We start from the raw sequence: 126403 nt of genomic DNA, 5'->3' as shown, positions 1-126403 counted from the left end.
TGAAATGGAAAACCACAGAACTTTAAACATTTTTGATCATGCTTTCTCACCTGACTAAATCTTGTTCTCACAGAAACTAGGAGCTGGCGTGGGAGAGAAGAAGAAAGGAAGCAAAGGAAAGATGGTAGGTGAAAACCAGTTTGGTTTGCTCAGTCTTCACTGAATGACCATTTGCTGAGCAGTAAATTGAAAAACAGTGTACATCTCCTGTAGGGATTTAGAGTTTCTGGTGCACATAGGCACAGATGTAAATTTACTGAGGGGAAGGAGGACCATTTCCCTAAGACATGAAGCCACCAATTCTCCTGCTGCCAAGTTGACACCTCATGTAATTCTAATGCTATGCCGTGAAGCCTGTCTGATGCTTGACCCTCCACAAAGATAAATGGAGCAAAGATGGGATGTTGACAGCATGTAAGTAATGTTCCTCTTTTCTCTGCTGCAGACCAGCTAGCATAATCCAACATAAACCAGGGAACAGTCTCTAGTCATGTACCTCTCTGCCCTCTTTGCTTCAGGGTTGTACATATCCTTGAAGCCATAAATGCTTTAAAAAATTTCAGTTTATTACTGTGCTTTTAAAAATTTTATTTTATTTTTTTTTTTTTAAATGCAGATGCTTACCCAAAGGTACTTGAGTTAACTGCAGTACATTCAGCATTTATCATACATCAAGAAAGTACAAAAAGTTTTCTCACAGACTGTAATGACCATGGTCTTCTAGAAAATGTACTGCTTAAATAATGAAATGACAACATTGCTCTTAAAATGGGACAAGGAGGGATATTCAGGGCAGAAAGGAAATCAAGTCGAATCTGAGGGAAACACAGTCTCAAGCAGAAGAGGCAACTTGTCCAGAATAACTGCTGTTCCCTTCATTGACAGTAGATGAAATACCCAGCATACATTGTGGTGCTTGCTGTCTTACATTCTTGACCGTGCCATGGAAGTAGAGTGTGAACTGGGTTCCCGGAAATAATTTTTGGGCTCCAGAAGAAATTTTTCATTGCATCAAATTTGACTGATGCACAGTGTTTTGTCTTTCATTTTTGTGTGTAATTAAAAAGAATTAGTAAGAGTAATAGTAAGAAAAGAAAAAAAAAAATCTGTGATTCTGCTGCAATGTGTGGCCTCTGCAAAAAGCTCGGAGGGATTTCATGGGACCTGGCAGTGTCTGTTGGATGCAAGAGCCTAAAGGAAATAAGACAGACTTGAAGTCATATTAGCCAGAGTTTCCCTTCACTTGTGTCCTTATGCATCCTCACACAAGATGTGAGGAGCTTCACAGGGGAACTAAATCGCAGAACTTCAGCTGAAAAGCATCAGGTCTGAATTTTGGCATGTAGACATTCCTCTGGGCCTGTTCACTCTGTGGGCTGAAAATTACCTTTGGTTAAGTTGGTAAAAGGCAGCCTCCACTTTAAAATCCATCCCAAGTTTCCTGATTCACAAGGTAATTTATCGCTAGGAGTCATGCTGAAAGGTGTTTACTGGCAGAGGTGAATACAAAACAAATACAGAACAAGTGTGCTAATAAGGGAAATGTTAGAAAGACAAACTTTTAAGAGCTTCCTGTTCTTCCCTGAGATCTGGAAGAACAAGCTGTAACTCCGGCACCTGCCTTGTGCTCTGCATATCATCTCGGCAAGCTTGCCATCTGTTAAGCCCTGAAGCAGAGAAAAAGCTGTTTTCAGGCCTGCAACAATCTTTAGAGGGCTGCTAAGCAATTTCCTAAGCAATTTCCTATTTCAAACAGTAACAGGCAGATTGATGCAGAATGTACTGTTCAGATACTTATACAAGATCTGTCAAACATTTTAGTATCTTAGTATTCTTAGTATCTTAGTATCAGTAATTTTTCAGTTTAGGGTAGGTTAGACAGATCAGTAGCAATATTTAGACCAAAAAACCCCAGAAGCCGAAGTAGTCACCACCAAGTGGATTACTTGCTGCTAGGACTTCTCTGAGACTGTGCAAAGCGGGTCCCACATTGCCAGTACACCCCCGCCACTGGATGTTGCGGGAAGGATAAGGAATGGGCCTAACACTGATACTCTTTTAAAAGAAAAATTGTTTGGTTTTCAAGGTAGGAGCCACTTTTCATAACTGTCCTGTTGCTTCTATATGCCTCTGGAGTCTATCGATCCCTGTCTGGTGCTGCTTTCCCACCGAGGGGCTGTGTTTCTATGTTGTCTGGCCAGGGGAGACCTTCACGGCTTGCCAGCCCCTGTGGCACTGGGGCTAAATAAGAATGGCTCTTCAGGCCACAATGATCCCATCTTTGGGAGTGCCTCACCCTCACATGCATATCCAGTAAGTTTCAATGTCAGTGGATCCCACAGGCCACTGAGCATGGCCCTGTCCTGGCAGGGGACATGGGCAGAGGTGGCCTCAGAGGTCCATGGGGAGGCCATGACAGGGCCTTAGGAGCCACTTTGGGCCGGCACCTACCGCAGGGCTCGGCCTGAGCAACTGCTGCCGCTGAAGCGGGCCCATCCATGGGCCTGGGACCCGGGCCTGACCCACAGGTTGCCTCCCTGCTGCCAGGCCCTGCCTGATGCCTGGGGCTGGGGCTGCTCCTGGCTGCCCCCCAGCCTGCCTGCCAGGCCCTGCCTGATGCCTGGGGCTGGGGCTGCCCCCCAGCCTGCCTGCCAGGCCCTGCCTGATGCCTGGGGCTGGGGCTGCTCCTGGCTGCCCCCCAGCCTGCCTGCCAGGCCCTGCCTGATGCCTGGGGCTGGGGCTGCCCCCCAGCCTGCCTGCCAGGCCCTGCCCTGATGGATGCTGGAGGAGGCTCTGCGGTTCTCGGCTGACATGCAGAACTTGAGTTTGAAGACAGTAAGGATAACCGTTCTTCATGCGCACAAGCACAGGGTGTTATTTTTGTGAGTAAATAATTGCATGTAGTAATCCATGCCTTTTTAAAGGTCTGATCTTTGAGAACAAGTCCTCAGATAACCTACACACTCAGGTAACTTCTGTCAGGGGAAAGGAACGGGTAGGTACTGCGAGAAGTATGTCTGTGGTCACAGGAGAGCGAACTGTGGAAATCGGGGAGCAGGGAGATGGAGGTGGAAGGGGCAGGCTGTACGAAATCAGGGGCCAGCAGATGCTGGGAAGTAAAAGCAGCAGCCTGTCGCAGATCAGAGGCAAGAGCAAAGAAGCTCTGCCATAAGCTTTCACACATGCTTTAGAGACACGTTTAATTCACATAGCTGCTGAACTGCACTGGATTTTAGTGGGTAACCTGGAAGTTGTAGATGGGCAAATATGGTAACTGCAGGTATGTCATTTACCTGTCCTTACACAGCAGCAATTTTTTTGGACACCCAGCAGCCTGGTTGACAGGAACCTGGAAAATGCCTGTTGTTGTGAAAACTGCATCCCTCCCTGTGATGTTTTGGGGACTTTCAAACTTAGCATATGTTCTAAGGGATTTCCTATATTCCTATATATTTCCTATAACTTCATCAAGATTTCCTGTGATTCCCTATTGGACTATTTGTTGGTTTTGCTATTACTGTTCTGGTACCAAATGTTCATAGAAAATTCTATTCAGCTGGCATACCCAGCTAATTTGCTGTGAACACACCCATTCACAGATAAAATCACACATCATCACCCGTATTTGCTCCCCCCCCCCCCCCAGGTAACAACAAATATTGTCAAGGTAAAGAATATTTCTTTCTTTTGCAACCACACCCAGCATACTGTAACCATGACTCAGTCTTGTGTTCATCCTATGCAGCAAAGCTATTGGCCTAATTTTGCAACGGTAAGAATAAATGACCATTCTTTTTCCAGCTGACAGCGTAAAAGCCATAAGTATTTCCTTCCAAAGGAAAAGTATGTAAAAATAGTCTGCAGAATATCCTACTCTTCTTAACATATCTGATTGTGGCTGAAGATGTGGAGCCAAACTCTATTCTTATTTGCAGTTGTTTACATCTAGAACATATCCATTGACTTCAATAAAGAGAATCCAGCTTTACACTTCTTCAGGCAGAATTTGGCTTAAGTCCTTATGGTTAAAAAATTTTCACAGGGTTATAACATTTAAAATTGATGTGGTACAATAAATTGTGAAACAAAGCTTTTTTTCATACGTTAAACTCTTGTAAAACAGCCATTACACATGCCCAAAGTGCTATGAGACTATTAGGGGAATGTAGGACTTCATGCTTCTTTAATCTCCAGATCTCAAATACCTTTGAAATCAGTCTTATTTATAAACTGGAAAACTGTGACTGGTTGTCAAGTAACCATAACAGGTCACAACCATTTTTGCCTCAGGAACAAAACCAAGGGATCTTCTTAATATACAGTTACTACGCAAAGCTATTCCTCTTCTAAAGAAATCTTCTGAAGATCAGATCTTGCAAACATTTAGACATGTGTTTAAAGTTAAGTAGGTAAGCAGTTTCTATTCAATTCAATGGAACTACTCTTGTATAATGTTTATTTGTAAATTGAAATCCTTTGAGAACATACTACTTCTTGCCTCATTACACCATTATTTGCAGTCATAGTGTCTGAAGTAATACCATTTTCATATCTGTATGCTGATCTGTAACTAATCTAGCCTTTATGCATAATAGTGATGATGATGATGAAGAAAACACAGGAGCATGGTCTAAACATCTACAGAATATACAATAAGACTTAAACTAGTACGAAGTGAAAACAAGGAGATGAACTTGCAGAGAAATGTTTTGATATGTGATGTGAGGATGGAAAAGATGTGAAAGGAAGAGACAAAAGCTATGAACAGTAATAGAATTGCCTAGGTTAATTGATATAAAGTAATTCTTAGTATTTGCAGTCATTCATTGTTAGAGAAGATTGATTTTCCTGGGTACTGCTGTATGTGTCAATATTCTGCACCATGAATTGGCAGAGTTAGATGTAATATATGTGGTAATAAACTTGCCATTTAGTTTACGTACTCTCAATACATCAGAAATAATTTACTAGGCATTTGAATGATCATGGTCCTCCCAAGAAAGGTGACACAAAAACCACCGAGGAAGAGAAATGTTGATCTCTGTTTACCATTTCCTGTGAATGCAGATTATAGAATTGACACCAACTAAATACAAAACCAACCAACACACTTCATGCTTCGATCTAAATTTGTAGATATTCTGACCCATAAAGACCATAATATGCAACAATTGAACTTCTATTCTTTTTATGTTTTTAGGAGAAAAACATAGTACTTGTATGAAATAAATGAGCTATCTTCAATTCAGTCTTATCTATGGAAGAATGAAAATGCCTGAACATTGTTCTTATTCTTATAAGAAGGAGGCATGACACTTTTGTTGTGCCCCTCTTCAGACATGTGAGGTCAAAAAATGGAGATAATGTCTGAAGTCCTTTTTAGACCAGAGAAAGTGAGCAAGTGTTGCATAAGTGATCACACTTAGTCATTTGGTTCTAAGCTCCTCTCGAAAGCCCTTTAATAAGTTTTATCTGAAGATTATTTAATGTAGAACATTCATTCCTAGGGAAATGTCTCTGTCCCTAGTGCCATGAATCTTCACTTATTTCTCTTCAGTGGCACAATTTCAACAGGTGTGGAAAGCTGCCTTACTTGAAAAAAGCATAGGAAGATAGGTGATGTGGGTTTGAAACTTGTCAGACAGAAAAACATGAGGGAGCTAGACCAGAAAAGAAGAGGGAATACACTGATAGCTATGGCTTTAAATAAAGTGGAAACAGACTTTGGATTGTATTAAAACTTGGGGCTTTTGATATATGCCAATTTTCTTGTAAGCATACCTGCTGATCTTTAGAATCAACCTTTTCTGGTCCTTCTAGCTTTCATTTATCATCTATTTTCCAACAGGTACAGGGTGGAAGTCATCCTTTTAAGGGCAAGAAAAAGTAGAAAATTCAGTATTCAGGAACATTTTTAAAGTGTGATGAGCTCAATCACTTTTCCTTTTTCAGTAGCAATGTCATAAATACTTCTGATATTTCTAGTGTGATACAGCCTAGGACTCTTCCAAACTACACATGCACATAAAACATGCTGCCAAAAGCTAAAATATTTTCACATGACATATCTAAATTACAAAAAATGTAATACTAAATAAAAGATAACTGTTTAATTTTTTTCTGTTGATCATCTTGCACTGTGGTCCATGCTTCAGGCTTTCCTGAACCTGTTTTTTGGAGCCCCACTAAAGACAATGTAGAGCTTGACATTGGTTCTTCAAAGTATAGACCTTCGTTTCACTTCAGTGGTTAAAAATTTATTTATCTCTCGTGTTATGATTTATTAAATTTGTATCACTAAAGGGGAAATATAGATGCAAAAATAGTATGCCCTTATTCCTTATGAATAATATGTGGAAATGGAAATGAAATAAAAAAAATGTTGGACAATAAAATAATGGGGACATTAATTATTTTAAATAGTTAACATCTTTGCCATGTATGAGTGTTTAAATAAATATATAGCCAAACTATTCTTCTAACTTGTTTTTTATTTAGATAATAGGTATATTTATATTTTATTATATTTGTTTAATATTTGTATCTCTCATCAGACTCCTTAGAAGATTCTAAAAGCTTTGTTAATTCTTTAAAATAAATATACAAAGTCTCTTACTTTAAAATAGAACAGTTTTGTTTAGTCTAAGACAGCTGTGACAACATAAAAAAAATGAAAACACAGCATAAGTATTAGCACTCCACTTTGTCTCTTTAGCTTACTGAAAGAAAATCATATGAATTTCTATGTTAGGAAAAGAAGAATATCACAGCTTTTAAGATCTATGTTATTTCTGTATGGAATATATTTCAATGAAAAATCCAGCTAATGTCACAATTTTATCTGAGTTGGCAAAATTAAACCTATTTCAGAGAGGTGGACTCAGTTAAAATAAACTGTTGCGCTAGGCACAGGAATCACAAATATTCTTTCAGTGCTAGAAAGAAAAGTGTTCTGTTGGCATGGAAAATTTCCAGATCTCAGTAAGACCAAGGAAGCAGCTTTTTCCTGAGATGTGAAATAGTGGTTATGCCTCCTCCCTCTCCCCTTTTCGTATAAAAGAAAAACATAAAAGTAATAAAGAAAAACTATCTTCATTCTCCCTATTATGAGACCAATTACAATGCAGCTATGTGAAATTCATTTTGTATCAAATAAAAACCTGTTTTCACAAAATAAGACCAAAACCAATGCAAACTAGAATATACACAAGCAGTGCCAAACATAGCAAAGAAACCATAATAGGACCATAATGCTTATCTTATTTACACTACCGTGCTTTCATTGTCAGAAGTAATTGTGAAGGGAAAGCACAACAAATTTGTCAGAGTTTTCTGATGCTAAGTGGTAGCCATGCATAGGAACAGCTCTTAATTGTAATGCTGCTTTAGATCCTAGCCTTGGATCAGTATTGCTGTGGATTGCTTTTGATTTACATCTGCTCCCATTCCAGCTGTCATGTCTTGCTCCTTAGTCTGTCTACTATGTTTTGTAATTCAACTTCATGGGCAATAGGATGTGATCCATTGATTTCCATACTTTCTAATTGCTCTTCCTAACTATTACACCACCAGACATGCAGTGAGACCAAGATTGTAGCATTCCAGACAGAGCTCTTCTGAGTTTTCATTCTTCATTGGTTGACAATGGCGTGTACAGATAAGCCAGTCTTGCAGGCTCTGAGCCAGTTGCTGCCTCATGTATGAGACCTCTCCCAAATGGAAGTTTTCTGATGATTATACAGGGCTAATTTCAAAAGATAGTATCACAATACACTACCTCTGCCATTTCCCATTAAAAATATCTCAGACAAATAATGTCCTCATCATTAGGCCTGAGGCATACTTCTGACAACCTGCTGATTATACCTGTGTAGGTTAGAGATTGTTAACACTTAACTCATCTGAGCTCAGTCTTTATCACTGCCTCAGTCTGGTTGTGAATACCCTCCTAAGATTGTCATGCAGGTCGTTATATAGTGTGGTATAAACCATTTGGCTTCTTCTTTTGGCACAGTATCCTCTTTATACCTTTGAATATTCTACTCTCATGTAAATTTACTGAGACCTTGTGAATCATCACAGCGTGTGCCACATAGAAAAAGTCATTCTTCATGTCCTGCTTAAGAACAGATTTTCAGGAAAGCAATAAATACTTGTCAATGATGCTGTCCTCTGCCTCAAAAATGTTTATGTTGTGTATCCATGTCAAGAAACATTGGCTTTGGCATCTGACCAGTTTTTTGGGAATTATCATTATCCAGACCTCTAATAAATATATTTCATTCCCTATGACTTCAAAAATGTATCCATTCAAAATTGAGTTACAGGTATGTTGTAACTCATAGGAATCTCTTGGTTTTTAAATATGCTTTTCAACAGTGATGGAATGTATTCACTTGTTCAATAGAAAATGGATGTACCGAAATGTGGAACAGCTTTCCAAGCTTCTCTGCAAAAGCTAATCACAGGAATTGCCTATGTTGGAAAAACATACTGCTTTATATAGTTGTCAATTAGAGATTTCATTGTAACAGAACATATTTTTTATTAATTGTCCTCTACTTCTGATGTAGCAATAAATTGATTTGCTTGTTGAGTTATACCTACCTAATCAATATATCATCTGCCCAGCAGAAGATCTTGTGCTTACTATAACTATGGAAATGGTGAAGCACATAGCCATCTGCTACCTACAGTCTGTGTTGTAATAAAATAGTATTTCCCACAGGCCTGGGCAATTTGGGCTCCTCTGGTAATCTGCTCTACTGGCCTCAGTTTTCTGTAAGGTTTGCATTGCAGGATTTTTATGTGTGCGTCCTTGTACATATTCACCTAATTTGTACTCACTATGAGAGTTCATAATACAGATCAATGTTTTTAGCATCCTATACAGTAGTCCATTAGATGCAGTTCATGGTAATGTAACAGCAAAGCACCTTTCTATTACATCAGTCCCATTTTCTGCTGTTGAAGCTTTGTGTGTTACAGTTCCTACTGGCAAACATGGCAGCCAGGTTTTCCTTCTTGGTTTCTATAAAATTTTATTCTGTTTCAGTGAGAGCTCGCTTTATGTGTAGTAAAGAAGTTCCTAAGCTATCTTCATGTGTCCAACTGCATGATGACCGTGCCAGGGAGATTAGTCTAGAAAAGTATAGAGAGCATGAAAAGCAATGTGATGATTGGAAAGTCAGACAATAGGAGAGTTAAAGCTATGAATTTATGTCCATTTATCAGACAGCAAGCACTGCAGTCACACATAACAGACCACTGTATCTAGTTGCTGCAGAGCTCCATCATGTTTCTCTGTCCACTGCCGAGCTATCCTGCTGTCTCAGCAGAGCTGTCTTCCCTTGGGTGCCCTCTGTGATTAGTCTAATTATCTGCAGGATCTTTTGTAGAGCTTCTTGTACTACAAAATTTTCATTTTTGCTGCTGCTGAAGTCTTCATCTTTGCTGTCATCTGTCTAGATTCCTTTTGTATTTACCATCTTTCATCCTTCACTTGAATTAAATTAATATTTTCTACTTGGACCTTTGCCTTCCCTTTCTTCTGTTTCTGATCATGTTCCACCTTGATTGACACTGTAATTATCACGTCCCCAGCTATTATGTGGATGTCTATAAAAGCTCCATATGTTCCACTGTTGCTTTGTTGAAACAATTTCCTCATTGCCCTTATTCCAAAAGCTAGATGTTATCTATCTTGTAGCTGCCTCAGGAGTTCCATAGTCTAGATGATTCCTCATTTAAACAGACTTGCCAATAGCAGTCTTTTTTTTTTGTCTAGAAGAGTAAATATGTTTTCACCAAGTAGTCTATGCTGAATATCTGTTCATGAACAAATTGAATAATGCTTAGAATAGACCTGTTCAAATGTCTGGAATTACGATAAATTACAGGTTTTTTTAGCTGTGACTAAATTATAAACCTTTGTGGATATGTTCATTTTGGCCTTGACCTTCGTTTATGAGGTGCTTGGGTACAATTTTGAGTCTGCCTCATGCAAACAGGCTATTTTTCTGGTCAAGCTTGATAATAGTGACTGATCTATATACTCTGCTAGCATATATACAGGCCTGCAAAAGGGCTTCTTGAATCATACAATCAGATTTTTTTTGTGTGCTGGCTGCCTTAATACTCAACACTCGTATTAAGGTATTGTGGTTTCTCAGTCTAACATGAGAGACAAAAAGCTGAAGACTTGACCTTAAATGGTGTTCGAGGGACTTAGCTTGGAACTGCCATCTGTTATAAATGTAACACCAAAGTAGGTGGGACCCTGGCACCTGACTCAAAAGTTGAACTGAGAAAAACATAACTTCAGACTCAGTATCGGTCTTGATCATTAAAATGTGGAAAACACATTTGCTGCACATACTGAACTACCTTTCCTGATCAGCATCATTCTATTCCGGGTGCAGGTTTAATCAGATTCAATTCCGTCTATGCATTTTGAGTATTACCATACAGGTAAACTTAGTTCAGCTCTGCATATGGAATTGTAATTATTTAATTTTGTAATTTTGCAACATGTTACTCTGAAGGCTGAGCAAAACATAGTACTTGTACACTGTAGCACACATGCACTGTTTCTCTGTGTGAGCTATTGATGTCTCTCTTATTCTGGCTATGTCTACCTTAGATGGTAGCAAGTTGCTGAGGACAACCACACAATACGTGTTTGCAGTGGGGGCAGGTTACTTCAGGTTAGCTCTAGGCTTGCATGAACTGAATGTCTGTTACCAGCTGAAGAGTATTATGAAGAAGTGCATTAGGTGAAGTCCTGTACTGTATCTCAGCCTCATCCAAAAGAAAATCAATTCATGCACTCTGAGACTGGCTTACAATGCAAGCCAGTGTGTAGTAACTGGAGACAGCTGGGGGACTTGCTTCACAAGGGCACTTTTGGTCTGAAATAGAATGCTACTTTAGACGTAACTTCTGACTCTCAAATGTTGTGATACTCTAGGACGCTTTGAGCTGGCAAGAATTGTAAGGATGGGACAAGATTTCGATTTCTGTGCCTATGTCTTGTAAGATCTTGCTAATCACTATTAATTTTTTCCATTCCAAATCAATATCTGCGACAGTCTTTTCTAAAGTCTCCTATTCCTGTCTCCTGCTTCATCCTGACTACATAATTTTTTGGTATTTCCAAATACATAATTTCTTACCTCTTACCTCCTGCTGTATTACAAACTTGTGTTACTGCTTTTTTCCTATATGTAAAAATTGATAGACTGTAATTACTCTGAAGACTTTATCGGACTCAAAGCATATTCATATCCATTACAGATAATGATAGGCTGTTGTGAGCTTTGAGAATCTTTGCTTCTATAGGAATTAAAACAGAGCTTTTAAATCCCTTACTACTTTATTTTTTCCTGGATCCTTGAGCTGTAGGAGGAGTGCTGGTCCAATCACCTCCACTTCTCTGCAAAATTGCCAAGAAGAAATTAGGCTGGGAATGGCTTACAGTTCTTCTGGTGTATTTTTTTAATACTGCTTTTAATTTTATTTGTGTTACTTTTTAATTTTATTGTGTTGTATATCTATAGTCTCAGACTAAATAACCTCTTCTTGCTTTAACCCAACTGGTGTCACTTCTAAGACAATGTTTCCCAGCTGTTGGCTTTCTATACTACATGAATTCAGAGTGAGACCAAAGGATGTTAAAAAATTCTCTTGCCAAATACCAGATACTCTACCTTCAGTCCTCCAGACTAAGTATCTATTTCATATGAGAGCTGCTTCAAAATTCTTCCTCTAACAGAAACTTAGTTGTTAGAAATGACTCATTGTAATGCAGCATCATTGCAATATAATACACTTGTGTCAACTTAGGTTTTTTGGAGTGCATTTATACCTCTATTTTTAGTATAGAGGAGAAAGGATCAGATCGCCTGTTCATATTAGAGCACAGGACATTCTTGAAAAAGATGTAGCATATATGTCACTTCACTCATTTAAATAGCCTCATGTTGTTGAACAGGTGATTCAGGTAAGAAAATCACTTAACCATTTAAGCACATATGGGACCAGAATCTCAGTGTGTATTAAATTAATTGAGGGCAGAAACCTGAATAAATACAATCCTTTGGGAAGATTTACTATAGCTTCACTAAAGGGAAGTCCTGCACTGCAAACCTCTTGAAGATCTTCAAAGGAATCAGCAAACATGCAGCTAAAGGTGATCTGGCTGATAGTTTACCTGTATTTGTCTAAAGGCTTTTAAGGTAACCAAGCAGTCATGGAATAAGAGGGAAGGTCCCACTGATTTCTCAGAGAGGGAGGTTACTACTGTAATTCCACTGCAGCTGTGCTCATCCACATATTTATAAATGATATAGAAAACTATATTATCAGTGGGTGAGACAGTTCAAATGATACTATTAACTAGAGCATCTGAAGACAGCTAAAGGAACTTAGAAGTCTGAGTGACTATGTAATGAAAGGGATGTTGACATTCATTGTAAGTATATACAGCATGATGCACATGAAGAAAAACAATCCTAACTTCACATGTGAACTGGCAGTCTGCGACTTTGCCATTACCACTCACAAGTGAGCTGGCACTATGATAAATAGTTCCGTCAAAACATCGGCTTAACATTCAGCAGTGGACAAAAAGGCATGTTAAGAATTATTACAAAAGGAAAAAAGAGCAAATGCTAAATAAATGTTTATGCCACTTTGTAAATATATGTTTCATCTTCTCCTAGAATACTGTGATTTTTTTTCTCATATCACTACAGCAGAATATAGGCCTACAGCATAAATCATGACGATTCAAAGAACAGCAAGGGTGATCAAAGTTATAGAATAGCTTCAGCATGAGTAATGATTAAACTGAATGATTTTTGACTGAAAGAGAGAAGACTGGACAGGCATATGGTAAAGCTCTACAGAATCATAACTATCTGGAGATGGTTGTGGAGAGGCTGGAGGGACCTTTTTACTCTCTCTTACATGACAAGAACTAGGGGTTAATGAATAAAGCTGGTATGAATCTAGTTTAAAACAGAAGGAGGTGGTTGATCATGCAGTGGAGTTGTATATCTTTTGAACTTTTTGCCAAAGGATGTTTTATATTCAAAAAATTAACATGGGCTGAAGCAGACACCTGTAAAGATACTTAGAAATGTGATGCAAGTACTTGGGAGAGGTTATTACATAGATAAACTACATCAGGTTCAAGAAGTTCCATAAACTGAAAATAGTTGAGGCCAGGAAAGTATTCGAGAAAATACAATCTGTGCTTGCCCTGTACTTGCTTTTCCCTAGCTACTTCCTTTGTCTTTTAGAATCAGGATACTGGGATACTAATGTTACTCTGAACCCATTGTCTCATAGTTTTCTGTACTTCAGTTCCGGTTCATTATTTATTTATATTGTTTACTTATTACTTACTTACATTTATTCTTGTAAATAAAATTAGTTTCTGCATTAGTACATATCAGTAGTTAGTTTATTGAAACAGATTCATTTACACTGGCATTCTTAAGAACTTTGTCCAAATTTGGTTCTCTGTTACATACAGGCAGTCTGCCAACCTCTCTGATCAACATGTTTCAAAGAAGAACAGTGTCAAAGTAAGTTAATCATATGATAAATGAGGAGCATGAATAAACCCCATGTACTTATATACTGGAAATTACTAGATGAACTTTGCCATTAAACTAAGTTAATTAAAATTAGATGCAAAAAGTCCATTTAATAATTATTGCGTATGAGTTTTTCTGTGCAGTTGTTTCTTCTAGGTTTATACTGACTTTGCTTGCTCTTTTCAAGAACCATGGTAAAGGTGTGATACTGTAGGTTAAATACAGAGTTGCTTTAAACTTTTAGTCAGAATGTACCTAGAGACACTATCTATGAAAAATTTTATCTGAAAGCAACATAGAAGTTAACTTGGTTCCATGTCAGATTCTCTTGGAAGGGAAAAAGGAACTTGTTAGTATTTACTAAATAGAAATAATTTCAGACTACTAACAGAGCAGGCATCAGACTTTATACTCTTACCAACTCCATGCAACCACCACTCCAAAAAGCATAATTATATAAACTTTAGACCAGCTTTCATTATTAAGTAAGCTTTTACCTTGGGGTAATTACTACAAGCAAAATGCATGCAGTGACAAAGAACATCAGTTTTTCTACCAGGTAAATAAATATAAAACAAAATGAGAGACTTGAAGGCATACTTCTGACCTAATCTGTTTTACCTAAAGGCAAAACTGAAGAATCCTGCCTCTACTAAGCTTTTACTTCAGCATAGGTCTGTAACTCTGGACGTGAAAACAAAGCAAAGCAAAAACAACAATAAAACCCAATCCCTCTCAAATTACCATTTTCGAAAGTAATAAAGCAGGAAATTATCTTCACTGAAAAACAAACCAAACCAAAACAAACAGGATTCTAGCAACATTACATATGTATGTTTCATTTGGAAAATCAGGCAAATCACCAGAACCCTGGCTTAGATTTTTAAAAGAATGTAAACCTGCAGGTTGCTTGCCAGGAAAAAAAGTATTTTATTTGAAAAACCCTATGATTCAGTCTAATTAGCAAATTTTGCCAAAAACGGTCTTTAACAAAGGACCAATATCTATCCCTACACATAGTCCACCCGCTGCAGGGGTTATTATGAGTTATTTGCATCCTAACATTTTGAGAAACTTCCTTCTTTTGTAACACTAAGATGATAAACATCACCAGACTATTCTCAATGTAATCATTAGTAGACTTCTTTGTTTTTGGATGAGTCCTAATTTAGACCTCAGGTAAACAGATGAGCTATCTCATACATCTTGTTTTCTCAAAAAAATCTAGGTGTTCATTACTCAGCTTAGCTAGCATATGATAACTAAGATTACCAGTATGAGATAAAGTCTTAATGAAGATAAGTCAGTTATAATTTCAACATGAATTTAGAGATCAGGCTGGACCTTTGCTGCAGCACAGTCTGCTATGGCGAATTACTAATGTGTGAAAGCTGCAAATTGTGTCTTCATTAGGCATTTATTAGGCATTTGTTACCATAGGTGAAGACACACACCTAGTTTCCTAGTGAAGACACATCCTCCATGAAAATGGCTTCCATGCTTGGAAAAGGTTTTGCTAGCTGCAGGCAGGCAAGTAAGTAAGGAAGCAGACTCAAGCACACAGAGTTTAGAGTCATTTGGACTACTTGACTGCTTCAAATTAAGCAGCTGCTAAATGCTTCATGGTTTACAGCCTACATTTTGATGCCCTTCCCCTTCCCCCATCGGTTTGAGAGAGCCTACTGTCAAGACCTTTATGCAGATGGTGTTATGCAGACCTGTAAAGATTTTGCTTAGAGAGCTCTTGTGAGGTAGATTTTTGTTTAATTTAGATAGCTAATGTTTCTCTTTTTAGCAAGGTGTTGCTTATTTTTGTTTTAGTAGGTTTTTTTGTTTGTTAGTTTGCTTGAGAGTATGTTCATGTTGCGGTAGAAAGTTTGTGGAACCTAAAGAACAAATATTAATGATGCTACAGGGTAGATAAACAAGACAGCTAAGATTGTTAAGAAAACCGATAGGAATCAGTATCTAAACAAAACTAGCGTGTTTTTTTCATTTCCAAGAAAGTTAACTGAAAACGAATTTAGCAAATGGCAAGATTCCAAATGCTGTAGCTAGAACATGCCATAATTAATCTTATAATTTTTTTTTCTGATGTATGACAGATAATGATTCATTTTGCAATAACTGTTTAATATAGGGCATGATTTCTCTCTTTCTTTCTTGTTATAGAAGACTGAGAATAAACAACGTAGGGAGACATTGTCTCGCTATGCCAGTTATGACTGTGAGAAAACAGGGGATACAGGAATGGATTGAGGGTGTAGAAAGCTACTTCTCTTGCAGTTAGGGCAGATAGTCTTGACAGAAATTGTCAATCCAATTGCACCTTTTCTATGTCAATCATATAGTGGTAACTTGCCCATAGCACTACATGTTTCCAGTCTCCTAATAATACAGAGTGAAATTCTTGACTTCTTGCTAAATAATTGCTGTATTCTGCAGGCTTGTAGGAATAACAAAGATTTCAAGTAGCTAATATATGTACATGTATGTTAAGACACACACATAAACATACATGTACATAGATATATATAAACAATACAACTCAAACTAATTAGGAAATATTTAGCCATTTGTTTTCTCCCTTTGTCTTATGAGTATCAATAATTCAACAAATTAATACAAAACATAAATTGATAAAAATAATAGCTCAAGAATTACTCTATTAAATGAAATTAACAGCAACTTAATTTAATTAATATTAATTATAAATGAACATCTTACAGTATAAAGATTATACAAACTCATTTCTTTTTTTCTCCTCTTTTCTTTCAGACCGTGTGTTTTGAATCAGTGGTTCCATAGCAGCAGGTCAGTCTGTTATCAGTTATCTAATTATGCTTAACATTTCATTTTGATTATCACTATAATATTTAGCATGACACACTGTATTTCCCAAATAGATGGATCCTTCCTGGTTTTGATGTAGGTGTTCTGAAGCAGAAAATATTTTTGTCATTGGAAATTTCATTTGACAACTGCCATGTACTTTTGTTTGCATTGAAATAGCAGTTAATATCAGTGTGGAATAAATCATGCTCTTGATATGTTTTCTTCTCTAAGTGATCTACCTACTGGGCCTAGTGAAAAGCAAATGAGAAACTTGTGAGTGAACGCTCCAACAGTTATTGTTAAAGAGATACAGCTTTGCTGCGATAACTGTACACATGGTGACACAGGTCTTTTGCAGGAAAGTGATGAGTACACCCAGGATTAGAGATATGTAAATTGAATTGATACTGTATTCTGCCCAAATATTTCTACTACACACCTTGCTTTAAGCAGTATTGTTTGACTGCAGAATGTAAGATACATCTACCTAAATGTAAGGTCAAGCAAGTATCCTTTTTTTTTTTTTTTTTTTAAAAGGAGTCAGGAAACTTAAAAAAAAAAAAGCAACAAACAACAATGCTCTCTCACAAAAAGATGTCCATATGAACTGTTCAGTAGAGATGTTATTTGAAAGAAAATTAAACTGGTGTAAAACATAAAGGAGATAACTGTTTAAAATTGTTTACGTGTCCTCATTTAAAACCAGAACATTTTATTAATCTTACTTTGGATGCTGTGTTGTTATCATGCTGATACACTATAGAAAAATAAGAATACTTACCTTTTGTTTTGCATTTTCCTTTGTGTGTAAAACAAAGCTTTAAATTAATTTGACTCTGAATTTCTCTTGGATTTCCTTGAAATTACAACACTAATGTTATGAATTGAAAATGGAAGGGTCTATTTAGAATACTGAGTTTTCCTACCATTTTTGGTTACACTTTTTTTTGGTAAAAACGTCCAAACCCATTGTTTGCCATGGTCAAATTGTCCAATAAACAGGGCTTTTCTATATAGGAGGCTATGTTTATGTTCACATAGCCATTCCATGTTGTAAAATGCAGAGTCATTATCTGCTAAGGGTCATATATCACATCAGGGGTACAGCCAGTATTCTAAATTAAAGTCTTGTACACAGAGACTTCAAAAATCTAGATCATATGATACCTAGTCATTTCATTTAGTTTTTGTAATGACTAAATACTAACTGGTGAGACTGAATCACCATGAAATCTCTGGGAAGAGAGACAACTGAATTAAATATGGACTTGCATATAGGGTGAAGTCTCATCCTTGCAGTTTGCTCGGCAATTTATATAGTTGAATGTGTATGGGACCTGATGCAGTTGTGAGTCAGCTTGTTTGTTTCCTAGTTCTGTATATGCCTCAGTTTGTTTTTTAATTAGAGATATAGAGGAAATTCCTGCTTTTAATGATATATTTGGAATTTCACAAAGGAGTTACGATGCTTTTTGGCTTGTTTGTGATTATATAAATTAGCTGAAGAAAAAACATATGTGATCCTGAGATATTCATTATGTTTTAGAGCCTATATCTAAGACCTGATGTCACTTCCACAGCTTTTTCTGTTGCAATAACACTGCTGAATGAAACCCACAGCAGTGGTGGAAACTCTGTATATTTTGGAAGCTTATAAGATTAGAAACTGGAGTGTGTCCAGTAAATTCAGACAACAGTGACCTTAGTGCCACAGTAAATGGACATTTTTTTCTTGGGTTATGTTCTTACATGCTGTTTCTCAATATACAGAGATAAACCATATACGTTTGAGAGGCTAACACTGGATTAAGGAACCAACCACAAAAGAAATGATGAAGTGTTATGAGAAACAAGTGCTTTTCCTTTGCAATATTTTACTTTGTGCTGCCTTACAAAACAAGACCTGTCTTCATGGCCAGGCAATTTTTAGGAATACAAAGTTACAGTAGACAAAAAAGACATTGTGTAATATATTTGGAGGTGATAATAGGCTGTCTTTTTTTTAAATGGATAAAAGCTTGCACACAAAATCAAATTGGAATTTCAGCATATGGTACCACACTGATGTTATTTCTGTTTAGATAGTATCTCACTAGTGGTGTGCACTGTAGATATTAGCAATTATAAGCAGCAATACGAGCTTTCCATGCATTTCTTACTGGACCACATAGACAGGATCTCTGTAGAACTTATATTGTAATTACTAGCACCATCTGAACAATGTGCTATATGTCTTCGATACAGTTTTGCCCAGGCAACCTAGAATTGTTACAGGTACGCAGAAATGTGACAGTTGTGCTGAGTCTGATTTTATTATATTTTAAGGCAATTTGGTACTCTTGACTTACAGATGTTTATGAAACAAGTGTCCCGAGATACTTAAATAATGTATGTTATTGTAATTTAGGGTTTTTGCATGTATGAATGCTGAGCTACAAAATAAAACAAACCCCCATGTTGTACCATGAAAACAATCCATACCTAAGAAATTTCTGGTCTCAAAACTCCTGAATTCCAATCAAAAGCATTTTTCATGCAATGCATAGTAAAACCATGAAACTCCATTCTACAGATGCTATAGATACCAAAATCTTTATCATCTGCTTCAAAGGAAACCTGAACAAATTCACAGGATGAAACTCCATTAGCGATTTCTAAATATGCAGAAATCACCTACAGCTTGGAGATACCTGCAAACAATCGGTAATCAGGAACACTCACAGAAAGTATGTTATGTGCTTTTCCTGTTCTTACACTTTTTCTAAGCGTGTACTATTGGCTCTTGTTACAGACAGACTATTGGACTACACGGACCTTTGGTCTAAAGTAGCATGGCTCAGTTATGTTTAAATCCTTCTTCTCAGCCTTACGAAAAGTCTAGATACGTATTTGTTAATTATTATTATCTGAAGCAAAACCAAATATAATTTCAGCTTGATTCCAGAGTAATTTTTACAAACCTGTCAAGTAGAAGAGGAGTAGACTTGATTTCACATAATTTTCTATAAGTTTTTGTCACTGTGTGTCAAAGTGCAAGTTCTACCTTGCAGGTAGACTCTTCCTAGTGTCCATATTGTCATACAGATGAAATTTGTGCAGAAGATTGACTCCTCATGTAAAAAATGATAATTATGGAAAGTATCAACAATAGAGTAGTTGCACACTGCCCTGTATAGCAGTTCTCTCATGCTTATTGTTAGAAATATATTTATTATTATTCTTTTGAAAAATAATTAAAAAAACCCTCAATATGGCCAGCTCTATCCAGAATGGCAAAGTGCCACAAGGTATTGTCAAAGACTAACTTAAGCCTCTGAGGCTAACTTAGAAAAAGGTTTATTGTTTTCTTTAGAGGGAGAATACCTAGCTATCTGTGGTATGAAGTCTTCCTTCCATGAATATTTAATTTTTTTTTTGACAGTGGAATTAACATCTAGTCAATTATGACATATGTCATGCCATGGAACTGCTAAATTTATAAAAATCAGAATTTGAAGGGTATCAATAGTGAAATTATTCATTATAGTTATCATTGGGATTGTAAAACCTGAAGTAATCTTGCTTTATGCAGTCCCCAAGCAAAGATGCCTTTAGTATGAACAGAGTCTCATATATGTCAGTCTTGTAAAACAAATGAAAAACCTATTAAGCTTTCATATTCTTAAACATTTTCAACTAGACTGATTACTTTCTTTGTCTAATAGCATCAAATACTTATTCATAATAATATTGATGTGCGCAAAATGGCAAAAGCATAGCATAACAAATCTTGGAGCTAATGATGTTTTGAACCAAGAAGCATATCTCTTATTTTTGCAACTCGGCAGGCACAATTAGTTACACGTATCAGTAATTCATCAATTTCATGTGTGTTTTAACAAGAACTAAATGTGATTTGAAACACATAGTTACTATCATCATATGACAGTTCAGGGAAGGTTCTCTCCTTAATTTTTTTTTTTTTTCAGGGGAAACAAAATTATCAGCAAGCATTTTAATATCCTGTTTTCCAAGGCAATAGCTTGACATATTTCTAAGTCAACTGGAAACACTCTTGGCAAGTTCGCCGAGTACAAATTTAACACGTAACAATGAACTTATTATACTTCTGGTTTTCATACTGTCCACAAGAATATGTACACAACTTAGGGCAAAGAGAATTCTAAATTTAGGAGATTGCTTTTGGCTTGAGAAATGTTTGTTTTAACTGAGCAGAAGACCACAAGAAACAAGTCTATTTTGCAGAATCTTTTGCATACCATTTTCCTTCTCTGTCACATGAATTTTCAGACAGAAAGAGTTCTCCATCCTCTTCTCCTAGACAATGTGAAACGAGCTATTTATCACAGGTAGGAAGGCTCTTCAGTGGCACCAAAAGCTGCCTCTTATGTGGTTTTTGAGGTAACAGAATCAAGTGAGAGACAGTAGTCCATCAGCCCTCTGATACAAAGCTGACAAGTCATTTAAATGAGCAGATGAAGCTGGTGAGGTAATGATAAAACAGAAGAAAAAGGTTCAGGACAAGAGTGATCTGTCTGTCTGATTTGTACTAGAGTTACGCTTTATTTCTCTCAAGCACTGTCGTTGTCCGTGTCGTCCCCCGCCCCGAGGACATGAAGTCAAATTCTTGTACATTAACTTCCTGGACTATGTTCTCTCTTAAAAGGCACTCTTCAAGGAATATAGAAAATACCACTTTTGCAGTCAATGGGGAAGGCAGCTCATTCAGACTTTTCCAGGGTAAAAGTTAAAAACAAGCAAAACAAAAAAAGGGAAAAAATAAACAAGTGAACTCTTTCTGCATTTTCAAGGAAAAATTTTGAATTACCCCGAGAGAATAATTCACTTCAATTTTCAAAAACCTCCATTACCACAGGGCATTTCAGCCATAAGTTTGGTCTCCAATTTTTCTCCTATCTCACAGCAATCTCCTTTCTGATACTGTATATTCTGAAGAGCAATTGCTATGATTGTGAGAAAGCAAGGTTTAAAGCACTGTGGCATACTAAAAAATGGCTTTCTAAAATTGCAGAAGTAATTGCATTCAGCCCTTTTGAGAAAAGTGAATTTTATGATTTTTTCTTTTTTTTTTTTTTGTCATAAAACACTTCAAAACATCTCCTGCCAAGCAGATGTGAAAAAGGGATGGTATTCATAAGACAAATTCACATTTGAGTGTTGCAGTTTGAGGAGGTGGCAGTAAACTTAGAATACAGCTAAAGATACCAGAAGAGAAAGAAGAGCAAAGTTCACTGGCTTTGATTACACTGATATGGAAGCTGGTATCTGTAACTTGGCTTTTGGACTTTGTATTTACTGTAGTAGTAGATGAAGCTTTCTGAAGTCACATGAAGACACAAAAGCTTACCACTGACTCTGTGTGAAAGAGGAACAAAAAGAAGAAGCTATTTTGGCTGTAGGCATCATAAATTTTAAGCAGAAATTTGTTTCCAGATTTTTCTATATATTTTCTAAAATAAAAAAATAAACTTGTAGTTTAGAGTAGATCCAATGAAGGACGGGAAAGAGAATATTTATCACTTGAAATTGGATGATGGAAGGATTTCAGCCCAAATGTTATAAACTTTATAAAAGCAGATGTATATCTGGGTTTTCCATTATTTTCAGCCAGTGTTTCTTAAGAATAAGTCATGTGTTTTGACTCCAACCAGTCTGACTCATAACAAAGCACAACAATATTTCCTCAGTACACCTCCAGCACTTGTGCTTTTCATATAATTCCCTTCACAATGGGAAACCTCTCAACAAAAATAACTGTGGAATTGGAAACTAGAGAGTTTAGTGGAAATGCAAATGTATGGTACTCATAAAAATTTGATTGCAATTTGTTTGCTGAGGCACAAAACCATAGCTTAATCTGTAGACCCATGGGTCTGATGACAACTAGTCATTTTAACATTACAAAAAAAGAGAGCATTTCATTCTTTGGCAAGGAACTCTCATAAGTACAAGCAACATAACATTACTAGAAAGGAAAACTAGAGAAGAAAACCAGTGAAATTGCTTTTGAATAAAGTCATGCAGAGCTGTACATGCATAGTCTGTTGTGGTAGGATTTGTTGTATCAGTTAGATAGGAAAACACTCAAATAAATCAAGATAATCTTATCTTGTTGCATTGAAAAACAGCGTTATTCAAATACATGGTAAGCAGCTGTTGAGTCATTAGGAAGAGAAGGGAAGGTTGTTCCAACTGCCCCATCTTACAGGCTTTTTCTGTTGCGAGTGGCTGAGGGTATGCTGCTTTTGCTAACAGCACTGAGCATAAAAAAGATGGATAAAGGCAGTAAAGTAAAACATTAAATGAATTCAGTGTTTCTTATGTTATCATTGCATCACTTAAGAACTTAAGGATTAAGTAAACCAATTAGATACAATTAATAAAAGCAGAATATAAGGTAGAAAAACCTTAGCTTTTTTAGTGATGATGTCCAGATTCTATTTTGCAGTAGCAGTGATTGAACAACTCAGGTTTAACTACCTGGGTGTGCTAGATATAGTAAGCCACAAGTCTTAACCCTGACTCTCATGGGGGGCTTGAGGCAGTGGCTTGTCATCACAAAAGTAGGCTGGCTAGAATTGTCCTGGAGGAAAGACTTTAATTAATACATGCCATTAAACATTGGCCATTTAGGGCTTGATTTCTTTCAGTAGCAGCTTTGTGGAAGAAGAGAATACCCTAATCCTGGATGTGTATTATGAAGTCCTGCCAGAGACTACTTTCCCATCAGCTCTGCTAGCTGAACTGTTCATATATTCATTCCTGGGATCATTTCACTCAAAATGAACCAGTTAAAGTCCAGTCATTTAAACTAACCCATCTCATTTTGAAGAAAGCTACTTAGGGACTTGAGAAACTGAACTAACAGATCGCTAGCCTGAGAAAGGCCTCAAGTAGGGACTTTGTCAGCTGGTTCAGGAAATACCACAATTTATTTTGATCCTTTAGAAATATCCAAGAAACCCTGCAGTACTATAGAGCAAATAGTATTACTTCTTTTGGTAGTTAGCTTGGTTGCTATTTTGCATTCAGAGAGGCAATTCTTGGGATGAGTATGATATGCATTGGTTCAGACCTGTTTGTTTAACCATTAAACAAAATTTTGGAATCAGTTTCCTTGTTTGTAGTTCTGAGCCAGTAGCTACAGCCAGTTTGATTGTCTTCTGTTTTCATTGCTCGTAATGTTGTCTGAAAGAACAGTTATTGCATGGGCATCTTCCTGTAAGATATGCCTGCTATATATGTGATTATTCCAGAAGAACCATGTCTATTTTTAATATACTGTGCTATATAATACAGACAATAAAAATTGTTGTTGCTGCTAAAGAGGATGTACCATGAAAATTAAATAATAAATGGAAATAAATTAAGATTATACACATGATGCCAGTCACAATAAGGTTAATGACTCTTGTCACTAATGGGAATTAAAAGTGTTCAGCAGCCATTAAGTTATTTCTATTTTGACAGTTTGTTAGTGACGTGGGAATCTCACTTTAGCCATCCAATTAAAAATTGTTAAGTCAATAAGCAGAGATACTTTCTGTTCTCTTTTCTATTACTTAAAAGTTTGAATAAACTGAATGAACACATTGCTAATAATCATCTCAAAGCTGAGAACAACTTTTATGTGGAAAATACTGAGAGCATCTAGCATCTTTTAGAGATTTGTAATGGCTCATGTTGGTCAATGATGATTGTGGAATGAATATTTTTTTGTGTTCCTGTTCGTAGATAGCCATAACTAGATAAATGACTATTTCAGTGTAACAAAACAATGTATTATGGTTGGTTATTTGTCAAGTTGATTGGCTAATTGTCACTAATATTAAGATCCCTACCAACCTGTGATTTATAAGCCCTACTCAACATACCAAGTTCTCTCATGAGGATTTCCTGTCAGTACAAGAAAAATCTAATCCCAAGCAATTAGCAAAGGAGTTTGTGTATACTCTTTCTCCTTCCCCTCCTTATCCAGAATAGACGTTCACAAATGCCACAGGTATTTTTTGCTCTAAATGTTAATCATGGATTTTGAAATATGAAATGGGTAACTCAGTTCTTCTTTATTTACATACATATAATACACTTACAAATACATGCACATTTTTACCTATCCAGAAGAAATTGAGGTCTAAAGATGAATAGTTTCCTAAAAATATACTAAGTGTAAACGAGTGCATTTTTGGGTATAATCCTGGACAAATTACCTCTCTTTCCTGCTCCTCAGCATTTTGGCAGAATGGTTGCCAAAAAGAGTTTTGAGAAAATGGCGTTATTTCTCTTGAGAAATAGCATTTTTCATCCCTTTTGAAGATTGTGAATGCAGTTTCAGGTGATCGAACCAATTGAAGAACATTTTATACTAAAAGATGGTAGCCTTGTCTCCCATGGTCCTGACTTTGAGCAGCTAGAATTGACTGTTCCTTCCTTGTTTTTACTGGTAAAACAGAAGTAGTGAGCTTAGTGAGCTGAATTAGATTTCTGAGCTGCGGCCACAGAGCTGGTATGAGGGAGAGGGCAGGGCTGTGTATCTGGGCATCAGGGAGGAGAGTGGAATAAATGAGATCACCTCTTTCACTATTGGTGGGTTGCTGGACTGACTTAATTTTTATCACATCGTCTTGAAGACTATGCTGCACAAAGTGTAGTAAGCGAGTTAGCACTGATTTCAGTAATTCCATCAACACCGTGACTGAACTAACAATAATAAAAATAGGCCCCACTTGGCTTTCTTCTGACTAATTGTAAGTCCATGACAGAGCAGGAATCAAACATATTCTCCAAAGCCAGTGCCCTAGTGAGTCATTCCTAAATTACACACTGTTTTTCAGGGTATGCTAAGGTGGACTAGATCCTAACTAGTTCCTGGAAAAATATATTTGCTCTTGCTTTGCCATTGTGTTTATCTAAAATAAAAATATTGTATAACAACCTAAAGTCAATAAAAATACTGACTCAGGGCTATACACCCAAAGTACATATTTTGCTTTGCAGTAACAAGAGGTTATGACATTATTCCTGCATTTCACATATCTCTGTTTACTGTTCACATGTATATAGTCAGATCAAATACTACACAATGTCATGGGTAAAATGCATTAAACGATAACATGTAGTTTCTATGTACTGGAAATTTTGTCTGCATATACATGTGTGTGTGTGTGTGTATGTCTGTGCACATGTGCATATTCACACAGTAATGGAAACAATGGCCTGGAAGGAAATTACATAGTCATTGAGAGCAATCCCATTCTGCCATAGGCAATCACATTATGTTCCATAAAAGGAGTTCTCTTTTTGAAGGCTTTTACCCCTACTGCTTTCACTGGAAGTCTGTTCCAAATCTTGAATGCTCTATAGGTTAGAACTCTTTCTTCTATAAGAAGAAGCCAAAAATAGTAATGATCAATTTTATTCTCTTTTTTTTCCCCGACATTCTTTCTTAGCTTAAAGCTTGTTCTTGGTGTTTATCCCTCATCAGGATTATAAGGATATGCTCAGTTTCCAGAGATCAGTCATATATTCTTGCTGTTTCTATTACCAGATTAAAAAAATTAAGCTCTTTGAGCTTTCTCATGTGAAAGACAAATTTCATATTCTTCTTGTAATCCAAGCAGTCCTCCTCTGGATCTGTTTTAGGTTTTTGAACATATGCATTCAGAACAGTTCCAGGACTGTTGAATGCGACCTATTCCTAATAAAAGTGTATCTGCTGATGTTTCCTAGGATTCCTTTTGCCTTTTTCTCACCTGCAACACATGACAGTTTACTATCATTCTATAATCATCTTTAAGTCCTTCTTCTTGGCCATTTCCAGCTGACCAGCTTTCAGTTTATAGCAGAATTTTAAGACATTCTGTGTTATACTATTGAATGGAAATCAGTTCCTCCCTTCTTCTCCACTACACAAGATCATTGAGAAGTTTATAGAAATTGTTTTACATATCTCCAAACAGCTGTGTTTAGAAGTTGTGAAACAGAATTTTAAGCCACACACTAATGGAGAGTTACAGAAGTTGCTGTGATAGACCACATGTACTGGTAATGCATTGTGCCTTGTGCTTCTAAAGTAGTCAAAGGATTGATTAGGTAGTAGCTGTTAAATGTAACTTAATCAACTGCATCTACTTCTTAGAAAGAGTTTTTGCTACCAGGAATATGTACAGCTATGATTTGATAATGGCTCTGGCATGACAGGAGCCTAGGACCACCCAGGGAATTTCCATGTTCAGTGTAATGCATTTTATTGAGGCTTCACCCTTATATGGAAAATTCAGCCAGTTATGCCTTTTTCTCTTTTCACTGTCTCCTTTTATTTATGGCTTAAAACCCTCTAAAAATTAAAAAATAAAAATCACAGCAAACAGTTACATCTTGTAAAGTTACAATTAATTTCCAAGTAGTTATTTTGTTTCCTGTCTTCAGAGAAGTTTCCTCAGAGCAACACCCTCACCATTAATGGCTAAAGAATTTCTACCAGACTTGCTCCTGGTCACAATCAGCCTTTCTTCTCTATTACCTTGTATTTTTTTGTAGTCACTTACACCATTGCAAGCATGTAAAAGAGCAAAGTCAAAATAACAGCAACCTCTTGGATAAGGTATGAGTACTTGCAATAATGCCAGACCCCTTGGGGAAAAAAAAAAAAAGAAAAAAAGGCAGGGGAATGCTTTCTACCATGCTTTATAATGTATTCTATCTGCATTCCTCTTTCAACAGAACAAGTCTCTTTCTGCACTGCAGGTGTAGCATTACTGAAATATTATGCTGTCACATAATTCAATATACCTAGTAAACCATGGCAGTCATGAAGCATGAACCACAGTGCCAAACAAGAACCTTATTAGAAAAATAAATTCAGGTGAAGACAACAAATGACTTTTCTTGAAACCTTGAAATTCTCAATATATTATTCATTGCTAATTACTGTACTTCCTAGAGGGCACACAACCCAGTGTTCCCTCTCTCACTTAGCAATCAGAGGTGCAACTGATATGGAAGAGGGAAGCGAAAGGACAACCTACCTTCACCAATTAATAGTTAATGTCTTTTCTTTAGAAAGTGCTTAACAGAAGAAATAACCCACATCATGGTTCAGTGAACCTGAGCCAGCTAATATCAAATCACCCTCCAACTTACACCAAAGAGCTTGCTTTTGATAGATGAAATACTTCACTGCCCTCCCTCTCAATTTTGAAATTAGCATCCTCTTGTGTACTCATTTTATACAGCTAATGACTATATGAGATTAAGGAGAGTGAGAATCAGATCTATTATCTTCTTTGTGTGTTAAATGATTTGAGAGGAATCCTTAGCATTGAGTTAATAATATTTTTCAGATGTTTGAAATGACATCAAAGGAAGCATTTGGATTTGGTGACATTTCAGGATTTTGGAGGACTATCTAGGTCTGTCTTTTTCCCATGTGCTCTCTGAAATAACTGGCAATCCCATTTAATAACTCTTGACATGCTGAAAAGTTTGGCAAGTTCAGAGAAAAATATCCTTTAAAAGTAAGTACTGATTCTGACCATATTGTCCTTAGAGACAGGAAGGAGGGAAAAGGGGTGTAGGTGTGCTCTTAGAAGTGTTGTAAACCCAGCTGTAAGGATATTAAATTGTTGTGCTATATTTTACTACATTTTAGATTACTGCAATTATACAAAACCTCAAAAAATTCAACTACATCCTCTTTAAAAGCAGTGAAAAATAACTTTAAACACAGCTGTTCATAGCATTAATACAGATTTCCTGAATCCACCTTCTGAAAAGGCTTTTCTTCTCACCAGATCTAGCTGCCTTTCCATAAATGACACTGCCTTTTGCGGATAGTATCAATATAACTGTTGGGACTATGGTCAAAGAATGCTAGAAAGTTAGTATATTTTCTTCCCTTACTACCTAATGGCTGAAACTCATTTAGAGGAAATGTAAAGGGTCTGAAATAGGTAAACCCAAAATGTCTTTGGAATAAACCAGTGCCATGCAGATGACAATATGACATTTAAAAAAAGCCATGCTTGGCTTTTTCTTTCTTTCTTGCTTATTCTTCACCCTCCCCGGGTAAAGCTTCAGAGGGATAGGAACCACTTTAATCAACGATGAGGTGGGGAGATAGATGCTGGGCAATGTAGACTGCAAGACAGGTTTATATTCTGATCATCAACATCCTCAAAGGAATGAAAGCTATCCCAAAAATCCATAATACCTTTACTGACAGTTTGCAGTAGGTCATACCAGTTGAGTTAATTAGGCTTCTGCTGGAGGCTGTGTCTAGATACTCACATGAAAGTGGTCTAGAACATCTCAGTTGCTTATTGGAAATGGGTGTTTTCTGTTCTTTCCCTTATGAGATTTGATGGTGCCAATGTTACCTTTATCCAGTGATGGCAAGTTTCCTAGTGTTCTGAAAGCCTAACATTTAATTTCTTTATATAAATGTCTCTCATCATTACTAGTCACAAATAGTACCTTTATGTTATCATTTTTATAGACTGTCACTGAAGTCTTCTATTGTGGCAGTAAATTCTTTCTTCTTGTTAGGTGTTTGTAAGGTAGCTCTTAACCTGCTAAATGAATGCTGACCAGTAAGAGAGCTTGCTAACTGTGGCCTCAGAAATGCATAAAATAACCTTAAGAAGCTCCACAGTCTTAGGAGAAATCCCCAATTTAATGATAGCTTAGCTTTTACCAGGGAACTGCCTCCAATAGAAGTGATCCTAAGTTATGTATGGGTGAAAAACCTTGACTTGAGAATTGTCAGTGTAAATCAATTTGATATTAAAAGGTTTCAAAATATTTATGCTAATAGAGGAAAATCTAATGTGTAAATAACTTGTTTATTATTTGATGTTTGGAAGGCATTCTTCAGGAACTGTTTTTAATTCCTTATTAGTTGTAATGTTAATAACCAGAGATGAAAAGCTGTAAGTTTGGCTGTTGAGCCAGCAAAAAGTCAAAGGACATGTTCAGGGAAAGGTGAATATCCTTTGAGCAATACAATCTTACACTCAGTTTTTGGTATAATGGTATTGTTTCCACGAGTCTATTAGCTTGGTTTTACCTTGACCTTGAGCTGTCATTTCTGAGAAAATATGTAATTGCTTTGGCAGTAACAGAACATACAAACTCCACAGTTATTTCACAGAATTCATTATTTTCCATAATAACTTTTTCATTTCTCTGCTTACCCAGTATTTCTCATGTAATCCCCAAAAGTTATTAGTCATAAAAAATAAACCAAGATAGTTCATTTAAAACAAACCTGTAATTTCCAGTTGACATTCTTGAATAATCTAATTATTTTCAAAATTATTAATAGAGCAATTATTTTTTGTTTCATTGGACTCTGACCCTGCATTTTGGTGACCCTCTGTGACCCTCTGTGTCTCACTAAAAATCAAGTTTTTTGCATGAGTCCCTTGCTTTAAGACTAGGACCTAAATGTTACAGTGCTTTAATCAGCAATTGAAGTTCTTTTTTTTTTTTTCCCCCCTCTAAAATAGTGATATCATGCAGCTGAAATGCTTTGGGGAATTACACCTAAAATGTTCCTCCAACTTTCTTCACAAAAATTTTCCATTCAACAACAGAAAGTCCTCTTCTCTAGGCACCCATTATATGGTGAAAGTATTCTAACAGCTCTCTAACAGTGACAGAATCCTGCATCCTCCATGATAAACTAATTTGTTCCTGTGAGTGTACATATGTGAAAAGGGAAGGATGGAAAAAATCTGTTTTTCATTTTTCTGAAAGCAAGAAATAGCATCAAATGAATATTTACTCGAAATCTTCATGCTTTCTTCCTTAAAAGCACTGTTATTACAGTACATGAATAATATGTAGCTTGGCTGTGACAGGGATACTTTATTATTATTGAGCAATGGGGACGGCTCTACCAACACAGACAATCTTAAAACATTTTGAAAGGTCTTGTGAAGCTGGGGGAGGAATTTTAGAAGGGGCCTCTTGTTCCTTGGAATAAATTCAGATTACATTGTTTTCATGTCACTTCACACTAGAAGTGAGCAAAATGTTTTGCTCAAGTAAGCAAAACAAGAGGCTAACTCATACTTGTGCACAAAAAAGAATCTATGGAGTAGTATGGCTCATGTGCTGAACTTGAATCAACAGAGGCAAGCTGCTATGAAAAGGAAAACATATAAACAGAACTCTATATCCAAAACATGCAAAGTAACCCCTCCTCTCTACGCAGCGATAATAAGGCTTCAGTTAGAATATTTTGTTCAGGTCTGTGTTTTGCTCTCCAACACAGACAGGGGACTGGCTGAAAAGCGTGTAGAGGAGAGCAGCAACAGTGATTTGAAGTCTGGAAACCATAATCTGTGAGGAAAGAATAAGTGAATTGGAATTTTTTGTCTTAAAGAAGAGAAGACTCAAGGAATATAGTGTGAGGAAGGAATTTGGTAAATAAACTATTAGCAAAGAGGAAGGGAATAATGTGTTTTCCTTGTTTGTTGTAGATGGAATAAAAAATATTAGCCTTACATTGCAAAAAGGAAGAGTTATATTAGATATTTAGAAAAACTTCTAGGAGTAAGAATAGTGAAGACTTGGAATAAAGCCTTGGGGAACTGTGAATTTGAAATAATTTAAGTTCTTTAAAAACAGGTTTAACAAGTGTCTGTCCAGATATACATAGCTGATTCTATCTTAAAGCAGAAGTCCCTATTACCCCTGTGATTCTATGCTTACTTACAATGCAAATTTTAGGCACAGTGAATGAATATGTGAATTTGCATCAGATAAATGGTATTAGACCTTTTTTTTTTTAAACTGAAACATTTACTTAAGGAATATGTTAGATGTAGAGTCTAAAAATAATAAGTTGAATTTTAATTTAGATTTCAAATTACTCAATTTACTTAAAAATATATTACTCATTTTTGTTTCCAATAAAGCTGTTCATTTGATATGAAAATTAATTTGATTAAAATAAACAATGATTAGGGTGAATTTTTGTTCAAATTTTGTTTTGCAGAGTTATAGGAAAACCAATTATTCAGTCAGATCTATTTCACACAGACTATTAACTCTCCACCTGTTTGTTAGTTCACCAGGCAATTAAACCAGCTAGTGCCTCTGTGTGCGTGTGTGAAGAGCAGGATGAGCTTTATAAAGTTTTATTGTGAGACAGTGGTCAGAGGATTTGGGTCATCACAGTATTGTTTTATGCTACAGCAGTGGTCTGTGCCTTTGCCTGTGAAGTCCAGCCTGGCTCATTGTAGCCCTACTATTTATTGTTCATCCCACTGTATTCCTGCTTCCTCCAGCTGGTTCTTTTTCCAGAATGTCAGACAGTATTTTGTGCAAGGCCAATCCACTCCAGTAGCTGTGGGAAGAACCCTGCATCAGCTTGATAAGGTTATTTCCTCTTTCCAGCAAAGCATGAAGGGGACTTGGGTTTCTGGGAAGGAACATTTGACAGTGAGAGCTGAGCTGGGGTAGAAAAGCAGTACCCCATAGGATGGAAAGAAAGAAGCGGGTCTCAGCTCTGTCTTGCACTGACGGCTACTCAGATTGTAGAAGTTCTGCAAGAGATAGGTCTTAGCCTGACTGAGGAGGTCAAGGAATGGATGGTTACTGTGAGAAAGAAAGATTCCTACTTTCAGCCTTCCAAAATAGCTCTGTCCTTTTGTCCTTTGAAATAAGGTTGTAACTATCGATATTGTGATACTTTGGGAGGGTCCTTTGAAGATTGAGTCTGTACCTACCATTACTAGTATGCAGCTAACATGCAAGAGTCATGAGTCCATGGAGGGAAAGTAAACAACGGGGGCAAGATTTGAAGCCACTTAATATGTTTGTTTAGTGTGTACACTATGGATGTGGCCCTAAGTCTAACAAATAGCAATAAAGTTGTTTTTGAGATTGGAATGGGCTCAAGTTATCTTCTCTTATGCTTCTACAATTCCAGTTATTTCATGGGAGTCATCCTGGAGAAACAGGAAAGATAATTTGGTTCTTTCTCTTTTGTGGCTAACTTTTTTTTCTGTAGTACATGCTGAAGATTCATAGAACTATTGTCAGGGGTGCCATATGAAGATCATTCTATAAATAATACTAATCTTTCCCTCTTAGATTGCTCTTCTCCATAAGTGAGATGTGAATTTCATTATATGATTTCAGAATGGAGTTAATTACATGCTCTTGTTGAATAAACACTTTGGTTTGTTTTGATTCTGCTGCCTTCAAAACTATGTGGATGCAGCCACGGAGTCTGACCAGTTGGGTTAGGTTTCAAATTAACTGCTCACGAATAATTACCTTCTATGGATCTATTTGTATGGACAAAAGGACTGGAAATGCATCTACACATTGTTCTTCTACCCATTTTCCCTTCTGATTCAACTGATCTCCCAAGAGAAGCACAGTAAGAGTCTGCCTTATTTCCACATCCATCTATGGAGTGGTAAACCTGCCAAATTCCTCTTTTTTCCAGTCTAGATAATCTTAGGGATAGTATAGTAATGTAGTTAAATGGCTGGAGTTCTCATACATATCAAGTAGAAACAGACTATAGAAGAGCTGATCAAAAAGGAGGTTTCCGAGGTTTTGCACTTTTTTCCAGAGAAGTGTAACAACACCCAAGAGTGATTCTTCAGCAGGTAAAATACAGGTAAAATCTGTTTAATCACTTCTGCAAGTCTCTCCCCTCTTTTTCCATGAGCTCTGGAGAGATCTGGTCAAAGATAAGTTCCTATCGGCACAGAAACTCCAGGGAGACAGTTTATGTGTTTGGACTTAGAGCAATGCTAAAGACTGCTCTGTTCCTTGGTATGTTTGTTCGGAGGAGAGATCCAGATTCTGAAGGAGTCCACTTCCTTCCAGAAGGGATTTAATAAAGATTTCTTTTAATGAAGATTACTGTCCAGGGATCCATGAAAAGGCAAGAGCTGTTGTCCCCTGCTGGATTTAAAATGTTGATAGAGAAAATTTCAATTTGGACATTCAAGTGGGAATGGAACAAAAGTCATGAACCATTGGGAATATTTATGGAGCCTCTCTAAAACAGGATAAATAAAAAGAAACAAAGTGATCTTTTTCTAGATCTCAAATAAGTTGTCTAAAGCTAGGGGATTTAAGTGTTTCTTTCCTTGTTCTGACTTCTGTGCTAACTATTTACTGTCTGGATGTAAACGGCACAAACAAAAATATATAGTCTGTTTCCATAGGCTTTTATGCTGAGAATGTAAAAAAAAAAAGAGATTGGAGGATAACAGAAGGGTCAAAGGGTTGTACAATGAAAGGTTTTTTCTTAGTGTTTCTGGATGTTGCATGATTATTATCTTACCATCTCTGAGAATGTTTTCCATGTTTACCTTACTATTTAGAGTATTATAATGTAATTGAAGTGACACATGTATGAGTCGAATAAGTCTTAAAAAGCCTCTCCTAGCCACTGCTGAGGTTAGTAGAAATATTTCCACTTCAGACACAGCAAGATTGGATTGCAGCAGAATTAAGAAAGGCAAGATGGCAAGTATATTTTACAAATGTTCAAGTTTGGTTCAGATGTTCAAGTTCAGTTTAGATTCTGCTGCACTTTATTTTTATGAAGAGAGTATTTTTTAAATAGCTGATTAACTTGCAGGCACACAACAATTAAACATTGGAAAGGACTCATAATTTGCTTAAGTCCCTGAGCTCAGAACATTTGTTTAAGGTCTGAAGCAAACCAACATTTTTCAGAATGATTATGTCAAAGTCGGTGATTCAATTTCCTTTGGAAAAGTAATAATTAAAGTTGCAGCTGCAATGAGATATATAACCACTGCCTTTTATAAGCAGGTAGGCCAGCCTGATCCAATTTCCTTAGACATTTTTCCATTGACTTCAGACCCATAAGAGCTGTTGGGAGCTACCCAAGCAGGCTTGACAGCAAATTCTTGTTCAAACCAGATTCATAGAAACTCCAGCCACTAAAACTGTATCAAGCATATTAAGTTCAGAAAATTGCAACATCAGAATGAACTCTGTCACTCACTGATCTTAAACTATTGACTAGACAATTTGGAAAACTGATTATATCTTTTTCATGGGAGACTTGCCTAGATTAAGATGGACTAGATGCATAGTTTGTAACATTTGTAAGGTTTTAATATCCTCAATGATTTTCCCACTCAGAGGTGATGTTAGGAGGTTTTTTCCCAGGAAGGCAGCTCAGATTGATCAGGTATCTGCATTAGATACCGTGAAACTGGCAGGGTTCAAAGACATTACTGATATTCTGAGAGTAAGAACAAGACAAACAAAATGCCTATTATCTTGTTAAAGGTTTTATTCTCAAAACCTGTGACAGGCTTCACACAGTAGTTACATCACAGAATCACTAAGGTTGGAAAAGACCCCACAGTATTCTCCTAGAGAAGCTGGCGGCTCGTGGTTTAGACAGGTACGCTCTTCGCTGGGTAAAAAACTGGCTGGATGGCCGAGCCCAGAGAGTTGTAGTGAATGGGGTGAAATCCAGCTGGCGGCCGGTCACAAGCGGAGTCCCCCAGGGCTCAGTTTTGGGACCGGTCTTGTTTAATGTCTTCATTGATGATCTGGATGAGGGGATAGAGTGCTCCCTCAGCAAGTTTGCAGACGACACCAAGTTGGGAGGGAGTGTTGATCTGCTGGAGGGTAGGAAGGCTCTGCAGAGGGATCTGGACAGGCTGGATCGATGGGCTGAGGCCAACCGGATGAAGTTCAATAAGGCCAAGTGCCGGGTTCTACACTTTGGCCACTACAACCCCAGGCAACGCTACAGGCTTGGGGACGAGTGTCTGGAAAGCTCCCCCGCAGAAAAGGACCTGGGGGTGTTGATCGACAGCCGGCTGAATATGAGCCAGCAGTGTGCCCAGGTGGCCAAGAAGGCCAACGGCATCCTGGCCTGTATCAGAAATGGTGTGGCCAGCAGGAGCAGGGAGGTGATCATGCCTCTGTACTCGGCTCTGGTAAGGCCGCACCTCAAATCCTGTGTTCAGTTTTGGGCCCCTCACTACAAGAAAGACATTGAGGTGCTGGAGCGTGTCCAGAGAAGGGCAACGAAGCTGGTGAGGGGTCTGGAGCACAAGTCTTATGAGGAGCGGCTGAGGGAGCTGGGGTTGTTTAGCCTGGAGAAGAGGAGGCTGAGGGGAGACCTCATCGCTCTCTACAACTACCTGAAAGGGGGTTGCAGAGAGGTGGGTGTTGGTCTCTTCTCCCAAGTGATAGGACAAGAGGAAATGGCCTCAAGTTACGACAGGGGAGGTTCAGGCTAGACATTAGGAAAAAGTTCTTTACTGAGAGAGTAGTGAAACATTGGAATAGGCTGCCCAGGGAGGTGGTAGAGTCACCCTCCCTGGAGGTATTCAAGGAGCGTGTGGATGTGGCATTGTGGCATGTAGCTTGATGGACATGGTGCTGTGTGGTGTTGGGTGGGTTGGTTTTTGGTGTGTTGTGGCTTGTTGTTGTTGTGTGGTGGTTGGCTTTTTTTTTTTTTTTTTTCAGGTTGGACTTGATGATCTTACAGGTCTTTTCCAACCGTAGTGATTCTGTGATAAGATCATCAAGTCCAACCATCAATCCAACACCACCATGCCCACTAAACCATGTCCCACAATGCCACGTCCACGCGTTCCTTGAACACCTCCAGTGATGGTGACTCCACCACTTCCCTGGGCAGCCTGTTCCAGTGCTTCACCATGTAAGCCTTTCTTCCTCTGGTGGGTTAAATATTGGGTAAAAAGTCAATATACTTTGTTATGCTACTTTTCTGTACTTTTTAATAGCGGCTATAAGCAAGCCGAGCAGCATCCTCCCCCGACAGTGCTTATTTAAAAAGGCCTTTAATACTCTGTTTGGTGTTTTTTGAAAAGTAAAACAGCAAAACCATGGATTTTTGACATATTTTACATATACTACTGTAAATATGCTAGGTGGGTGGACAATTCTGTTGGAAATGTATCCTTCTGCATTTTAGTGCACTTACAGGCACCCAAACTACCACATGAATGCTCTGTTGGAAATGTAAACAAACCATTTTCAGCACTTCAGTAAGGCTGGTGTCTTAGAGTACACTTCCCACAGTTTGTCTTTATTCTAGCTACAAGCTCTATTTGCTCTGGAACAGCTGGGTGGGCATGTGCAAGGCACCAACAGAGAGAGGTAAGAAAGCTGCAAATAAAGTTTTGGGGGACAACTTCTCAGAATCATTTTCCAGTGGCCGAGTAGGTGTTTTACCACTTGCTTTCATGAAAATTAGATCATGCTGTGGTAAGACAGTCTTGCCTGAAAATCAGTGGCAGAATAACCTTTTATCCTCTTTTGTTTAAGCTATGCAAACATAGCTTGTGAATTTGCACACTCAACTCATTTTTGTGAACATAAATAGATCTGCTCTATCTGGGGCTGCAAAATTGTGATGCATATGTAAATTGTGACTGATGTATGTAGAGCCTGGCATGGACAACAAGCACACAGCAAGTTGGACTTGTGTGCTTACTAGGGCTTAAATTTGACCCTGAATTAAAAACCTGTTAGACGTGGAACAATTAATGGAAAACACTAACACTTTCTATTGCACTGGAAAAAATATTTTTGTTTTGGATGGTTTTGCACATGCCAAAAAAAGCATGGAGGATATGTTGCTCTGGTTGCTACAAATAGTAGCAACCATGGTTGGACTTGATCTTACAGGTCTTTTTCAACCTTAGTGATTCTGTGATTCTGTGAAGTAAAATATTCTGCTTTAATTTTAAAAAGGTTAAGTAACCTTGCAAAATTTACAGATCAGCAAACACTGGCTGTGCCTTGGAATTACCCTGAGGCCATATGGTTGGATGAGAGCTAGTACAGGTTCAGGAGAGATTATGAGCTTGGACAGGAAAAGACACTGTATAGGATTTTCTGTGTGTTTACAGAGATTGTCCAGCAGTCCCTTTGGGCATCCCAAAGGAACTGTACCTCTCATGTGAAACCAGGGAAGGAATAAATCATTTTTGTAAATTCTGTTGGGATTTAGACATAGGTTTGATACTTCAAAAACGTGTAGTGAAGAAGGTGCTTATAGAAGACTTCAGGCAACTTGGACATGCCAATACTGAAAACTAAGCTTGAACTTTTTCCAGGATTAGGTAGTAAAGGAAGGAAAGAGGTGAGGAAGGGATCTAAGTACCTGAATTTTCTTGTAACTCTCATCCCAAGTGTTTGCCTGGGCTCTCAGGGAAGGGGACAGATTTTCGTGTTGAGCCGAGTCCATACTTTCCCTTACAGGGGGAGCTGGAGTAGGATGACAAGCATGAGTATGGAAGATAAAAATGAAGTATTAGGAGTTTGATAATCTGAAAGACAATGTAACTGTTCTACAAGTCAAGCAGCTGTGTGAAATGTTGATGCTAATTAGAGGGGAGAAATAATTAGAAGGGGAGCAGGGATATGAAACCAGTTCAATAAATTTAGCTCTATATCAGGCAGTGGTGTTGGAATGTACTACCTCTCAAATGAAAGCAGCATTCTGAAGGTGTCATTAAGGAATAAAAGAATTAATGCAAGGGTGAAATCAACTCAGGTCGCTATGCAAGGAGCTCTCAGAAAGGGGCCTTCTTATACCATCAGGACTTTGCCTGAACATTGAACTCCTTCTGCCGCACCCAGTAGTCCAGGTGGGACTTGAGCCAATGCTATCTTGCACTGCAGCTATTGAGCAAAGTCCTCCAAGAATGTCCTAGTCTCCCAGATGGATCAGGTTTGCTGTGAGATACAAAGCGACTGCGAAGAAAAGAAAGAGAAAGGGAGAGAGAGGAAAGACCTATTACCTTTTCCCTGTTCCCTCACCTAGAAGCTGCTTTGGTACTGCTTCAAAACTCATCACAAAGTTACTTGGTCTGATATATTTGCAATAACAAAATTCAAGGGGTTTTTTTGTACTTAGAAACCTTAAGTAAATCTGAGGCAGCTGAAAAGGGGATAGGACACTTTTGAAACTGCTTTTAAATTTATTTTCTGAAAACTGTGTGTTGGTATAAAATTGTTTCTGTATTACCTCTGACCACTTTTGTATCAAATTGAAAGGTTTCCTGTTGAACTGAGATATGCTGCTGTTTTTTTATTTTTACTGAGCTTTTATTGGCAATGCAGTTAAATACAAAGCAGTTGGTTATTACGTCAAAGTAATTCAGCTGAGTCATCATTCAGGAGAGCCTGCAAAGCCTGCGGAAAAAAAGAGTACAACTAACACTATATGCATTGATTTTTAAGTTGTAAATACTGCTATGAACCTTAAATATATAATTCCTTAATTTTTGGCAGACAATTTATTAACTAGTATTAGATGCAAAGTTAACAGTCTTCATCGTGGTCCCATTTAACTACCATCTAAATCATGAAAGAGAAGTTATGTTGTACTTCTTTGAGAAATTAAGGACAAACAGCAAACGGATGTTAGTGGTAGACTGTAGTATCTATTTTAGTCTGCAACTATTCTGTAGTATCTATTTATAATAATATCTTTAGTATAATTCCAGATCAAAGTTCAAACTGCTGTTTCCATATTTGTTCAGTAAAGGTGTAAAGGGGTGAAGTCTGCTAGGAAAGCAAGAGGGTGGTGATACAACAAGCTATCACAGGCAGACTGAGTTACAGATGTACATTGTTTACAGTGCTAAAGTGTATGTGCTTACCTCATCTGAGATATGAGAAAATATGAAGTTACATATTCCTCAGTGAAAACTATGTAAGCTTCCTTCTTTGCATTTATTACAGTGTAACAGCATACATGTGGTTAACAAGTGGAACAGCTGTTGTGCATAGCTAATAACTGATACATTTGTACCTGTAACTGTGCAATGAAGGCATCCTTATTATGAGGAATCTGCTCCAAAGACCTTCTAACTTTAGCAGATTTGGGAGCAGAATGTAAATTATTGATTTCCTCTTTAATTTTTTAAAGACTGCTTTAAAAATTGCTCACCCATTCATTTTCTGTTGGACAAAATCATATCTGTAGCAATAAGTATTTGACAATCAACAGATACTTTAAAAAATTAATCAATGTTTTCTGTTTTAAAATGCCATATTTATTTAATAAAATATTGAGGTACACAAACCTTTACATTTTCATATGTGTATTTAGACATAAACCCTTGGTTTTTGTTCTTAGTAAATTAACATCTCAGCTATTTTTGTTTCTAAGACAGCATCACCTCAGAACGTTTGCATCACTTTCAAAATGAAATGTGATTTGTAGCACGAGCAGCGCTTTACACATTTCCTTCTTAACATTGAATGTCAGCGCCTGGAGTTTCTACATGAAGAATGCATTTTGCTAACGTTAATGCCTTTTGCATTTTGCTGCTTGAACAAAATGCCACCAGCCGTGACACCCCTCAATTCGTGTGAGAGAGCGCCATCTGGTGGTGTAATTTATACTCTCCTGAGAAATGACGATGCTATCGCTACCATGAAACGCGAAATGGATGGGGAGGGAAACCCGTTTCGCATATAATGCGATCAAGTAGAACTGAAATTTGTAAGAATTTCGAATATCCTCTTACTTTAAATAAGTTCAGCCAAATTCTAATATTGTGTGGGCTTAGTCTGATTTAATACACCTGCATGAGGTTTACTCCTACTTCATGCAATGGCAAACAAGCTGTGGTATCGTGTGCTTTTAAAAGCAACTACTTGAATGTCTTCTGTACCTACTTAACACGCCTAATGAGAATAACTAAACACATCCAAATTAACACGCTTGTTTTCAAGGCAGGTCAGGTGTGTTATTTGGCTTGTTAGGAGAGAAATTAAAATATGACATAAGAGGGTTTCAGGCTGAGCTCATTACCTCAGTAGAAGTTTTAAATGCAGATTACTTAGAGGCCAACATTACAATAAAAGATTTTTCAGTATTGTGAGGGGAAGTGCAAAGTCCTGCACATGGGCAGCAATAACCCCATGCACCAGTATATGCTGGGGGAGGACCACCTGGAAAGCAGGTGTGCAGAAAAGGACCTGAGGGTCCTGTGGGCACCAGGCTGAACATGAGCCAGCAATGTGCCCTTGCAGCAAAAAGAAGACTAATGGTATCCTTGCCTGCATGAAGACTGTTGCCAGCAGGTCAAGGGAGGTGATCCTGCCCCTCTACCCAGCACTGGTAGGGCAGCACCTGGAGTACTGTGTCCAGTTCTGGGGCGATGTCATCAATTTGTGTAAAAAGTTGGATGGAGGGTGTAAAGAAGATGGAGCCAGCCTCTTTTCAGTGGTGACCAGTGACAGGACAAGAGGCAATGGGCACAAACCAAAACACAGGAGGTTCCCTTTGAATACCAGGAAGCACTTTTTTACTCTGAGAGTGACTAAGCACTAGCACAGGTTGCCCCCTGAGCCTGTGGAGTCTCCATCCTTGGAGATATTAATCCTTGGAGATATTCAAAAGAACATGGACCTGGGCAACCTGCTGTAGGTGGCTCTGCTTGAGCAGAGGGTTTGGACAAGATGACGTCCAGAGGTCCCTTCCAACCTCAACCATTCTGTGATTTTGTGAGTTTCTAAAGTAAATGTTGGAATACACAATTCTCGTCAATGACAAAATATTATATATAAAATACGTATTTGTTTATTAAAGGTTTGGAAGTATATTATTCAAATTTTGAAAAAGTTTTGTTTATTTCCAAAAAGAAATTTTCCCTGTAATTCTAGCTTTGTGACATTGGTGGATTGTCATCCAGGTTTTTAAGTTCACATGCTTGTGTCTTATTTAGAAGAAAAAGTTCACGGGTCCTGCTAGTGTATAAAGGGTAGGATACTGGAAATAAAATCAATTGCATGGACCACATGGAATTAAATCTTTATTTCATTTTTAGTATAATTAGGTAGCTATATATGCAAACATGAAAAAGAGGATATTTGATATCTGTTTTTCCAGAATTCTGTGTTGAAAGGGCTGCACAGTTTATGCAATACAATCACATATTGATCTCTTTAATATCTGTTACTTCTTTTTTCTATGACTCTCAGGTCACATTACCTGGCTGTTACTTTCTTGTTTAATTGCTTGTTGCACACCTGGTACAGTATATTTGCAGTTTTCATGCGCCGGGAACTGTGCACCTCAGCATGAAAACATTTGCTACTGCAGTAATTTCATAGCATTGTTGCTTGTGAACAGATCTGAACAAGGCCAGAGGTACCAGTTACGCTTTGGTTTTGGAAAGGCAAGATGGTATAGACCTGCTGGAGTAACAGCTGTCATAAATAGCAGGGGTCTGTTCACACAGTTCTGTGGGCTCTAGGAGGGCACACTCAGGATTTCTGCTCAGAATCCACTGGTGCTTTTATTACATTTGGCTCTTCTTTTGAGAAATTTCCATTTCATAAAGCTCCAAGCCATACATTACTGAACTGAATTATTAGCAGCAGGTAATGGAAATACTTCATTTGTGAGTATGGCAAAGTTCTTGTATTTGTATCCCATTGACTTGAAAAGCAAGTTGAAAGGAGTGAACTGCTGTTGCTTTTAGTCATATGGGGACAGGGAGTGCAAAGCATCTGCATGGAGGCTGCTAAAGATTTCTAGCCTAAATGGCATCACATTGACCTGTGGCTGCTACTGAGGTGACCATTCTGTATGCTCTTTATAAGCATATTAACACTGCTGTAATCAGATTAGCATAACAGACTGTTCTCAAAGGACTTATTATTTGCTAACTTCAGTTTTCTTAAAATCATTTTTCTATCAAGGAGTACTTAGGAGGGTCCACAGATCTATAAAGTTTCCAAAAGGCTATTTTGCTGCAAGTGAAATTCTTTGCCTTTTTGGTAAGATCAGGAGGACTACTTTGGAGTGGCTGTGCTTATTTTAATAGGCATTTATCAAGATAACTTTCCCTGAGTTTTCAGAATGGCCTTTTTTCAGAACTGGAGCTCATCCCCTGGAAAGACTTCTTTCTGTCCACTCACTCTAAAGGAAGCCTTGGAAGATCAAACCCCTAATTCAGTGCCTGCCATTCTCCATCATGCTCCCTGAAAACACTTCTTTGTATATTTCTTTAATGCAGTTAAAGTATTTTGAAGCTTAATCTGAATAATAAAACAATTGAAGGCATTCTATTCCTTCTTTCTCAAGTTTTCAGTCCTGAAATACTTAATGCACCTTAACTGCTGCTGAGGGTTTCATCCTTTTCTCCAATGGTGTCCCTCCTGTGACTTTAAACCCATTGCCTAAAATATCATAAAAATAATTGCATGGTTTCTGAAAAAAGTTAAGTTTATTATTTTTGAACAAAATATCTACAATGACATGGGTGACACCATAAATTTCACATATTTTAACACTTCTGTCTGCAGAGAATGTCAGTTTAAGTGCAGTATGACACTGTAATACAATAAAAAGGAATTTAATCAAATCCATGCACAACACATTTATAGAGTTTTACCAAAAAGGAAGTACTTTGAGATGAAATTGCCATCAGTCAGAATTCACAGGAGAATATTTTGAAAACTCACAGACAATTTATTAATACACTATCATATTAATTTTTTTTCTTTTTTCTTGCTGTAGCCTTTAAAAAGCTGGGATCACTAACACACAAAATACTGTATATTATGTTAAACCTCTAGGTCAAAAGCTTATGGCACAATTTCTTTTTATACAGCTCACAATTACATATTCATGGAACATCAGTAGCTACTTTAGTCCATTTCATCTGTTAACTTCACTCTGTCATACATGAAAATACAAACATAAGAAATGTTTCTTGCATATTTCACAAAGATGAAAGTGAAGAAGTGCAGTAATATTCAAGAATGTCAAGAACACAGGATGAGCCAACATTTTTCTGGCATTTAACCCACTGCTTCTAGCAATCTAACCTGCTTCCACAAGCCTTCCAAACTGATAGCATTTCAGTAACTACTGTAGGTGCTCTGTGTTGCCTGAAGGCACATTTTCCATAACCACTCCAAAATAGAATACATATTTTATCATTAACAAAGAGCTTAGTTTGTGATTTATATTTTTCTTCTTAGTTGTTTCAAAAAGGAAAAAAGCTGTGATGATCTGATATTGTTCTCATCTAAATAACCATATGATTGTACAGTAAGATGTGGATAAAGATATTTTACTACATCACAGGGGTACTGTAAGAATTAATACCTCATTCAGCAATTTCACAGTTTAAGGCCAAATTCTGCTCTGTTGGATTAGATTAATTCCTGTGATAGCTCAAATGAGAGCAGAAGTTGCACATAAAGTTTATCTATGTTTTGCAACCAACCATCTCATCTTGGGCTGGGAACTGTATAAATAAATTTATTTCCATCTAATATAAAATTATTGCTAAAAATAATACTTTTTTTAAGGTTAAGGAAGACTTTTTATCTTTCCCTACTGTTAAAAATATAAGGTTTTGTACAGTTTATTATATTTTATTTTTATCTACAGTATCAACCTACAGTTCTGTAAGGGGTTGTAGTACAAAATGGAAGCAATACCTTACCCCTTAAATGTAAAGTGCACATCTAAATCACCTAAATATAAGTCTTTCTAGTGAGTAAGCAGAATTATCTCTCACACATCACAAAGGATTCTTTATAAAGCAGACTATAAAAAGGTTTTGGAACAAACTCTAATAAAAAGAATCCAAAGAAAACCAATATGTGATTGAGCTGAAAAAACAACTAAATCCCATGCTCTCCCTGAATTCCACTAATCTGCTTAAATAATAGTGCGTGCTGTCAAAAGTCCTTGAAAGTAGACTGTGCTTTATTTTGGTGTTAAAATAGCTAAATTCTAAATAGTAAACCACTGGTATCCCTTCTTCCCTTTCTCCTTCAAGCCTCCTCTTCTTTATCAGCATTATAGAGAAAAAGCCATCCCTCAACATGCAAGCCTATTTTGTTGATATTTGAATATATATTTGAATGGAATTTAAGCAGAAGTTTGGTATTGTGGTAGTTAGCTACTGCACCTCTAAGGGACCTTTCTCATCCTCTCTGAAGGTCCTGAAGTTTTTAGCCTTACGAGGGGTGACATGGGTTTGGCCACATCTATCTCTTTAGTGCAGGAAGAAAAGACAGTCATATGAGAGGTTCCAGGCACTGCTTTGGGCTTTCTCTCTCCCTATGGTCCCTGTTATGCTATGTACAGCCCATGCTTTTTCATCCTGTACCTTCCTGCTCTGCTTCTCTTTCCATTAAGAAAGTGGATGGTGTGGAAGTCAATTCTCTATCTGCACAGGTAGAAACTACTGTCCCAAGAGAATATATACGTTGCAGCAGTTGACATAAATTGTTTCCCCTGGCAGCTACTGCTTCCACCTGAACAAGTGTACCTATGGAGAGGATACTGGGGGATGGGGAAAAGTAGTAAGGATGCCTCATGCTTCCTTCTTTTCCCTTTATGGTGACTGTGTCCACTCTTTGGTAGCTGTGTTAATAGAGTATTCCTCCAGATCCTACAGTTTTTCCCTCTGTTTTCATCGTATTGCAATGATCTTCTAGTGCCAGTATTTTATTTATGAATTATAGGGCTGGTCTACAGAGACCACAAAAACATGACCTGATCAGCACAGAGTCTGCACCTATGGTGAATAATGACTTGGAGCAAAGCTGCGTTAGCCTGTCACATAGGGGTTTTGCTTACAAGAAGCCGCCTTGTGTGGCTTTGCTAAGGACCTGTACTCTGCAGAACACAGGTTCAGTGATAGTGAGGTGAGGTAGCTATTTGCTTCAGCCTAATGAATAGGGTCTTTTTTAGATGCAGGAGAAGCCCTGCTAGGTAGCATTTGCATCAAGCATTATTTTCTTGATGATTATTTTTCCGTCTCTCCACTGTCTCTTTCACAGGACTGTAGCATAAATACTGCAGTCTGATAAATACTAGAGAGTACCTTTCAATTCTTGCATCTTCTTAATGTTATTCCCTGCTACTTCATTGTACAGTTACAAAAGAATCATCTCCCACACTAATCTTAGCTGATGACAGTAGCTATTGATTCTAGCTTTGTATAGAGGGCTAGCATACCTGCTGTCATTTTTGGACTTTTCCCCTAGTCAGTGGTGAATAGCAGGCATTTGTACCTTGAAGTTTCTTATAATTTCAAATGACATTTCACTCTTTCTTTACCATGTGACTTTACACTAAGTCATTTAGGAATAATCTAAATGAAATTTAAATTAAAAGTTCTGCTTTCTTTTGAAAAACACATTGTTTAGTGGACTCAGAGGCTTCTGTTACCTTGGCAAACGTTATGGTTCCAGTAAAAATACACAAACCCATCAGTTGAGGAGAGATCTTGGTTCCATTACATCAAAATAGAAAATCTTTACTTACCTGAGGGCAGCAGAATGACATGCCAAATGTTATGAGCGTTTGAAAATATCATCATGGAACCATTTTTTGCTTTTCCCCTGTGTTTGAAATACTTTTGTTATTAATGGATTGCTAAATAAAAAAATGTTCCAGCAATACTGTAGAGTTTTAATAATGGTGTTTTAAACATATTTAATTCTTTTTATTTTCAATGTGCCCTGTTAGAAGACTGAGCATTATATGCAAATTTTCAGTATAGAAGAACGGTATGCTCAACTTCCCAATGTAACAGCCTATGAAAGAGAAATACAACTACATAGCGAAAGGGATATACTTTCCATTGGCCAGGTCTGAGAACCTCTTTTTCTCTCTTACCATAGTGCATGGCTGAAGAGGTGCATCCTGAGGGGCAACGCTAGGCACTAGGTCCAGTCATGATATCTACAGATCTCATTTATTTTAAATATAACATATAGGTAACTATCCATTAGGAAAGTCAGAAAAGAGTTATAATGTTGATTTATGCTTTTTATTTTATATATGCTATATGCTGTAATTTTTCCTTAGATTAGCATACTCTAGTCAGAGAAATGTGGCACAAGAGTTATTCTCCCTCACTGAGGTAATAGGTTCATATATGAATGAAGGATCTTGTCCTTCTTGCTTAGCAATTGACACTCCTTCTCACTCCCTGTTACATTTTGCCAGTGTTGTAATCCAATCTCTCTTTTATCAGTTTCAAGATTTCCTGTCTTATTTCTCCGTTTGAGAGCATAGACCTTTTCTGCCTTAAAGAGTGAAGAAAGAAATTAGGGCTAAATTTGTTTAGCTCTGCATTACTCAAATTTGTTAATGTTTTCAAAAAAAGGTAGTACTACATGTGCGAGAGCAACAGACTATTGAATGAGTGCGAAAGAAGCAATATGAACCAGGTACTCAAGAGTTATGAACTAGATTAACTAGGAGTTATTCTGATATGGCCAGCATTTTTTTATGCACTTACCCCTTCAATTAAGAATTCTTTATTGAATGCAAGTCAGCTATTTTAGAAGGAAAGAAGAGAGATGAGCCTGAAAGATAATGTAATTTTTATGATTGCCTCTTGATTATGGATCCAGTACTTCAAACAGTCCTTAAACAAAATACTGTTGACTTTGCTGATAGCAGAAGCAGGTTAACATCCCTTTTCATATGATACAGCTAATGAAAACTTTGAGAGAGATTAATATAACCCAGCTGAAATGTCAGCCATTAGTTCATGATACTCCCTCACACAGACGAACACTTTCATAAGTGAACAGGATTTTTTGGAACATGCACATAAAGAAATCAACAAAACCAAGACACAACCTCGGCAAACAATAATTTTTTAAAGTGAATTGAATTATTTTCAAATCATAAATTAAGCAAAGCTATAAAAAAAAATCCTGTTTTAAAATAAAGGAAGATTATACAGCTTCTTTCTGACACAGCTGAACAAAATCTGAGAGCTACTATTTTAGAATCTCTCTAACTAATCCTTGGAGGAAAACAACAAACCCAACCAAACCCAAGGGTGCTATGTTATAATCCTCAGCGCAGAGTTACATTGCTTCTATTACTTCATATGCACCTTGCCTTTGGCAGTGCACCAGATGTTTGCCTCCAGCTGTATTTTGCTTTTGTATACACATTCTGAGCAACAACAAACCAAAAATTTAAAACATGTTCAAAATAAAAATATTTTACAATGAGAAACAGCCTCTGCTACTGGACTTTAAGTATCTAGTAATCCTAAACGTCAGATTTCCATATCTTAACATGTTTTTTTTTTTTTTCCAAGAGACAAGACTGGCAAAAGTAAACCCTCTTGCCTACAAGCTATGTCATAAATGTGATCTATTGTGTTATAATTCAAAAAAGCAACTAATATGACTTATTTAATCCTAAACAGGGAAAATCTAAGAGCTTTAATTGCCATTCTCCTATTTATTAATGTGAAGTACAATAAATGTAAAAGACCATCCAGATCCCTTTTCATGTTTTAGAACTGCATGTTTTTCCAAAGTTGCAAAGTGCTTCTTAACCAGTATATGTCATATTAATACACTTCAAAGAATGAGACAGAAAACTTGATATATTAATAAATTAAATCTCCTGTATTTATGTAACATGTAGGAGATAAATATGCATAAACACAGCTGTACTTGTCCAAATGTTTCAGTGAAGCAGTTGATTATTTGCTTTTAGTTTTGGTCCAAGATCTCTTTGCATTGATTCAAAATGAAGCATTGCAAAATTTTGATGTAGTTTGTCTACCTCAAAAGCTGTATGAGTTTTATCAATTGAGAAAAAAACCCCTTCAAAAATATAAAAAGGATTAAAAAATACTATAAATTTCAATTATCAAAGTGTGGGTAATTAAAAGAAAAAAAATCCTTTGCAGGAATCAATACTTCACAAATTTTAATATATTTCCCATGTGATATGCAGACTGTTAGGCTATAGATACCTTGTGCTGTCTGAGATTATTTCAACATACACCTTCTGGGGGAACAGTAATATGAAGTACAATGAATAAATTATATAACTCAAATGTGTCAGTTGTGCTCATTGCAAAACCACAGGTACTGTCCTTAAGACGAAAAAGTCCTTAAAATTGCAATCTCAAATCAGTAATTTGTCATTATCTTGTAAAACTGAACTAAAGGTTACAAGTACTAATCGATTCTGTAATACTGTGGGATTTACCCAGGGTATTCTGGATCCATTTTTTAAATTAAAAATACACAAGAATTTAAAAAAAAAATAAGCAACATCAAAGAGTACTGTACAATTATGCCACTATGTAAGAGTATGTATAAATACTTGGCAGTAAAGCTTCAGTAGAGAGTGATTTACAATGAAAAAGTTAATATTTAGTTTGACACAGAAAGCTTGCAATACCAGATGCATCTTTTCTGGGTGTCATTCTTCCATTCCTCTGTGACTGGGCATTGCAGGCCATGCAGGATCTTTTTTTCCCCCCTCAACACTTTTATCTCTCCCAATCACTCCTCCGATGCTCATTTCTAACAGAAAGCCTCCTATTGAACATGGCAGCCAGATCAGTATGTACTGCAAGCCTTAATCTTGCTATTGGTGAATGTCCTCATGCCTGATGATTTTGTAAATTACCCAATAAAAAATATTGAAAATCAGAAAGGCTAACGGGAAACAAGCTCTGGATATTGTGTCTATCTTCTTGGCCCGGTCAATGAATACCTTTCTCATATCATCAGGGCTTTTTGGTGCAGCTTGAACAGGATTATTTGGCCCCTTTTGTGTCACTCCATCTTTTGCTTGCAGACATGGGCCCATTCCATATGCTGTAAAACTAAACTGACTTTCCCTTACGTCATCATCCTGTTGAAACAAAAAAGAAAAAAAAAAAAGAAAGAAAAAAAGCAAGAAGATTTTCATATTTACAGAAATCTTACCAGCTGCTAAATAGCAAGTATTGCACCGTTACCTCAGTGACTTCTTGAATCCACAGTTTATCTTAAATGGTTGAAATTTCAGACCTATCAGTGTCTGTCAAAAATATTGCAGCAGCTTTAACAAGCACAGAATTTTCCTATTTGTTTATAGATTCTGTAATCTATTTAGAGGAAAGAGACAGCTTAGTAAACTAGTGGTAATCAGGCACACAACTTCTGATTTGGTTTGATTTTCCCCATTTACAGTAAATATGCACAGTCTTCAACTGGGCAAACTTCACACTGGTCTTTTAGACAACAGCCATTAACTCTGTACGCTGCTTAATAAAATGGGATCCTGGCCTCTAAGATACTCATCATACAAGCACTAATGATGTTCATGTTAATTATATTAGTGAGAATTCTGCCTATTTGGTCATTGTGTATTTAGTTAATCTTATCTGTATGCCTTATTTCTGCTGTTCCCTGTGAATACATCAGATAAAGAGAATAATACATAAAGTGTCTCAGTTTAAAATAAAGTGAATGAAAGCTAAAGGCCAGATTTTTCTTCTGACTCATTCTTCTGTCAATTCAGGGGAAAACTGCCAAAGACATTCTGAATTCAGGGAGCTATAAGAGAAAGTGTTTTTTAATCATATGGCAAAGAAACAAAAGTAGATGGTCTGAAGATACACATATTTTCATAACATGCATTTCAAGAATGTGGCTTCTGTCTGGAAACACATTTTGTACTTCTCTTTACCTGGCTGTAGGTATTCTCAAGTAATAAAGGAGGTACAAATGCAGGCAAATAAATGATACATAGACTGTGAAGCCAGGGCCAAATTTGGTTCTAAAATATATTCCAGTGTATTCCTTCACTATGTATGCTACTCAAAGATAGTAATGTGATTTCGATGGCATTCACAATTTTTTCAATACTGATTTTAAATTCAGGATTTCCTATTTTTCATGTCTAATTTAGCCTAGTTGCTCTAGGATGCTAGACTTTTATGAAGTATGACAAAGAATTATGTATGTGTTATTTCTTAAATAAGTATTTTTGAAAATAGTTTCCATAAGTATTAAAAAAAGAATTGAGCAATAGTCAATTTTTCTTTTGTAAGAGAATTTTTGATATTTTGAAGCTCTTCCTAGCTAAAATTAAAATAAAAAGGTAAAAAAATTTATTTACCAGAGCAAGTAAAATAATTAGTGTTTCAGTTCAGTAATTCTGAAGCATTCTTGGTTTATTTAAACCTCTTACTTTATACAAATGTAATTTCTCAGTGAACACAGTTTAAATCCAAACTTCCAAATTTTTCATTTTGAAAATGCTTGTGACATTTGGAAAATCTGAAAATGCTTTGGAATGGAGAATTAATTCTAAACATATTTAAAGTTTTGATTAAGTAATGCTTGCTAGAACCATTGTTAATTACTTTGTTTAAAAAAATTCCTATGATGTTTATTATCAATATTAGTTGAATAAGTTATCTACAAAAGAATACAGCTTAATTACTAGGTTTGAAGTGAACTACTTGGCAATCAGCACGAGCATCCAGGAGAGCTGTAGTTATCACCCAACTGCTGTAGTTATTACCCAACTGCAATACTTTTTTGTGTATGGAAACTGAATAAACTTATAGACTAACACAGTTTACTGAAACTACTAAACTTCAAATCTTTATTAGAATTATCCTATAAAAACAAAAAATAAAGAAAAAAGAACATGAAAGAAAAGGAGGAGGAAAAGTCACTGACTGACTTCAATATGGAAATGAATAACAGAAATACAAAATGATAGGATCATTATTTGATGACGTGATAAAACAAATAGCTAATTAATAAAATAGTGTTCCTCTCCTGTCAGAAAAAATTGGAAATAACATCTTTGTAGTAGTTGTATTCCAGAAGAGTTGTGTTGTATACCAGTTAACAAAACTTATAAATACATGGACTGTGAGAATTTACACTAAACTTGCCATTTAAACCTTCATATGCACAATTCAGGGTTTAAATCTTTCCATGCTTCTCCAGAAAATAACGCTTATGATTGCACAGGCTCAAAAAGCTAATAAAATAATTCTTCTGAGTAGCAGCTTTCAGCTGGGTGTGTTTTCAGAGTGAGGCACTATATACTAAGAGTTTACTGTCTCTGTTCTATGCTTACCTGAATTGAGCGATCCCCTAGAATGGTGTTAAAGGCCAGGTCTCTGCTTATTTTTTTGCTTGCAGACATCCTGAATTTAGTCTGTGAGCAGGCTGCTTGGAAATGCTCTCTGTTGTTGAGGAAGTGACGTGAAGGTCCTTCTAGGAGTCTAGCATTTCTGCCCCATGTCTGTTGGATGGTCTCTCCATGAGGGCAGGCAGGATGGTTGGGGCCTGCCAAGTTAGGCTAAAGTGCTAGGGCTAATGGATATGCAGGGAAGGGCACCTTCCAGAGCATTGTAACGTGCCAGGTACCACCATAATTTTTTTCTGGGGTACCAGCTGGAATATCCAAAAGGTGGTTCTGCAAGTTTTCCAGCAGGTTCATAATGCAGAAAAATCATTAATTTGGCCTCAGGTTCAGTAAGGAAGTTTTTTTTTTTGGTCTTTTGTGTATTTGTTTAGTGTATCATCACTAAAGAAAAGAAAATTAATGATTTCTTATTGATTTTTGATAAAGTTTTTAAAAGCTTATTACGAATGAACTTTAATAAAGGTTCAATATGAATGCACTTTTCACACAAAAGGATTTGGAATTCACAATATTCTGCATACAGCTACATATAAATCATTTATCATCTTTAGTAAAATTACTGTAATTAAAGAATGGAGATAAATTTAGATAACAATTTTTATTCAGAAAGTTAGAATTCTTTGGAGGCCTGAAGGAAATAATTTCAATTAGTTTATTTTTGTATCAGCATTGTTCTACAAAATACTTAGCTATAAATTATTAGAAAGCTATCAGTTTGTGTGGCCCTGTGACTACGCTGTTTTCTGTCCATATATTTAATAATACATTTCTCTTGAGGAGTAATATGCATAAGCGCTGAAAAGGAGGACTTATTGGAAGCCTTGGCTTTGGTTATTTTAACACTATATTTTTTACTGTTCATTTTTAGAAAAAAAGTGTTATTGAATTGCTTTGCACTACAAACAGCTTGGTTTTAAATGCTGATCTGGTAGCAACTGATTTCTCCTTGAACTGATGTCACTGTTCCTTTGAAGTTGCAGAAAGTAACATTTTAATACTATGTTTTAATCCAGATTTAAACAGATCAAAATGGATTATGAAATTAACAAGACAGGTACCTTTATCAACAGTTCACGTCATCACATACAGGTAGCAATGAAGGTATATGGAGTTCACATGGGAAGACATTATTTCAGACAAAAGGACAGGGCCTCTGTTAATGATTGGATATCACATTATGACAAATGGGACATCTTCTTCATAGTTTACCCTTAAATTTGTACTGTAGATTTGAGGCAAAGTCCCGTCTATAGGTCCTGTACATCTCAAGCCATTTCTATGCTGCAATGATTCACTGATTTCATTTCCATCAAGAACTCCCTCAAAATACTTTCATCAAAACGGATGGGTTGACCAAAAAGAAAACAAAAGAAAAGAGGTATGATTACCATTAAAGACAATCTAGTTTGCATGCCTATTTTCCTCACTAAAGATACAGTGATCTTTAGATTTTTGAAAATAGAATTAAAAGTTTGACTATTCCTGAAAACTAAATATATTAAAAGCTAATCTAAAATCAGTGTTGTTCAGTATATGTACACAGTTAATGTTTTTCCTTGTACAGCGTAAATGCAACTAAGAAAAAGCACTGATCATAGGTATGTTGCAGTATCCCTGTATGACTTCTAATTCTGTCATTTTTTTCCTTTTGTCTTTCAAGACCGAAAGGAGTGTAACTGTAAATGAATGATTAATATTCATTCATTCTGAAGGAATGTTTCCATCACATTAGTAATATAATATTTGTGAAATAGTTGTTTTCACTGGCCAGATGTCTTTCTCTGACAGAGACAAAGCACTATGGATCATATACTGACTACCAAATGAAGTCTCAAATTGGGAACGAAAATTCCCATGTTCTTAGGATTCATTATGCCACTAGTGTAATCATAAAGAAATGAGACCCTTTTTGAAAAATCTCCCATACCTATTGTGATGCCTATTGGAAAAGAGCAATGAGCAGGTCGCATATTATGTTGCAATAACAGTTTTTATTTATAAATTTATTTATAACACAATCCCAGACACTTCAAAATTTTTGTTAATTCTGTACAAATTGGATTGGGCCTCTGAAAAGAAATATGCTTTTCAGTTTTTTGGAACCATTGAGTGAGGTCCGTGCTTACAGCCATAAAAACGGTAGCCAGAGGGTGCAGCTATACCTAAGAATCGCCTTTGATACTGCTGTTACTGTTGCCTGGGAAGGGAGGCTGCAAACATACTAGATGGTGTAAGAAAGAGGCAATGACTGTAGGTGGAAAAAGCATGAGGAAAATGGCAAGGATAGGTGAGCTTTGGATGCCAAAATGTCTTGATGCATCTCTGTACATAATCACATTTTGTATAACTGTATAATTTTCCATAAATCTCAGCAGCTCTTATTTCATTTGCTACACTCGTTTACTGCAGGGGTTTTATCTGAGTTTGATCATATGCTTTTTAAAAGAGAGATTTCAGTTCTCCTGTGTTTTTGATCAGCATTGAGAAGGAATAACCCATAGTTTTGATTAAATTTACAAAAGACTCCAACCTGGGAAAAAAAGCAAATTTGTTTGAGGATATGTTTAGAGTTAAAAGTTAATTAAGTGATTTGGACAGAGTCTGAAAAATACAGAAGGAGAGTCGGTAGGTGCAAATACAAGGTACTACATTTAGCCAGGAATAATCAACTTCACAAACATAAGTTGGAAAGTGAATGGCTCTGCAGTAGTTCTGGAAAAAGACCTGGGAGTTATGGAAGGTCACAATCCTGATATAGGTCAATACCATGCTGTTAAAAAGGCAAATGGCAAACTGGTTTGGATAAACAAGTGTATAACTTGTATGATGTGATCCTTTGGCTGCTCTAAACTGTTACTGGCTAGGCTTCATGTTGCAAACACAGTTTTGAGGAATGATATAGACTTATTAGGAGAATTTCCAGGGAAGGAGAATGAACAAAAAAAAAGACTGTACCAACTGGGAATATTTAAAGAAAAGAAGACTAAATGGAAATGTGCAAATGGTTACATAAAGGAACGAAGTAGTCTGCTCTCTATGCCCCTTCTAGACAAGCCATGAGAGGCCAAGAAATTAATGAGTAAAAAACTTTCTAAGCCATTGGAACAGATTGCAGGGGAGCTTGTGGAATTTTTATGACTGGGATGAATTAGGTATAACTGATCCTGACTTAGGTCAGGAAAATGGAATCATTGACCTCCCAAGGGCATTCCAGCACTGAAATTCAATCATCTGACTGTTGCTGGGGTTACTTGATAAAAGTAAGTATTTCTTGCAACAAGCATGTCTTTTTAATTACAAAGAAAATAGACTTTGGAAATTCTTCAGCTGCCCTGTTACAATTAGATATTATTCATACATGTTCTCTTCTGTCAATGTATACCTGAAAAGAAACATTTCCAAAACCATTTAGTTTTGGACTTTTGCAACAGAGTTGAATCACTAGGAATTTTGCTGTACCCTTGCAGATAAAATGCCAGTGCCAAAAAATTCTGTACTCATCGTTTGGATTACACCTGGTAGAACAACCTAATCCTACTAAAATGTCCCAAGATGGTAAGCATATAGGATGAAAAAGTCTAATAAGTTATCCTAACTGCTCCATTTCTCTAATCCATTTGGACATAAATACTGAATAAAACAGCAGTTTTCACTTTGAAAAGAAAGAGGATTTAATGTTCAAGGAAGCCCCTGAAGTTTATTTTAAATGCAGCCTTTTAACCTAACTTCTTTTCATGTCTTTTGACTTTGTGGTCAGATGATAATTTCTTTATACATGGTAGTTTTAAAAGTCAATACAATCTAATTCCTAAGAGCCTGTGGCTGTTTGACCTAGTCCAAAGGGATAACAAACACATACAAAGCTTTATAATTGTGAGCTATAGTAACTGACTTTGAAAAAGACAGAAGAGGAAGGAAACACAAGTTAATTTGACTTATGATCCTAGGGCCTGCATTTTGTGTTAGAAATTGTGGTGAATAAATAATAACATTTGTGGTAAGGAAGACTAGTTATTAACTGCCATCTTTAATCCATAAGACATAATTTATTATTTATGTACCAGAGGGTTTAGGATGCAATCCAAATTTTTTGAAGAGATAAAATCTCCATGCTGTAACGTTTCAAGTTCTAGTATACTTGTTGGGCAAGAGATGGTTTAATAAAACATTGAGAAAAAGAGCAGCAATAAGCTGAGCTGTCTCTAGAGCTTGAGAAGGTGTATTCTAAAAGGTTAACTCTGACCAGGAGCTCTAGCTCTACACAGAATTGGAGTCAGTTGAGAAACATGCAGTTAAATTAACCTTTTCAGAAAAATATCCACTTGTCAAAATCCTAACCTGGTATGCAAACAAAGCATTTTTTGGTAAATTTAGGCTGAGAAACCTGTCTCATGATGAAACGTACAGATACAGGGAGGAAGGGAAAGCCATATACCTCTGAATATAGTTAATGCCCTCACCTGGGTATGTTGTGAAGAAAAGCATTAAAATGCATGTCTTCATCCTTCAGAATCTAAGAGGAGTACTTGATACTTTACTATAGACCCTGCAGTCTCTATGTCTAATCCTCTAATTTTATGAGAACCTAGCAGACAACCTACCTGAAGATAGAGGACTGTCTAATGAAGTGTAAAATTAGAATAAGGACTTTTAAGTGTGAATTCAAAAATACCATGATGTCAAGCACTGATCCAGCAAAACACTTAAGTCAATGAGATTATTCATGTGCATACTTTTTTGTTAACCGGTCTTCTCTTAGAAGTGCTTTGTATATTGTGGATTCTTCCTCACATACCTCTAAACTGAAATTTGATTAGTTGTGACTGCTGAAGAAGTGAGAGGGGGCTGGAAAGAGATTTGGTTTGATTCTAAGGAAGGTAATATTACCTGCCAGTTTCTAACCCTGTGTTTAAAATAATTGACCTGTATTTAAGGAAGTGAAAAGACATCACTGAAGTTGAATATCGTGAATTTCCTGAGATGCAGAAGACACTGTAATACATGGTGAAAAACAGAAAGGACTGAAAGTATAGTCACATAATATATCACTCACCACAGCTGTTTGTATTTGATACATGACACATTTGTTGTGGCTCACCTGCACCCTGTCCAGTAATCTGTCTTTGCCCATCCCATTCCCCCCATTCCATACCTTTAAGCAGCTTTCAGAGAGCTGCCATATTTCAAGAACAAACACCCTGTCACAAAAATGCAGCTTTCCTCCTGCGTGCCTCAGAAAGCGTTTTTTCTGCTACTGTCAGTGAAAAGGAAAAAGCACGTTTTTCCCAGGGACAAATGTTGAAAGCAGGTACGTGCAATCTGAATCATCCTCTCGGCTACAGTACATGAGTTTCGCTCTGCACCTGAAAAAGTCTAGGACTCGACACACAGGAACAGGCAAATGTATGAGAATGTAATTTTCGTTTGACTGTCCAGCCTGCTTTTTAACATGGAGTCTTACTAGCAGAGACTGCTTAGGTAGGCTTTACAGCATTACAGATTTTCAGTATCTTCTAAGTAAAAGGGAAATAACCTGTAAAATGTCTTCTCCTTGTGACGTAAGCAGTAAATTGAGGTAAGTCTTCAAGACCGAAAGATGGCTGAACTGAGTTGTGTTGCTATGGCCAGACAGTAATATTCTAGATAGTGACTGAAAGCCAGTGGAAGGGCTCTGCATGACATCAGTGGTGGGTACTCATTTAATGAGAAGGTTGGAGAAATATTTACTCTTTGAAAAATCAGAAGTACGACCTACATATTGTTGTAAGAAATTTTGCTATTGCTTGATTTAACTGCAGACTTCAGAATTCAAACCTGCAGACTTAGCTGTTTGACTTTGCACATTGGTAGTGGCTTATTTTACTGGTAGTCTAGACAGCTTCAGCTAAAAAATAAATATTAATAACCATTGCTGTATTAAAGCTTCTTACTAGTTGTATGAACAATTTACACTAAATTACCATGACAGGAGAAAAAAAAACCTTCTCAGCCTTTTAAAGTAAAATGTTTGTCCTTCCACCAATAATAGTAAATGAATAAGTATTTTTTGTATTAAAAAATATTTACATGAAACACAGCTGTTAAGGCTTTGAACTGAATACTAGAATGAAATTAAGAAACATTATTTGTTGAATATCAATGTAGTACAAACTGCTGCAAGTACCAGTAACATTCATCCACTGAAGTATAATCTGACTCTCTAACAGAGTGAAATTCATGTTTGTGCAGCTGGCTCCCACATGGCCCATGCCTCATTTAAATCCCTCTTAATCCCTCTTTCGAGAATTCAAGTTGGATTTATGCAGTGTATAGTCCTTGTAGTGACCCTCTGCCTACAGTGAATTTCATTCTGTGCTGCCATTTTATTTATATTGCCACTTTAAGCTATGGTATGTTTACCAAATTGACCCTATATCCTGGCATAAATCAATCTCAGACTCTCTTTCAAAGTTGTGAATACTGTTACTTTTACCTTGTTCTTCTTCCTCTTGCGGCGGAATCGCAAAAGTTCTTTATGCTGCCTTGACACAAAGTTTACAGCCGCATACTCCAAAAGTGCAGAAAATACAAAGAGCAGACACACAGCCATCCAGATGTCAATCGCTTTGACATATGACACCTATGGAGAGAACAGAGCAGAAGATTGAATATGTTAAAACCACAGATGTGAAGTTCAGTATTTCATGTCAGGAGGAAGTGCATTAATATCTCCACATCCCAACACTACTTTTTTTGTCACTACTAAGTTTTGTCAAACAAAACTTAACATGAATGCTAGATAATAAAAGGGACAACAATTCAGTCTATAAGGGTTAAATATTATTTTTAAAAGTGTAGTCTTTCACAAAATGTGTTTACAACATTAACAGTTCCTCATAGTGTACTGTGTATTTTATCACAAACCAAATAATTCACAAGAAGCGCATGCTCTTCCTCCATTTGTCCCACTGAGATCCGCGAATGATACTAAGGAACCAGAGGATAAATCATAGTGGGACCAGTGGGAATTCCTGTATTATAATGGATCTGATTTAAAATTCCTGGAATAGAAATTAGGTAGAAGAAGGGAGGTAGATTGAGAATTCTGATATGTTCATTCTCTGCTAATATAGGCATGGTAAATCAAAGATAGAGGTTCAAATTAGTCCTGTAATTTTGACACAGTGGAAGTACTGAAAATCAGTTACAGAGTAGACGAACTCATTGCAATCCTTTATGGCCAAGCTCAGCTGCAGGACATAATCTGAACTAGAAAAGTAGGGCCTGTTTCCTCTCTGTGTGCAGATTTACAAAAGGTTTTTCATGTAAGCCAACATAGCTAGCTTCAGGTCTCAGAAATGTGACAAAACCATCTGTAGCTGGCTTTGGTAACCTCTTACATTCTTGCCTTTCTGAGTTTTTATAGCATTCCATTTCTTATCCGTTGATGCTACATTCAGATGCATTTGGATCCATATACTTGAGGCGCAAAGCACACTCACTTCTGTTAAGGGTATCTATTTCACTTAGGAAAAAAATTAACTAGCCAACCTAAAAATACCATGTTAAAACTAATACAGAAGTGGACTTTGTGTATTTTTATTGTATACATTTTATTTCTACTAACTGCAATGGCACATGAAGATGGTCAAGGAATAACTTTTAAAATGAAAATCTTTAAAGCAATAACAAGTCAGAAAACTTAAATGGTTAATCATAGAAATATACTTTAAGCTATTTACATTGTGTAGTGAACCATTCTTTATACAATCGTTTGGAGCTATTTAGTTTCACATTTTTCTACATTTTAATGTGAATGTGTTTGTAACTAGTGAGTTAATTCATAATGTAGGCAGGTTGTAGGAAAGGAATATCATTGAGAACAGGTTGGAATCTATGACCTTTAGAAATTCAGTCATATTTGCTAGCATGTCAGCAGATACTGGGCTCTGGAAAAGGACGTGCTAGTCAATTGCTAACAAGCAGCATTTATGTAGTACTGAATAACATTGCTTTCCTCACTTGCTGAGGTTTATGGAAGTTAGTAGATATGTGGTTAGCTAAATAGTTGAGATAGGAGAGAAATAGAATATATTTGATTGGTGGCTCAGAAAACCCCTAAATATTTCAAAGAAGTTAATGATCTCCTTTAGAAGATGCTTAAATGCCGATAAAAACACATATTATAAGATTGACTGAAGGTGTTTATTTGCCACATAGCATTATGACCAATGCGGTACAAACAAAGGAAATTCTGCCTACCTTTGGAAGAGATGCTCGTGAACCTGAGCTTTGTGTTGTCATGGTCAGTACAGTTGTTATGCCTAAAGCCACTCGGGCTGGAGCTGCATCCATATTGATCCAAAATGACACCCAGGAGAGAATGACGATCAAGAGACTCGGTATATACATCTGGATGAGATAGTAACCCATCTGCCTCTCAAGGTGAAATCGAACTTCAATACATGTAAACTTTCCTTTTTATAACAAAGAAGAAATATTCAATAGAAACAGAATGTTCTTTACTGTCAACATCTAGTGCACCCTCTAACGAATTTACACTCTGTCAAATATATTTGTTATCTAATGAAAGATGAATGTTTTGATTTCTCTTCAGTGGTTTTTAATATGTACAGTCCCCATTATAACAGGATTATCTACTGGAAAGAAAGCGGACAGAAAAACTGAAAATTTAAGAATTCTATAAGCTCTGGAACTCTTCTTTCCTTATAAAAACAAAGAGATGACCGAAACACAAATCACTATGACATAGGAAAGTTCGTCTGTGCAATCACACTTTTATCCCACGTAGTGTTTGGAAACACTGCTGTATGGAAAGAAAAGGCTTGCTCTCCCATTGTATAAAATCTCCTTTATCTTTTGGTTCATTTTTAAGCTTAATTTTTCTTTTTTAATCCAATGAATTTGGGAAAAATATAGTGAAGATCAGTGTGGGTTATCAATAGGACATTCTGCTAAATCTCTGCCTTTATCCCCATACAAACTGTTCCAACTCAAAGGTACAATGACCTAGATTCAAACAGAAATCGAGGACTTGAGATTAGGCAACATTAGGAAGCTGATTAGACAGACTAACTTTTCCAGATACTGAACATCAAGCAACTTCCACTAATTTAACAAAACCAGAACAAAAAAATCTACTGTTTGCTCATAGAAATGTCATAAACCCATTTTTTTCTCTTATCCAGATTGGTTTTTTAACCCTGTAAACTGTAGATTATTTCACAGATCTTGACCTGGTCTCATTAGGTTTTCTAATTCTGCTCAGCACTCATATTAGTCACATATGAATGGTGCTGAAGGCAATGCTATTATTATAAATAGTGTATACATGAAACAGTTTCTCACAGCAAGAAATATATAGATTTCTTCCTTATTTGAATGAAGATGTTTCCTAATTCTAAATTTAACATGGAAAGCTCTGTAGTTATTAATTTCATAAGTGGTATGAAGTTTTTTGGTTATGTTTTCCAGTAGTGTTTGATAGATATTTTGCTAATCCATTTTTATTTGCCAAAATGTCATTTTATAGCAAAACGTTGCACATTAATAGTGCTTAATATTTATCATATTACCAAAATTTATGTAATCGATTTATTTATGAGCGTATCCTATACTGATTTAATATATTGTGTATTATGCTGTGACAATAGTGTTAGGCACACAGAAATGAGTTTCAGATAAAGTCAAACTGTAATGTTTTTATTCTAGGCATATTAAGTGCTTGGAAATATCTTCTGAACATTATTTTCATAATAGTTCTCTTAACACGCCATTACTTCTTTCTATGATGTCATAGTAAATGTGTTTGTATGAAATTTTTAATCTACTCATGAACTAAAAAAAACATATTTAGAACGCCGGTAGTTATGATGTTCAATTTTAAAATGACATGATATATCTTAGGAGTTTTATATCTGCCAGCTCAGTTCCATTCCTAATTGATGGTGTTTTCTGAATCTTATCTACACTCCTGAAATCTGTGTCCCAAATCCTGGCTCAACCATCTGCTGCCCTAGCTTCAAAACTGCCTTCTGCTTCAATCAAGGAGTTAAGTCCTGGTTTAACAAAGTGAATGGGAGTTTTGGTGTTTACTTCAGAAAAGGCCAGAGTTTTCCCCCACATTTCTCTTCCAGGATCTTCAAGAGGATATCTACATGATATATTCTTTTACTTAGCAGTTCAGCAAACCCCACATAACTAGAAGTTCTGCTCTGACTGGCCTTTGTCAGAATCACATTCTTACTTCAAGCTGGTCCTTACCCTGAAGATTTCTTTTTTGTGACGTTTGTTCTGTTAATTCAGCTGCCTTGGACAGCAGTGGTCTCTCTCTCATACATCACAGTAAACCATGGTGGTAAGGAGTGACAGAAATGCATCAACCAAATCTAGGTCTCTTGCAAAGCCATTTTATTTGGCATCACACCAGCAAAAATTACAGTTCTACATGCAACATTTTGTTCTTATAAGGTCCTATATTCTTCTTTCAAAACAAATTAGGAAGAAAAACTAAGAAGGGTAATATATGCATAATTGGAATGTCAATAAACATTGGCTATTGCTTGCATGTTTTTTTTTTCTCCAGAGAAAGGTGGGATAAGAGATCTGAGTCTCTTTCCTGAATCTTCAAGTAGGCTTGAATTATTACAGAGATCTCAGCACAAAAATACTGTGGTCCTAAACAAGGAGCAATAAATAATATATTAGCTCTGATGTGGACTATTTTTATGTCATCATGAGTTTGCCAGGTTTGTCTGAACTAAGGCAAAAGAGAGGAATAGCTATGGACAACAGAACCCTAATAAAATTAAAGAGATTCTGAACGAAAGGAGTGCAAATGGAATGTATTGTAACCACAGAAAAGGAGAGAAAAGAGATGGGATTATGAACTAGGACTGAGTGATGTGTCAGAGGAGTTACACTGAATGATTTTTTTACTTGGTTTTGTATTTTTGTAAACATCATTGGACTAGGTAAAAAAACAAAACAAAACACACCAAACCAAAAAAATGAAAAAAAGAAAGTGAAGTATGTCTCAAACTGGAAAAATATCTTTGCTTAACTCCACAGAGTGTGTGACTTAGACTCCTGCCCTTGTCTTAGGCCCAGTGAGTTTATGGACATGCCAGTTGTGTGCCCACCGCTTCTCAGTGAAGACCACTGTGTTCCTCATCTGCTCTGTTCAGGTGTAGCACTGAAAAATAAGCTTAATATGTGGCAACTCCTCAGGGAGACTGGTGGCTACCCAGGTAGACACTTCTTTGTTACTCCACTGCTGACTATTGGCTTTCTCATCAGTGGAAGACAGCAGAGAGGAAAGGCAGCAGCTGGAAGTCGTCTCGGCACTGCAGTTGCAGCAGTTGCTGATCTAAGTGTGGAAGGGTTGATGTTAGTTTTTGCCCTTTCTGGCTGAGATCTGAACCACCTGCATAAATTTGGCTAATGAAGCAGAATGGAAAAAAAAAATATTTTCACTAGCAGATGTGAGCTTCAACTAGGAGGCTTCCAGCAGAGGTTGTGCTGTTGTTTCCCAGCTGAAGCCAGCATCCAGCTGTCGGCCCCTTTTCTCTTCCTGTATTCAATTTTGAATTCAAAGCCAGGTTAGCTGTGGTTTAATCTATTTGACTGGATGCTTGAATGGATGAGAAGAGACATACCCATGAAGTCATCTCAGCTGGGGAAGGAGATAGACAAGCAGCTAAGAGCATTGCTCTGATAATTAATTTGCAGTACATAAAAAGGTAAGCTCTAGTTCATTCTGATATGCACTGTAAATGTCACAGAGGGTGGCTAGGAGGAGTACATGAAACCTTTGTGGTATTGTGGTTTTGCTGAGGCTGAGTAACAAATTAAGGCATGATGCTAGTTTCAGACCAGACCTAAATATAGATGTGCACACAATCCGTACAATGGACAGATTTTTGTAATGCAAAAGAAAGAACAGCTATTAGAGGGCTTCCTAAAGGATAAGCATTTTTTCCTGAAACAGAGGTAATGTTCTTTGTCTAGCCTAACCAGGTATTCAAGTGTGATAAAGGGACCAAAAGTGCTGCCTTGCTAAATGCTGTACCTATGCATATGAAATGAACGTACTGGTATATATGCACATGATGGTGCATCTTTCTCTCTTACACATGCTCTTTGGTAACAATGTCAGATCTGCTGGGCTGGCATGATTTCCATGCAAAGTCCACACTGAAACCAGTATTATAGTGGAAAAATGTATATTCCAGTCAGTCTATATGATTTTTCTTTCCCCTAGAAAATACAAGTGGCTTTTCTTGGGAGTCAGTGTTTAGGTCACATATTGTTTTTTTGGTTGTTGCTGCTGTGGCCAACTGTGAGAAACCTGAGAAGAGCAATTTTCTACCTTAGCACACCTTCACACTCCACAGCCTCCTCGGGCCATGGCAGGTGCTGTTTAAGCAGTGTGTTATGCAGGCAGCAGTATGCCTCTGTGATTAAAAGGCACTGCCACTGGAGAATGTGCAAGGGAAAGCAAGCATAAGGAGTAGCTTTCAGGCTATAAGGGGTCTTTCTTTTCAGTTTCATCTGAAAATGCTCAAACTGCTCCAGGGGCAGTAGTTGGTACAACCTAAATATATTTGTCCCCTTTTAGCAACCTTTAAGATATCTGTTGGGGGAAGTTCTTACTGTACCCTTACAATGTCATGGTCGTGTTTGCCGTTCCCAGGAAGGCTGAGCAGCTGTTTCTGAAGCTACATAGAAAGTTTTCATAATGGAGAATCACCTTAGGAAACTGAGCCAAGGAAATAGTGTGCCTTAGAAATAATTAATAAAGAGTAATAATAATTATTAAATGACTATGAAATTAAAAATTAATAACATAAAATATAAAATAAGTATAAACAAAAAAAAGGAACTAAATGTGCAGAGATTCAACTGTTAATCCATGCAGAATGGAGACATATCTGCTGAAGGTGTTGGTTCTTGATACTGCTTTAGATACTAGTAAGTCATAGTCCATCTTTCCTTACAAGAAAAGCCATTGATAATGCTAATATCTGATCTACTGTGAAATATTTTATAGATGTAGAGAGGACTGTGGCCTAAAGACCACATAGCTTAATGAAATTACATTAAACTATTTACTTAAAAGAAGAATTTTATACTTGCTGAATAGAGAACGGTTCAAAGCTTAGCAAAATTGAACTAAACTAAACTAAGCAAATCTGAATAAATCTTCATGGAACCCTGCAGAGTATAAGTCTTAGATCTGGGAAGCGGATATTTTATATTTTGATTCCAACACATATGTCAATATGGATGTACACTACACAATTCTGTTTTTACCAGTGGCTGATGACCAACAAACAGCCACCCCAAGGGCCAATATTGCTAGCTGTGGAGATTTGCTAACAGAATCCTAGGGCAATTGAACTGTGGTGATGGTCCTCTCCTCTAGCACTGCATTTTTCCCCCTTGAAAAACAGCTAGAGACACAGGTTTAACATGAGATTAAGTACTGAGAGACAGCAGGAAAGGAGAAAGGGAGAATGAGACTTCTTCAGTGGCTAGGATATGCTCAGCCTAAATGGCTGACTTAGATTTAGATCCCTTAATACAATATAGAGCTTCTCCCATTTGTCTGTCTTCTGGAAATCCCTTTCTTAAGCAGCTCAATTCCTATACTCCCCATAAAGATCCTAAGCATTCAATATCTATCTGAGCTTGAAAATTGTGTTAGACGGAGTATTTGTTTCTAGGTGCTATTCTGAACCTCTGCAGTGTTTACCATTTTTAGACTTGTAAAAATCACAGTTCCTCATTTTGCGTGGAAAACATAACATATTGCAAAAGCCAGCTGACACAGTTTTCTCTATAGAGAGAAAAGTAAAGACAGTCCTCTCTTCTAAAAGCAAAATATAAAGACTTCTAAGGCAAAACAATAGGTGCACTCAAGAAACAGGGAGACAGGAGAAAGGAACAGAAAATGTAGTACAGATTACTGTGGTGAATATAGTCACACCAATTGCCTAATTAATGTTTGCTATCTCATAAGTGTTACTGAAGATATTAAGTCTCAGCACAAATAATTCATCATTAAAGTAGATAGATAAAAAGCTAGTTTTATTGAGATAGCTAGATAATATTGGGTTTTCTCTAGATTAGCTAGATAAAATCATAGTTACGCAATGCCAGTGTGAGATTCTGGATATACAGTTTTGGTAGTATAGTCTTTGCACATAAGTTGCTCTGCAGAGTGGTTTTATAGATAAGGAACCTGAAAACACTTTATATGATAAAGTAGAATGTCTAGGTAATGTTTATTTAAAAAAAACCCAAACACACCCCTCCACCCTGCAAGTTCTAGCTGGGGCTCTAGTTCTAGCTTTAAAGGAGAAACAGTACAAATTAAATTATATTTCTAATGTACTGTGATGGAAGTCCTAGAGGGAGGATCAGAACAAATGGTAGCTGAGTAACTGCAATTCTCAAGATGCTGTTTGAGTAGAGTTTGTATGGAATGATGCAGTGTGGCTACTGCACTTTATGACTTTCACTGTTTTCTAATGGTTAATACCTTGGATTCCCAGTTTCTCACTAAATAGTTGCCATTGCAGTGATTTGAATATACTTGTCTACTCTCTGTATCTTTGTATGGAGGAAAAAAGGACCAATATTTACTCAAAACAAATGTCTGTCGCAGGAAAACACACACAATAATCTGTGAGAGGCTTTTAGACTGCTGTTCAGCTGCAACCTAATATGATCTAACTGCAGGCCATCATAGACTTTCCCTTTGCTGTATTTTTCCAGCCCTTTCTTAAGGCTGGTTCTGGCACTCATCTCATCCTGAGCAAGGACACTTCATTGTGCTAAGTAGTAGAAAGCTAGTCCTTTATGTATATGTGTGTTAGAGCCCCAGACAGATGAAGTTTTGATCAGTATTGTCCTGAAACCAAATAATTCATCATGTATTTAATCAAGGCTTTTGTTAAGTGCCCTGCATATGTAAGCCTTAACATTTTAGGTTATCTAGTACATATGATGGAATCACCCTGGCAAAATTTGCTATTGTGTTTAGTGAGAGTGCGGGTATTGGCTCCAAGTGTCCTCAGACAAACTGGATTAGTGAAATAAAAAAAACCAAAACCACCCAAACCCCAAATAGAAAGCTTTTTATTTTTAAAGTTATTAACATTGAAATAAATTTTTGAGGACAATTTTATGTTCTAACTGAAATGATTGTTTGAATGAAAAAAAGATGTAGTCTCAGAACAAAATAAAACTGTATTGCCATAAGAGGGATGACATAGACCACCAGCACTTTCCTTCTGCCTTTTGTTATGTGCTTTCTTTTTGCTCTGCATCTGCTAAAATAAGACCATAATTAACCTCTCTTGGTAACAAAGTACAGTGTGTTATGTATCACACTGCAATCATAATGGCAGATGATTTTCACAGAAAGCATGAAGAAGGAGAATGAAATATATAAACTGACTTTTCCATGAGGCAGTACTGCTCTTTTTACTTTCTCTCCTGTTTGAGTCATTATCAGAATCACCATTAGGCAAGCAGTCTAGCTGAGTTTACTTTGTGCAGTAAAAAGACTTCCTTTTTATTCCTCCCAGAATGTTACACCGTCATTTGAGAGGCATTCTGCTTTACTTATTACTGAAATACAGTTGAATATGTTCTGTCCTTTTGTCTTCCCATTACAAAATTTCTTAAATAAACAAGACACTCCATAAATTATGTGTGTGTACAAAGCTGGTTATTTCAAGAGACTGTGTCTATAAAATTGATTACATATAAGTAAAGTTAGCTAAAATTATTTTCATACCTCTCCAAGAAGGCGACAGGGTAATAAAAAATCACTTGGTAAGTGTGGTCTCCAGACACTTTTTGAAATTTGCACTGAAATATGAATTGCAATTTGAGCATATTCTGCAGATAAAAACTGCTTATGAAAGTACTTGCCTTTTCCTCATTGTAAAACATTCAGGCTGTATCTATGATCATGCAGCCTGACTAGAAATTATGATTTTCAAGTGTCTGGCATGCAGAACTAGATAAGTTCTGATATATATGGTTGGTGTCTATGTATCTAAGGCCAAGATTCATAAACGACTGTAGGAATGTACTACCATTCAGTTTTTCTTTCAAGTCACAGTCTGCAGGTATCAGTGGCATATTGGGGGCTATTAATGCTGGTGCTGTCACCTGCCATTGACTACCTAAGTTCTTGGTCAGGAAGGAAGTGACTTTGGAAACAAATGTGTTAGGAGGTGGAATGGTGAATGTGGAGTTAAGGAAGTGGGCCGTTCATCAAGATCACAGATTTAAGGATACAGAGTTATCAGAAATGGTCACACAGAGAACCCATCAGTTCTGGTGGTGAGGGTAGCAACCATAGCTCCGCTGTTTCCAGGACCACTACATCGAACACTTTGAACCAAAACCCATCAATAGATATAAGACAGTTCTGATCAGCATCATTCAAGTGCAGGTGCAGTGCATTATCCATGGTGCAAGAGTAAAGCCAAGATTCAGAATATTTCTGTTTGTGCTTGTTAGCCAATGCTATTATTATGTATACATTCATGCTATTGTATATTGGGCTTTTTTCAGCTGTGATTGAAATTAAAATTGGGTGTTGTATAAAAGCCCAGGGGCAATGCATGTGACATAGGAAGTGAATGAGGACGAGGTAAAGCAAGACCATTCTTGTAATGTGAATGGTTCACGTGTTGTGATTTTTCTGGTTGTTATGATTCTACTTCACTTCCCAAATTTGTCACTGCGGATATGCCAGTGGATGCAAAAACATGAAAATGATCAGAAATGTTGTTGCATCACTTCAGAACATAAGACTTGATGAGCCATTATGTTGTACTGTTGCTGAAACTGTTATGTCCCTATATTTAGAAGCAGTTTGTTTTTCGGGCAGTGGTTACAGTGATCCATTTTCAATTGGGCATGAAACACTGATGGGACATGCACTGATTAGTTTCCACACACTGTCCTGAAGCTTCATATTAATTTGTTTCACAGGGAGACTTTTGGGTTTTTTTTCTGTTTTATGGGATGTCTCAGAAAAGCTTTCTGTCAAATAAACTTAAATTGAAAACTCTTCTTTGGTCACTTATTGCATACCAGCTGCAGTTGCTTAGCATTCTTTTAAGAATTCTTTTGACCTAATCTGTTATAGGCCAGAGAAATAGGCTTTATTTCTAGTTTTGAAAAATGATTTTTTGTTTGTTTGTTTGTTTCTTGTGGAGTATCCTGAAGGGGTATCTGTCTACAGTATCTTATTGCACGAGCCTTAAGAAAGTACATTACTGGTCACATATTCCAATGATGAGTGGGGTCCCTCAGGGGTCCATATTGGGACCAGTGCTGTTTAACATCTTTGTGGGGACATGGACAGTGGGATTGAGTGCACCCTCAGCAAGTTTGCAGATGACACCAAACTGAGTGGTGTGGCTGATACTCTAGAGGGAAGAGATGCCGATTCAGAGGGACCTTGACAAGCTAGAGAGGTGGGCCCATGTGAACCTCATGAAGTTCAACAAGGCGAAGTATAAGATCCTGCACCTGGGTCAGGGCAATCCCAAACATGGATACAAGGCTGGGCGATGAGTGGATTGAGAGCACTTCCCTTGCGGAGAAGGACTTTTGGGTATTGGTGGATGAAAAACTGAGTATAGGCTGACAATGTGAGCTAGCAGTCCAGAAAACCCATTGCATTCTGGGCTACATCAAAAGCATGGCCAGCAGGTCAAGGGAGGTGATTCTGCCCCTCCAATCCACTCTCATGAGACCCCACCTAGAGTAACTGTGTTCAGCTCAGGGACCCCCAGCGTAAGAAAGATATGGACCTGCTTGAGCAGGTCCAGAGGAGCGCCATGAAGATGATCAGAGGGCTGGAGCACCTCCTGTATGAGGACAGGCTGAGTGAGTTGGGGTTGTTTAGCCTAGAGAAGAGAAGGCTCTGGGGAGACCTTATAGCAGCCTTCCAGTACTTAAAGGGGGCCTACAGGAAAGATGGGGAAGGGACTATTTATCAGGGAGTGTAGTGATAGGTAGAGGGGTAATGGTTTTAAACTGAAGGAAGGTAGATTTAGATTAGATATTAGGAATAAATTCTTTACGGTGAGGGTGGTGAGACACTGGAACAAGTTGCCCAGAGAAGTTGTGGATGCCCCCCCCCCCCCCCCCCCCCAAGTGTTCAAGGTCAAGTTGGATGAGGCTTTGAGCAACCTGGTCTAGTGGAAGGTATCCCTGCCCATGGCAGGGGCTTGCAACTAGATGATCTTTAAGGTCCTTTCCAATCCAAACCATTCTATGATTCTGTTATATGACAAATGGAGGAAAAGAAACTCTTAGTTCTTGTTGTCTTTTAATATAATGTTTAAAGTTTTTTAGCCTACATGTGGTAGTTAACAATACTGGTTGTAACAAAGAAATGAAAGGCACTCCCACCCTCCTAGAAACCAAACCAAACCCCTCTAATTTGATTAAATTAACTTCATACTGAAGACTTGTATAAAAAAAAAAAAAATACTCTGGAGAAAATACTGTTATCCAGAAGAGAAGAATGTCACAATAAATATAGTCCTGAATGAGTAAACTATCTTTTCTTTCTCGTTTGCACTGCCAAAGTTCTTCCAGATTTGTACCCGTAATTTTGGTGCTGGAAGTCAGAGCAGGCCACTCTGGTGAAGACATACCCTTCTGTCTGCAGCTGGTGCCACTCAGCATTGCATTTTATTTCCCCTGGCTAGTCACAGGCAGTTCCCACAGCTGCGCAACGGTCTTCTTGTTTGCTGAGGTCTTTTAAAGTCTCCATCCTGAAGTGTATGGTGGATGCCTGCATCCAGGCTTCCAAATTTTCTGTATTATTGAATGGCTTGACTTTTTATGGAAAAATAAATTGGCCCAATTATTTTTTTTGAAGTAGAGGCACGAACTTCAGCCATCTTTTCAGGGTTGTGGGCTGCACTCACATTTTAGAGCATCTCTTTGACCACAGAAATGCAGTTTGGCCAAAGCAATACAGAACTATAACAGGCTGATGATTGGTCACACTGTCCTCTAGAGTTGACAGTAAACCCCTTCTCCCACCTAAATGTGATAGCAGTTCACAGGGATAAGCGCACTTGTCTTGCAGGCACATTTTGAGAGTCATGAGACCTCACATGCAGTTAATAACAGCTTCTCACCTCAGTTTAGGGCCACAGTGAAAAAGACAGGAGACGTAAGTTGACCCCATCCAACCTTGTGTGTCATGCCTAGGCCTAGCATGTTTTCCTATTTCTGCTTGGAAGAAAATTAATATCAACTTAAATAGGCTTGAAACACAGGTTATGAAGAAAAAAGTACTGGGTCAAAAATATTGAAAAAATGAATTTTCAGTCAAAATCAAAAGGTTTAAACTATGATGATTGCAATGAAAGTTCTCAGACAAACAAGTAAGAGTACAATTCAGCTTTGGATGAGATGTTTGGAAATCACTGGAAAGGCTGACATTTTAGAACAGGTTTCCATTAAATATCAGATTAAGTACCACAGTAACGTTTTAATTCCTCAGTTAGAGATTTTTGATGCATCGTATTGTCCAAATGAACTTTGGAAAAATGAGGAGAATACTTTCTACCACAATTTCTCATTTGTTAATATCACTCTACAGGTTATAGAAGTACAGTTACAGGCACATGTTAAAACAGCACAGAATCAGAGGAGTCCTAAAAAGGAAGAAAAGGTTGCCTATATATCTCAAAGGAGATAGAGAAAAATAATGGAAATAAAATTTTCTTCTTTGTCATAAAGATTATGGTAAAAAGAAAAAAGGAATAATATGGATTTCATTATTATCATTAGCAAAGGGATGTTTGAGTGAAAAAATTACCCTGCTGTAGGATATATATCTCAATTTTTGGAAGGTTTTTAAGGATTAGCCAGATATTAGTATTTGTACAGTAAAAGGCCATATTATGTATTTCCAATTTATTTTAGGCAACACTTCAAAATATTTCTATCAATATCTCCCCACTTTAAATGGAAATTATTAGAGAAATTTTCCCTCCCTTAGGGCACCATGGCAGCTGTGATAAAACACAGTGAAGCACTCTTCCTTAATTTTGATTGCAACAGGATGTTCCTTACGAATGCTACCTGTTGAATTTTCTTCCCTCTGCCATTTCAGTAGAATCCAAATAAATAATTCTAAACTTAAATTTCAAGATATGTTTAATCTAGAATCATACTGGAGAGCAGAAATTAAGAGATATGGCTTAGAATGTGAGTTCTGGCTTTTTTTTTTCCCATGAGAAGATGGAATCTATGCATTCTTAGCCTTTGCTATATGTTTTTTGAGGATTATTATGCTTGTGATTGTCCAGTTATTGAGATAATTTTTTACAATTAAAAATAAAATAACTGTATTACTAATGTTAAACCCCCCCTTTTTCAAATAATCCCAGAGATGACGAGCTAAATATGGCAGGTATACAAAGGCTTCAACTCAGAATGCCCATGTCTAGTTTGGAAACCTGTCCCTTGTACACTAAGGATGCTTTCAGCTTGTTTTCATTGCTCCCTTGCTGTATGAACTAGGGCAGGGATAACTGGCTTGGCAACCCTGTGTCCCTTTTTCCTGACTGAGCCAGGTCATGCTTAGTGTACAGCATATGGACCTTTGGATTTCAGCAGTGCTTCATATCCCACAGCGTAGATGTGGTCATGGCACCCATTGTAAAAACAAAATTCCTGACTGAATTGCTTCTGAATTATTTCAACTATGTATTTTCTTAACCTTGCTGAAATAGAAGTTTGATCAGCCTTCCTGTAGTTTTTTTTCATTGTGTCAGTTATTTAAGACTGCATTATTCTGTACAATGCATCTGTACATTTTAATCTTCTTATGAGTTCAGTGACAATATTTAAAAAAAGAAACAACTTTCCAATATAACAATAAATGTTAAATGTCTTTCCAGTTTTAATCACTAATATGCGTTCCTACCTGTATTGTAATGCTTGGTGCAGTAACATAAATCCTTTTCTTCCTTCAACAGAAACTGTGGCAGAGTGAGACCTTCTGCTACTTGAACTGCTCCCTTTTCTTGCCATTCAAAAATGAGATCATTCATTGTGTATCCAACTAAAAAAAAAAAGGTGCAAATAAACTCTAAGTCAGCTGCAAAATTTGAAAAGCAGGGACAAAACAAATAGTGATGACTTAAGTAAATATCATAAAAAGGAGAAAATACAGGGGGTCTTCTTGTACCTGTTAACCAAAAAGTGTTATCTGCCATTCTAAACCATACTCATCTAGAAAAACAAAGCCAATCTCATGCATCCTTTGTGAAATCTTAATAGTCAGATAGTCTATTAATGGAATTAACAAAAGCATCAAAGTCAGCTAAACATCCAATTCTCTTGGGTGCTTGGGAAAATCTTGCCCTCCCCAGCCCATGAAGGATAAAATAGCCCCTTCACTCTCAGACCTGTCTTCTTTTACTTGAGGTGAAACGGTGGATTCTCAAACACATGTTTATGGATTTATGACAATTTGAATTATTAGTTAGAAATTCTTCAGAGAGAACAATGAATGAAAATTTTTGCAGGAGTGTGGTATTAATTGAATTGAAAAAATACTTTTCTCTGAAACTCGTACAGACCAAGGTAGTCATCTCATATTAGCTGACTGTGACATATTATGATATTAAAAGGCATTCAGTTTTAATATTGAGATTCCTGCACTTATCTGTACCTCATACATGTGTGTATAAGATTAAATACAACAGCAAAAGCTATAGTAGAAGTACTAATCAAGGGCCAGACCTTGTAAAGGGGAAGTATTTTTTCCTTCTGTTTCCCTCCCTCAGCTGAATATTTGCATGGCTTATCACTGGGGAAAACAGTTCTACTTTCTGTGAATATGTGATATATTAACCTTCCAGTATATCCCTGGCATTTTATTCCAAATTTTTTCTGAATAAATTTTATCTGGTTATGACAACTGAAAAAAAAAAAAGGTTTCCTATTTTCTTTCAGGTTTCATTAAGATCTTCTCAGAATTTAACAGATTTGGACTAAGTGAGTTTTTAAGACTGAAATCTAAAACTGGATGCCTTCTATTGTTGTAATAGCTTGAACGACAAGGGTACACTTGAGCTACAAAGAGTTGGACACAGAAGGAAAAGGGAGTAATTTTTACATCTAAATTATATATCTTTCATTCATCTGTTTTGCTTCTTTGCAATATTTCCTTTCTGCTTTAGTCCAATGCTAATGAGCTGTTGAGAATAACTTACTGATAACTGGAAATATCTTTTAACCTTTCAGTAACAAATTATTATTCAAAGCATATTGTTCAGAAATTTCTAAGAGTAACTGTCTGCCCACAAATACTGAAATTTTGAGTTCCAGTGAAGGAAATAACCACTTTGGTAGGCATAAATCTTTCCCCTGTTATAGTCAGTGACTTCATTACACTTTAAATACCTCTATAAATGTTATTAAGTCATAATGCCCTGATATGCTCACCTCAAATCTGAGACACACTTCATCCTTTCTGATCTGTCTATGTTGAATGCATCTATAAGTTAAGAATCAGTGTTTATAAATTTAAAACTGTCTTCAACACCTCTCCTTGCTTCTAGATTCTTTATGTTTCTTTTGGGGAGTATCTTTATACAAGCTATTCACAGGCAATCAGACTGACTATTGGTTTACTTTGACATTTTGTTAGGGCTGGATAGATATGCTAAAAATAGGACCATATCCTTTTAAATAAGTATTTAATTAAGATCATACATTACTCAAGTTATTACAAGCATATATTAACTGTGCAAGAAAACACTTATTTTTCTGTCTTCTTACATGCATGACATTCTATAAACCCAGTCTTAAAATTCACTATTAAATGCCATAAATTAAGAAAAATCAGAAGTATAGCTCTTATCAAACTTGGCATGAATTCCAACAAAAAGCGGTTGTGTGTAAAGCAGATTATAATTTGAAGCATGTAGATTATGGCCAAAAGTGATATCCCCTGAGTAAAACTCATTGAACTGACAAGCAACAACTGCTGTGTCAAAACGTGCTTCACTAAATCAGACTCATTCATCTCTAGTGTGTGCTTTTAATTTTATCTACCCCGCCCACTAATTATTCTATAGCGCAATCTATTAAAAATAATAGCAGTGTATGCAAAATGATGATGTAGTAATTAATTTCTCTCATGTTTACATTTTAAATACCCAAACATAGCTTTAGCATTCACGGTAACTTCAGTTTTGTAAGTCAAGATCATATTTATAAAGTAAATGTGTCTTAAAATATAGAGGAGCTTAATGGAGATGTGAGTTTATGTTATACCAAAGAAATTTAAAATAGTATAATATATCTCATATTTCTACTAGGTATGTTAAATTAAATCAGCTTAGGCTCTATTAAATTTATGGCCCTTTATTAATGTGAAATACATGGCTCAATCATATGTACCCATTGAATTAGGGTAATCTCAAATCTTGTAATAGTCCTGTATTTGGGGAAGCAAGAAAATATAAATTATTTAAGCAAATTGAACTATTTGATAACACAAACTTGTCTCTAAATTTTCTTTAGTGAGCAGTGTTAACAAGGACAGGTATTCTTGATTTTCCAGATGAAAATATTTCGTTATTTGGTACAGTTCCAAATAAACTGGCAATCTCTTTCTTTTTTTCCAACTACTGCATCATTCTTTCTTCTTGGCATAGAGAAAAGGAAGACAGATTACAGTGGAAAGTATCTAGTCACTTCCAGAAATAAAGCAGAATCAGAGAATTTGCAAGAGCAAACTGCAGCTCATATCCTAAACCCATCCCAGGATATTCCATGCACAAAACGGCTAAACCCCACATTGTTCTGTGTTAGAAATTTTTCAGGAGGAACAGCAATACTAATAGAGCTAACTGACCTTCCTTAATATCTCAAAAAAGGAAAATATTTTTGGTTTTTAACTAATTTTATGAAGAAGACCCGCTGAATAGCACGGTGCTTAACACTCAGAATGCTTGTGGTATTGTGTGCACTGTGCATAAGGAGAAAAAGGCTTTTCTGTAGAAATAGCCCTTTAAAACAGTCAGTGGTTACCATACTGTAGCATATATACTATTAGAGTTTAGGTGTATGGTATTATATATGCAATGAGCCTAAAAATTCGTCCTCCAGCACCTTAATTTTGGGACCTCTGCTGATTAACATAATTAGTGTCCCTTATTGAAGTGGCTGGGCTCCCAGCAGCATGAGAAGACATCATGGCAGATTTTGAAATTACCTTAGCGTTCAGTCTCAGCAACAAAATAGAGATGCATGATGCTGCTATGGATAAGGCACCAAATTGCTTAGTGCCATCAACAAGGGATGGGGCGGCTAAGTGCACAGCAAGTAGCAGAAGTGTAGGGAGTTTGGTAATGAAAATTTTGAAACCTCAAGGGCAGAGCATTATTTTTCAGATTTAGGATCCTAGAATTGCCAATCATAAAGTTTACGGTATTAGAATTATGTGGATAATTTTAAAATCCTGATGCCACTACCTATGGCACTATATGCATATGTATTTGAAGTACTGAGGCCTGCATTTGCAAAATGAAAATCTGAATAGATATTGCAACAAAGTAGGTCTCTACCAAAATGCATTTACCTTACTCATCTAGACGAAAAAAGTACACTTGGCCATCCACTGCTGAAATGAGTTTTACAGGAATAAAAATGAAAACAAGTAAATTATTTCATTGTCTGTATAAGATTAGCAACTGATTAGCTGAGAAAAGGCAGATGAGAGAAGTGAGTAAAGATGCTCTTTTTGTTCTAGGTTTATGCAGCACCAGTCAATCAAACTGATCAAGCTCAGAATTAAAACTGAGTGTTCCTGAGACAAAACTGCAATTAAAAAAAATTGATCTGACTGCAGTAGTGCCGAAATAATAAAATTCAATAAGACAGATATTTCTGTGGTCTCTCAAATTTTGCTTTGATATTCTTGAATAATGGCACCACTAGCAGAAAGGGCTAATTTGTTGGATAAACATATGCAGAAACAGTTCAAACAGAATATCTTAGGAATGGATTATTCTGTCAATGATTGAGAAATATATTACAGTTTCAATCCAGTGCATTAATTTTTCATGAAATAATCAGAAGGCATGATAATCAAAATAAGGCAAAACATCTTAAACTAAATTCAAGAAATACTAAGCCTGAAGTCTACCTGAGCTTTTGGTTCCTACTTGTCTGCTTGTGTTACTTGATTAATAAATGTGCGTCATCTTCAAAGCAATTTAAAGAAAATCTTTCAGTAACATAACTTCAAGTAAAAGTCTAAATGCCTGTTGCTGATATTGGTACACTGTCAAAGATTAGAGATAGACTGTGTATACTTTCCAAATGGCCTGTGTGATAAAATATCTGAGAAGCTGTATTCCATTACATGGTTATCACTGTGCAAATGGCGCAGTAGAGAACGGTTATATGATCAGATCACCTTCTTAGCAAACTATGGGCCTGAAATGACTATTCTGAACAGATGTGCGATTACCAGTACAAACTTGCACTGTATGTGTTATATTGTTAAATGTGTTCTGCATCTTGTAAGAACTGCACTGAAATATATAGTAGTTATAAAGAACAGGACACGTGTCTTTACGGATTCTAAGGGACAAGGAAGATAATGGTATCTTTATTGTGCTGTTAGGTCCATAAATAACAAATCCATAGAAACTAGCTGGCAGGAGAGTTGGCACAATCTAGGACCCTGAATTTGAGGAAATAGAGGAACCAACTCACAGCAATGTTACAGAATGAGGAACCGTGTCCCTTGTAGTTTTTCAAGTTCAGAGTCACACCTATAGAAGTCCTATCTCCCCGATGATACCTATCTCCCTGACGATAATCTTATAGGCAAGACAATGGACATCCAGTGAGTTTGTCTTGAAGAATTACTGAAGTGTCTTGAAAGTATTAACATCTCTTCTCCAGGTGTCCAAGGACTACACCATTACAGAAAAACAAGGTTTGTTATTCAGGGCAAGAAATTCCCCTGTACCTTCAGAGACTCCACACCTTTGAATCACAAGTGTCTCAACAATTCCAAGATAACCCCCTTTTTACTTCTGCTGATACAATCTTATTTGCTAAGTTCTTTCCTTTTAACACCCTTAGAGTAACATTCCAAGTCATGAAGAATAGATTTTTTGAGAAAACTTGTGATCCAGCTGAATACCAATACATCTTGTAAATTTTATACTTATTATGTTTTATTCCAGGAAGGCCATGCTTCCCTTATGTCATTTTACAACACCTACAGACATATTAAACCCTAACTCTTTTCCTCTTGTTCAATAAACAAACACATGAATGGCATGAAACAACTGATCTGAATATCTAGCATTTTTGTACAAGAGAGTTTCATTTGACTACAGAATTTATTTTGTAATTCTTTTAATTCTGGTGATTTATCTAAATTTCATTCTTATTTCTTTAATGTTTCATAAGGTACAGGTCCAAGAGTAACATTGGATTTATTCAGCAAACCAAGCAGTTCATTAGGTATCTAGCTGAGGCAAGGACTACAGTCATGTTGACTAGAGTTATTTCACTACTCTTCTGTTAGGTACCCCAAAAGTGTGCCTCCAGGATAATCTGCCTGCACATGGCTGTTCCTAAGAACATGGCAGAGGTTTGAATTGTGCCTAAATTCCAGGCAACATAGCATGGGGAAGATCCGACAGAGCTGGCAAACCTGGTTTTGGCTTGAGGTTAGAATAAATTCTTCTAATATACATTAAGCACCAAAAATAATAGCTTCAGAAATCAGCTGTGATGCATTTCAAGGCTAAATTTATGCTGGAGCTACAAGAAAGCAGGATTATACTCTATGTACTTCTAAGCTTGCAAAGGGTCTGCCCCTTGCGCTGCCCTCTAAGTTGTTCTGATGGAACCTCTCCCTTGGGAGTTACAGGTTTATCTTTCTTAGCCTGAATTTCAGAGAAGAATAACATTTCAGGCCAGCCCTCTACCACATCTCTCAAACCTAATATTCCTTGCTGAAGCCTATAGATTTTCAGCTGTCACTTTTATATTAGTTTCTGTGAGTTCAGCAGCGGTTGTACAGTTACAACTGCCCTTTCATCCTGAGTTGGTCGGGAGCTGAAGACTGCAAATAGTAGCTGTGTGTCAGGTCTCACTTCAGATACGCACAGTGGGCTGGGTCACCGATCTGCAGAGTAGAAACCATAGGATGAGTTGTTGACAACTTTTGTGCTACTGAAATGGAAAGGAGAGAAGAGGTATGGTTTCCACACATTCAGGCACAGGCATGTATTGACCTAGTGTGTCCATAATTACTGTCACTCAGGTAGACACCTGAGGTTCCCTGGCAGATAAGAAATACACTCCAGTTCTCTTATCTTTCTTATGGTGTCTTTGTGCTGTTGTGGGAAAGGAACAATACACACATCATTTTCTGTAACGCAGTAGCCTTCATTTTCTGTAATGCAGTAGCCTGTACTGCTGTAGCCTGCTTACAGATCTTTCCATTTGCACTTTCTCCAATTTAGAGACTGGGAGGAAAGAAATTGCACTATTCGGGTAACAGCATCATGTAGTACGGAGTGAATTTTCTCTAAAAATCCAAAAGACAGGAGGATGATTGCTTAGAAAGACTAAAAAGTCTCCATAAATCAAAAGGGAAAAAAAGGCCATTGTTTAATTTATTGACAGACAATAAGCATCAAAATAAAATTACGAGGTGAGCAGGTGCTTTCTGCCTTACATATGTTGTTCTTCTGTAACTGAGTTAGTCTTTTCAATGTTCTTTGAAAATTCAGGAATATTGAATGTCACATAAAGTTATAATTGTAATATATGAATAAAGGAATGCTGTGAGATAAAAGTGAAACTTAAAAAAAAGAGAGACAACAAGCTCTAGCACATGAAAGAAAAACATTTTTTTCCTGGGAGACAGGCCACCGAAATAAATACGTATCTAGCTGACATTTCTTTGTATCTTATTCAAGCAGAATAAAACTAAAATTACCTCACATGCCTACAGGCTGCCCTGATGTAAAGCATAGAAATGTAGAACAGATTATTTCATGTATGCATTTTCATGTACTTCCTTTCTAAGATACAAAAGGAGCTCATTCTAGTTGCTGAGAAATCATTTGGTAAAATAAATCCCTTAAAAATAGAAGAGCTTTTCCACATAAATATTTTTCAGACACTTCATGATGTAAGTAAGTGAAGTACTTTAACCAGGGGCAAATCCAGCTGCTTAGACTGACCTTGGAAAAAACATTACATGAGATGACTAAAAATAAAAATATCATTTGGGAAGAAAAGCTATACATGAATTTTCCTCTTAGAGCTTTCTATGTTGGAGCAACAGTATCAATATTGAAGGGAAGTATCTGATCCTAAACAAAATTACAATTTTATAGCAGGGGTAAAACCTATGATTTGTCCTTTATAAGTAACTGTGAGCCTTTCTTTGCAACCTGGCGGTAAGATGAGTAAGAAAAAGATAAGTGATTTGTTAGAAACAGTCTGATTTGCTTAGTGACACTTGCAGGAGCAAGGCTTGCAAGATCAGAGACAATCTAAAGAAACTGTGAGACAAATGGACCTTGTAATTTCATAATTGTACAATGTCCTACCCAGTTTGGCATCCAGCAGAAAAAACAGCAATGATGATCACTTTAAAAAGAAACATCTGGAAGCATGGCTGCTGCTGTTTTGCTCCTGCAGCCACTATGGCTTTTATAAAACAGCCTGAAGATGAGATCATTTACCTAGGACATGAGAGGACTGTGTCTGCAGTTTTGAAACCCCATGCCTCCCACTTCCCTGGACAGCGCACTAACCACCAGGGTTAATTTAAGTTGTCTCACTGTGCACCAAACAATGTAGGCCAGCCAGCCACAGGAGAGTATGACACTGTGGCCTAGAAATTAGAGATTCTTGGATGAATTCAGGCTCTCAGGGTTATAGCAGTTCTTACCTCAGGAGATTTGATATGAAGCCTGGGAAAATGCTAAGTGCACCCATCCTCCTTTTTTCTTCTATAATTTTAAAGGGAAATGGATGCCCATTCTTAGCCAAAGACTCTGGCATTTGAGTGTTTCTGCTCACCTTTTTCTAAGTTTTGGAAACTGGTCAGAGTTCAGACTCATATAAAACATCTTTTTTACCTAGTTACTCTCCTGTCCAGCATGTAGATATGTTTTGTAACTGCTCCAAGGTGTCTATTTCCCTTCCTGTACTTCCTGTATAGAGAAACTGGTTTTGAGGAGGTGAATTCCTGCTCTTGAAGGTCTAGGAGCTTCTAGGAAGTTATGTCACTGTGCCTGTCTTCTTTGGATCTCTCCCAAGGTAATTTCTCTCAGTTTCAGGGAACTACTGTCTTGTTCTTGCAAACCTTACTGGCTATTCCACTATCAGACATGTAAGTATAGCCAGAGCTCCCACAGGCTGCAAAATTTTCTGCCTCAGGCAGCCACTTTGCCCGTAGTCTCTATTTTTCATGTCTGGAGTTACAGGTAAAATAGAATTAGACAAGGCAGTATGGGGAAAGCTTTATTACTTGTAACTTGCTTATGAAATAAAATTTGATCTTTCTCTGTAACTAGAAGATTTTGAAGCACTCATTTGTATCTTGTTCAGCTCCTCTTTTGTGAACATTGCCTCTCTATTACGTGCATGTGCAGCGGGGAATTTAGTCCCACTGAACTGAATGATTAAAAACAAGATTTCAGTGAAAAATATTCTGTTGGAAAATACAGTAGAACATCTCCAGTGTTATTCAACTAATAAGTATTGGTTCCCTATGGTGCAGTCTGTGAGAATTGTGAGCTCCTGCAAGGTTTCTATAAAGCAAACCACATGCCTGTTTGTATGACCTGTCCTCACAAGGGCTGAAAGAGAGGAAAAATGCAGCTGAGTTCTATCAAGTTATTAAAGCAACAATTTCATAACTTTTTAAACACAATTTTTTTAAAAATTATACCTTTTGCTTGTTCAATCAAACACTATGAAACTTTCTGTTTGAAGCATAATTTTATATAGTGAATATACCTGCCATCTATAGGTACTCTGATACAGCTGCCTCATATTAACATTTTATTTAGTCATATTAATTATAAAGGTGAAATAGGTTATTAGTAGGATTATCTGCTTGGGTTGTCAGTGGAGTTTTGCTTAAATGCTGAATATATTATATTGCCCTAAATTCCTTGACATTTGCAACAAATAACTATCTCTCAGTTTTAGTAAAGAAAATGCCTGATGTCAGATTCAGCCATTGCCCTCCCATTGAAAGCCTGTGTTATAATATTACCATCTATCCATTGTAATGAAAGGTAGATCTGGCTTTTATACTCACCCTGCAATTTTTTGTAAAAGCATACCATTATCCATACAACAAACAGTTCTCACATACTGATAGATAATTACCTGCCCCTTCTCTTAGACATTACTTTGTTCCAGTATAAGAAGAAAAAAACCCAAGAAATACTTTAATCAAATTATATATGCTGTGTTTCTGATCTATAATATATTTCAAATAGTCCAGTATGTTCATTCCATATGCAGAAATTTATTTTCTGAAACATTTTACTTATTGATCTTAAAACTGTAATCTAGATCTGACATTAAGATGGCTACTTATTATTTATCTCTTTTCCCCCTGTCATTAATTTTCATAAACTTCGGATTCAAAGAATACTTGACTTTATTTTACTTTTGTTCTTCATATCATTATTCCCTCTGCAGAGGGATCTGGACAGGCTGCATCGATGGGCCGAGGCCAATTATATGAGGTTCAACAAGGCCAAGTGCCGGGTCCTGCATTTGGGTCACAACAACTCCATGCAAGGCTACAGGCTTGGGGACGAGTGGCTGGAAAGCTCCCCCGCAGAAAAGGAACTGGGGGCGTTGATCGACAGCCATCTGAATATGAGCCAGCAGTGTGCCCAGGTGGCCAAGAAGGCCAACGGCATCCTGGCCTGTATCAGACACAGTGTGGCCAGCAGGAGCAGGGAGGTGATCATGCCCCTGTACTCGGCGCTGGTGAGGCCGCACCTCGAATACTGTGTTCAGTTTTGGGCCCCTCACTACAAGAAGGACATTGAGGTGCTGGAGCGTGTCCAGAGAAGGACGACGAAGCTGGTGAGGGGTCTGGAGCACAAGTCTGATGAGGAGCGGCTGAGGGAACTGGGGTTGTTCAGTCTGGAGAGGAGGAGGCTGAGGGGAGACCTCATCGCTCTCTACAACTACCTGAAAGGAGGTTGCAGAGAGGTGGGTGTTGGTCTCTTCTCCCAAGTGACGAGTGACAGGACAAGAGGAAATGGCCTCAAGTTGCGCCAGGGGAGGTTCAGGCTGGATATTAGGAAAAATTTCTTTACTGAGAGAGTGGTGACACACTGGAATAAACTGCCCAGGAAAGTGGTGGAGTCACCCTCTCTGGAGGTATTCAAGGAATGTGTGGACATGGCATTGTGGGACATGGCTTAATGGGCATGGTGGTGGTTTTTTTGGTGTTTTTTTTTTTTTTTTTGGTTGATGGTTGGACTTGATGATCTTACAGGTCTTTTCCAACCTTAGTGACTCTGTGATTCTGTGATTAGGAGTATTTGTGTGCTAGGAATCTCTTCCAAAGTCCTCATTTTAATGGGAAAAGGCAATTCCCAAATACTTCATATCACAATGAAAATGAGAATTTAATGCATATCTGTGCCTTCCTCCTCACACATCCTGTATTAGCTCAGATCACAGCATCAGTCAGAACCTTTAGTTTTGTCTTTTTGTCTGTGTGTGTGTGTGCCTTGAAATGGCGTAACTGCTGTATGCTTTCCATCCTCTTTTATGTTCTAAGTGAGATATCAAGGGAGATGATAAGTACAATACATGATGGGTTGGGTTAACAAATGCTAATTTTATTTCATATAAAAAGTATTGCTGAAAGATAATTCTGCAAAGCCTGTCTTGTCTAAGCTGGTTTTACCTTCTCCTCTCCTCTCCTCAGGATATTTGTGTATAATGCAAATAGGGCTTTATGAAGAGATTACTTAAAACACATGGAGTTGTAATTTCACTTTTTCCACTGAAATTCTAGTGTAACACCAGGTTTAGTCAAACTGTCAGACCTTCTCTGCACTAGAAAGCTATCAGGTCTTTTTCTCTTTCTGTGTTTTGCTGAGTGTTTTCAATGTCAAGCTATCTGTGTTACTACAAATTCCTTTAAGCTCGGAGTCTCTGGAAGATGCTAGAAATTTTTCCAGTTTTGTGGTTGATGGTCAGATCATACTCACATTTTATCCCTAGCTAGATGATACCTTGTATGGACTTCTTCCTCCTCATAACACAAGGGCTCTACTGCCCTTCCCAAGATTTTCTGAGGGGTGTTCCACCGATCCAAGGCACTGCCCCAGTTGAGGGGGTGAGAGCTTTGTAAGTGACATACCCTATGTAGGCACATAGGCATATACATATACACATATATATGCTTTGCAGTCATCTACAGTTCTCCCTTGTAGTAAACCCTTTCCCTAATCCCTTCTAGGGTGATTAGGTAAAAACTACAGATATGTAGCTATGAAATGTAGGTATGCTGAAAAGCTAGGGCAGAAATCTGAAGAGCAGGGACTCAGTATATTATCTTGTTTCCATCTTTTAAGGACACGGAGTTATTATCGATTTCAGAATATTCACATAAATCCCTTCCTTAAGTTATTCTCAGGTTTCCTTTATGCTCTCCCATATTGCTGTATGTGTGAACACAGGGAAGACTTAATGGTGAATCCTATATGAATAAACTTTGCATAAAAGTAAACTGGCACTGGGTACTTAAGTTTAGTAGTAACTTTAGATTTACACAAAACTTGATTTTCAGTACAAGTAAGGATGAAAGAATCTCTTCCTTTGAAAATCATGTATGTTTCACAGATTCTTTTGGTAAAATAGAGGATTCTTCTCTGAAAATCTGTTCTTGTACCACTACAAGGGGTCTTTCTACCTCCTGCATAGCTGTTGTAATCCCTACAAAAGTATTTATAGGATAATACATTAAGCAAACTTACAGCTTTCCAGCTGCATTATACATGTTTGCACATCCATTGGAAAATTTTTGAGATCCATCGGACAAGACAATATTAAAGTCAATCTGAAAGAACACAAAAAAAATATTAAACACATACCACAAAAATGCCATAGAACTGCACAGGAAGAATGCATGACAACACTGGAAGTCATTAGAAATAGAAGAAAATACAATTTTTCATTAGAAAGCTCTCAAAATGGATGTATATTAGCTGAACCCATTTCACTCCCCTAGCCTAGTAAGACAATGTAGAAAAAAATTATTACAGACTTTCAGAAAAAACAAGTTTTTCAGTAGGGTTGCCTAACTTTATAAGAAGTCTAAAGGAACGCAACAACAGCATGCTTTTTTGTGCTGCAGCAGAATTATTGTACTGTTACAGTATTTCAAATCCTTGACATAAAAGTTACTCATATTTGCAAGAATTTCATAACAGATGTCAGCTGCAAATCATGGTGGCAAAGTAATTTATGTGTTATTGTCCTAAAATAAGGTGCTTAAATTGTCAACACAAAGGTTTAAGATAACATTTTATGATATTGATGGTAGACTGAAATATGCCTGTAATTTTGAACTGCAGCTGTGTTTCATGTTAGTCCTGATATTTCCTGTGAAATACTTTGCAACCTATAGGCTAAAGAGCTATTTTTACATTTTATATCAGTACAATAACTTATCTTTAGAATGATACTTCTCAGAGGAATGAGAAAGAATATAAGAAGTAAAGGCACATGTTTCCCCTCACTGGCTATATTTAGGTATCCATTCATCATTCAGGGTCATGACTGCATCTTTTTTCTTGCTAGAAAATATCTTGCTTGAAAATTTTGCACCATATTCATTTATCAGTTCAGTTGATAGAATTTTGCCAAAAACCTGAGGGACTAGAGTTCAATTCCTTACATATAAGCCTTTTCTAGAATGGCAATGTGCTAATCCTCCTCTCTTAAATGCATTCCCCTGTTTTTGGCACTGGGGCTAAAGGGAAGTGGGCAGTGGGCAGCAAGTATGGCTGTATATTTCTTTTACCTTACTTTTTCCCTTTCCAAAGCTTTTTAGCTTTTTGATTCTTTGTTGCTATAGCTTCTGTTTAGCCTGCCAGTGACAGAGCTGCAGGTGGGAGAGTCCGAGGAGGGAACTCAGACTGAGGCCCTGTTCCCAAATAGGTGAATTAAAAATTAAATTAAAAATGGTTCCAAATTAAATTAAAAATGGTTCCAAATGCAAAATCTGGCTAGTAGGCTAGTAACATGGCAAGTCATTTCAGAGAAGAGGCACCTGGACTTTAGTTTGTGCTTCAGTAAATATTCTAGTATTTTATATTAAGTATTGAATAAGGAACTGGAACCTTCTCATTATTTTCTTGCCTGAATTGTTCCAATGCAATTAGGGAAGGAGGAGACATTAGGGAATGAAAGGAAAAAGCAAATTTAGAAGTCTTCTTTTTTTTTTTCTTTTAATATCAGCATGTTAGCAATTAGCATGTCTCCCCTCATCAAAAGCTTAACCGGCTCAAATTCACATAACAACTCAACTAGATGCCAATTATATGATTTTAAATCTGTTTCAGAAATTGTAATAGTTCTTAATTAAATCATGGCAACATAAACTTTCTGGTTCCATAGGAAACACAGGAGCTATCTGGCACCTGCTTTCATCACAGTCAATGTTTGCTTTTATAATTTAATATTATAATATTTCTCATGTTTGGGGTTTTTTCCCCATTTCATGTGACCATGACATTGGTCTGAATTCTACTGAAGTTGCAATCCAAACTTGCTTCAGTTGAGTGGTGGTGTCTACACTCTGTTTTGTACGTATCTGGAGGGAGTAGGGCTAGGAGGAGGAGTTATTTGATTAGAGTGGAACAACTGTCAATGCCTCTCAGGGTGACTCAGACAGTCTGGAGATAATTGATTTAGCTCTACTTTCTACTTGGGTCTGGAGAAGGAATCCTTTTTACTTGCTTTCCATCTGTTTCTAGTGACAGAATACATGTTGTGACACTGAAGAAAGATTATGTTTCCAGACTGGCAGACTAACCTCCTCTTGGATAGGAAATGTTCGTAGGAATTTTAACCCAACCCTTTCTCCCTGTTTAAGCTTGACAAGATGCTGCCCACTTGCACTGGAAGGAGGGAGGAAGGAGACTCCCTTGCCACTGGTACATCCACACTAGTCACAAACTTTTTCTTTTTCTCTTAGTATACAAACTGTTTTACAGATTCCTGATGTCTCTTCATAAAGTCCAATTACCCATTAACGCAGTGTCATAAAAGCATGCAAAGCAAAACACTTGAGTACGAGAGGTATATTTATTTTGAAAAGTGTAACATTTTGCACAAGTAGGTCACTGTATTAATACCAAATCTATACCATGTCTAATGGGGCATTAGTATGCTTATATCCAACATGTTTCTCATTAGATCAGGTTTTTGAAGATATTGGTAAAATACCTATTAATGTCTGTATTAATAAAAGGAAAGTGGGGAGAAGAGAAAAGAAGTAGGATAACTAGATTTTGTCAATACCTATTATTGCTGCTTAGAGCTTTTTAAACTTTTTCAAAAGTTTACTTTTCCCTTTTCTCTCCATCTCCAGCAGTAAGTGAACTATTCTTTAAATGTCGTGCTTCCTCAAACAGGTCATGTTTCCATGTTGAAGTGCAACTGCAATATCCAAAAATGTGAAAAAGAAATAACATTGGATTGTCATGACATTGGAGGCTACAGCATGTGAAACTCATACATAGGCCAGCTCAGATTATAGTACTCCAGGATTATTTGCTCTGTGCAAGTGTTCTAGCTCGTCTAGGCTCGGTATCTGTACTTTAAAATGGGAAAGAAACTTTTCTTACTATTTTTGCTATGTGCATGCTTAATGAGGGATCATTTTCTATTTTAGTATTAAAAATGAACAGTAATCATGATGTTCTACATTGAAAACTCATAAGTACTTTAGTGATAGTTCTGCATGACTAGTAAATGAAGATATACATTAGCAAGTCTTAGGTACATTTTTGAGCTTCTCTCTGAAAAAATAATTTGATTAGAGACTCACCTGATGGAATAAAGTACATTTCCATTTTTGAAAATTCTCAACAACTTATTATCTGTTGTAACTTCATGAAAGTTGGCACCTTTTTCATTAGCAAAGAACAAATCAGGTTTCCAAATTGAATCCAGCATGGATGGATCTAAGTCTAAAGAGTCATCTGGATATTCACTGTATGCGAGGCGTGGATCATTCCAATTCTGACGGAGAAAGATGTTCACTCGGTAATCCTGAATGAAAGAGAAAACAAGCAAAGCTTTATCAAGCATAGGGATTTAGCTTTTATTTCATTTCTTAGCCATGTAATCCCCTGTCCATCTGTGGATGACAAAAGAATTACTTAGCTGAATGACAGCATGATACCTATTTGTATTAGTGGGGACACAATGGATAGGAATAAAGAGGTGTTTCAGGGCAACTGAAAAAAATCACAAGCTAAGTAAATCCAACCTCCTTGTACAGTTCGTATAACTCCATATAGCTCTACTGCTACAGTAGCTTTGTCTTGAAATAAAAACGAGAGAAGCATAAAAAGAGTTTTATGGAGTTACCTTTTTCCGCGCAACTCCTGGAAGGGGCATTCCCATTTCCCTCTCTTAGGCAGTGAGAATCTGTCCCACTGTAAGGGAAGTTAAATTCATTTCTTTGTTCTGTCTCTAATCCTTACATATTTTAGACCCACCACTTTCTGTGCCTCAGTTTCCTATTGAAAATTTTGTGAACAGTAACTTGCCATACAGCTATTTGAGGAGGACACATGTTCCTCCTCTGTTCAAATATGGTGGAGATCATATAAGTCCTTATGATAAATTAGTGGAGTCACTTAAATTCCTACAGACAGTCCTGTATTAATCAAGGGTGCTTTTATAGTAAAGACAAGTGGAGTGCTTCAAACTTCTGGAAGTAATTTTGGAGTTGTATATACTCTGTCAGAGACAATGTTGTATTTATGGCTGCACACTTTCTTAAAACTTCATCACTCTTCAAGGTGAAAATATTTGTTTTTAAATAAAAGTGAATATAAGCATCTCATTACATTAAATCAAGAACTGAGGGAATTGAGATACTGAGCATAAGGACATAGGGACTATACTTTTGTTCATAATACTATTTTCCTCATTACTGCATTAATGAAAGAAGATAAAAATAAAATAGAAACAAAGACATGTTAGGTGCAGAGGGAAAATGGGAGCTTGTTGTCAGAGCTTACGTGACACTTCTGAATGTAATACAAGTAAATAACATCACTTGTTTATTGTTAAAAAAGGCAATGATAATTAATTTTAAAAAGAAAACTTTTTGAGTCAAAATGGGAAATGAAGTGTTCAAGGCTGAGCAATACAATTTGGCCAGTAACTATGGGCAGTAGTTATTTGTGGTTAGAATAACTAGTTAAAAACCCACTGGTGTAGAAATTGTGGGTACTGTTAAAATTCCAGTGTCGTATCAATATTCGGTCTCATGAAACTTGGAACATGCAGCCATACAGTTGTGAGAATCATGCCAACAGACATAATAAAGGACAACAGGAACCTCAATGTGCAACATTTGCTCATGAAAAATAGTTCTTTATATCTTCAGCATCCTGCTGTTTTGCTCAATTTAATTACTCAGCTTGAATAAGGGTAGCCAAGTATGCTAAAAACATGCTTACCAAGCATTTGTTTCTTGGTAATCAGAACATACTGCATATCATATAGAGAAAGTCACAGTAGAGGATTTTATATTCATATAACCTTATAAATTTTCAAGACAAAGCCAGTAAGTGGAAAACTACACCTGGAGAATGAAATTAATTCAGATTATTGCTTTCAGCAGACATGAAAAAGGATTTCTGGCCAAATGGAAGCATATAATGTTAAATGCCAGGTGGCAAAACATAGGATTTGTTAATCAATTGCTTTTTTAAAAAAAATAAATTGTTAATTAATTTGTTAACCTCACTTTCAGAAAAGGACTGAAAGAAATTTCCTTTCGTTTGCATCATGGCTAGTGACAGCCTCAAGAGCCATAAGAAGTTCTTAAGAGAAGCTGTTGATATTGTTCATAATTAACACTGTAGTGTGATGAAGCCAGAGCCAGGGATTTGTACTTTACAGATGTAGAAACAAGCTTCTTTTTTTCCTAAAGCCAAAACCCTTAGACAAGCTTGTGCCTCATTATTCATAGAACTGAGCTTTTGATGTCTTCCATGCAGCAAGAGGACATAATACCCCCTGAAATACCCTTATTTCTTTGCATGATATCCCAAATACCACATAGTACCAGTTCCCCTTTCAAATTCCTGTATAAAATCAAAAGACCTGGAAGAAGCAGGATGTGGGAGCAGTGACGGCTCTACTGCCTGTCCTAACATGTGGAATCCCTGCACTGAAGGAAACATTAGCTCTAAACCTGGGGCACTGGGTGTGAGCACTGCAGCTCTCAGAACTTCATCTACACTTCAGCCAAACCCAAGCTTTACCTTTTAATTTGTATAACTTGAAGTCTGTCTATTTATTTTACTTTACTCTGTAGAATATGATGAGTCTATGAATGGGATTACTTGTAGAGTAAAGGACTTCTCATATGTTAAGACAGAACAGCTGAAAAATGCGTAGCAGAAAGTTGAAATGAAAATGGAGGAAGAGAAATGGAGAAATCTGTTCTCGGTTATATTAAGCTATTCTGTATGTCAGTTTCCCTAAAATTTATTGGTGTAAATTGTATCCAGATTTTAAGATGAAAAAAATCCTAGTTAAATTTTTCATTGAAGCAACTGAAGCTATTTTTCATTGTTCTATCCCCTGAAAATTCTGATTTAAATTGGCTCTCATTATTCACTAAAAAAATTCCTAACATATCAAAAGGAAAGAGATACATTTAACTGCTATTGTATGAAGGACAAGTATTCATCGTCTCAGTTTATAATTACACATTGTGAGCATAAGGCTTAACTGCTTTAAACAAGTAAGGTTGTTTGATGCAAACACAGAGACCAGAATTAAACTGCCAGAATTGATTAGTTTTCCTACAAGAGGATTACTATTCTCACATGCTACTTGCCTGGAGGGTGATTCCTAACTCAAATAACTCTGTGCTGGGGAGGTTCCTTGAGGGAAGAGATAAATCATCATTTAAGTTGTGTTGACTTCCACAGCCACTTCTATAACCTAAAGGCTGCCATCGCCTGAACAGCTGCTGTACCCTGGTTCTACAGAATGAGATTGCTTTATGGGTCTGCACTTGCTCCATTGTCTTTCAAAACCCTTAGCCACAGGGTGAAATTTCTTAGAGGGTCAGGATACTGCTCATCTGCTTCATAGGGCTCAATAAAATAAAAATTGAGAGATCAGGTAATTGCTTTTTGTTGTCCATGTTCAGGCTGAGGACATTATAGACTCCAGTACTAACGTTTTGGTTAGCAATTTCCAGCACACAGTGAAATCTAAAATACTTACAGAATATGTTGATTTCTTCTTCATTACACAGATAGAGCTATACTCCCATAGCATACAGAATATAGCTAGACTGCTTTATGTAAACTTTTGCACAAATCCTCAAGATATTAATTGCCTAACTCTCACTGGTTTCTTTAATGCATTTTTAATATGCACTGTATGTGGAATCCTTCTAGATCTGAGAGAGATATATTCTAAAATTTCTAATTTCTAAAATGTCTGAAATTTCTAAAATATGCCCTTCATTTGAACACTGCGTATCACCTGCTCACATAATTTTTGAATGCTTTCATTTGAACCAAATAATCAAATTTTCATACATAAATAAATAATATTCCAGAACTCTACCTGCTGGAGTTCCAAATACTATTATTTTTTTGACTAATATATCCATCTAAGTGAAATCTAGACTTTTGTCTTACATAATGTAGTCAAAGGATTCTTACTTTATATGTTCTAGCTCACTGTAAAATTTTAACACGGAAATCTTATGGACTTTCCAAGAACACTGTTAGGAGTAAATTTAAAGGCTATATGTCAATGACCAGCTGGAGTGCATGGAGCTCCCCCTGAGGATGGATGAAGAGCCAACTGAGACCTTATGGGTCAGGACAAGAGGAAATGGCCTCAAGTTGCGCCAGGGAAGGTTCAGGCTGGATATTCGGAAAAATTTCTTTACTGACAGAGTGGTGAAACACTGGAATAAGCTGCCCAGGGAAGCAGTAGAGTCACCATCACCGGAAGTGTTCAAGGAACGTGTGGACATGGCATTGTGGGACATGGTTTAATGGGCATGGTGGTGTTGGGTTGAAGGTTGGACTTGATGATCTTACAGGTCTTTTCCAACCGTAATGATTCTGTGAGGATTAAAGGGAGGGCAGGCACAGGTGACATTATAGTGTGGGTCTGCTACAGGCCACCCAACTAGGAAGACTGAGCAGGTGAGGCCCTCTACAGACAGATAGGAGCAGCCTCACATTCACAAGCCCTGGTCCTCATAGGGGACTTCAACCACCCAGATATCTATTGGAGGGACCACACAGCAGGGCATAAGCAATCCGGGAGGTTACTGGAATGCGGTGATAATAACTTCCTTCTTCAAGTCATAGAGGACCCAATGAGGAGAAGTGCTGTGCTGGACCTTGTTCTCACCAACAAGGAGGGGATGGTGGAGAATGTGAAGCTCAAGGACAGCCTTGGCTGCAATGACCATGAAATGGTGGAATTCAAGATCCTTAGGGCAGTGAGGAGGGAGCACAGCAAGCTCACTACCCTGGACTTCAGGAGAGCAGACTTTTGCCTCTTCAGGGATCTGCTTGGTAGCGTATTATGGGATAAAGCCTTGGAGGGAAGAGGGGCCCAAGAAAGCTGGTTAATATTCAAGGATCACCTCCTCCAAGCTCAGGAGTGATGCATCCTGACAAAGAGGAAGTCAGGCAAAAATGTCTGGTGGCCTGCATGGATGAACAAGGAGCTCCTGGACAAACTCAAACACAAAAAGGAAGCCTACAGAGAGTGGAAGCAAAGACAGGTAGCCTGTGAGGAATACAGAGAAATTGTCTATGCAGCCAGGGATCAGGTTAAGAAAGCTAAAGCCCTGATAGAATTGAATCTGGCCAGGAACATCAAGGGAAACAAGAAAAGCTTCTATAGGTACATCGGTGATAAAAGAAAGACTAGGGAAAATGTGGGCCCTCTCTGGAAGGAAATGGGAGACCTGTTTACATGGGATATGGAGAAGACTGAGGTGCTCAATGACTTTTTTGCCTCAGTTGTCATTGGCAAGTGCTCAAGCCACACTGCCCAAGTCACGGAAGGCAAAGGCAGGGACTGGGAGAATGAAGAACTGACCACTGTAGGAGAAGATCTGGTTCGAGACCATCTAAGGAGCACGAAGGTGCACGAAGGTGCACGAATCCATGGGACCTGATGAGATGCATCCACGGGTCCTGAGGGAACTGGTGCATGAAGTCGCTAAGCCACTATCTATGATATTTGAGAAGTTGTGGCAGTCCAGTGAAGTTCCCACTGACTGGAAAAGGGGAAACATAACCCCCATTTTCAAAAAGGGAGAAAAGGAAGACCCAGGGAACTACAGGCCAGTCAGTCTCACCTCTGTACCTGGCAAGATAATGGAGCAGATCCTCCTGGAAACTATGCTAAGGCACATGGAAAACAAGGAGGTGATTGGTGACAGCGAACATGGTTTCACTAAGGACAAATTGTGCCTGACAAATTTGATAGCCTTCTATGATGGGATTACAGCGTTGGTGGATATGGGAAGAGCAACTGACATCATCTACCTGGACTTGTGCAAAGCATTTGACACTGTCCTGCATGACATCCTTGTCTCTAAATTGGAGAGACATGTATTTGATGGATGGGCCACTTGGTGGATAAGGAATTAGCTGGTTGGTCACATTCAAAGAGTTGTAGTCAGTGGCTTGATGTCCAAGAGGAGACCAGTGACCACTGCTGTTCCTCAGGGATAAGTATTGGGACTGGCATTTTTTAACATCTTTGTCAGTGACATGGACAGTGGGATTGAGTGCACCCTCAGCAAGTTTGCCAACAACACCAAGCTGTGTGGTGCAGTCAACACCCTGGAGGGAAGGGATGCCATTCAGAGGGACCTTGACAGGCTTGAGAGGTGGGCCTGTGCGAACCTCATGAAATTCAACAAGGCCAAGTACAAGGTCCTGCATGTGGGTTGGGGCAATCCCAAGCACAAATACAGGCTGGGCGGAGAATCGATTGAGAGCAGCCCTGAGGAGAAGGACTTGGGGGTGTTGGTTGATGAGAAGCTCCACATGACCTGGCAATGTGTGCTTGCAGCCCAGAAAGACAACCGTATCCTGGGCTGCATCAAAAGAAGTGTGACCAGCAGGTCGAGGGAGGTGATTCTCCCCCTCTACTCTGCTCTCGTGAGACTTCACCTGGAGTACCGCGTTCAGCTCTGGGGCCCCCAACATAAGAAAGACATGGGCCTGTTGGAGCGAGTCCGGAGGAGGGCCACCAAGATGATCAGAGGGCTGGAGCACCTCTCCTGTGAGGACAGGCTGAGAGAGTTGGCATTGTTCATCCTGGAGAAGAGAAGGCTCTGGGGAGACCTTATAGCAGCCTTCCAGTACTTAAAGGGGGCCTACAAGAAAGCTGGAGGGGGACTTTTTACAAGGGCACGTAGTGATAGGCCAAGGGGTAATGACTTTAAACTGAAAGAGGGTAGATTGAGATTAGATATAAGGAAGAAATTCATCACCATGAGGGTGGTGAGGCACTGGAACAGGTTGCCCAGAGAAGTTGTGGATGCCCCAACCCTACAAGTGTTCAAGGTCAAGTTGGATGGAGCTTTGAGCAACCTGGTCTAGTGGGAGGTGTCCCTGCCCATGGCAGGGGGATTGGAACTAGATGATCTTTAAGGTCCCTTCCAACCCAAACCATTCTGTGATTCTATGAGAAATATTGTTCCTGTGAAGAATTTTTTTTAATCTGATAACTATGGCACTTTCTGGTAATGAAAGCTGGATATGATCCTCTGTCCCTAAGAAGATATCACAGACATACTGGAAAGAGCTGCTTACATGAAGGCTGAAGTGAGGAATGAAAATTAGCAGAGTGACCTGGAGTAAAAGTCAGGCAGAACTAGAACGAACTACTAGAGTCATGGGGGAAAAAGGGATTGATTTCAATGGTGTAAGTAGGTGAGGAAGAGGAGACCCAAGGGAATCCTGGCCTAAAAAAGTAACCAATGTCTTGAAGGGCCACTTCAAAGTAAGTGTAATTTTGTAACTATAATGAGCTATTTGTTTTATTGAATTTGTTTATCACACCATAGGGAATGAGACTATTTGGTCATACAGCTGCGTGTGTGTTATCATTCTACTCTCTCTATCCTCCCGCCAAAAAAAAAAAGTTATCAGGTGCTGAGTTATAAAGTATTCAGTTGCTAGTGAAATAGTATTAGTCGTTTCATATTTCAGCAAAACATCCTTGGTACACCAGCCTAAAAAGGAATGTTGTCGATCATATGTCACTTCATTTTCCATTTTGTTTCTTGGGTAAATGAAAAATATATTTGGCCTTTGTTCTACAAAATATTATGGTCGCCTTATGCATTTTATCTTCAATATACTTTGACTTCTTAAACTTGATGTAATTTGTTAAATAAGATGCTTGCAACAAGCTAATTAAAAGCCCTGAGCAATTTTACCTTTAGTATGTTAATTTTTAATGTAATATGGTGGAGAAAAATTGTTAGACTTAAGACTAACTCCACAACTGGAAGAACAAATGGAAAACTAAGCAAAAAATTGTTATTTTCTGAACCAGGTGAGTGCTGTGCAACCCTGTATAGTACTAAACTTGTTACTGTTATGGAACAACATTAAAAACATAATACTAACTTATTTCACAGTTTCTAAGGTGAGTTTTCCCCTTGTAACATATGCTTTCCTGGTTTAACACAGGTAGAATTAAATTTTTTTTTTTTTTTTTTTTTACTTTAGAATACTATCAGAGAAAATTTCACAAAAAGTCGAGGATGAATTTGGGCTTGGTTATATTAATACAAAGGTAGTACCATGTGAGGACTTGATGGGTACAGGTTGTCATAGTTGTCTTCTCTCTCAGGTTTGCTTTCTTATTCTCACTGCTGTACATGAAAAGCTACTATATTACAGAACACATAAATAATTTCAGTTTTTACTGGTGAGATTTTCTAAAGTTGCTACTTCAGTCTCTGGAAAACATGCAACTTGACATGCTTTTTATTGCTGCCTTGATTAGTATAATTAGCCAGGATGCCCTGTGGAATATTAGTACTTTGTGGTAATAACATCTTTCCATTTTAAATTTGTTCACTGGCCCTAAGCACCATGGCTGCACTTTAGGTACCCAATTACTTTGGGTAAATGGATGGAGTTTCCTTAGTTTTCCTTCACATATCTGAAAAATTCAGACTGGACCAAAAGCTATTCAGCTAATGATTTCCATATGCCTTTGATGAAATTTTGCTAGTATAGAAACTCAAGTATTTAAATTTAAGTAAGCCTTTCAAATTGGTACGTCATTTTCCATGCAGGTCACCAATGTCATTGCAAAATCGAAGTAGGAGAAGACCGTTGAAATTCACACGGACATGTGAGAAATGTAAATATAGTTTGTGTAATCTGAAGGATTCCCCTGTATTTCCTCATGCTTAATAGTCGGAATTCCATGATTACTGAGCTTCTTTATGGTGAGGCCTCATCTGTAGTCCTGCATGTTCGGAAAAAGAATATATAGAAGAAGTTGCAGAAAAGGGTGCTATAGGACTGGACAGGCTAGCTGAACTGGCTGTGAGAGTAGACATGAAAAGTTTGATTTCTTTAAACTGGTAATACAAAGGATTTGTATTATGACTTGATTGATGACTTGATTGCCATCTGTAAATATATCAAAGGGTAAACACTAGGGGGAGAAAACATTTTAAATCTAAGGAAAAAACCAGCCTTAATTATCAATAAGTTTAGGCTGGACTGAAATGGCTCATACTTTTGCTTATCATGCTAATAAACATTGGTGATCTTTTCACTGGTATGATTTATTATTGCAAATAAGGGGACTTTTCTTTATTTTTTATTACATCTTTGCATTATTACAGGTCTGAACTGCAGCAAGGATAGTGCATATATCTATGCTGTATGGCAGTTCAATTAATGAGTGAAAAAAATTTGCAATAGGCTCCATGTTCCACCATTAACTGTAACTCATTAATCTGTCAGAGATTTACCGTAGCATCTAAAGAGAAATTAACTGTGATTTAAATTGAATGCTGAGTACTTAACTTTAATTGACATGTCAAATCTGTGTTAGAGTAACAAGATATGACTAATGCCAAACATCCCTAAGAACATGCTTTTCTGAACTGAATAGCTGTAGGGCATTCATTAAAAGAAGCAATGTAGATATACTGTTGATTATGATAAAGAGTTTGTCTGACTCACACAATCCTTCCTGATGATCTGTCCCTGGATAATTCCATAGGTGGAAGCTCTCTTTCCAGAACTGATTTTGGCAGTGGGTAAAACTAAGGATGACCTTATTGTTCTCACTCTGGAACTACAGAACCCATAGAGAGGCTGGGAGCAACTGCAGTACTGCACCACTCCCTCACTAGGAAGCAACTTTGTGAATTTTCCAGAACCACAGGATTCCTCCCTCAGAAAGGAATGTCTTCATTGATGGGCCTTAGGAGAAATCCTTTCTCTTGCAATTTTTCTTTCTAATCCCGTGACTCTTGCAGTTTTGCTGTATAAGGGCGAGTATGCAGTTCCATACACAAAGACATGGAAAACTTTCCTGTCTAGTCCTGCCTCAAGTTAGATGGCTAAGCACTTTGTTGGTGATTGTGATCTCTAGATTTGAGCCCTTGCAGGCTGAGGATGAGCAGTAAGGCCTATTCTGTTCATGCATAAAAGCTTTAATCCAAGACTAGTTTGAAAATGGTGGGTGCTCTTACCCCCTCCATTAAGTAGGACAGGCCAGATGGTTTGGGGATTTGGGCGAGGGCTAACTTGCCTCTGATCTCAGAAAGATTTAGGAAATTATTTGAGCTATTCAGAAAAGATTTTTGATGGATTTTGGATGAAGAGCTCTCTCTTTCTTTGTCCATGGTTGTATAAATCAGATTTTAAGGTGTTCTTTAATAGTTTTAATCTTTCTGGGTTTTTTGTTTGTTTTGGGTTTTTGTTTTTCTTACACTTCTTAACTAGTAGGTATCCAGGTGGGTGTCCTGTGAATAGTTTTGTTAAAGTTTTATTTAAATTTTGTCTAATTCCTTTGCAGAGTTTGACTCCAATAACTGCCCAGCAATACTCATATTGAGGTCCATAGAACTAGAACTTGCTTGGCAAAGAACTAGCTAAAACTAGGACTTCAATATTGCTACCTGTAATATACGTCTTTTATTCCCTTACAAAATAAAAATTCAGAGTTCAGCAAATAAGTATATACACTACTTGTGCACCAAGTGTTCTTCCTAGGTGTGTCACCTGATTTTATAACCTGGGATTCTGAAGTGGTATGGCCTTTGTTAACGTTCTGCCTGGGACGGATGAATGTTGCTTGCTTGCTTTTCTTCTGGGTTGAGTAATATCTCATTTACCATCACTGCTAATGGTTTGGAGGATGAGAACTGTTCTGTCACTATTCCAGTTCAGTCTTTCCCTTACTGAAAGTATAGGATCACTTATAGGATGCTTACTAATACAGAGCTATCAGTCTTTGTCATTCAACCCATAGCTAAAAGAAGAATATAGTCACTAGTTTCTGTGAGGACTCCTTGATTTTTAGCTTCTGACTCCATTGTCTTTATTACAAAACAGTCAAAATCTGTTGAATTCAACATTGAATGGAAACATTGCAAAATGGAACATTGCAAAATGGACAGGTTTAGTTAATTCTAGTGTAGGGGTTTTTTCTGGTTTATTATCAGTAGCAATGGCTGGATTTTACTTTCTGTGCTCGCAAATAATTGTCATATCAAAAGTCAAAGATAGTTAATATCTAGGATGTTTACTCTTAAAAAAATTAGTTAAACACACTACTGATATACTGTATAATACTGTTTGTCACAGCTCTTACTGCATGTCCTAGAATATTTATTAATTGCAGATTGAATATACTACTTCCATTTTTAATGGAAGTTGTGTGTTCCCAACTCCTGATGCATTATACTAAAATCACGTTTTGCAACTTGTTCAATATAATTGCTTTTCTAAGCTTTAGCTCAGGGACTTTTAAAATGTTTGCACATTCAAGCAGTAGTATAAGGGATTAGATAAAAATGGACATGACATCATGCACTAAGCTTCTGTCTTCATTGATCTTTGCCATGTTCTCAGCTGACAAAAGATTCCCTTTTCTCTTTTTTTTTTTTTCTGCAGACAAGTGATGTGTCCCTGAAGATGCTTTTGCTCTAACAGCAGAAGGTATTTCTTGCTAAGTGAAAAGTCGGGTTTTTCTGAGATTATTCATTTGTTCAGATGAATTTTTGGTGTTATTATTACATTTTGTATGTTAGCACTTAGAATATGACTGGTTTCAATGAATGACTGAATGGGCTAATAGTAGAAATCTTTATTGGAAACATGTATTTGAAATCATTCTCTGTTTCACCTCCTCAGGGAAATATAATGCAATTAGATCAAATAGGAATTTGGGAATTCCATACTAACTTTCCCTGCAGCCTTTCTTGTGTTGGTAGGTAAATATGACATTGTCTAAAATAGGGTAAATAGGGTAAAATAAACGGTAAAGCTGAACTAGCTCTAGTCCAGAAGCAGACCCTACTAACTCCAGCAGCTTGAACACCTGCTAAAATGGTCCGTAGGAAGGGATATATCTCTAACTTTAAACAAACTTGATTAGGTATGAGTTGTCTTTAAATTTATTGATAGGCATGAAGCGCACCAAGAAATCTGTCAGAAAAATCATGTTATTTTAGAGGTTCTACACTGATGCCATGGCAACACATAAAAGTTAATGTGCATTTGAACTGTACCAGTATTGAGGAGAAAGGGAACAATTTGTTTGTTTACTCAAAGACATCTAGTGGCATTTGAAAAGCCCTAAGATATTCTGCCTTTCAGCTACTGGCTCAAAAAGATGCATGTCTCCTGCAATCCTATGATACCTCTACCAGCCTAGACAACCCAGGGACTCTTAGGGATTATTAAGGCCATGTCTAAAATCACTAAATGCACTTAGGCAACTAAATAAATCTTGAACAGGCACAAACTCCGTTCAGTATCCATTTGCTAACCTGCTTCTTTCATGAAGAAATTAACTTTGTGAACCACTGCATGTGGGTCTAGACGAGTAGCAAGGGAGAAAAAAGAAATGTCAAATTCATGGGCTTCCACTAGGTCCATGATGAAGGGGGCGGAAGCAGAGGTTACTCATTGAAAAGCCAGTCCTAAACTTATTTTGATAGATCTCAAATACTGTGGTTTGTAATACTGCAGTCATACCAGAACAGTAGTCACAGGCACAAATCTGAAACATTTTCCCTACATTTTGCTAAGCTGGGAAACAGTCTTGTTAGACTGCAAGGTCTAGTATAAATAGTTTAAAATTGCAGTAAAATTATCCAAAATGAATGAAAGACTTAACCAGTGTAAAGTATAAACATACACTTTGAACAGTGTTGTTATAGATATATATGTATTATATATAATATACATTATATCAAGGCATGCAGATTATGTATTTTATATGTTCAGTTTTCTGAAACTGTAGTTTCATACCATTCACAAAAATAAGGAAAAATATATTGCAAAACAGGGAACTAGTAAAGACTGGCTAGAAACATCAAATTTTCAGTATTCTATCCCTTCAATCCTACTAGGAGTCAAGTAGCTTTAAACCTATAAAAGAAGATAGAGCAACTAAAAAGAAGATTGTGAGAGATCCCACATATTGTAGCATACAATATTTGTAGATGGAAAGCAGACTAGAAATCTTTTTAAACTAATTCTGTTATGCCAATATATTACCTTTCATATGTTCCTATAAATTTACATTTTGGAAATCTATTAATTGAAAAAGAAATCTAGTGACTGAAAGATCAGGCAATGTAAAGACTGCTTATTTTTTAAAGCAAGGGAATAAATTCAGATTCCGCAGAAGTGCTTTTGAAGATTATTGTTCTATCATTAAAAACAGGTAAAGAAGAAATAGTGAATACATACTTTTTCTCAGCTACTTGCATTCAATATATTTGGTTTTAATTCACCTTCAATAGCTTCATGATTGTGAAAAGTGTTTGATCAGTATCTGTTCACACTGGCTCACAGTCTCCGATAAGAAATGCCTTGAGGTGGTAGCTGGCTGTTTTTTTCCGGGAAAGAAAGATATGGGATTAAATTTGCTCCTGGGGTTTGATAATGTTTTGTAGAGGCTTGCAAGTTGGGACCTTTCCAAACCATGGAGAAGGCTGCAGCTAGAGGGAGCTGATTTATGTTGGCTTTGCTGTGTCAAAAGCCCTGGATGAAGTTGAGACAGTAAAAGCCTCTGCAAGCTGGAGCACTAGAGGCAAAGGAGCAGAGAAGCCCGTGAGCTGGGATTATCTGCAATTTGGAGAGAGCGAGGAAGGTGACAATCTGTAGATCCCTGTCTAGAGACACCTGTCTGGTGAATCTAGATGGCGCAGTAGCGCTTCCTGGGTAAGATGGTTAACTACCTGAAGGGACAAAGGAAAGTGCTTGGGAGTGAGAGAAGATACAGAACTCAATTTCTGTGCTATAGGAGATGACTGGACCTGCTGAGGACTACGTGATAAGTGAGGGTTGTTTTGTGCTGTTGAAGAAACCAAACTGTCTCAGAGATGCTGAGTTTTACTATTGTGTAAATTGGTATTAGAATCTAGAAGGATTGAGGGGGAAAAAAGAAGAGATCTGGCACCACCATTACAAAGCCAGTAATGACATAAGGAGGGGCATGTCAGTAAGAAATGCATATCAGCCCACATCTTGCTGTCACTGTATTGGCTTTTAAAGAAAACTAAAGCCTGAATCACAATCTCATAATACTTCTTGTTCTACCAGCTGTTAATGACCATATTTGATAGCATGCTGCGTATTGTCTTTGGAAAAGGAAAAAGGCTATGTAGAAAACAGATTCTTACAAGCTCTTTTGAGAAATTGTATAATTTTACTGTTTAATTTTAAAGTATTATAAAATGGTTTCAACTTTTTGGATATGACTTAGGATATGTCTTTGCAGTATGGGTATGATGTATGAAAAACCTGAGTGCACAGCTCTTTCATGCTGAGTGATTACTTTGGCTATTGTAATTAAAAATGCACACCCGGAGTGCATGAAGTACCAAGTATTCAGAACAGAATGAAGACATGAGAGCAGAACTGAATTTTTAAATGATGCCAAAATAACTCAAACTTATTCAAGGAAAGAATTTCAAGGTTAATGTTTCATGTAAAGTGTTCGTAGTGGAGAAATTTTCCAGCAAATATTTACAAGACTCAAGAACAGAAATAAGGAACAAAGGTGACATTCTGAAAATCCTTTATTTTCTTAATTCAGGTTCATTTAACAGTTATTCTAAAGCTGACTGTAGCTTTTGTTTCTGTAAATGAAGTGTTAGTAAATTGCAGGTTCATGCAAAAATGAGGGAGAAAGGCTATATTCTTGCAGTGATAGATGGGGATTTATGGACTTAACTCCTGTAAGCGTTAATGGGATTTAAGGACAAAATCCCCATATATCATGATAAGGTTAATTTCCATTGCTTAAATATACATCATGAGGCAGCTACACTAATGATATTTGAAAAATTATTTCTTTTGGCCTAGTCTTTTGAATTTTTTTTTTTACAATGTCTTTACGTTGGTATCTGTGTCCTTAAAAATTAAAGAAACATCATGTGTTACACAATCATAACCTCTATGGAATTAATCTTCTTGTATGATTATGAGAAACTATGAAACTTCATAAACAGCATACCTCATACAATGTGAACAGAGCTATGTAGTGATCTTATTTTCACAGATCCTCAGATTTTCTACAATAGTGACCGAGTAGATCTCAGCTTGCAAATTCGTTATCTTCACAGCTTTTTCTGGGTAATGCTGTAGCTGCTATAGCAGGATATAGACTTTTAGCAACAGCTAACCTGATAGCTGCTATTCAAACAGATTGAAAAGATTAATATAAAAATGTAAAAGTAAGTAAGAAAATGCTGGAGGGGATGGGAGTAATGCCATAGGCTTTCATAGTGCAGTACTGTATAAGTCATGGCTTTTCCTTTAAGTGAAAAAGAGCAGTCAGAGAAAGAAGAATCATTGTAAGCAAGCATGGGTAAGAGGTAATAAGAGGTGTGAACTTTTCTCCAGCTTTTCTAGAACAAGATCAGGTGGATGTAGGTAAACACAGGACATAAAAATTTGGCTAAAGGCTAAGTCTCCCTTGGAATGAGGAGATAAAGATTCTGGAAGAACCTTTCATAAGGGCAGGCATGTAAAGAAACCATTTGAGTTTTAGACAGCATTAGAACATGTGATGAATAGGATTATAATGCAAAATTGTCTGCAGTAGCAAGGGCTTGCACTGATGATGTAGAAGGTCCCTTCAAGCCATCTGTTCCTAATAATTGTAATATGTGGCTATGGGGAAATGGAAAATTTGGTGCCTTTAAATTGAGGTGTTCAGCTTTCCGTATTGTATAAAGTGTTTTGTAAAATCTTTAAGAACGTTTGTTAAAATGGACCAGAGAGAATGAGAAAATTATTTCCTATAGTATGTCTGGAAGAGCTGATGATGACACCTGTCCTGGTAAATATTTATCTATTTTAAATAAAACAGAACAATTACTCCTAGGCTTAGAGTACTAAGGTCACTGCAGGTCTGGATTCAGTCTTTTTTTCAAATGAGGTAAAAAATATTTGAAGCTAGTTTCCCTTAACGTAAGTAAAAATTTAAGAAAACATCGCCCAGCACACAAGTGTAAGACTACCACTGCTGCCTGTTCCCTAGCCCTATGAAACAATCTCTGACTGACGTGTTCTAAAACATTTACAGAATTAGGTATACCTGAAGTTGGTAGAGATAGTTGTATACCTGATTTGACATTTATCCCAGGACTAGGAAGTCAAAGCAGAAGATACCCTATGTATCTGGTGGTAGCTGAAGAGAGATTTTGTGGATGCCCAGCTCGAACAAGTGGATACAGCCACTCAGCTTTCAGCACTAGGTCTGAGGTAGTGGAGTATTTTCCATGTTTTGTGTGACAGTTGGGACTGTAAACTGCTAGCTGTTTTTCATGAAGAATCTTGGAGATTTTATTCAACATTTAACATTTTGTTGTTGCTGTTTTTCGTTAATGAAAACATTTACTTGTGGATTTATGTATTGTCAAAGAGTACCAAAGTGTTTAAGCATCATGTCTTAGTCTTTTGTTAAACTGAATGACAAAAACCTGCTAAAATTTAGGAAGTGAAGACTATCCGTGTTTGCTTTTTAAAAATCTGTATGCAGTTCTCTTCAATTAATTTAATTCGTAGGTAGGGAACTGCATCTGCAGGCACCACAAAAATAGGATCAGCAAAGAGCAGTCTGTTTCGAAATGAGAAAACCTGTTGTCAGTCTCCACCTGCAGCTTTTCTACATGAGCTCAGAGTGCCTGTCTTCTGCATGTGCCATAGTCTAGAAACACTGTTCTTGCATGTTGGGAAACTTGAGAGATTACCTCTTGTCTGTTGGCAGCAAGTAATAAAAGTTGTCTGAAAACCTTGACAGCACCACATAGGTCTGAAATTAGTCATAAGTTACCCTTATAGATGGGTATTAAGATCCAGATGATCAGTTTATATCAGCAGGGAAAGTTAAATGAAACCAGCAATCTTTATTTCTGACTTAGATATTTATTCTCCATATGCATAAAGATCCCATTGAATTTCAGCTCCAAGTTCCAGAAAACATTATAGAAGTTGGCTGTGACTCAGCCACCAAGCCTTACTGGGATAAATATAAAACCTATTCCAATTCATCTTCTTCTGAAAAATCTTGAAATAAATTATGGGTCACAACCACAAAAATTAATCCAGTTTACAGCTTAGAACAACTGAAATGGGAATTTTAGTATTTCATTGTGGAAACCTTCTGGTATATTATGTTTCTAGATTCTGCTTTAAAGGCATCTGTTTGTTGCAAAAGGACCACACCTTTATTCTGTTTGTGCCCATTACATGGCTGCTGTCAGTGAAAACTGTCAGTTTGAACTTCTGCTTTACTGTAGATACTTACTATATTTTCATACGTATGACTGGTTCATAGTTCTTTTCAGTCCTTGCATCACTTTTACATTTCCATTAATACTGCAAAGGCACACTAACAACTGAGTTGGATCCTCTATGACAGTACTTTCTTCTAAAGCTATCGAAAATGTCCAAAACTTTTTCAAGCAGCTTTTCATCGTTGCAGTATCACTTATTCTAGACCGTAACTTCACAGTCAATCTAGTGATGTTGACTGCATGAAATAATTTCCTTTCATACAGGAAGTTTCAATTCTTCATAAACATTGAAAATATATCTAGAGATGGCAGGTTTTGAGACCTGAAAACAAGTCCTTGGTATTTTTCCAGCATTTTCTCAGACAAATGCACTCTGTTATTATATAAAATTGCACTATATCTCTTGAGCTTTCAGCAGAATTTGGCCTCAGGATGCTATCTAAAATAAACCTGAGACTTGGTCTTGAGTTGCTTTGTTGCTGTTTTACAGTGACAAACAACAAAGATTAACCTAATGTTTAATAAGACAAGATGATTTGTTCACTTTTTACTGACATGTCTCTATTCATAGTTTATATTTCTGTTTTTCTGTACATCCATGTTGAATATACTGGCTTTCAAACATACAAAATATGTGAAACCATCCCTGTAACTGAGCCTCTTTTTCAAATATCATAATCACACTCTATTGACCAAGGAATAAACACTCCTGCTCCCTAATAACTCACTGGAGAGTTGCTTCTGAAAACACTTTAAAAACCACTGGCTTGAGGGGCCAGGGAAAGAAGCCTGCCACCAGCTGCTGCAGAGGCCTTTGCATCAACTCCAGCAAAGGCAAAGCTTCTGGTAATTTTAAAAAATCAATTTAATCAGCCATTTTTGCTAGTCCAAACCTAAACCAAACATAAGTTAAAACTATTTTCTTCAGTGCAAAGCCCATTTGCTGTCCAAGTTCCTGGAATTTAATTCTGGAATGATCCAATCCAAACACTGTCTATTATTTTTTTCTGAATCATTTATAAATCATCGAAGGAATCAAAAAGGAAAAAATGACATTTCCTTTACTTTTTCAGAGTCATAAAAGGAGCCCAAAAGGCTGGAGTTATTTCCTAAGAAAAATCCAGTATAGATGACAGGAAAGAATACAGGAATACTCTCATTGTGTAACACAGAAAGAGAAGGTTAGGAAAAGGTATGGAATAGTGCAGTCATTCTCATAAGCTTCCCAGAGGCCAGGAGATAAATGCAGTGAGATCATTTCTCCTTATTTCCAACTTGTTGTGTAAGGATGATTTTCAGAGAACTAATTTTCCCCAGATTTGGAAATTCAGCTGTTGATACCTGATAACCATTGTGTGCAGTATCATCTGTACTAGCCTCTTCTATGCATAGCATCACCCAACCTATCCATCTGCTGCACCATCTATTACAGTTCATCAGCAAATCAGATACTTGACTCTCATCTTTTCATGCACAGCTCCAGTTGGTCTCATTCTCAATAGGCACCTGAAAACACCTCTTTTTCTCAACATCCATTAGCGATACGCAATACGCACCCTTGATCAGCTGTTGCAAGCAGTTGGTACCATGCCACACCCTGTAACTCAGTGAGATGGACAGGATTTGGCTGTGCTACCTTTGTCTAACATCTCCTTGTCCCGCTCTGCTTCACCATGCTGTTGCACTGTTGTAATACCAGACAGCATTTTACCTGATATCTTCTACCACACGGTATCTGAATTCCAAGATTCCCTTCTAAAAAGTTATCCTAGACTAAAAGTTTCAGAGCAGAACTGCCCAAAACAGTGTTTTGCATTGCTGCTTATATAACCAACTGATATAGAACTTTTTTTTTTTTAAATTGGAAAACAAGTGATGCTATTTGTTTGCTAATTCATAGGCTGTATGCATCACAATGTGCTTTTTCAAGCACACTTTGGTTGCATCCTATAGAATTTCCGTAAAATATGGAATATAAATGCTGTATCTGGGGAGGGTGGTATGACACTGTCTGCTTAGAATGCAGGTTCAGCAGGGGGATTTGCATGGATTAATCTGGTCATGCAACAAAATGAACAGCTGCAGACCCGCTAGAATTTGAAAAACCTCTGTGTACTCCTGACTCTGTGACCCAGGCTCAGGGTAGCAGAAGCGAGTTTATGACAAAATAAAGGATGTTAAATAATCCGCCTTCCAAACTCATACAAGAACAATCTGTTGACTTCTCTGTGCCTTGGTAGAAGGGAGTTAATTGTCAAACAGGGGAAAAAATTGAATGTTTTTTTGTAATTTTGAAACTGTAAAGTGGCCTTTATTGCATGTTCACTCATCTGAGATAAAAATTGTGCAGTGTAGATATTTCTGCCTGTCACTTCAGTATTATCACGTTGCTGTATCCATTACACAGATTTTTTCATCATATTTTCACCAAAGGAAGACATTTATTTCCTTTATTTGAGACAATGAACTAAATGATTCATTTCGGAAAAATATTTGGTGAAACTCTTCAGCATTGAGCTTTGCAATGCATACAAGTGAACACTCCTTTCAAGTACTCTATTTAGAGACAACCTAGAACAGGTAGAATAGAACATAAAAAGAAATGCTCACTTGAAGAAAGATGAAGCTAATGAAATTAAAGAGGTGTGACTCATGAAAGGAGACTAATTAAGATGGCTTAAAAATGGGTTAATGTGGGTTAAAAGCACATTTTATTTGTAAATGTAACATAATCCCGTTAGTGCTGGGAGCACAGAAAGGTCTATCACCTGCTTCCTAACAACATTCAGGATAACACAGTTCTTTTCAGACTGAGTCAAGAAATACCCATCAGCAAAAATGTGGCAGGAACAAATACCAGACATATGCTTTTTAATGTGTTAATTGGCTGCACTGTTGTCATTTGCTATTAGGTCTCTCAGTGAGCATCCCTTTCAATGCACTTTTAGCACATGCATTATGCTAAGCATATTAATACATACTTAGTAAATATTGCTCTAAAGCTGCATTAAGATCAAAGTGTTGTTCCTGACCTTTAAAACTCAGAAAACCTTGGGGAAGGTCAGTCATATTTAGTAGAATAAAAGGAGGCTTTTTGGTATGGCCTACTCTCTGCCCCACAGCTTAACTATTCTCTAGCCTTTGCTTCATGTATTTGGTATTTTGTCTCTGAACATTTGTAGCTGTAAATGTTGGCATTGGCATTATTCTCACCCTGTAAGACTGAATAATCTCTTCTTTTTTGTTGTTGGTAGCTGCCAACAGTGTCTATGACACTGCTCTTAACAAACAGAAAATCTCTTAGAAGTAGGAGATACAGTGCAAATACAAGCTGAGCACAGCTTGAGCTACAAAGAGAAACTGTGTAAGGAACTTTCAAGGATGTTGTGATAAAACCTGAAATTTAAGTTCCGGTGCACCAATAGGAAAATGATTTGGTTTCCTGTAGGATATGGTTCCCATATTGGTAATATACATTTAGCTGTACACGACCAAGTAGTCTGATAGATTTGTCAGATTTTTAAGGTTAAGTGTTCTTAGGTACGCCGCTATCTATTTTAAATAAAAAACTTCAGATGTTAATTTATGTTAATTATGTTATGTTAATTCCATATCATGAAATAGTTATTTTATTCTGGCTTGCATATTTTTTTAATTCCTGTTATTCTTTAAGATTTCTAAATCCTTATGTGAAAAAAAGAATAGTAGCAACATGTAAAAAACGAAGGACTGGACCTAGGTTTTCCTTTAGGTGTGCAAAGCAGTAAAAGTTTTACTTGGCTATAGGATGAGCGTGAAATCCTCCCTTTGTGAATATCATCAAGACATATACAGATCTGGTACTACCATTTGTCTCAATAACACAGAAAGATTGGCAAGGCTCGACCCTAAGTGGTGCCGATGATGAAAGTTTGTTTAAGGGAGTTTTAAATTATGTGATTTACTTTTTTTCTGCCTCCTCAGAGCATACATGATATAAATTAAGTTCCTCATATGATCACTTAAAATTACCTAGGTTCAACTAGGGTCACAGCTTCCTAGCAAGAGGTGGCATGCCTTTTCCCCACTATGAACCATCTGATTTGTCTTTTGAGACAAAGAAAGGGAATATGAAATAACTGTAACCCTAATAAAACTCTAAAGAAGTTGAAAGAGATGGAAAAAACACGAAAAAAGAAAGAAAGAACCAATTTACAGAGTTAACAAGCTGTAAGCTAAATTAACGCTACTTTGTTTTGGTTTGGCTGTCTCTCCTCATCTGTTAGACCAGGTGTGGATGAGTTTAAGAGAATCCACTTGCCTGAAAGCTGATTCCTGCTGCACAGTGTAAGTTCCCATTGCACACTGACAAACTCCTCTTCCTTACTGAGAACTATAAAGTCCGGTAAAGTTGGCACCGGGCTATTTGGCAGCCAATCTTGGGGATTTTTTTAACCCATTGTTTTTCTGTAACTGTTTACTGTGTTATATGTAACCGAGGCAGCAGAGGGAGCTCCAAGATTTTGGTCATCGGTGAGAGAAGTAGAGAACCAGAGAGACAGGGAGGAAGAGACTGACGGTGCCAAGAACAATTACAAGACAGTGAAGGACATGGCATGATGTACTCGGACTTCTTTAAAGCTAATAGATTATACGTATATCCCATTGTTCAGCTGGTAGTCCTAAATACCAGTGAGACTTCAAGGTACCGTTTAGTGACCAGGTTTTATTTTGCGCTCGTTGCTTACTTAAGCTCTTTTGTTTACAGTTTGGAAAAAAGTATTTCTCAAGAATATAAAACTCCTTTTTGAGTCTAATAAATTGTTCTAATAAGTATTTCTATGTGTAAAGATTTAGAATAAATATTAAGACATAGGTACCTGAATTTTAAGGACTATAGTAAATAAAATTGATAAAATAGTGGTAATTGGTAAAATACTGAACTGCAGTGAATTGACTTTTGTTCAACAATGCAGAAATTCAGTTTGTAAAATAATGCAAGATGGTTTTGATTGTAATTTTAAGATAGAAAGATTTTTGTGTTTTTCAGAAGATGTTAGTCTTCAGTGTTGGGGAGAAGTAAAGCTAATAAAATAAACAATTGAAAGTCCTATCTACACAAAAGCATTTGTTCTTCTGCAAAGGAAGATTTGAGTCTCCAAGAGGTCAACAGCTGCTGACCATAAGCAGAAGTCTGTTTTGAACTGTATCAGTGAATACATTATAAACAGAGTACCAGCATCATGAAGGCAGCATTTGTCCTAAGGTCAAGGTTTGCTTAATTGTCCAGTTTTTGAATGCATATAATTGATAGTATGAAAAACCCTGTGGTTCTGACCAGGTTTGGTATTTTCTCTAACGTACTCCCTGGAGCTATTTGTTACAGATCAGGTTGTAGTCTATCTCGACTGTTTTAATTGGCTTTCAAGGTAACACAGAACAGAATGTAATTTCATTATAAGATAGAAGCATTGTACTAACTTATTAAGTTGTATTGAAAGGAAACATTTATAATTCTCATTTTTTGGAGAGAAAATACACTTGAGATGTGAACACAGGCATCCTCCTCCTAAGTTCAGGACAATTTTTTTAAGTGGTAGCAACTTCAGTTTTCCAAATATCCTTTTTATAGTGATCTAATTGCTGAATCTTTTCACTTCACTGACCCTGTGGTCTGGCTACTGCTTTGCACCAGATTCGACCATACAGCTGTTAAAAAGTAGCTGTGGAGCACTATTCTAATCATGTGGGCATTGCTTAATCCTCTGATTGAACCTGAATAAATCTCCTGCATGCCATGTCAATCTGTTTGGGATTTGCAATCTGGCAAGGCACCTAAGTACAAATTAAAGTAATTTGCTACCTGAAAAAAATCATCTGCCTCTCTTAGTAATATCTACCATGGTGTTCCAAGGTGAGTAAAGATGAGGCAGCTGTGAATATCACTTTGGAGAGAGGGGGCAGAAATATTTGACTTTATGAATTTATGTTATTGGTTTCCTAACTACAGGCCCTTGACTACATTCAAAGGTCTCATTTTTGCTCTTACTAGTAATTCAGAAGGATGGCTTTTGCTTAGTATTATTTCTTTTTTTTTTTTTTTTTTTAGTCTGTGTTCTGTCATTCCAAGTATGTATCCTGACCCCTGAAATTGTTGGGATTTCAGAGCATTTACTATATTTGGATCTTACAAACTCCTACAGTTCTTCCTTCATCTGTCTATATTTTGATCCTTTCTGTTCCCAAATTGCTATGTAACTGTTTTCAAAGGTATTTATTTGCCTTTCTTCAAAACATGGGAGGCGCTTGTATGGAGAAAGAATGCCTGTATCTTCACTCTCACCAAATTTTAATGAGTAAATCTGTGCTTTAAGTTATTAGCATATATGTTTCACCTGTTAAATAAGATTATCCAAGTGATTTTTGTTGGTTCATGGCTCAATATCTAGTTTTACTGTCTTCAGACTTTGACCTTCCTTTCTCCTTGTTTCCTTGAAATCTCCAGTCTTTTTGTATTCTATCTCCTGCCTTTCTTTAATAAACAAATTATAAATGTATGTACAAAAAGTGTGCAATCCACTTATATTTCCCCCATTCTTAGAATTCTTAATGAAATCTTATATACCAGATCCCCGTTTTAGTTATTCTATTATCTCTGTGCAATAGCTCTATGGAAGGACTTTTAAAATAAAGTATACATGCCCATATGCACTGTATCTAATGAAATTATAAAATATTATTAACAAAGCGACTTAATGAATCGACATTTTTGAGGTTAGAAAGGTGGAACACTACAGAAACTAATACTTATCTAATTGAAAATAATGAGTTCATTACAACTTTCAGATAAAACTTATGGAGAAATCAAAAAAAGCAACCCTTGGCTTTACTTTTACTTGTGCGTTTGATGGTACCATGATGGATTTTATGTTAGAAAAAAATCAATTGCCAAATTAAATGTTCTCACTTTCTGTTCTCAGAAATAGATTTCCTTCATCATTTAGCTTCAGGTGAAGAGAAGCCCTAGCTAGCTTTTGAGCTCATGGAATATATTTAACTTGAACATTAAAGATTGTTTGAAGTAAAATATCTTACCATGGTTGTCTCTGCAATGGATCCAAAGCTGTTTATAAATATGTTGCATGTGACGTTGACTGGAGGGCCTGCAAAAGAGAAAAAACAATCCCTGTTCCAGAATCATTGCTTATTGAGTGACTGCAAAATAGAAACCATTATGAAACAGCGTTTATTGACTTAGGAGGAAATAATGCTACATTCACAACCTATTCAATGCAAAATTAAATTGAATGGTTTCTGATAATATTCCTTTCAATTTTTCGCAAAGGTACACTACTTGATTGGCCAGTTCTAGCAATAAAAAAAAAAAAGAGTGAAAGTTCATTAAAAACTTGCACAGATGATTCTATGCAAAAAAATCAACATCTCTTTTGAACTATATAGTAAAAATATTTTTATGTGCATTTCAGTGAGAAATGTATGTAACTTCTTACAACAATTAGGGGAAAAAGTGACCTCTTTCACTCAAGACAGCTGCTACCTTTAATGTTATCTGTCATCACTGGTAACAGAAATACATTATTGCTGCTCTTATCTCTACTGCTTACAGGAACAAATGTGGATAAGAAAGAATGACTTAGATTCCATTCTCATTTATTTTAAATCCACAAAATGGTTACAAATCCATTTCAACAGAATTTTCTGTTACCATGGGTCTTCAGTCAACTGTTGTTCTGTCTTATCTTGCATTTGTGAAGCATCAGTAGTGGCAGAGCAGTCATTAAGATAACTGAACAATGAATCGTCTCTTCATGGAAAAGGTTTTAAATTATTTCTCTGAAAGAGTCTGTAAAAATGGCATTGTGTTAGAGCATGCTAATTTCTCCGTTATTTCTTATCAATTTCAGTCTGTGTACAGTGGAAACAAGGTTTTTCTATCGCTTTCCTGCACCTTGATATTCTTTTATCAATAATCCAGTTCACCACTGGAAAACCTGGTTTCTTTTTGCAGGTGTAAACAGTCACTAATAGTGAAAAAGCTATATCTGGAATTTAAGGACTGGTCATACAAACCCTTATGTAATATTTCTTGTTTAGGCTCTCTGAAGTAAAAAGCTGCTCTGCCATTGCTGGTGGTTTGCAACTAGCAAAATCTAATGTGACCAACGAACTTGATATTAAATACTTGAAGAATCAGAATGTCCATTAAAAATTCTGCCAACAGGACACAATTTGGAACATGCAGCTTTCTTTCCTCAAGGCAATAATTGTTTTTAAGTACTATATGGCAATTGCAACAAAAAAATCACTATGTGTACGTCAGTCATTATAATACACAAGACTACACCTATGGAGCAGAATTCTCAGGTAAGGACTCTGCAGTCACTTTGACACTATTTTCACTTTGATATTTGGTTAATTATTTAGAGCTGTTGAGCATATCCAATACTTCTTAGAATTCAGTAAAAGTTTGATGTTGACAAGTCCTGAAAACGATCGAGGGAAAAAGAAAAAACAGGGGAGACAAACAAAGGCAGAGTCATAAAAACTGTCAGGGAGAAAATTGTACTTTCTGGCTATGTTAGATAATTTGTTTGCAAGGCAGCTTTCCTTTCAAGCACTTTCATGTTATAGTACTTGTCATCATTTCAAATTTGTCATGATACTATCTTGTTTAAAATAGTGTAAAGTGTAAGTTTCCTATATCAACAAACATAGTTGCTTTTATAAAGAAAAACCCTAAATCACTACAACGCTGATGCTTAATTTCAAAAGCAGCATTAGAAAAATATATTTAACAGCTAGTTAAAAAGAGAATAAAAGGAGAAGCTAAAAGCAGCTTGCAAATGATTTAGACATTACTTAAAGATGCTGTGCTGAGAGTAAAAATGAACTTCCCAAAGCATTGTCAAAAAGAAGCATAAATGAAGTTGTTAAAACTGGAAGTCATATTCAAACACAGGAGCTCAGGCAAGGTGAACATAGATTAAGGACAGGGAAAAAAAAATAGAACTGAAACTCACTAGAGACAGAAAAACTAACAATGATAGCTATCTGCAAGGCGTTAAAAATAAAATCCTGCAAAGGTCTGAAAGGTGAAGTCAAGAGAAGATGATTAAGATATAAAAGCATCCATGAAAGTGAAGAAGGTCAGAGCAGAAAAACTAAATGAATTCTTTGATGGTTGGACTTGATCTTACAGGTCATTTCCAACCGTAGTGATTCTGTGATTTGTGGCAGCATTTGTCTCCAATTGCTAGCTGTGTCAAATACTGGAGCCATTCTGGTGGAAGATTTGTATGAGGACTGTAGAAGATGTTTCAGACTAAGTGAACAGGAACAAACTGACAGACTGAGGTGATATCAAGCCAGACATTATAAAAATCTTTGCAAAATTGTGGAAATATGAATTGCTGCGAGTCAGCTATCACCTGTGTCAGTTTTGTTATCAGTGGAAATGTGTACCATGTCCAGCAAGTATAACTTGAATTAAAAAAGAAAAGCAGACTTTAAGCATGATGGTGGATGACATTGACAATGAACTTTATCCCTGTAAATCTTACCTCTGTACCAGCCAAACTGGTAGAAACAATAAGAAGTGTTATGATTAAGAGATATGGATTACTATTATTTTTGCTGAAATAACATCTCTCAGATATGCTGAGGCTCTCTGACAGAGCTGATGAGCATGTGGATGAAGGCAATCTAATTAATTTAAATAAATATGAATTTTAATTGTAATATATCATTAAATTGATTAAAATGGTTTATTTGGAGTTAAAAACTTTTCAACATGATCTTTTGTCAAAGGCTTTTTAAGGGTATTAGTCTTGATGAAGTGAGAGGCAGTTCTCTTATAGGCCTTTTGCTTTAAAATTATTTAAAGTTAGGGACAAACAGCCATTTTTCAAAGTGCTAGGTGACTGCTGGTGAGTTTCCCCATGGTCTGCACTGAACCTTTGTATTTCAATATTAATGATGTAGAAAAGAAGATATAGCAATATAATTTTGCTTCTGGTATACGATTATTTAGGGTGGTTGTATATAAAGCTGTCTGCAAGGAGGTGCAGAAAAATCACAAAATACTGACCTATCAAGCAATAAAATATTTGATGAAATTCAGTGTTAGTCGAACACCAAATAATCCTCACTATGCATTCTTACTGATGGGCTCCAAGTCAATGACTTCCATGCGGGAAAGAGAGGCTAGATTAATTATAGATGGTTCTCTGGAAACGTGCTCTGTAATCAATAAAGATAGGAGAATGCAAAGAAATACGTAAAAAACCCCAATGGACTACCGTACAAGTAGATCATGAACTTCTGTCCTGAATGCTTCAAAATTTCTCCTCTGCCCGCCTCAAAAGGATATTTTAGTGAGAAAAGAGATGTCAAGAACTCAAACAACGATCACAAATTCTATGGAATGTTGCCGCACAAAAACAGCTTAAGTAGAACAGGACTCTTCACATTGGAAAACGGATATGGTAGGGAGCGATACAAAAGTATACAAATCTGTAAAGATCACAAGGAAGTAATCCTTTTCCTCCATTTCTCAACATGTCACATGAAATAAAATGAGTAAAATAGTTGGGAAATTCAAAGCAAACAAAAAAATGATACTTTTCACTATTCCAAAACAGTAAGATTTTGTTGCCATAAAATACTGGAAAGGCCAAAAGTATAAACAGCTTCCAGAAGTGATCATAAGAACATATTTACCTAAATTACTTTTTTTCAGTTAAGTCCTGGCTTCAGAAGTTCCTAAAATAATGATTGCTGAATACTGTTTGGCAATATCAAGGCAAGGAACACTTTACACTTTCCTATGTAAATGCCAAAATTTCCACCTTAATAAATTGTTATCAGTGGTGCAATCTGGGCTGTATAGATTTAAAAATATAACACCTCTTCTGTATCAGGTTAATTCTGAGCATCTTGGGGCTGTGACAATTTTTACACATGGATTACATAATTGTGTCCAAATTTGAAAGATGGTGAAGTATTTCCCATATTTGCAGGAACAGGTATAGTCTGGGATGTGGAACAATTGAGTAAGAGAAGCACCTTGATATAGGTTTAATGTGCTGGAAATAAGAATATTTTGCAACTGGAACAAAGTTTTTACAAGAGTTCTTAATTTTCTGGTTTGTTCCATAGCTAAATAAATACCAACAGTCTTCTCTATTGTTCTGTTGAACAAGAACAGATATGGAGAATTCCTCATCCAAAAGCAGAGCACTCAGACAAATTATATAATTATGTATTATTGACTAAGATTAATTATGACTAGAAGATGGGAGTTAAATATCTGGTCTACATAGGAATTTTATTAGAAGAGCAAATGATTTAAAATTATTGTCTGAGTTCTCCTATTAGTACTCATTCTGTTTCTTTAAAACTGTTGCCAGATTAAAAACTCAAAAAAGCATTAAGTCCCAGCACTTGTTCTAGGACTAATAAAGCTAACCAGAAAGTGGCAAAGTCACTTAAGGAGATACTTATTCTTACTGATAGAGCCGAATCATTCTGGGCAGATTTGTTCAAACTGCATAGCTGTCTAGAAGATTTAGAATGTGCATTTTTTGAAAAAGAACAATGTCAAATTAGGTTTTGTCACTTTAAATTTCAATAGTTACAAAACAAGGCTCTAAGTCTTTTGAATTATACTTTCAAGAAGTACTGTATTGAATTTGCTAATCTCTAAGCCATCTACCTATTCTTCACTGTAGCCCCATCAGAAGATTGTGACTCCATGGTGTCTATTACAAACGCCAAAATCCAATCCCTAAATCAGCTGTAAAGCTGTAAGCTCCTCATTTTTAAATAGATGTTTGTAGGACTTCAGGAGACTCAAAGAAGAAAAACTGCAGTGCTTAGACTTTGCCTGAGGTCTTTTGCCCAGCACAGCTTTACCTTAGGTTGGACCTGCAGTTTGCATGCTAAAGAGCATACTGTGGCAACAAGTCAAGGTAACTTTAATAAGGAGCAAAAATAATTTAAGAGCTACCATTCATGCAAAAAAGTAATTTTAGAAATACAGTGGTTTGCATTACTTTGCAAATACTGTTTGATACATTAACCCTCCAGGAAGCCAGGCACTGGAACATTCTTCAAAGTAGTTCTGGCAAGGAAATTCCAAGGAACTTATTCTGTATGGTCATCAGGGATATTGATCACTGTTGTAAATCTTTTAGTGATGTGTTTGAATTTCCAGTGCACATTTATAGTTTTCTGAGAAATATCAGCACTGCTACCTTATTAAAAGCAGAGCATTTCCAGCTGCAGTAAATAGTGGGTAATAAATTCATATATATGCAGCACCAACTGTTTATGGCTTACTGATGAGGAAGTAATTTGACAAACTACTTACTTGGTCCTTATGAATCAGTCTGGGCAAATTCTAGCAAAAAGAGCAAATACCAATGGCTTTAGAGTCATACCCACTTAAGTTTCTGGGACTTGGAGATACCAAAAAATAACAAAAACTAGTGCTGAATAAGAATTAAGATGGAAAGGCAGTGACAGATGACTTAGAGGAGGAAGGCCTGTCTGCTTGAGGGAACATTTTTGTAGTAAACATGGAGTAAAACCTGCCTTATAGTGAAATGTTAGAGCTAAGAGAACCTCTTGGACTCAAGAAGAAAAGCATAGGAGGAGGCAGCTAAGGCAGAGTAAGAATAATATAATTTTTTATCACAATAGGATTATTCTTTCAAAAAAATATTTATATTCTGGAAAATTTAAAGACTGATAACTTGATTTAAAGCTTCGGAAATAGAGTTAAATATAGTTCCACTATATTATTGGGACTCTTTGTATTCTAACAAAAGAGTAGTCAAATTTACCTGAACTTCCCAAACTTCAAATGTTAGAATGGGTAGTATTTGTTTGTATAATAGTTTGTATAATCCTTCACTAAATAGTCTACTTTAGCATACCTGTGTCTGGATAATCTGGTTTGTGCTAAGACCCTCGGAAGATTTAATCATTGCATTTGCTAACTTTGGACTTTCAATCTTCTTTGAATCTCCTTTGTGATAACTACATAAAAGGCACATGCCAAGAGACAATTCCAGGTATTGAGAGCCTGCAGTTTCAGTGGAGAACTGAGAACAAGGAAAGGAACAAGAGGAAAGATGGTCCGTTTTGCCATTTCAAAGCAGAACTGGGGCACAGGAGTGAGGAATCTGATGTCACAGGAGAATTTGGTGATAGATTTAGTAACTGAGATAAGCTGTCTTGACTTTGACTCTGATGGTCATGTCATTAACACACTCTTCCTTTTAGTTAGGATCAGGCAGGTATGAGGGTTTGGCTTGTCTTTCACAGAACTTGCTTTCTGGAGTGCTTCAGGCTATGGTAGTCCAAGGTGGGAATTTGAATCCATTAACAAGCACTTCAGAAAAGAAAAAGAAAAAGAAAACCAACCCTTATTAGACAATTCAAATCTAGTGATAAGCTAAATTTTCAAAAGGTCTGCATTTGGGCGGCTGTGAAAGTGACAGGAATAGAGCATACTGCTGCTGAAATGAACTGACATAGCAAAGAAAAGCAAAAGAAGGCACTTTTTTTTTTCAGTGAGTGTACTTTTTCATTTTCGTATTTGTTCCAGAAACTGCATTTGTGTGAGAAGAAATACTGAAATACTGAAAAGCTTTAAGTTTAGGTTTGAAATTACCTTTGAAATTTGGTCTGATCCTTGCATCGTAGCCTGACATCCTACCCATTAGCTTATCCAGGAAATCAGATGGCGACATTGGCATGCTACGAGATCTTGCACTGTCTGTTTCCTTCGTGGCTACCAAGCTAACAGCACGGAAAAACAAACAAACAAAAAAACAGAAAAAAACATTATGTTAGAGATTTTGTTAGGGAAATTTTATTTTTTCACAGTCAATCACTTAGTTAATTCTTGTTTGAACAGGAGAATAGGAAAGCTAAGATTGCCTTTCAAGCTAGTTTATGCTTCAAAAATAGTAGTAGCAAAGAAATGGAAACAGTAAGTTCTTTTTGTATCTGTCATTTTATATGCAAATTTTATTTTGCTAAGCTGTATAGTTATAGGTTGCTGCTACCTCTTCCTCAGGGCTTCTGGAGATTAATTACACTTCCAGTCAACAGTAATCAATCCATTGTCACAGACTTAAATAATGTCATCTACACAAACAGCTGTGCATGTGGAATGTCATAATTTGGAATCTACTCTAAGATTGGTCTGTTCAACTGGGTGTAGCATAATAGAAGCCTAGATCAGAAAAAAAAAAATATAGTAAGGATCTTTCATAGAATAGTACTACTACTACAATTTTTGTTCAGCCAATGTTTTGTGTTGATATTTAAACATAATACAACATATCAAATAGTCTCTTGGCAAATGGTATTCTTTAACATTGTCTTAGAGGTTTGTTTTCTGTCAAAACAAAAGTGACTGCTGTGGTGGAAAAAACCCCACAACTTACTGAAGGAACTATCTTAGGGCAAAATTTTCATCTCAGGGCCACATGGCAAATGTCATCTCCTATAGCCTCCTCTCCACACGTATGCAAAACTCCCACTGACATTCTAAAGCATGCTCTGCACATGCTAAGAGAGGGGAGTATCAGCACTGTGATCAGCCATACGGACCCAAAGAAAAGGTCTTTATTTTTGTGGAACTCGTACTTGAGTGCCGGCCAACACATTGAAAAAACAATACAATCAGTAAATATATACATAAACAAAATTGTGAATAACATTGTGATACACAGTGCAACTAAAACCATTTGTGGCTTTTGGAGTCTCAAAAAAGATAAAGAGCTTTTCCTGTTTGTGCTGACTTCTAGTCAAAAATCTATTGCAGAAGGATGTGAATCTTTTTTACTTACCCACTTCATTGTCTCCTATTAATCCCAATTCACTCTTTTAGAAGTGTTTAAATATGCCTTTGTTTAGAAGTAAACACAGGGAATAAAGTAAAACCCTTAGGAATTTTCTAACTCATAAAAACCCTATGCTGAACTTTGCTTGTTAACAATGGATGGAGTTCCAAAATAGAAAAATTCCATACATGTATGTGTATATGCCGATAGGATGTTAAGTGCAGGCTGCGAAAGTAATTTTTTTCCTCCCCAGACTGCGTTATTCAGGTCAAGAAAAGTTACAGTTTGATGGCAACTTCCATTTAGAAGGTCTGCTAAAAAATCTGTCTTCAGGTTTGAAATTTGGATTTAACATCTTAAATTAAAAATTATTCCATATGAAGTCTCGAGTGTTACAAATTTGGACATGCACCGTATATGAACATAGAAACCTCTAGAATGTTGTGGTTTACTCATCTTTTAATTAAAACCAGCAATTAAGTCTTTTAATTTTAATATTAACTGAAATCAAAGAGTTAAAATTTAATCCTGCTTATTTGCTTATCTAGTGTTTGTTCTATGTGTAAATTGATTTGCATATTTGTAGATTGTTCATAAATTTCTAAATTGTTGGATATTTCTGAATTGTTCTTAATACTTTGGTATCTTTCTCAGTGTTATCTTTCAGTAAAAATGTTTCTTTAGTCTCCTTCAGTAGCTAAGCTAGTTCTTTATTTCTTCCTGTAGCTGGAGAATGTATTTCCCTTTCTGTGAAAGTAAGTACTTAACATATTCTTTTTCTAATTCAATTTGAAATTATCCTTTTGGCATCATTTTCATCATCAATCATTCTGAATGTATCTGATTCATCACATTATTTCAACTCGTAGTCATTTATATTTCTGTAAAACATCATAAGTGGTTATAAAGGAAATAAAATATGAGAGTCCAGTTACATTTTGCTGGATTTTATCTGTTTGCAAGCCAGTAGAATCAAGTTACTGTGTACATACATATATATGTAACAAACTTAGTTTTATTTCTTATACTCCTGTATAAGTTATATTTCTATTCTATAGGGTATATAGAATTCCTACACTACAGTATATATATAATCCTATACTTTTATTCTGGATATAAATAAATTCTCCAGAACACAAATATAGAAAGGCCCATTGTTAGCTTCAATATTGATCACTTTCTCTGAATGGAGAATTTGTTTGTTTGTCCTTTTTTCACACTTCTGAACTTTTTCTAAATCTTTTTTTGTTGTATGTGCAGTTGTTGCTTTTAAAGGCTGCCATGGAATAGAGTACTTTGAAATTAAGGTAACTAATGCTGAATAGTGAAAATAGTAATTGCTGTGACTATGAATTTTCTCAAAGTGGCATCTACCTTTTTGTATGATAGCATCATTAATATTTGCTTTCATTAGTCAGTTAAAAGTCTCAGAATATCTTGAATAATTTTATTGCCTGCTTCTGAAAACAATATATTCAGCAGAAGTAATACATTTTGTATAAGCAAGTTTTATTTTAGAAATCAGCTGTAATTTGTAACTAAATATTTCTTCAAGGAATGTTTTCCCTTTTCCTCAGCTTGGTGTGTTACTGAGTAAAAGCTGGTTGAGCACCGCAGAATTCTGCCCTTTCAAATTACCTTTAATTTAAAACATGTATTTCAAGAATACTGTTGGACAAATAACATCTATCTGGGCTGACTTGTGGAATACTTTTCTAGTTAAAAAGGAGCACGACTTGCTAGTTTAGTAAAAACTGAGTAAGGCAGTGGGTTTTAGGAAGGCCTACCTGGCAAAGTGTGGGTTTTCTCTTTACAAATTAACATAAAAATTAATTCTGCATGGTAAGGATTCTTCAGACTTATTGTACATTGCCTCTGAAAAATAAGCCTCTGGCTAAGTGGTTAGAGAAAGTTACAATTCTTTCATGAAGTATGAATTTAGCTCCTTTTAGTATTAATGCATATAGCTTCCTCCTCAATACACAACTACTGGATAAGTCCAGGAATGGCTTTGCACACCTCTAGAGGGAATTTACTCTGACCTATTGCATTTTTTTAAATAATTTGTGCATGCATTTTCTAACAGGCAGAATTACAAGAATTTAATATCGGCAAAACTTTTATTCTGTGGCGCATTCAGAAGTAAGCTACAGTAGACTTGTGATTAGCATAAAGTCATCATGCAACTTTAAATTACAGAGAAGGAAAGCTGTATATTTTTGTTCACAGGTAGAGGCAGTGAAGGCTTCCTATTGCTGAAGTCTTTTATTGGAGACAGATTATAACCTCCCAATATTCTGGTCTATTCATATTTTACCAGGAAAACTTACCAACAAGAATGCTAACCCTGATCATGATGCTGTGTTGTTCCTATGGACTATTGGTAAATATTACTAACAGTTATAAGGATTTAAACCATTTTCCAGTTTCAGACTTCAATCAGTACTTTATCTCACTTTCCTGAATGTGTCCTGAACATCTTTACAATATAAATTAAGCCTTGCCAAACAATTAAAATGAAATTTTTTAGCTAAAGTAGTGGACAAAAATCCAGAAAAAAATGGAAAATGTCAAACGATGTATTCAAAAAATCATTTGTGATCGGCTGAATGTACACCATCAAAAGTTAGGATAAGAATTTTTGTTCCAAATAAGCTGTTACACAAAACCAGGCAGGAACAGAAAGTTAGAATCACCAGGACTATAATTACTCATATCTTTGGTCTATTCTGTCTGTCAAATCAGTGTTCACCTAAAATCTGAAGAGAGATGAGCTTTGCGTCATGCCTTGAAGACTGTCAAGTTGGAATTTCATGGACTGAGGTAGGAAAACATCCTGAATCACAGGTCTGTGATAGTCCATGACCTACCAAAAGCCATATTTGAGTCAGAAACTGTTAGGTCAAGCTGAGGACATTTACAGTGGGATATAAATGTTAGAGAGTAACAAGCAGCCCAGCACAGCCAAGATGCAGCTTCTCTAGATCAGCACCCACATCCTAAATTCTAGATAAGAAGCTGCTGTAGTGAGTTGTAGTAAGAATGGTCTTCAGCACTGCCATCTGTGATCTGGAAAGAAAATACAAGATCATTGATGGTTTAAAACTAAGAATTGTAAAAAAAATTGACAGAGGTATAAATGTTGATAAGGGCAAGAAAATAACCCATTTCTTAAGTTCAGTCTATTTAAGTTAGAACAGTTTAAAACAGACAGAGGAAGGAAGAGATATATGAATTGGGAATGTGGGCAGAGTTGGAGAAAGCAGTGAGTCTGAAAAAGGATTCAGAATTCATGTTGAACTACTCATCACTGTTGCAGTGAAGTTCTCTACTGCACTACTGTGTTATCTAGTGGTATGGAAAGATTGAAAGAGTGAGTAGAAGCATGAAGGTCACTTATTATTTTATACAATATTAATGAGACCAGTTCTGGGACATTGCATCAAATTCCATGTCCAAGGTTTAAAAGGACATTAAAGCATTAGAAAAGGTACTGAACAAAGCCACTAAACCATGATCTGAGGGTTAGGGGAATTTTCTTAAAGTTCCTTTAAGACCTCAATCTGCTTAGTTTATCAAAAAGAAGAATAAAAAATAACATGATTGAAGTGTATAAATACCTAAAAGGGGCAGAAAATGCTGGACATTTATCTAAAGAAGAAAGGCAGAAGAAAAATCAATGAGAGACAGACAAATTCCAATAGGAATTTAGGCACACAGGCAATAACGGTAACTTAACAGAAGGTCAAACTGTACCAGCCAAGACAGTACAGCTTTCTGGAAGAAGCAATTTAGCAAAATATAAGGTATTGTGTTTCATATATGGCTAGCTTGGTGAAAAGGAATGACCTATGATATATAGAAAAGCAGCCAAATTCAGAGTAGACATTACAAATCTCATGCAGATATCTTCGGATCGCCAAAAGACATTTTATGGACTTGAAGAGCTTAAGGAAGGGGAACAATGGGCGTAGTTCAAAGTGGAAAATTGTGTCTTCTCAGGGTCCTTCTACACTGGGGCTGGGTTGCAGGCTTGCAGTTGCCTGGACTGTAATCTGGGTTGCAGGTTACATGTGGTAATGTTGGCCCATTTTGCTCAATTCCTTTCACAGCTGGGTATTTGACTTAGCCAGCAGTTGTATGAGCATCAGTTCCTTGCACAGTATGGAATTAAGCTCCAGAATGGAAACTGCGCTTGAGCTGCCTGTAAACTATAGGCAGCTTAAAAAATCGGAGATTGACCACTACTAGGAAAAAACAAGTTACTGTTCTATCTATGACATGCACCTGCAAAGAGGAAAGAATTTTAAGCTAAATGATAACATTGTCGTGAAAGCAAATATATATGAAGAGGCCAGGGATAAATTTAGATCATAAATTAAAAGGCTTTCAACTACTGAAACACTTCAGTTCAGGAATAGTTTAGCACTTTGAGTAGAGACAGAAGAGCCCTGTTTGTGTCAAGATGGAGCTAGATAAGGATAATAGGATGCTGTGACATGTATAACTGTGATTGCAGGTGATGCAATCTTTTGCTTTTCTAACTCCTCTGCTGAGGATATGTTTACATTATTATTGATTCTTTCACATGTTTAAAATAATTACTACTACAGAACTTTGCAAAAATGTATAGTTAACACAGCTGTGCAGTCAGAGCACCAACATCTACAGAATTTAAATGGGAGATCTCATCTAGCAGCTGGCAGTTTAGATAGCAAGAGAAAGCATGGCTCATGAATCTGTGCTCCTGAAATGTCTCTAAAGTAGGCATGTTTGTGAGAGAAAACCTCACTCTCTTCCCTTCCTCCAAAAGAAAATGATTGAGAAAAACTATTCAAAGGTAATTTCACAATCTCCACAAATGCTTCTTTCTCTAAAACATTTAAAGTTACAAAGCTAAAGCTTTCCCATGTGTTTTTGAAGAACCACTGTATTTCTACTCATAAGCCGTGTTTTGTCTGTATGTCCCAAACTTCTGCACATTTTTACCAAAGCACAAATAGAGGAAAGGAATGTTACAAATGAAAGTGCATTATATATGCTTTATTTTAAAAGGTATATTTTCAAAAATAATTTCAATCACACTGCCTTTGAGACTTTTGTATCATTTGTGTGCCACAGAAAGTACTGTTTTTCACTGATTTCTCCTCTCTCTTTTAAACTTTTCATCTTTAAGGTGGGTTCTTAAAAATCAGTTTCAGTGTGTTGTTTCAACCTTAAAAGAATACCTATTTATTTGAAAATATTGAAGAAAGGAAGTAATGGGCTACTGTCAACATTTGTATAAGCAAGGTTGTAGCCCTCCAGAAGAGCTTAATAAGAATAGTATAGACAAAAGTTGAAGGAAGAAATTACATCTCACACCATTTGCCAGATTTGTTGCTACTACAGGTGGATGACAGAGATAAAGAAAGAGTATGGTGTGCTGTAATGATACCTTCCAATGGAAACTTCCCAGAGAGAAGTTTCCAAGTCCAAGTTACAGCAGTCCCCTAATTCATCCAACTTATTCTGAGAATAGTCTCCATAGTCTCACTAACTTAGTTTTGAATACAATTGATGCAAATTTTCTTTGAATTAGGTAGTATGTTCATTTTCTTCTTTCCATAGTTAAACTACTTCTGTATTTTGTCTTGAAAATATTATATTGACACCAAGTTACTGTCATATTTGGTTTGCTGATTTTCTTATCTAATCATAAATTACTTATTTCATCTCAAACGCAATCTATCTTAGCCATTCAGAGAGGTAGCAGTTTTGTATTGCATCTTACAATGCATACTATAGAGCTGTTATATGCATGCATTATGATGGTCCAATAGATCTTTCATTTCATTATTTAGCTTATTCTCTAAGACAGCAAGTGTGGCCAAACCCCTGGAGCAATTGGATCTTGTGTTTGTAGTCCATTCTCTCCAGCTAATGTTTGAATTTTTTTAATGCAGTTTACACTAAAAAGCTTTGCAGAGAAGCTCAAGGAAATTAATTACACACTCATAAGGGAAGCTAAAACTGCAGCCAGCCAATATGCACTCAGCTGCATCTCACAAACACCCATACACAAAAGCATTTCAGTAAATTAATCTGAATTGGTACTTATTCACTGGTTCACCAATAATGGTTAGGTGAATTAATCTCATGACTACTTCCCTTGATTCTGTAACTGTAAGTAATAGTGATAGAATTAATCAATTTTAAAACAAAAATTATTCCATATAACCATGTAATTAACAAGGTCTGCTAAAATGAAATGATCCTCAAATAGCTGGTGTCTGACAATTGCATTTTGAAAATTGTGGCAGTAAGATTTTGTGGTATGAAGACAGTATTTAAACCCTCTTCTGTGCAATATAGGTGTCTTAATAAAATGTAGTTTGTACAATTAAAGGGAAAAATGAACATTATGTTTGAAGAGGTCAGAAGCATAGGATTTTTTTTAAAGGGAGTGTCTCTAATTATCTGATCTATTAAGTAAAGTAGGAAAAGAACTAAAAAGATCAGAGTTTATAGTATGTAGAATTTGCACAAGTTATTCCAGCAGTGAACATAAACCTTACCAAAATACCTTTTTGACAGAAGAATGTTCCAGAATGTGACAGCTTAACACAAAAACCAACAAATGTTAACAAGAATGACCACTGAAGGCCTCAAGCCCATTCAGATTGAAGTGTTTTCCGTGTTTGAATAAAAATAATAAATCCTGTTTTTTCAGAAA

The 126403-nt window shown here is 36.8% G+C and overlaps 1 protein-coding gene across 2 annotated transcripts; it reads right to left on the bottom strand.

Moving 5' to 3' along the window:
- Positions 1-48867: 48867 nt before the first annotated feature.
- Positions 48868-118593, bottom strand: GLRA3 (glycine receptor alpha 3). Of its 2 annotated transcripts, XM_059817807.1 has the most exons (10): positions 118509-118593; positions 111905-111972; positions 87608-87831; positions 84528-84610; positions 72428-72565; positions 59680-59894; positions 57899-58057; positions 57029-57109; positions 55185-55205; positions 48868-49137 (listed from the first exon to the last, which is right to left on the bottom strand). In XM_059817807.1, the coding sequence occupies exons 1-10, from the start codon at positions 118591-118593 to the stop codon at positions 48868-48870; spliced, it is 1344 nt and encodes a 447-aa protein (XP_059673790.1). The 2 variants fall into 2 exon arrangements, with proteins under 2 accessions (XP_059673790.1, XP_059673791.1); XM_059817808.1 differs by lacking the exons at positions 55185-55205; positions 57029-57109 and having other exon boundaries at positions 57905-58057.
- Between the last annotated feature and the right edge of the window lie 7810 nt (positions 118594-126403).

This window comes from Gavia stellata, chromosome 5 (genome assembly GCF_030936135.1).
Source record: "Gavia stellata isolate bGavSte3 chromosome 5, bGavSte3.hap2, whole genome shotgun sequence".
NCBI lineage: Eukaryota > Metazoa > Chordata > Aves > Gaviiformes > Gaviidae > Gavia > Gavia stellata.
This window is presented reverse-complemented; position numbering and strand designations above follow the sequence as displayed.

Bases quoted from the DNA above. Each gene is read 5' to 3' on its own strand.
- GLRA3 (XM_059817807.1), bottom strand. From the start codon at position 118,593: ATGCCAATGTCGCCATCTGATTTCCTGGATAAGCTAATGGGTAGGATG. The intron at 84,611-87,607 runs GTGAGTCTCTAA...GTGTTCTTTCAG, and splicing joins AATGTACTTTATTCCATCAG to ATTGACTTTAATATTGTCTT. The intron at 59,895-72,427 runs GTAGGAACGCAT...TGTTATAAAAAG, and splicing joins CACCAAGCATTACAATACAG to GAAAGTTTACATGTATTGAA.